Source organism: Solanum dulcamara, chromosome 4 (genome assembly GCF_947179165.1).
Source record: "Solanum dulcamara chromosome 4, daSolDulc1.2, whole genome shotgun sequence".
NCBI lineage: Eukaryota > Viridiplantae > Streptophyta > Magnoliopsida > Solanales > Solanaceae > Solanum > Solanum dulcamara.
The window spans coordinates 12,999,340-13,142,808 of record NC_077240.1 but is presented as its reverse complement, the minus strand read 5'-3'; the positions used below and the strand labels follow the sequence as shown (position 1 = coordinate 13,142,808).

General features: G+C 34.0%; 13 protein-coding genes across 19 annotated transcripts; 8 read left to right on the top strand and 5 right to left on the bottom strand.

Moving 5' to 3' along the window:
* Window positions 1-2,446: 2,446 nt before the first annotated feature.
* On the top strand, window positions 2,447-8,948 carry LOC129886360 (phospholipid-transporting ATPase 1). 2 transcript variants are annotated; one of them, XM_055961015.1, is made up of 7 exons: window positions 2,447-4,595; window positions 4,724-5,027; window positions 5,494-6,187; window positions 6,314-6,437; window positions 6,566-6,785; window positions 7,179-7,637; window positions 8,458-8,948. In XM_055961015.1, the coding sequence occupies exons 1-7, from the start codon at window positions 3,101-3,103 to the stop codon at window positions 8,672-8,674; spliced, it is 3,513 nt and encodes a 1,170-aa protein (XP_055816990.1). In that variant the 5' UTR covers window positions 2,447-3,100; the 3' UTR covers window positions 8,675-8,948. The 2 variants fall into 2 exon arrangements, with proteins under 2 accessions (XP_055816990.1, XP_055816989.1); XM_055961014.1 differs by having other exon boundaries at window positions 4,721-5,027.
* A 2,096-nt stretch (window positions 8,949-11,044) lies between these two features.
* On the bottom strand, window positions 11,045-15,605 carry LOC129886359 (probable inactive leucine-rich repeat receptor-like protein kinase At3g03770). Its single transcript, XM_055961013.1, has 7 exons — window positions 14,082-15,605; window positions 13,605-13,738; window positions 13,227-13,467; window positions 12,346-12,551; window positions 12,218-12,264; window positions 11,561-11,672; window positions 11,045-11,466 (listed from the first exon to the last, which is right to left on the bottom strand). Exons 1-7 carry the CDS (start codon window positions 15,430-15,432, stop codon window positions 11,221-11,223), a joined length of 2,337 nt encoding a protein of 778 aa, XP_055816988.1. The 5' UTR covers window positions 15,433-15,605; the 3' UTR covers window positions 11,045-11,220.
* A 22,729-nt stretch (window positions 15,606-38,334) lies between these two features.
* Window positions 38,335-49,499, top strand: LOC129886356 (protein RBL). Of its 4 annotated transcripts, none has more exons than XM_055961010.1 (6): window positions 38,335-38,527; window positions 39,155-39,253; window positions 39,857-40,944; window positions 41,046-41,304; window positions 42,698-42,805; window positions 48,970-49,499. In XM_055961010.1, exons 1-6 carry the CDS (start codon window positions 38,509-38,511, stop codon window positions 48,972-48,974), a joined length of 1,578 nt encoding a protein of 525 aa, XP_055816985.1. In that variant the 5' UTR covers window positions 38,335-38,508; the 3' UTR covers window positions 48,975-49,499. The 4 variants fall into 4 exon arrangements, with proteins under 4 accessions (XP_055816985.1, XP_055816984.1, XP_055816983.1 ...); XM_055961009.1 differs by having other exon boundaries at window positions 41,046-41,307; XM_055961011.1 differs by lacking the exon at window positions 38,335-38,527 and adding an exon at window positions 38,667-38,685.
* LOC129886357 (protein RESTRICTED TEV MOVEMENT 2-like) lies at window positions 49,417-51,263 on the bottom strand. Its single transcript, XM_055961012.1, has 2 exons — window positions 50,886-51,263; window positions 49,417-50,654 (listed from the first exon to the last, which is right to left on the bottom strand). The coding sequence occupies exons 1-2, from the start codon at window positions 51,034-51,036 to the stop codon at window positions 49,597-49,599; spliced, it is 1,209 nt and encodes a 402-aa protein (XP_055816987.1). The 5' UTR covers window positions 51,037-51,263; the 3' UTR covers window positions 49,417-49,596.
* Window positions 51,264-52,370: 1,107 nt separating this feature from the next.
* Window positions 52,371-58,325, top strand: LOC129886355 (vacuolar protein sorting-associated protein 9A-like). Its single transcript, XM_055961007.1, has 5 exons — window positions 52,371-52,558; window positions 53,797-53,944; window positions 54,752-54,922; window positions 56,114-56,287; window positions 57,337-58,325. Exons 1-5 carry the CDS (start codon window positions 52,449-52,451, stop codon window positions 58,153-58,155), a joined length of 1,422 nt encoding a protein of 473 aa, XP_055816982.1. The 5' UTR covers window positions 52,371-52,448; the 3' UTR covers window positions 58,156-58,325.
* A 3,187-nt stretch (window positions 58,326-61,512) lies between these two features.
* On the top strand, window positions 61,513-62,615 carry LOC129884018 (vacuolar protein sorting-associated protein 9A-like; the record flags this gene model as incomplete). Its single annotated transcript, XM_055958399.1, has 1 exon — window positions 61,513-62,615. A coding segment is annotated over one exon (933 nt), but the record flags the coding sequence as incomplete, so codon positions are not given.
* A 1,093-nt stretch (window positions 62,616-63,708) lies between these two features.
* LOC129886354 (uncharacterized) lies at window positions 63,709-70,390 on the top strand. Its single transcript, XM_055961006.1, has 10 exons — window positions 63,709-64,188; window positions 65,913-66,117; window positions 66,632-66,722; window positions 66,839-66,984; window positions 67,372-67,615; window positions 67,865-67,969; window positions 68,135-68,317; window positions 68,577-68,781; window positions 69,138-69,624; window positions 70,139-70,390. Exons 1-10 carry the CDS (start codon window positions 63,966-63,968, stop codon window positions 70,230-70,232), a joined length of 1,983 nt encoding a protein of 660 aa, XP_055816981.1. The 5' UTR covers window positions 63,709-63,965; the 3' UTR covers window positions 70,233-70,390.
* A 1,617-nt stretch (window positions 70,391-72,007) lies between these two features.
* LOC129886353 (flowering locus K homology domain-like) lies at window positions 72,008-88,555 on the top strand. Its single transcript, XM_055961005.1, has 7 exons — window positions 72,008-72,158; window positions 74,697-75,126; window positions 76,757-77,009; window positions 82,270-82,418; window positions 82,492-82,776; window positions 83,750-83,944; window positions 88,189-88,555. Exons 1-7 carry the CDS (start codon window positions 72,031-72,033, stop codon window positions 88,360-88,362), a joined length of 1,614 nt encoding a protein of 537 aa, XP_055816980.1. The 5' UTR covers window positions 72,008-72,030; the 3' UTR covers window positions 88,363-88,555.
* Window positions 88,556-97,220: 8,665 nt separating this feature from the next.
* Window positions 97,221-100,715, bottom strand: LOC129886351 (uncharacterized). Of its 2 annotated transcripts, XM_055961003.1 has the most exons (3): window positions 100,281-100,715; window positions 100,093-100,199; window positions 97,221-99,938 (listed from the first exon to the last, which is right to left on the bottom strand). In XM_055961003.1, exon 3 carries the CDS (start codon window positions 99,729-99,731, stop codon window positions 97,467-97,469), a length of 2,265 nt encoding a protein of 754 aa, XP_055816978.1. In that variant the 5' UTR covers window positions 99,732-99,938; window positions 100,093-100,199; window positions 100,281-100,715; the 3' UTR covers window positions 97,221-97,466. The 2 variants fall into 2 exon arrangements, with proteins under 2 accessions (XP_055816978.1, XP_055816979.1); XM_055961004.1 differs by having other exon boundaries at window positions 97,221-100,199.
* A 5,632-nt stretch (window positions 100,716-106,347) lies between these two features.
* Window positions 106,348-111,582, top strand: LOC129886350 (myosin-binding protein 1-like). 2 transcript variants are annotated; one of them, XM_055961002.1, is made up of 4 exons: window positions 106,348-106,414; window positions 107,340-108,498; window positions 108,952-110,455; window positions 111,271-111,582. In XM_055961002.1, exons 2-3 carry the CDS (start codon window positions 107,418-107,420, stop codon window positions 110,451-110,453), a joined length of 2,583 nt encoding a protein of 860 aa, XP_055816977.1. In that variant the 5' UTR covers window positions 106,348-106,414; window positions 107,340-107,417; the 3' UTR covers window positions 110,454-110,455; window positions 111,271-111,582. The 2 variants fall into 2 exon arrangements, with proteins under 2 accessions (XP_055816977.1, XP_055816976.1); XM_055961001.1 differs by lacking the exon at window positions 106,348-106,414 and having other exon boundaries at window positions 106,821-108,498.
* Window positions 111,583-112,572: 990 nt separating this feature from the next.
* On the bottom strand, window positions 112,573-115,013 carry LOC129884707 (uncharacterized protein At2g34160-like). Its single transcript, XM_055958992.1, has 5 exons — window positions 114,846-115,013; window positions 114,475-114,523; window positions 114,270-114,332; window positions 114,028-114,092; window positions 112,573-112,719 (listed from the first exon to the last, which is right to left on the bottom strand). The coding sequence occupies exons 1-5, from the start codon at window positions 115,011-115,013 to the stop codon at window positions 112,573-112,575; spliced, it is 492 nt and encodes a 163-aa protein (XP_055814967.1).
* Window positions 115,014-116,429: 1,416 nt separating this feature from the next.
* Window positions 116,430-118,205, bottom strand: LOC129884706 (uncharacterized). The gene is made up of 3 exons (XM_055958991.1): window positions 118,088-118,205; window positions 117,446-117,524; window positions 116,430-116,730 (listed from the first exon to the last, which is right to left on the bottom strand). The coding sequence occupies exons 1-3, from the start codon at window positions 118,177-118,179 to the stop codon at window positions 116,569-116,571; spliced, it is 333 nt and encodes a 110-aa protein (XP_055814966.1). The 5' UTR covers window positions 118,180-118,205; the 3' UTR covers window positions 116,430-116,568.
* A 6,403-nt stretch (window positions 118,206-124,608) lies between these two features.
* LOC129886349 (uncharacterized) lies at window positions 124,609-128,297 on the top strand. Its single transcript, XM_055961000.1, has 3 exons — window positions 124,609-125,203; window positions 125,434-125,634; window positions 127,638-128,297. Exons 1-3 carry the CDS (start codon window positions 124,706-124,708, stop codon window positions 127,929-127,931), a joined length of 993 nt encoding a protein of 330 aa, XP_055816975.1. The 5' UTR covers window positions 124,609-124,705; the 3' UTR covers window positions 127,932-128,297.
* The last annotated feature ends 15,172 nt before the right edge of the window (window positions 128,298-143,469 follow it).

Here is a 143,469-nt window from a genome sequence, read left to right as displayed (position 1 = left end):
CTAAATCAAGATATAATTAATTAAAATTTTCTTATGTTACCCCTACAATTAATATGACATTTTAAATATAAACAATTCTCAATACTAGTTATTTTTATATTTTATGTATATTGCATTGATATAAATAAAGAGCAAACTAGTAAAGTCTTCCAATATATTAATGATTTTTTAATCACCATATAAAATTGAAAATGTCCATCTAAATAGCATTTTATATATATATAAAAAAAAGTCTTCAATCCTAGTGATGTGATTTTTAAACCTATATAGGATTAGGGCCAAAGCTGGTATTGTGACTATAGTACGCCAAGTTCTTACCTATGATATTAAACCACTCAGGTGATTTATCTTCAACTTTTAACCTTCTTATCCTCATGGACAGCACTTTTAATTTTTGAGCTTGAAGGTTAATTCGTCCATCAAACAAACAAAGATTAAAAAAAAAATCAATATCATACTAAGGCCATTATATGTAATTTTCTACGACACTCTGCATGCAATCTTAAAAAATGAAAAACAAACCTTACCGTTCAAGTGATCAATTTAGATGAATTGTTATAATTTAATATACACAATCTTAACTTACATTTTTATAAAAATATCTTACCATTTAAACTTCTAATCTTTTAAACATGACAATAATTTTTAACTTGATAGTATTAGCGAATTCAGATATGACAAAAAAATAAATTTGTCAATACTCTTTATAACGGACCAAATAATTTGGCGACCTATCAAAACCTACCTCACAATGTCAAGAACCTAAAAAGGGAAAAGAATAATGGGAAGAAAAAGACTTTAGAGGGCCTAAGGAATTAATGCACCAAAGTGACACAGATATCAATAAGCATAAGGTGAAATGATAAATAATTCATTTTTAATTAAAAGTTTTGAATTTATGTCCGATAGGATACAAAATTATTTTTGTTAGCGATTGTTTTATTTTTAATTTGAATTTTTTAAATTAAATTTAAATTCAAGCGAATTTAATATAAATATTGTACCGACAGTTATTATTTCCCTGTCATAAATTTATATTTCCATTTCTAGGAATTCGATTCTGTATATTTACGATAATATTTCTTTTCAGGTCTTTTTTTTTAATTGTAGAATATGGTAATTGATAGATAGTGTTAGAGTAATTATTATGGGGGGAAAAGGAATCTTTATTTAAATAGCTGGACAGATTCAAGGTTTTTTTTTAATTGATATATATTTAAATTATATATGAAATTTACATGTATTGTACATCTACCGTTTACGTTTAGTTTAATCATATTTAAATTAATTCTTAAAAAAAAAAGGAAAATATTATCGAAGTGCAGTAGGTTAATTTTTTTTTTCTTAAAAGTAAAGTTTATAGAAATTATGACCCCTAAATTTTGCTTTTAAGTCGAATTAACACTCCAAGATTTATCTTCTTTAGTTAAATTTATTGTAATAACTCGAAAACTCCCCTACTAGTGTCCATGGTAGAATTAGAGATTATACTATATTAATGACACATAAGAAAGAAACTGAATTTCTTTTTGATTTAAATCAAGGGACAAAAATAAGAATAATATTAATGATTAATAATATAAAAAAAATTATAAATAAATCTGCTTATATCAAGTTGTCATTAAACAGTACTTTAAAATTCTTTCCTAATAAGCCGCTACTATTTGATTCTAGTTAATGTTTTAACTAGAATGAAAAAAAAATCGAATAATAACTCTCAAATTTATTAGTAAATTTTATTTTGACATTCAAACCGCAAGTTGTCTCAAATGAGTATTTAAATAAAATGCTATTATTAGATAATTTTGATTCAAAACTTTGAAAAAACTTTTGTGTGTAATCTCAAATGTCTATTATGATAGATAGTTAACCACTTAAAATATGTTATTTATTTGAATTATATAATTCATTTTCAATTAGAACATGCATTGGGTTTTACTGTTTATTGAGATGAATTTGTACAATTAAAGGATGTGACATATTTTAAGTGATTAACTTATCTATTTATTGAACATTTGAAAATACGCTAAAAAAAAGTAATCAAAATTTAAAACAAAAGTGTCTAACAGAACTTTTATCATTTATTCATGATGCTCAATTTGAACTAGTCAATGAAAATAAAGAAGCCCCTCAAATTACCCAGAATATCTAAATGAAATTTGCTGACAATTTTGAGGCATTGTGGATTTATTAAGTCAAATTTCAAATCTTTAAGGACTAACTATCGGAGTTGCATATCGATCCGTCCGATTCGATTTCTAGTGTTATTAATTTGACTTATTAGCTATCAATTTTAAAATATGTTAAATCATTAAAATATTGTCAAGTTATTAATTAATTGACTATTGATGAGTATCAATTTAACCGTTAAAATTTCACTCCGTCACCTACCAACTAAATAATATGCAATTGGAAGAACACAACAAAAATTGACTGCCCAAAACACCTGCAGAAAATATATTTGCAGAAGCAGCAGCCTTTCCTTCTAGAACACCGGCACAACTTCAATATACAAACAACGTGGAACTATTTTGCAACCATTTTGTTTCTTGTTTTTTTTCCTTTTTGGAGCCTACCATTAACGACTCTCTCCCATTTCTTTGTTTACTCTTTCCCATCTTCTTGTAAATTTCACCCCACCCCATAATTTCAAACAAGAACAGCTTCTACAATGTCTTTGACCTTTGAATTTCTTCTTCACTTATATCCCATTTATACAAATTACTATTATTATTCCCATTCAAGAATCTCAGCTTCATTTCTTCTCTGTTACACATACTCAAGTAGGTAGTGATTTACATCTATAGCTGAACACCCTTTTTGTATTTTTATGAGATATACCCTTTTCTGTGTGATTCTTGATAGTTGACTTCTTGGGTGTAGTATATTGTGAGATGTTAAAGATTGAAATTTTTCATTGATTCTTTGTTTGGGGTTTGTGATTTACTATCTGGGGTTTTGATGAATCTGATAAATTTTAGTTTTGAACTGTTTGATGGGGTCAGTGATCTTGAGATTATTGTTTAGAGATTCCTGTTGTTGTTGCTGATCTGTTCAAACCATCTGCCCCTTATAGCCTTAGATTGTCTTCTGAACTAATATGGAGAATTCCACAGTTGCTGATTCCATTATGATGAATTCATCCTCTATAAGAAGCATGTCATCAAATAGGTCAAGGGCATCTGGTGGGGGGTCTGTGAGGGAGATGAATTTAGGTGATTTAGGATCGAAAGCTGTTAGATATGGGTCACGGGGTGCTGACTCTGAGGGGTATGGAACATCTCAAAAAGAGATCAGTGATGAGGATTCTAGAATTGTTTATTTAAGTGATCCTGAGAGAACAAACGAGAAGTTTGAATTTTCAGGGAATTCAATTAGGACTGCAAAATACTCTATTGTGACCTTCTTGCCTCGAAACCTGTTCGAGCAGTTCCATAGAGTTGCATACATTTACTTTCTGGTGATTGCTATCCTTAATCAGCTGCCTATGTTGGCTGTTTTTGGTCGGTGGGCTTCAATTCTTCCGCTGGCTTTTGTGCTATTAGTTACAGCAGTTAAGGATGCCTACGAGGATTATAGGCGCCACCGTTCTGACAGGATTGAGAATAACCGGTTGGCATTGGTGTTGTTGGATGGTCAGTTTCAAGAGAAAAAATGGAAGGAGATAAAGGTGGGTGAAATCATCAAAATTTCATCAAGTGGTACCATTCCTTGTGATATGGTATTGCTCTCGACAAGTGATCCCACTGGGGTTGCCTATATCCAGACTATTAATTTAGATGGGGAATCAAATCTGAAGACACGGTATGCAAAGCAGGAGACACAGATGAAGATGCCAGAAAAGGACAGCATTAGTGGGATGATCAAATGTGAGAAACCGAATAGGAACATTTATGGTTTTCATGCTAATATGGAAATAGATGGAAAGCGTGTTTCTCTTGGACCTTCAAATATAATCCTCCGTGGCTGTGAGCTCAAGAACACTAGTTGGGCTATTGGAGTTGCAGTTTATGCTGGAAGAGAAACTAAAGCTATGCTCAACAACTCTGGAGCTCCATCAAAGAGGAGCCGTCTTGAGACCCGCATGAACAGGGAGATCATTCTCCTCTCTTTCTTCCTTGTTGCATTATGTACTCTTGTCTCCATTTGTGCCGGTGTTTGGTTGAGGCACTACAAGGATGAGTTAAATACCATCCCCTTCTACAGGAAATTGGACTTCTCAGAAGACAAAGTTGAAGACTACAATTACTATGGCTGGGGACTGGAAATAGTGTTTACTTTTCTGATGTCAGTTATCGTCTACCAGATTATGATCCCTATATCACTGTACATATCTATGGAGCTTGTTCGTGTTGGTCAGGCTTACTTTATGATCCAAGATACTCGAATGTATGATGAAACTTCAAACGCAAGATTCCAGTGTAGGGCTCTTAACATAAATGAGGATCTGGGCCAAATAAAATATGTTTTCTCTGACAAAACTGGTACCTTAACTGAGAACAAGATGGAATTTCAATGTGCAAGTATTTGGAGTGTAGATTATGGTAGTGGAAAATCAGATTCTCAAGAAGAAGTAGCTGGATACTCTGTTCAAGGTACTAAAACTTTTCATCATCTTCCAACCCTACCCCACCTCCTAGATAAAGAAAAATAACCCTTTCTTGGTTAGCGACTGTTTGGTAACATATTGGAACTTACATTTTCTTTCTTATTTGGCTAGTAGATGGTCAGGTTTTAAGGCCAAAAATGAAGGTGAAGGTTGATCCAGTGCTTTTGAATATATCCAAAAATGGGAAGCATTCTGACGAAGGGAAACATATTCATGATTTTCTCCTTGCCTTAGCTGCTTGCAACACAATTGTCCCTCTTGCTGTGGAGACATCTGATCCGGCTGTGAAGTTGGTAGATTACCAAGGGGAGTCTCCGGATGAGCAGGCATTGGTTTATGCTGCAGCAGCTTATGGATTTATGCTCATTGAGAGAACATCAGGCCATATTGTAATAGATGTTCAAGGAGAAAGACAAAGGTAATGTTAAACTTAGTTTTTCCCCTTTCCTCAACTTCTGTGCCTGTTTAATTTTTCTTGTACTACTGGAGATCCAACCTTACTAAGGTAATTAGGTATGCTCTACTTTAAATGCTCAGCAACTAGAATTACTGATTACAAGGAAATTCAATGGAAATGTGGATGTTTGAAGCTTTAAATTCATGGAAAGCTAGTTAAATCATGCTTATCAAATATAAATTTGTGAGAGAGCGTGCACACACCTCCAATCGAAATTTTATTTTAGCTGTCAATTAATCGGCCTTCTTTTCATTTGACTGAAGAAGATTTAAACTTTTAATATTGGAAAGAACTTTCTAGCATATATAGATGTATTCAGCTGTATCTATTATGCAATTCTCATATCACACTGTCCCTGATGCGATGCCGTTTTAGTTACCTATGACACAGTCTAATGACTCTAATCCCCATTTCATGGTAATTGCAGGTTCAATGTACTAGGCTTACATGAATTTGACAGTGATCGGAAGAGGATGTCAGTAATATTAGGCTGCCCTGACAACTCAGTAAAAGTTTTTGTTAAAGGTGCAGATACAACCATGTTTGGCGTCATAGATAAATCATTGAGCTTGAATGTAGTGCAAGCAACAGAACTGCATCTACACTCTTATTCCTCAATGGGTCTCAGAACTCTTGTAGTGGGGATGAGAGAAATGAGTGCTTCTGAATTTGAGGAATGGCAGTCTTCTTATGAGGCAGCAAACACTGCTGTGATTGGTAGGGCAGCTCTACTTCGGAAAGTAGCTGGCAATGTAGAAAAGAACCTCACCATATTAGGTGCCTCTGGTATTGAAGATAAATTGCAGGAAGGTGTACCAGAAGCTATTGAGTCCTTAAGAGTGGCAGGCATTAAAGTTTGGGTTTTGACTGGGGACAAGCAAGAGACAGCAATTTCAATTGGCTATTCCTCGAAACTTTTAACGAACAATATGACTCAGATTGTGGTAAATAACAAATCTAAGGAGTCATGTAAAAGGTCTTTGGAAGCTGCACTGACTAGGTGTAAGAGTCTAATGCCACATAATGCTGAGGAAAATACTGGAGCTGGAGCAAGTGCAATTGCTTTAATCATTGATGGAACAAGCCTCGTTTATGTCCTTGACGGCGAACTTGAAGAACTGGTAATGCTTGTAGACCTTAAACTCTCTCTTTCTCTCTTTGCGTTTGTATCTAATACACAATTACATATATACATCAGTAATATTGCATATCCCCTTTACTTAAACCTGTTCTTCATTTCAATGCAGCTATTCCAGTTGGCCAGTTATTGCTCTGTTGTACTCTGTTGTCGAGTGGCCCCGTTACAAAAGGCCGGAATTGTTGCTCTCATAAAGAACCGCACTGATGACATGACACTTGCAATTGGGGATGGTAAGTGTTAGTACTCTTTGTGATGGGGCATTAGGAGTTGTACTGTCTGAAATAAATCTACATGACAAGTGACAAGAAAAAAATTTACAGAAACAATACTGATCTAAAATTCATTGTTATGATTTCAGGTGCAAATGATGTGTCAATGATCCAAATGGCTGATGTGGGCATTGGCATCAGTGGCCAAGAGGGACGTCAAGCTGTGATGGCATCAGATTTTGCAATGGGACAATTCAGATTCTTGGTCCCTCTTCTGTTGGTTCATGGCCATTGGAATTATCAACGAATGGGCTACATGATATTATACAACTTCTACAGAAATGCTATACTTGTTTTTGTCTTATTCTGGTAAGTGTACTTGTAGCGAGAGTACAGTTCTCTCTCATGCTTCTCACTATTTCTAGGACTTGATAATTTAGACACAATTCAGTGGAAAATACACTTGGCATTAGTACTAGACCTTTCTAAGTTTAAAAAAGAAACATAGCTGAAAATACTCACATAATGACTGGTGTCAAGTTGGAATATGGTTATGAAGAATTAAGTAGTAAATGACTAATACATTCTTAAAATGAGCAATATATGTTAGGACATTAGCCAGATTGTTTAATGATGGCTGACTAAAGTTGCACGTAGAATGTTAATGGTCCATAATGGAGAACAGTAAAGTATGCTTTTGTGAAATAATATTGTAAATTTTCCTTTCAGCACCAGCTGACCCTTTTTAATTATTCTGCTCAGGTATGCTCTCTTTACAGCTTTCACTTTGACCACTTCTCTAACTGACTGGAGCAGCATGTTATACTCCATAATCTATACTTCGGTGCCTACAATAGTTGTTGGGATTCTCGATAAGGATCTAAGTAGAGTGACTCTTATGAAGTATCCGCAACTCTACGGTGCTGGACAAAGGCAAGAGAGCTACAATAAGAAATTATTTTGGGTAACCATGATTGACACCTTATGGCAAAGTGTAGTGGCCTTCTTTGTACCTGTTCTAGCATACTGGGAAAGTGAGATTGATATCTCAAGCATTGGAGATCTATGGACACTTGCTGTCGTTATTTTGGTCAACGTACATCTAGCAATGGATGTGATTCGTTGGTCTTGGATTACTCATGCTGCCATTTGGGGATCTATAGTAGCCACTTTTATTTGTGTCATGGTCATTGACTCGCTCACGTTTCTACCTGGATACTGGTAAGATCACTCTTCTGATTTTCTTCTAGATAATGTATCTCTTGTTTTCTGTGGACACTGCACATCATTTGCTCCCACTGTATTTATATTTGCTTATACAGTTTTAGGCACTTTCAAAGACTCTTTCATACTACTTGTTAGTCAGCGGAGAAAATTGCTGAAACCTAAAAGATTTGAAGAAATCCAACCATAAAACTTTAGTTTCTGAAGATGGTTGCTTCTTTCCTTTAAAAGCTAGGTGACCTTTTAGTTTGAGATGCAGTACCACAGAAAACTAAGACTAGGCTTTGATTCCATTCTTATAGTTGATCTGTCTCCTAGGCCTGGAGACCCCTGCACACTTGGCCTGTATTTTGAGTCTTTTGGTACAAATCCAAGGGCAAGAGAGAGCAAAAAATAAATAAATAGACAAACGTAGAAGGAAATAATTCTTCTTCATTTATATTCTGCTAACTTCAAATATAACTGTTATTCTTTTGTTTATGTCTCATGAAAAACAGATGTCTTGTATATTAGTGTGTGTTTCGTCACAGTTTTCAGATCCCTGTCCCTTCCAAAATTTAAATCTGCAAGAGAATATATTGGAATTTGATTTCCCATGCAGAAGCTGCACTTGCTAAAATTGAATCACGATGACCATTGGTATTTCTGCTCTTATCTTGTAAATCAACCAAGAAACTTTTTTCAGTTTTAATTTTTCTTCACAACTTACCAGCTCACATGGTAACAAAGAAGTTTTCAGGATTCTCTTGATTTATGCTGACCAACTTATCAAGTCAGAGAAGTAAAGACTGATTTGCATGTAAAATTATTTTTGCAGGGCCATTTTCCATGCAGCTGGGGAAGCTAAATTCTGGTTTTGCTTGCTTTCCATAACAATAGCTGCACTTGCTCCTCGTTTTATCGTCAAAGCTTTCATTCAGCATGCTAGACCTCGTGATATTCAGATTGCAAGAGAAGGAGAGAAGTTCAGAAATTTAAGAGACTCTCAGACTACAGAAATAGAAATGAATCCAATTGACCCTCCTCGAAGATGATGGAGCGTTTTGTTCAGTTCTCTTCTCCATCACTTCTGCTTGTAAAAAGGTTTTTTTATATTTCTTTTGGTTACTTTGGAGATTTCCTCCTCGTTACTGGATTTTGTTTGTCTTTGGTTTCCAAAGGATAGGAGTAGTTAGTATTCAGGTCCATTCTTTGCTATTCATGCACATTCATTGTACATTAAAAAACTGTACAATACTGGTTATATACCCTTATGTAACACCAATTTTCATCAATAGAATGAGAATACATACTCAAGTTTTTGTTAAATGTTACTTCCCTATCTTTGTCTAGATTATTGCATCATGTTACACTTTTCATCAACTTATTGCTACTCCTTGCATGGTGTTACCAAGCCAGTACTGAATTGTGAATTTGTCCATTGTGTTAAAATGGCCATTGATACCTTTCTAAGGTTTACATTGAGAAGAAAGTTTTTGTTTTTATCTATTGAATTATTGATTGATCATCTTCCATGTATTATGATTGATTCCTAGTTTATCTAATTTGCTTAGAAACCAAGAAACTCCTTTATGGAAGGCTTCACACATTCTTTGGTGATAGTTGATGGGTGAATTGGTCAACACGTTTAGGCTAAGATGGTTCAAAAATAATAATCAGCAACTATGTGTTTGAAAGTGTATGGTATGTGGTAGAGAAGAGGTGATCTGATTATGTGTACACATTTAACTCATAGAATCCCCATTCTAAATGCACCTCTATGGTATGGTTGAGTAGTGGCGGATCTAGAGTACAAGGTATGGGTTCACGCAACTGTAGTACCTTTTGAGGTTGTTATAAAATTTAAATCTTAAATTGACCAAGCTTAAAGAAATGAATTTGAGTATAAAAAGTCAAAGCTTGAAATTGTAACTTATGAAATGTCTTGAAACAAAGAATCCATCTCCACATGATTTTCCATGAATTCAGCCCCCATTTTGAAACGTAACATGACATCTTGTCAATGGAAATTATGGTTGAAATAGTCTTTCTATTGTCTCATTTTCACAGAAGTTTCCACCACAAACATCTCTCTTCAAAAATATTAGTAGATGACTTTTTTTGCCGTGTATATAAATTTTGATGAACAAAGTTATCTTAGCGTCTATCCTGGACATGTGGTAAGCATAACAAAAAAGTGACTAAGATCAACAAGAACTTTGTCCGACTTTCTAAAAAGTACAAAAAGTTGATTTTTTTATCTTGTAAGCTTTAAAAAGATGTTTGACGTCTTCCAATTTCTATAACTTTCTCTGTTAATAAATTAACTTTTCAAACCAACACCACCTCCATAGTTTTTTTTGCCTCATATTATATATATGATATAAAAGTCAAATTAACACCTTAAATTCATCATTTAGTTAAGTAATTGTTGTCCCAGTATCCAATATAGTAAAACATAAATATTTTTAAGTTTTAAGATGAAAAGAAAGACAGTATCTGAGCCCACAAAATTCAATATATGTCCTTAAGAAATTTAATTCTCTCATTGTATTCGAGATTATTGATTATTTCCTTACAGAATAAAACGGATAAACTATTAAAGAAGTAGCGGTACCTCAAACTTCAATAATTTTAGCGAACTCAAAAAGGTATCAACAAAATCACACAAAGACTTAACTTTGTTTGTAAGAAAATATAGGAAGGAGAAAATTCGATGCATAAAACTGAGAGAAACCTCTCTATTTATAGCCAGCAATTGGTGCGAATTCACGTATTCACACTTTACTTAAATCCAATAATAATGTGATATAAAATGTGTATTCATTTGCAGCAACTATAGAGTAGCGTAGAAGTTGATATTGCTGCTTGAAATGTGATCTCATTTTAGATCAAACCCAACTTAAGTTCATAACAGTAATGAGCTTGTTTGCTAGTCAAGTTGGCTAATCCATTTGTGAATTTTTTGGGCTAGGCCCACTGATACAGAGATGGTAAAATTTTCATTAATAAACTTACATATTTATTATTTATAACAATAACATTTTTATTTTTGTTAAATGCTTATAATACAGTTTTAATATATATTACAAAAAATAATTTATAAAACACATATAATACAAATTTTATTGATAGATAATACCTTTATAACACACTTTAATACAATTATAATGTACCGTGTCAATTTTTTACTAAGCAAGCATAACATATTTTTAAAACACTTATAATACATTTATATTAAATACATAATTCACTTTTAATACATAGTGCAGATTTATCATAATATTGTTATGTATTGTTATAAATGATAATAAATAAATAAATAAAAATATCGCTAAAATTGATAATTATTTATTAAAAAATAATTTTTACATTTTTGCTAAGGGTGCTTTTCACAAAGGGTTAAAAAAAGGCGCAATAATAACCATTTGTTTACAAATTTTGCCTCAAATGTAGAGTTATCCTCAAAAGAGTACTGAAACCTTATAGCCAGTAGTAACAGAGAATAGTAAACAATTGAAACAGATCATTATCCTAGTGGTATAATGTTACATTTTGTACAAGAAAAGGTTCATGGATCATTGGATATTTGCATAAGTTCTTACACTTGACCAGGGGACTCTTGGTTGCCATAAGTGTCTCTATTCCAAGGGTCTTGGACCTGAGCTGCAAATTGTAAGTTCCATATCAAGTCTTCTACAGAAGGACATTGCGATGGTTCATCTGAAAGACATCTTATGCATAGTTCCATTAATGTCCTAAGAGAACCGTCTGAACATTCTTTCTGAACAGCTGGATCAATGATGTCCCTCCGAGCTATTTCGTCAGCTGTTAAGCTAAGTATAAGCTGCAATAAGAACAACAAGAAAAGGTTTTAACAAAATAGTTCTTCAACTTGATGACATGAAGAATTTCTCATAAATGTCAAAAGTGACTCTTACAATGTCTTTTGAAACATCTATATCATTTTTCGTATCGATTGTCCTTCCCAATATGATTTCAAGTAAGATTACTCCGAAGTCATACACATCATCTTTCTCCTCGTATTTTAACCTGCATTTAGGAAGATATTAACAAGAGAAGGAATTCATTAATACGACGAAACTCTAGGTTTTTTGTTTCTGAAGTTAGCAGAGTAAACAAAAAGGTATTGTTTTTTTCAATGGGTGGAGGAAAAAATTACTTGAAACAGTATAGTGCCAGTAGAAGAAAGAGAATAAAGAAATAAACCGAAGAGTGAGGCATGAATTGACATTAACTAGTAGTCTACTTGCTGCTCCTGAAAACGGAAGAGTTCTATCTCAGAATCTCCTAAGACGGTCCAAGTCTATGACTCTAAACATTGTCTTCAGGAATCATAACCAAAGAAAGGGATGATGCAATATCAGTGCATACCCCCAATAGCAGTGGCTGGAGAGGTGTTGTCTAGATTTGGTCATGATACGCTTAAGACTCTCTAAAACCTTTTTAGACCAATTTGCAATAAGTATAACAAAGATTAGTTTTCAATAAGTGCTTCTGAAATCGAACCATAAAAGAGGAGAGCAATGAAGACCCAAAATGTAGCAGTAGAAGCTGAGATTGATGAGATCATTTACCTTTGCCCATCATTTCCCTTTGATCCACTAGAAGACGGTCCAGTATCCTACGAACAGTTGCAATAACGAAATGATGAATGTTCAAGAATGAAATGAATGATTAAGAATATAGTAGGGAAGAGAGGTACCATTTTCTTATTTTCAATTAACAAAGGCAGATTGTATTTGCTAATCTTTACGTGGAAATTCTGATCCAGCAATACATCTGTAATCTTCAATTGATTGGAGAATACTCCTGGTACTATTCCAGTATGAAGGAACTGAATTCCCTTTGCTATCCCTATTGCAGCTGACATCCGTTGTGTCCATGTAAACTTTTGAGCTGAATTAGCTTCTACAAAACCAAGAGTTTGCAAAGAAGTCCAGAATAAGAATTCAGAACAACTGTCTTAAAGACAATAAACACCTGTACATTTAAGCATCTGGAAAAGGAGAAACAACATGTTGCATAATCTAGGAGAAACAATTAAAAGCATCTCATGTCCCCTTAAAATTCATCAGCACTTTTGAGAAGAAGTACAATGTAGTAGGTGCTTGTCGTGATTGAGGACAATCTAGTAATATGTATCAAAACAATATGGAACGGATTGTTGCAAAGATGCTTGTTTTCTATAACGTCTACATACCAGAAGACATGTACTTACGACTGTGTATCATTTATATAATACTGTAGAAATAGTCAAATAGCTAAAACTAAGGGGCCGTTTGGTTGAAAACAAGTTATTCCATAATTAATTAAACTGGGATTAGCTATCCTGGGATAACTTATCCCACCATGTATATGAGATAACTTATCCTATCACTATGGTATAAATGGTGGGATAACTTATTCCAAACTTGGCAACCAAACAAGACATCAAAATTTTATCTCTGGACTATTTTTTTATCCAATGACTATTTATTTTTATCCCTTACACCAAACGACCCCTAAATGTTCAATTATAAGCTGTTGCAGTTGTCATGCCAAATGATAACTCGCGAATCAGACGAACTTTTCTAGACTATATACCTGATATGACCCGTCGCAGTGTCACATTTGGCACGAATTCAAAGACTAAACATATTCGGCTAACACTTGAGTCATCTTGGTAGCATTCAAAGCAATGTCCAATAGTACTAACTAAATGGCAGCATCTGATCTTTGAAATACGCCCTAGTTGGTGAGTGTATGACTGGACACTAAGCCTCTTCCTCATTTTCATGCTTCTTATAGCAACCGCAGTGCCATCCGTGAGCTGCCCTTTGTAAATCTATTATTCAGAACACAGAAAAGCACAATCAGAATTCACCATAGATGCAAGAGAATTAAGGAATGAACTACAAAACAGATGGTTGTGGAATAACATTTTTCAAATGGTCTTACAGTATATAGTAAGGAAACCCATACCTGCCCACTGGAGCTTGCACCGATTAGATTTGATATATCAAAGTTATTAGTGGCCTCTCGAAGCTCATCCAAGACGAACGTTCGATAAGGAGGGACCCCAAGCAGTCCCAACTTCCTCTTTTCGGAAATATACCCTGTCATGAATCAAAGATCAAGATACATCTTGAAATTTAGGCAAGAACAGAGTTTCTTCCAATAAAACAGTATCGGCCAATTTCCTGAAATGAACTGATATGTTCAATCTATATATAAAGAAACTCCTTTTGGGGAATAATGCTTATATAGACTTTTCAAGAACAACAACAACAACAACAACACACCCAGTGTAAATCCCATATGTGGGATCTGGGGAGGATAGAGTGTACACAGACTTTACAAAACATCAGATTAATAATTTTCAGGACCTAAATAGTAAAATGTTTCACAAGTTGAAATCATTAACATAATATGTTTGTGTTAGAGAAGGAGAGAGCTTACTTGCATCACTAAGCAGCTTAAGAGTGTGAGCAGGAGAGATTTTTCCAAGTATCAATCTTGTTTGAGGGGCTTTGCTAGCTTTCTGCTTGGCATACTCTCTTCTAACAACCACGAAAGCCAAACCGATAATCGCAACTACTCCAACAAAACCTCCTACCATACTTGATGCAAGAACAGCTTTACCATTTCCCCCTTTAACCTTTCCCTTATGAGGCTCAATACTAACAGCCAAAGCTTCATTATGGCAAAAAGAGTAAGGATGCTGCCATTGCTCTCTATTCGACAGACAATTCCCAGAAAACAATACACTCTTGGAACCAGAACTAGGATGCAAGCAAGCAGGCAACTCCCCTGCCAAGTAATTTGATGATAAATTCACAAAAGAAAGGTCTTGACTACATGTCACATTCTTTAGAAGCTTCCCAGTTAGTTTGTTTCCAGAAATATCCAAATAGCTGAGTGATGGCAATGATAAAATTGTTGGTGAAAAGGGTCCAACAAGCTCATTGGAAGAAATGTCTAGTTTCTTCAACTGATAACAGGAACTCAGTTCTTTTGGTACCCCTAAACTGAACTTGTTCTTCCTAAGTACCAAAGAAACCAACTTGGTTGAAATATTTGGGAAATTAGGTCCAAGATTGTTACTTTCCAAATCAAGAACTTGTAGATTTGACAGATGATGAAGGTTTGGAACTTCCCCGGAAAAATTATTACCAGAAAGAGATAGGATTCTTAGGGTTTGTAAATTTGACAAAGAATTAGGCAATGAACCAGAAAATGAATTGTTTTTGAAACTCAAAACAGACAAAGAATGAAGGAAACCTACCCCTTCAGGAACTTGACCTGTGAACTTATTATCATCCAATATAAGTGTCTGAAGACTCTTCAAATATGAAATCTCTCCTGGAATCTCACCATAAAAGAAGTTTGAACTGATATTGACAATCTCCAAAGAAGATAAAAATCCAATCTTTTTAGGTAAAGTTCCTCTCAAACCTAAAGAAACCAAAGAAAGTACCTTTAAATTAGGCAAAAGAGCAAGATTAGAGAAAAGGGTGTCTGTAGAAAACCCCTGAGGCAAATTAGGAAACCAGTTATAGCCAGAAATATGAAGCTGTGTTATGTCATCTTCATAACACATAAGTGTTAAGGCAGTGTTTGGTTCACTGTTACAAAAATCTGTGTTGTCACTCCAACTACTCAAATCTTGAGGGAAGTTCAAAAGCTGCTTGATTTTTACTATAGCTTCATATTGTGAAGATTCTAATAACTCATGTGATAAATTACACAGAAGAAACACCATGAATACAAGAAGCCACCATGAACACTGCACTGAATTTGCAATTCCCATGGCATATGCAAATTTTTTGCTGATTTTGTTTTCAGGAATTAAAGTTGTAAACTTCAAGAAAATGATGAGGTTGAAGAAGCTGCATGCATTTTTAAAGATTACAGTCACTACAAAGTAGAGAAGTATATTTCTTGATAGTTAATTTAGGATATTTATGAAAAAAACTGCTCTGTAAGCACGTTTTTGTGCAGTAATATATGCTTTTCTTTGTGTCTTTCCTAAGTTTTTGTTTATACTTTATACTTTCTTTCCATTCATTTTAGTTGTTTTGCCGATAATTAATTTATATAAATTTTGATTAATATTTTAAAATATATTTTATTATATTAATATGAAAAGAATGACAATTTTTAAAAAAAATGTGAGTTTTTAGCTATTTAAATTTTAATTTTATAACATTGAATTAATCTAATTCAATTTAATTTTAAAAATAATTAGATTAACTCTGAAAAGCAAAAAAAAAACTAACAAGTAAAAGTGAGCCGAAGGAACTAATACAGATGTATCCTCTAGCGTATTAGGAATTAATCACATTCATGAACTATGTATTAAAGCTTTTTTGAAGTCTTTTCTTTTAAATTGATAAATTTGTATAGAAAATTTGTTAGGTGCATAGTCCGTAGACCATTCATAAGAACTTAGGTGGTATGAATATACCATATATAGCATTATTTTATCATGGTTAAGCAGTAGCTTGAGGTAAATACGTACATTAATTAGTTGCGATTATGTACTTTTTTTTTAATGATTGTGATGTTCGGATTTGTTTTTGCAGATTTCGACTAATTTGACAAGATATATGTCATCTTTGACCAATAATAGTTGCAGATAACTCTATTTATTAAGACAGAAATCACCTAGTATTTTTATCTATATTGAAATTTGAACTTAAGACTTCACTATTCACCACTCACTTTATTGCCCAATAGGCCACATCCTTGAGTGCAAGATTAAGTAATTGTATCTGTTAGGGGGAGGAATCACCACAACTAAAGTTTGATATGATAATATAGGAGTACACTACTCTCAAATACAAGGAGAAAACAACAATAAACACTTCTCTCTTGTAAAAGAAATAATTCACTAAAAAGGACACTCAAGACTACAATATTTATCTTGGTGTATAACTCTCTTTGTGTTTTTACTCTTTTAGATTGTATTTTTGTGGGATGATCTAGATGAGGGCAAGAGGCTAGAGTTGTTCAATACCGACCGTTACCGATAACCCAACCGCAAAATTGGCTTATTGATATTGGATTATCGGATTAGCGGGTGGGGAATGGATTTAAATTTTATAATTAACGGCTTATCGGTGTAGGGAACGGATTACTCAATTTTATTATTGAGTAAACCGTTAATCCGTTAACAATTTATTATATTTTAATATATTTTTATCCCTAAACATATAAAATATGTATAATAATTATAATTTGTAGACCTAGAGATAAACCTCAACAGGCCAAACTCATTTAGAGTATAAGACATTAGACAGCAAATAAGAGCCATCCATATATTACTATACCCTAAATCCCTAATTTTACCTAAACCTAAATAAGAGTATAAGACCCTTACCGAGTTGCCGCCTCTGTCTCATCTCTCATTCTCTATTGTGAGGCCAAGAGGTGGCGCCGACCTGTCTTCTCCTCCACCAGACCTCCTCTCTTTTTCCTTAGGCCGCTGAACCTCCAAACTCACTGCCTCCTTCTTCTCTTTCCTCCCCTCCGCCTCTATCCTCTCGCTCTCATCTACTGTATCCGACGAAATTTCGCCGCGGATAATGATATGCTAGATGTTTGTCAGTTTGACAATTTGTGAGATGTTTCTATGTCATGTGAATCAAATATTGCATTGTTTTTTTCTGCATTTATGCTCGTTAGTTCTTTTAGATGGTCAGATACATACGATATTATTATAGGTGCATAAAGCAGTGTAACTAGTTGAGAGTTTGTAAGTGCAAAGATAATAGAAATGCTAGGTATTTTTCAGTTTGACATTTCATGAATATGTTTCTACGTTGTATGAATCAGACTGTGCATTATTTTTTTTCTGTTTATATGCTCGTTGATCTACTAATGGTTAGATACATACTATGTTATTATAGGTGCACAAAACAATGTAAATTTTTTGTAGGTTTATAAGTGTAAGGATAATAGAATGCTAAGTATTTATCGATCTCAATTATTTGGGCTTTTGATGATTACAATATTATCGTCAGTGTGGTAACAAGTGTATTCTCCTTTGATGATTTGACCATCTGGAATGTGTCTATGTCAAATATGTGATGAATACTAGGCCATTTGTGTTGTTAGATCATCCAAACAGATTTTTGAAACAGAATTTGTAGTAGTTGTTGTGTAGGAATGGGTGTCTGACATTAACCGATACACCGCTCGATAATTGCTAATTTGATATCGAACCAATCGATATCTTATAGGTTGGCTAGGAGATTAGTACTTTTAAAAGCCGATAACCGTTAAGTCGAACCGTTAATCATAATAATTTGTCCGATTCGCTTGATAAGCAGCCCTGCAAGAGGCCCTCTATTTATAGGAAACTAAAAATGCATAAAATACGCATTTTCTTATCAAAAGTTGCTAAAGGAGGCAACAACCTTTTGAAATCCGTAAAATATGCGTTTTCTTCTTGGACGGAGCATGTGCACCTCCCTTTTTGACTTTCTTGCATTCTCCCACTTGAAAATTTAATTGAGAATCAATTAAGTCTTCACACCATTCTTTCTACCCAATTACTGCAATGTTATATTTTTGCTAGGCCAATAGAAGATCGATACCATATAAATTATTTACTGTTGATCGGCTTCGTAAATATATCTACTAGGTTGTCATTAGTGTGAATTTTCTGAATATCCATATTGTCTTCTTCCACCTTCTCACGAACAAAGTGATAACTCGTATGTGCTTTGTTCTTGAATGAGATATCGGATTCTATGCAAGATGCAAAGCGCTTTGACTGTCACAAAACAAAGCAATCTTTTCTTGTTTTTATTGCCTAAGCTCCTCCAGTAACATCTGTATCCATATTGCCTTTTTGCCAGCTTATGTAGCTGCTACATATCCTGCTTTTATCGTAGATGTAGACAAGATAGACTGCAGTTTTGAAACCCAGCTTACAGCTACTCCAGCAAGAGTAAACATAACCTGTGGTAGACTTACTTTTATCAAGATCACCTGCATAATCTAAATCAACATAACCTTTAACAGTAAAGTCTGATCCTCCATAACACATTGCAACATCTAAGGTACCCTTGATATATTTCAGCATCCTCTTAAAAGTATTCCAATGCTCTCTACCGGGATTAGCCATGTATCTACTAACCACTCCCACTACTTGTGCAATATCAGGTTTTGTACATACCATGTCGAACCTTAATCTTCCCGCTGCTAATGCATACGGTACTCGAGACATCTCCATCATCTCTACTTCATTGCTAGCACTTATACTTGAAGATAACTTGAAATTAATAGGAAATGGGATAGAAATTGACTTATAGTCTTACATCTTATAGCGTCGCAAGATTTTCTTCAAGTAGTTCTCTTGAGAAAGCCAAATCTTCCTATTGTTTCTGTGTCGATGAATTTGCATTCCTAGAATCTTGTTTGCTGGTCCCAAGTCCTTTATTTCAAACTCCCTAGCCAACTGTGCCTTTAAATTTATGAGACGATATTTGTTAAGGCCTGCTACCAACATATCATCAACATACAAAAGCAAAATAATAAAATTATCATCACGAAATCTCTTGTCATAAACACAAGGATCTGAACTATATCTGTTGTATCCAAGGCTCATAATGAAGGAATCAAATCTCTTATAGCAACACCTCGGCGCCTGTTTGAGACTATATAGTGTTCAACCTGCAAACCAAGTTCTTTTTTCCCTATTCTTCAAAACCTTCTGGTTGGAGCATGTAAATTTCTTTTTCAAGCTCTACATGAAGAAATATAGTTTGACATCTAACTGCTCCAAGTACAAGTCAAATGTAGCACACATTGTCAGGACCACTCGAATTGTTGTGAGTCGAACCACCGGAGAAAATATCTCATTGAAATCTATACCTTCTTTCTGAGCGAATCATTTTACCACCAATATTACACGATACTTCTTCACTTAATCATTAACATTGAGTTTAATCTTGTAAACTCATTTGTTTCCTTCCTTGTGGTAATTGAACAAGATCCCAAGTTTCATTTTTATGAAGAGCTTCAATTTCTTCTTGTATTGCTTCCATCAACAAAGATGATTCTTGGCTTTTAATAGCCTCGTGAAAAGTTGAAGGCTCTCCATCCTCTGTTAATAGACAGTATGCAACATTGCCCTCTATAGAATAATCAGAGTGCCAAGTTGGTTCTCTTCTCTCCTTAGTTGACCGTCGAACTTTTGGAGTTTCGATCTCAGATTGCTCTTGTTCTTCGTGTTCTGGTGCTGCTTCAGAAAAAAGTGAAACTCTTATATTTCTTCAATTTTAATTGTAGTAGTCTCTAATTTTTCTTTCAAAGTGCTACCTTATTTTGCTTGTATCTTATTTTCAACAAATACAACATCCCTACTGATTACCACCTTGCGGGCAGTGGGATCCCACAAGCAATAGCCCTTGACTCTATTAACATATCCTAAGCAAATACATTTTCTGGATTTCGGATCCAACTTTAATTTTTCTTAGGTGTTGTACATAACATAAGTAAGACTTCTGAATATATGTAAGCAAAAATAATCAGCTGATTTTCCTGTCCACATCTCTATTGGCGTTTTTAGATCAATTGCGGTTGATGGTGATCGATAGATTATATAACAAGCGATTTTGACTGCTTCTGCCCAGGAAGGTTTTTCCAATCCTACAGTTGTCAACATAGCTCTTGTCCGTTTCAACATGGTTCTGTTCATCCGCTCTGCTACTACATTTTATTGTGGAGTATATGCCCTTGTGAATTGCCTTTTAATACTTTTTTTTACAGAAGTTATCAAATTTATCACCACTGTATTATCCTTCATTATATGTCCTCAAACACTTAATGTTTTTCTCAGATTCAAGTTCCACCCGCACTTTGAACTCTTTGAAAAGCAAAAAAATATATGCCTTTATCTTAAATGAATACGCCCAACTTCTCCTGGAGTAATTATCGAAAAAATGACATGCAATATTTCGCTCCTCCTAGGGACTCTACTAGTGCTTGTCAAACATCATAGTGGACCAGATCTAATATTTCCTTACTTTTAGTAGAGAAACTGGTAAACTTCAGTCTATGTTGCTTACTGGTAACACAATGTTCATAAAAGGATAGTGAAACCTTTTTTAGCTCTGAAAAAAGCTTTTGCTCAGCAACAATCTTTAAACCTCGTTCCGACGTATGGCCAAGTTTACTATGCCACATCATCATTGATTCTTCAAATAAACTTGCTGACGGGATTGATGTTTCTCCTTATTGGTGTGTTTCACCTTTAAGCACATATAGATTTGCAGCATGTTTTTCCGCTTTCATCACTACAAACTCTCCTTCTGATATTTTCATAATTCCATCATAAGTCTTATATGAATATCCATTATTATCTAATTTTCCTAAAGACAATAGATTCTTGCTTAAGTCTTTTACATGTCGTACCTCCTAGATGGTGCGTACCATGTCATCATATATTTTTATTTTAATGGACTCAATACCAATAACATCCAAAGCATATTCGTCTCCCATGAACACAGATCCTCCTAAGATAGGTTTATATTGATGAAACCATTCTCCCCGAAAAGTCATGTGGCATGTTGCTCTTGTGTCCAAGATCCAGACATCAGTGAAATATTTTTTGCCTTCATTATTTGATATTGCTTTACTATATAAAATATCACCATCATCCGAGATATTTGCAACATTCCGTTGAGCATTTGATGACTCAGGGTGTTCACTCTTCTTCTTGAACCAATAATCTTTTTGATGTGCCCTTTCTTGACACAATTGTGACACTTGATATTCTTCTTACTTTTTGATTTAGATCTACCATGATTGTGACTTTCACTGGGTCCACGTTCCATTGGTCTTTCTCTCACCATCCTCAAAGCTTCAGCTTGCTGCAAACTTGCTTGTCTGTCTTTCTTATTTTTCTATCGATTTTCTTTTTCTGAGACAGCGACTGCGACTTCATCAAAAATTAGACTGTCTGTATTGTTCATCAGGTAGATGACGAGTTGATCATACGAGTCAGGCAGATTTTGAAGTAGAAGTTCTGCAAGTTCAGTCCTCTCTATTTTGCACTCCATTGTTGTAAGTTGCGAAAATAGAGTATTTAATGTATTGATGTGTTCAGTAACCGACATGGACTCTATCATTCAAAGAGTATACAATCTTCTTTTTAAGAAGATTTTATCATGCAAAAACTTGACCTCGTACAATCCCGTAAGAATATCTCATATTTCCTTCGTCGTCCGTTTTTCAGCCATACTAGACAACATTTGATCAGCTAGTGTCAAGTATAAACCAGCAACTACGTTATTGTCTATGTCGTTCCACTTGCTGTCATCAATAAAGTGTGTGGGCCTGCCTTTAATTGCAACTAAGCAATTGTCTTTTCTTAATATCATTCTTATTTTCAATTTCCACAATGAGAAATTAGTTCCATTGAATTTTTCAACGTCAAACTTTATTGTACTCGACATTGTTATTTGCTTCACACACTTCTAGATTGTTTCTGAATATTTTGTGAACAATCGTGATAAATATTACCATCACCGAAATTTATGTGAATAGTACTTTTTCACCAAAATTTACTATTCACAAAAATACACTATTCGCACATAGTACATTCGCATAAAATAAACAGATAATCGAGGGCCCTGATATCACTGTTAGGGGGAGGAAGCACCACAATTAAAATTTGGTACGATAATAAATAATGAAAATAAATTGGACACGAGAATTTTACGTGGAAACAACTCAAACAGATAGAAGGAAAAAACCACGGGGTAGAAGTATTTTACTATGATAATATGGGAATACACTGCTTTCAAATACAAGAAGAAAACAACAATAAACACTTCTCTCTTGTAAAAGGAATAACTCACTAAGGAGTACAATCAAACTATATACAATATCTATTTTGGTGTATAACTACTCTGCCCCAGCTAGTTGTCACGTTTAAAATTGTATTATATTACTTTGAATGACGTAATAATATATTGAATGTAATTTTATAAAATGAATTTGGGAATGATGATGTGTATCAATCTTCTCCCTATTAATACAACATTGATTTTTAGGGAGCCAAATTATTTATTTGATTGCAATAGTAAAGTATTTCTTAAAATACTTCAATTATAAAAAATAAAAAAAATCAGGTGTACAGTGTATATCTAAAATTTGAAAAATCAATTATCCGATTAATATTTTAAATATTAAATGATTTGACCCTTGATTATCTTTGTCACTCTTTCATTTATTTTGGGACTTAAAGAGCGTTAAAATTTGCTCACTTTCTCAACTGAAAAGTCGGTTACTACTTTTGGACAACATAGGGCTGAAAAATAGAATTACAATAATTTATAAATTTTAATAAAATACTATTTTTTCCGTCTCATTTTAGTTGTCATGATAAGATTTTAAATAATCTTTTAAAAAATATTAATTAGGAACATTATTTAACTAATATACTCCTTATTACTGCTTTGATTTTTATCTATTTATGTGTTTTTTAATTTTAAAATAATTAATATTAAAAATAAAAAAATTTAAAAATATAATTAATTTTTTCTTAATTATTTAAATTAATAACTATTTTGAAATAATTATTTTTAATATATATAATAATTAATATGGAGGAGTACTACTGTGAATAATCTTTTAAAATTAATTTAAAAATCATATAGTTGACCTCGTGAAGCGCAGAAAACACAGAGCATCATTTCCAAAGACAAACAGAAAACATAAATAAATTGTGACAACATAATTTGTCCAAAAATTAACTTCATAGTATGAAGTTTCTTACCCAAAGTAATTTTGTCCATTATCCTGAATAATTACAGCTTTACGTCCCAATATACAGGAGTCTCCTACATAAAACTGAAGCAAAATTACTTTAAATTTCTATATTTCTCATTAATGCTCATTCCTCCCTTCGTTCATTTTGACTTGTTTATTTATTTAAAATAAATTTTCACATTTTTATATATTATTTTTAGTATATCAAAAAAATTATTATTTGTATTCTTATTATTAATTATCTATTCTCTAAATTATTTTTCAAAATATAATATTAATCATTTCATATTATTTATAAGAGTATTATGCTAAAATAGTCATTTTAAATAATATTTATTAAAAGAATTGCAAAGTCTAAAATAAATAATTAAAAGTGATCGAGAGAGTATTATATAAGGAAAAAGAGTCAAAAATACCCTTACACTATTTGAAATGAACAAAATATCCTCCATTTATATTTTGGATCAAAAATGCCATTGTCATCAATATTTTAGTGCAGAAATGCCCATATTGTTATTTAATGGGTCAAAATATTATTTTTTAAATAAATATATTATTTATTTTCTTTTTGAATACTTTTTTTCTAATAATATTTCTTTTATTAGCAAATGCTTATTCTACTTCAATTAGAAAAAAATAATTAAAAATTAAAAGTATTTCTTATTTTATTATAATTATTTTTTATTGTTATTTGAATAAAAATTAAGAATGGATTTATTATGATTTTATATATATGACATATATTATCCGTTAAAACATAAAGTACATGAAATTATTCTTTTTTAATTGATAAAATGAGATTACGAAGAATAAAATAATTTCTACATTTTTATTACTTAAAGTGGTTTAAAATGAAAGAAAACAAGAATAGAGTTTCTTAAAAGTAATATTTTTATAAGAAACAAAATTTATTTTTTCTTAAAAAAATATATATATCTGTTCAGAAAATTACTTTTTTGACCCATTTTATAATAATTAGAGCATTTTTGATCCATTAAATAACAATAGGGGCATTTTAGAACTAAAATATTGACTATAAAAATATCTTTAGACTAAATTATAAACGAATAATATTTTTGACCATGTTCCCATTATATAACTATTTATTTTAAGGTATTGTAGCAGAACCCAACCTGAGTACGTGGAAAATGTCAGTTCAATTTATTATGTGCGCAAAACCCAAAGAAGAGGTTAGTTATTAAAAGGATATATCAGACAGTACTTAATCCAAAAATTAAGTATTAGCACTTGTAACAAAAAGAATCAAGTGGGTATCTTCACCCTATGCACACTACTCAATATTATTTAGTGGTCGTTAGATACTTCCTCCGTTTTTATTTATTTATTAAATATTTTTTAATTTTTTTTTAATAAATCAAGAGAAAATAATTTTTTTATTATATCATCAATTAATTAATATTAAGTTAATATATTTAAAAAATATAATGAGTAAATATATTTAAGACTGTATCAATTAATATTAATAAAATGGTAAATTCACTATATCAATTATTATTTTCTTAATAGATGTGTCAAGTCAAAATTTAACAAATAAAAAAAACAGAGAGAGTAGTCGATTAGAGTTATATATATGTATTAATAATATAAAAAATAATTATTATTTTATATAAAAATAATTATATAGTATTTATTTATTATTAATTATGCGAGTTAAATTAAAATTATAAATTAAACACCGAAATTTTATATATAGTCCTAAGTCCTAACCATCTGTCAAACATGACCATTAATCATGAAGGATTTAATAAGAGGTCATTTAGTAGTTATAGGAAATTTATGTTTTATTTTGTGTCTTGAAGTGAGTTATATATGTATGATTTAGTTATTCATGTATTATTTATTTTATTTTTTATTTTGCATAAAATAATACATTGACTGTTGCAACACTTACCTATGTACTATTAGTTATGCGAGATTTTAAATTATAAATCAAATATAATATTAAATGTGTTGAATTTTATACGTAGGAAATAATAGTATCAAATATAATATTACTTATAAAAAATCTAACACATAAATAATCTAACTCCTCCTAACATATAAAGCATATTTAGCATTATGAGATAGAAAACAATTCAGACAATATGTTTTCTGGACTTGTTAAGTCGAATATAGCATATATATTTTTTATGTTTTTCTCTTTTAAAAATTTGTAATGTAGATGCATGGTTTTGTTATTTTCTGTTGCAAAAAAAATTATTACATCACAGCTAAGCATTTATTTTTAGTTAAAAGACAAATTTCACGTGTCCCCTTTTTCGTATAAAAAATTATCCAAAAGTGTTTCTATGAAGAAAAAACTGTTGTTTCAAGAAAAAATATTTATTTCAAAAATCAAATTCAAAATGTAAAAATTAGGCGGATGGTCAATTTTTGAACCGACAACTAAAGTTTAGATAAAAATGTGTAATTAGAAAATAGCCACTTTTTAATGAGAAAATAAAATCTAGAATAAATATCATTTAGCTAAAACACGATTATGAAGTTCAAACTCCATAAATGAATTCCTAAAAGAAAATTCGAGTTATAATTGAGTGTATTATTTTTATCAAAATTTATTTCATCATTATATTAAATAAATTTTAATTTATAATTAATTTTGAATAATTAAATTGTAACCAATAGATGACCGTCGTGTGTTTAAAAAAATTATTCAAATTTTTTAATTAAAATTATGGTAAATAAAAATTTATTTTTGGACCTAAAGGTGGATGACAAGGGCATTAATTTTTAAAATTTTATATGATAATCATTCACCTTTTGTTCCAAAAATAACCCTTTCTTTAACATAATTTTAATTAAATAATTTGAATAATTTTTTTAAACATGTGGCAGTCATCTATTGGTTACAATTTAATTATTTTAAATTAATTATAAATCAATTTTTTTTTAACATCATTTTAATTAAATAATTTGAATAATTTTTTTAAACACGTGGCGGCCATCTATTGGTCACAATTTAATTATTTAAAATTAATTATAATCAAAATTTATTTAACATAATTTTAATTACGGAAAAGGACCTTAAAAAATACCCTCGAACTATTAAAAATGATATAAAAATGGTCCTTATGCTCTTTTTCGTTAAAGAAAAGATCATTTTTGAAACTAAAAGTAGATGTCAAGGATATTTTAGGCTCAATAAATAAATAAATAAATATTTTTATACCATTTCTAATAATTCAAAAATATTTTAAACTTTTTTTTATTTTTATTATTAAAATCTCAAAAATATGAAGAATATAATAGATCTTTTACCAAAATTCAAATCGTACATACGATTTTCATCGAATACGAGAGGAGTGGGGAGTGATGATGAGGTAATTGTGCAGTGAAAAGCCTATTTGCTATCATAGAAGCCAATTCACATTTTTTGTCATTAACTGATAAAAAGTACATTTGGGAAAGTGACTTAAGAAAAGAAAAAAGGAAAATCTCGAATGGTCGATCAACATTTGCATACACCAAAATCATTTTTCCTTTGATTGCTTTTCTTCCACGAACGACAAATCACAGGGACCTCTTTTTTTTTTTTTTTCCTTTCTTATATATACTGCAATATCTTGTTTTCTGGTAAACGACATTTTTAACAACTTTTTATTTTATGAAAAATACTTCTACAATAAATAGAGTTTTTTAATCGAATCCAAAAGTACAAAGATTTGATACATTATTTTTCAATTTATTTGGGTCACAACTCATGCACCTAACCTATATATCTATCGTTAAATTCTCATAAAGACCTCGAATTCAAGGAGTGCTAGCTCTCTTAATCAAGTTGAGAGTAACCAACTTATCACTTTTAGCTTATTTAAGTTTAAAAACACTTAACTTGAAAGTATTTTAAATGTTAAGCAAACACCAAATTACCCATAACTCTCTTAATTAACAATATTCACATCGCTCTCTGAATAGTACTTTTAATTGGACCAAATATATGGTAGCTATAGATGGAAGAGAACAGTACAGTACTAGTGGAAAAAAAGGACATGAGAGACCAATAATGTGGTACTCCAATATTGTCCAAAGTAGTGTCACATGTCACAGAAAGAAAGAAAAAAAGTTACACATTTTGCCATTTGGCCACTGACATGAATTTTGAGACACACACTACAATCCATGTTACATCAGAGTGTCACGGATGTGCTTATTCTAAAGTGTGAATAATATCTCTGAGAAACCTATAATATTCTATTACTCTATTCGTACTATTTTAGTTATTCATGTTACTAAAAATAATTATTTTAAATTACTTATCAATTTATAAATCAAGAATATATATATATATATATATATATATATATAGTAGCACAGACATGAATTGAAATAAGAAGATTTAAAAGAAAAAGTTTGTATGTCAAGGGAATTAAATAATAACTTATGTATAGGGAATTTTTTGCATATAGTCACTCAAAAATATCTTAATTATGCTCCATAGCTATAGTTTGTTAATTACAATTCGTAGCTATAGTTATAACAACGTTTGTATAATTTGCGCAATATTTGTATAATTCGTTATACAATTCGCAGTTTTTGTATAATGTTTGTATATTTCACTAAATAATTCATGCACAACATTTGTATAATTCGATATACAATTTGTAGTGTTTGTATTTCACTATACAATTCGATTCGGGCACAACGTTTGTATAAATCACTCGAACTATACAAAACTCAAACTGTAATTACAGTTAGATGTTTGCCGCGAGCCATAATTAATTCAAGCTATAATTATATTAGCTAATTAACTAGTATATGTTTGCTTAACCACGTAATTTTTCCTCATATAAATGAGGGGAAATGATGTTTAATAATTTTAAGTAACAAATAAGTGATTGAAAATATTTTTGATATTGAAAAAAAAATGAAGATACAAATTATGTCTTACAAAAAAATTGCAAGGTAAATTCACTAGGCAGAAAAAATTGCAAGGCGCATATCTTAGTTCCTACGGAGACATAAGTTCAGTTTCAAAATCCACAAAATTTTGCCTTAAGAAGCATAACTTATTCCTACAAAACTTTTGTCAGACCTAAATTAATACTTTGCAAATTAGATACCACACAATTTATGTCAGACAAGGTAAAACTAAGTCATAATTAAAAATATTCAATTATGCAAATTTTAATTAAAATGAGAAGCATGGGCAAAATATAAAATCTGATGATTTGAGGAGCAAAAATTAAAGACCACCTATAATCATCATATATGTTGCCTATGGACTATGGTTAGAGAATTATTGGACTATAAATATCACTTTATTGGATCCTTTATTCAATATAAGCGAAGTGATGCTTTTAATAGAAAAATTATCTTGGCCCAGCCCAACAGGGTAATACACAAAATAAATTTGAAATTCTTTCACATGGGCTTAACTCAAGTGGAAGATATGACTTGAAGTCAACTAAAAGGAACTCACATTGAATCTTTCATTATAAGCTTTTTGCCAGAAATTTGAAGCTATATATGAATTTGATCCTGCATTATAGTATAATAATTACATATTTGAAAAGAAAGAAACAAAAACCAAAATATCAAACACTTCAAATATGAACCGCAATTGCAAGAGCTTAAAACGGGAGTAGTGTTGCAATACATACTCTCCTTAACATCGTGTCTACAGTATCAATATACATATAAGTAAAAAATATATATATGAAATTTTTACTTTTTAAAGGCGGATTGAGAATTTTACGATCCTCAGAGAATCATTATACAATTTTGATATATTTGTCCCTACTCATACAGATCGATGATAGTTGATGTTCTTAATTAATTTAGTTCAATCTGATATACTCTTTTTTTAAAAAAAAATAGCTACCAACCAACAAATTAAAAATTCGACGATACTTTCTCTCTCAATTTGATTTTATGTATATGTATGATATACATTGGAATTTACTAATTGAAGATTTGAATATAGAAATTCATTAGTTTAACCTTAAATCCTAAAATTACAATTCTTATAATTATTCCGACTTAATGCAACTTGTAAATGTCGATGAATTCGGATAAAAACAGGAGAATAAGGTTTGTAAATGAGTAATTATATCTAGAAACCCTTATATTAGGTCATTTGAAGTATTAAACCAAAATTAGGGGCCAAAGAGAGCCTTAAAATAGAAGTTAAAGTTAAAGGTTCATTGCAGCGAGGTGTAACCCCATACATGATCTGACTTGAATAAGCACATATCTCAATATACGGGGAGTTTGAGGTTGAACTACTTATCAAATGAAATATATTTTAGTTTAGTTTCCAATAAAATAAATCCCTCATCAATCCAACTTTAGAATATTAAGTTGTGCATATTTTACCATAGACATGTGCAATGCCCAATGGCAATTTGTAAGATTTTCTAAGGACATGGCCATCCATGGTGACTTTATGTTTGTTTGGGCTATATAAGTAGTTGTAAATTGTGAAGTGAGAGTGAGGTGAGTAATATTGGCCTCGTAACAAAAGGTCATGAGTACTTTGGGAAGTGAGAAAAGAAGAAGAGTGTGGTGATACACAACTTAATTAACGTATTTGTCGAGCTTGTCGGTCGTAAACTATTATTATGTTGTCATTAACTTCGTGCTCATGGTTAGATGTTGATATTGCTTTCATATTACTGTTGATTTATATACAGGTAGCCATTTGAAGGGCATCAACGACACTTAATAAGTGATCAGCACAAAAAGTAAGGTACGTGAAGTTAAAACCTATTTCAATATTACAACACCACCTTATGTAATTTGTTTCTCCTATAAAAGTCAATACAACTTATGCCGTGTATTAAAGTAGAATCATTAGTCGTTATGTCATGTCTTTCATAAGTCTTATCATTATAGTCCATAAGTATTCACATCACTCCTTTCAAGTTGAGTATCAAGAATATTCTGCATGTCGTACGTGTATTATTTAATTAAAACTCCTAGAAAATACATGGTATATCTATCAAGTATCTAAAATAAGAATGATTTGGCATAGTATAACTTTCACTAGTATACATGATTACAAAGTGCTATAGTTATATGATAAATCAGGAACTAATAATTGAATAGCTAAATCGTTAGTCTAAGAGATTTGGTTATAATATAGAAAATATTATTTGATTAGCTAAACGATCTTTAGTATATAATCTGTTTATTATAGGCCTATAGCGTGACATTTGTTAAAGATAACTTTTCACGATGAGAGGGTAATATTCATAAGCTATTTGATATATTTGTACGATATAATTTTGTGCGTGGGATTTTGCATATAGAATGTTGGCAACATAAGACCATTATCGCGAGCCCAATAAGGGTGCACCTTACAGTCAAATTGTGAAGTATAATTCATCTATATATAGAGAGAGCTATAGGCATAAATACTTAGGTAATATATGTCATACATTGGACATAGATCGCCTTCGATATGCCATCTTATGCTCACGTTTATTAGACATAGGCAAAGAATATCACCTGAACAAACTATTTGGTGTCTTATAATAAATAATAATTTGTAAGACATACACATTGTATTAGTAACATTATGTCACGACCCAAATTCGGGTGTGATGGCACTCATCTCAATCTACCGAGATAAGTCAGCCTAATACCCAATGAAAAGTAGATGTGGAAGAAAAAGAAAAGAATCAAATGTAACTTAAGCGAAAATACGTAAAGGAAACTCAACATCCCCCAAGATTGGTTGTCACGTGTACAAACCACTAATTTGTTATCGAAGTACGAAAAGAAATACAGCCACAATGTCTTTGTCTCTAGAATAGGACTAAAACATAAGAAAAGAGCAAGAGGTGTCCGCTAGATGAATGTAACAGCTACCTCGACACTCGGAATGATAACCTCGGATGTAGTAGAAAATGCTAGAAGATCAAGCAGGTCCGGGCTCACAACCTACACAAGTGTGGAAGCGAGGGGTGAGTACCAAACAACACGGTACTCAGCAAGTGGATAACTAAAACTAAGCCAAACTTAATAGATACAAGTACTCATTTCCTTCCAACCGAACCTCCTTAACTACAACCTGCATAAAATCAGTCCAACTCTACACTTGTACAATAACAACAGTAATACAGTCCACAAATACTCATCAAGTCTCGTCAATGAATCATACCAAGTCAAGTTCAGCACGCACAGAGCAATATGGGAATAAACACAAATTCATAAATATCAACAAAATGCGATGCAATGCAATGAAATGATGCATGTCTGTCCTATCGGTACACATCCGCTGAATCACAGTCCGGAACCCATGGGGGACATTTCTGTCCATGTAACCTGTCACGGAGCGTGTGGCCCGTCCCCTCAATATATATATCTTGCCACGGAGCGTGTGGCCCGACCCCTTTGTTTCATAATACCTGCCACAGAGCGTGTGGCCCGACCCCTTTATTTCATAATACCTGCCACGGAGCGTGTGGCCCGACCCCTTTTGTTTTGTATCATTTTCAGTCTCACATAATATGTCAGAACCAATACAATCAATTCATGTTCATATAATTCACGATAATAAAATGACAACAACAATAATTCTTCCTGTCTCACACCAACATAATCATTTCACATGTCCAAAATAAACTCATAATCACAACATATCAATTCCACCAATACATGTCATTAGATCACCATTTTATACCTCTCGTCTCCATTTTTAAGGCTAATCATACAATCAATAACCCAGTCCAATTCTCATTACTCCCTAGAATACATGACACAAAAATACAAGCATCTATAAGCTTAAACTGAGGCTTAGAAATTCACTTGCCTCAAATGATCAAGCAATTACTCCGAGACCTGAGCCTTCCCCCTTCGCTGGGTTTCCAAATCAATGTAATCTAATCAAATGAATAATCATTATAAGATTTCGAAATTAACAACATTCATATCACTATATGTCTAGCCTAGACCCAAAAACCTACCCAAATCTATAATCAAATCCTAAACATCAAGTCTAGGGTTAGGTCTCAATTCCTCCGAACATCCTAAACTTAATAGTATTCATATAATACAATACACTTAATATTTAATTTGATATACCAATATATCAAAACTTGAATAATAATATGATAGCTACAAAAATGAATAAAAAGAATCCACAATCAACCCAAATTGTACGAAACCGTATAACTTAATTTGCATGAACTAAGAAAAAAAATTTATTATATTTTAAATAATTCATCCATATCTATCTCTTCTCATCCATTTTATTATTAAAATACTTATAATCTGATCTTCATTACTTCTATTCCTACTGTTACTAGAAGTTAAAACTTACCCACTAAACTAGATGCAACCATGTTGCACAGAAATTAATTTCCAATTTAAAAACTCTTCTCAGCCCAACACTAAAATGAGTGAAGCAGTATACTAATATATGTACTAATTTGCAGGACACGAATTAGTCATTACCTGAAGCAGTTTTTGGTTTCTCTTCGCGAGCGCCTAGATAAGTTTTTCTCCTATTCTCTTTTCTTTTATTTTCTAACCAATTATGAATTAAAAGTAAAACCCTAATACTTATTTTAATAAATAAAGTGGTATAAGATATTAATTAAACTAATACTTTAGTCCATCAATTAAATTAGTTATCTAAAGTTACCCCTCAACTAAATAACCGTAGTTATCGAATAGTCCAAATTTATAATTAATTTTTTTTTTCTTTTCGGAGAGAGTATTTTATGGAAGAGAGATGACTCATTCTCAAAATGACCTAACGGGTCATTACACATTACATTATAGATTACAGTTTTATACGTTGTTAAATTTACTTATATGCTTATAACCACTTCATTTATGTTATCTGATTCACATGAGCATCTATATATTTACTGATTATTCTATCTGCTTGTCATATCAGTACATATTGTATATGTATTGACGTTTTTGCATTCAGATGTGCTACATCTCTATTAATGCAGGTTCACAGGGTGACAAACATCAACATTATGCCCAATGTTATTTTGCATTTAGTCTTTTTATGAGCTTCATCTCGATCCGGAGCTAGTTTATATGTGACATCTCTTGGATATGTTTATAGGTTGTTAGTATATAGGTCAGGGTCCTGTTCCAATTAGACGTTAGTTTTACAGTTTTGGAACTTGATAAAGACTTCATAGACATCTGACAGTTGTCATGATGTATCATTTTTTGTTCACGTGACTCTATATTATGTATATGCAACTTATATTATCTACTTTCGCTCGCTTATTGCCTTATAGATTCGTATATGTTCTAGAGTATCAAAATATGATTTAACTATCATGTATATATGTCGGGACAAACATGTTCTTAACAATATATAGATTCTAATTTATTTATTTTAGATATCTAACGATTTTACACCTCTATATGATTTTCTTTTAAATTTTATAGCTTGATTATGATAATGATGTTTTCAACATAAATTATCCATACATTTACACAAGACATCAATATATTAAATGCACATGCATCACATGCATTATGTATAATGAGAACTGCAGAGGAGAACCAGTGAGATATTTTCTCAAAATGAGGTTATTTGGGAGAAGGTGAGAGTGACCTCTGTGGGACAAGATAAGCAAAGCGAGACTAAAATGATTTGAACATGTGCAGAGGAAGTGTGCCGATGCCACAATAAGGAGATGCGAGAGACTGATTATAGAGGGTCCGCGGAGGGGTAGGGGTATGGAGAAAATGTATTGGGAAGAGGTGATTAGACAGGAGCTTCATATTACCGAAGACATGAGTTTAGATAGAAAGGAGTGAAGGACGCGTATTAGAGTAGAAGATTAGTAGGAATAGAGTGTTGCCTTGTCTTGAGAAGGTTTTGTACATGTTTTAGGACTAGTCATATTCTTGTAGTTCTTCTCATATGTCGTTTTTAGGCGCATAGCTCACTTTTTTTCCTGCACTCAGGATCGTATTTCGATTAACACTTTATTTTGCTGTTATTATTACTTTTCGATTAACACTTTATTTTTTTACTCGGATTTGATGCACTTGAGGTGAGCGTCTTTCGGAAATAACTTTTCTACCTTCACGAGTTGGTGGCAAGATCTGATTACACTCTACCCTCTCCATACCCCACTTTGAGCCGGTTTGGATGAGTTTAAAAAAGTAACTTTTATGTATGAAGTGTTTTTAGAACTTTGAAGTGGTGAAAGTTATTTTTATAAATAAGCAGTTGAGTGTTTGGATAAAAGTGCTTATGTCGAAGAAATGAGAAAAATAATGTGAATTTTAGGGTTAAAAAAATAAAAAGGGTAGTTTGGGAATTTAGTTAAAATATAAGGTATATAAAAGTAATTTCCATAGTCAAAAAAAATGGCTTTAAGCACTTAGAGAAAAAAAATTAGAAATTCTAACTTTTTATTTTTGGCTGACTTTAAAAACTTTATGGCTTAAAGTTAGCATTCGGCAAACACCACAATAAGCTAAAAAGGGCTTAGTTTGGCCAACTTATAAGCCATACAAACGGGCTCTTTGTGGGATTTGGGAAATTTACATAAATGTACTACATTAAAAAAATATTTACTATTTATAATAATAATATTTTTTTAAGAAAATATTTACTATTTATAATAATAATATTTTTTTTCACTGAACACTTATAATACAATTTTAATACATATTAGCGAGAATAATTTATAAAACTCATATAATACAAGTTTTATTTATGGATAATATATTTATCACATACTTTAATACACTTATAATACATTGTGTCAATTTCTTACCAAACAAGTATAATATATTTTAAAACACTTATAATACATTTATATTACATGGATAATTCACTTTTAATACATGACAGATATATCATAATATTGCTATATATTGCTATAAATCGTAATAAATAAAAAGTATCGCTAACATTAGTAATTATTTATTAAAAAATATTTTTTCTAGTAATTTTTTCTTTTATTAAGTATGTTGTTGTTGTTGGGCACTTTGATAATAAGATGTTATGGTCCGAATTTTGACTCACATTGATGATAAAATAGTAAGGTTAAGACTAACGAATATAAGTGATAAAGACGTAATGAGTATTTTCAACTAGATTCATTTATTACAACAATAACATTTCTTACCGAAGATTATTTTGGTTAAGCTCATTTATTAGTTCATTGAATAAATCATATTGTTTTATATGTTTCTTTTAAAAATAGACAGACACAGTAATTGCTTAAGCTAAAATCTAAACTAAAAAAAGTGCGACCACTCGAGTAATTGACCTTCTTGTCCCACATCGAAAGAAGAGTAACTCATTCCAACCCCACTTCTAGAGTTGTTTAAATGGGTTTGGCCCGTGAAGTCGGTTCAATTCAATCTTTAAATTAGATGAGATTGAACTAATTTTTTCAATCCATTCAGGAGCGAAGCTTTTTGAGACAGCATCATTTGGCCCGCCAGTTTAATAAGCTCAACCCGTGAGCCTCAAAGGTCAACCCGTGGGTCGTGGATTTTAAAAATATTTATTTTAATGTATATTTTAAGTAGTGTTTTATTTGTCAAATCTTCAGTAACTAGGCGATTAAAGTTATTAATGTTAAAGTTGCATACAATAGACTCTTGTGGTCAGGTCCTTTCCCGGATCCCGCGTATAGTGGGAGCTTTAGTGCACCGAGCTGCCCTTTAAGCAATTAAAGTTATTATAACTATGATTCTTTGACATCTTTTACTTTTGTATATATGCCTAATTTTTCGTTTCTCCTATCTTGTCTAGTTTATGAAAAAAATGATTATGTAATATATATTGTTCTGATGAATTCTATGAATGTTGACTGTTGTATCTTGTCTATTCTGTTGTTTTGTAAGTATTCCACTAAAGTATGTGCAACTCACGAACATGTGATTTTTTGACGTATTGGTGTTGTGTACATCAATGTTCGTAAGTCTTTCTAAAAGACCAATATTATATATTTTTTGATTGAAGGGCCGATCCGTCCCAACCCATGGCTTGCTTAAGGTTGGGTTGAGCTGCTGTTTTATAGACATTTTAGTTAAAAGGGTCAGCCCAACCTAAGAAATTTAACTCGCTAGTCTTTTAGGGTTGAGTTGGGTTGGATAGGAGCAACTCATTTTGACAGCTATACACGCTACTCCTACATAACATCGTTATAAACAAAGGATCCAACTTTTTTTTTTATCACTTCTATATTCTCATAAGAATTGATCTCTTAGGGTTTCAGAATTGTTGATGAACTCAAGAGATTAAAAGGTTAATTTTCAAAGTGCTGTATATATAGCTATTTAATTTTATTTCCTTGTTTCTCAATTTAGTTCTTTATGAGTATGCATTTATCTGTTTTGATACTTGATTTTAATGTTAGTCCAAGATCAACATTTTTCAAGAAGTGAATTTTGTTTTAAAGAACATTGGATACGATTGATTAATCAAAATCAAAGTCTTTCCTATTCTATCAAATTGTATAACACATTTTTTCTGTTAATAGATCATGTTGTCATCAATGGATCGATTCCGCCGTCAAGGTAAGTAATTTTGATTACATTGTTATTTTCAAATTTGACTGATACCCCTTGTATTTGTTTATAAAATTTCAATTCATTTGTTATGATGAAATTATTGAATGAAGTAATACAAACAATAATTTGTGTATCAAATTTGAGAAGGTTAAATTGGACTGATTTGATGAATAGACGAAATTCAATTTCATGTAATATGCTTCATTTCGATAATATCAAGATGGATTAGTAGATTTAGGATAAATTACGAAAATAACTAAATCTCACCAGCAATGTACGATTTGAAATTCAGTTGATAAAGAACTCGTCTTTTTATCATTTATAAAGAGAAAGTAGATCAACAACTTGCTCAGATTGAATTATTCTCAACTCAACTAGATTAATCGTCTTGTAGAATAATTTTAATTGGTCTTTCAAATGCGAGATAATTTATTTACTAAAAAATATCTTGTGTGCTTAAAATTATAAATGTTTTATATTTCATATACTCCTCCACTACATAGATTTTATAGGTCTTTTGATTTAATTTTTTTTAATTATTTTAGATACACCTCAATATGTTTTAATATCAAGATACTTATTGTGAATAATTGAACTAATTTTTTAGTTTAAAACCTTTAACAAATAAGAAATTTCTTATGAAGTATTCTCATTGTTACAATTTTTGTATATATAACAAACCAAAACCAAAAAATTGCACAAGTTTTCTTCTATTTTCACCTTCTTACCCATTTCAACGTATCAACTTTTCATATTTTCTTCATCTTCTTTATATTCATTTTTTTGTACATATATAATTATATTTTATATTAAAAATATTAATTCGACTGGACTTGTTAAATGATACTACATTCGTTATTGATCCTAGTTAGGAGTATTTTATAAAATCGAACCAAACCAAAAAATTGAAGGAGAAAATTTGGTACTTTTTCAGTTTAGTTTGATTAATTTTTAATTTTTAAAAACTGACACAATTTAATTTAGTTTTAATTTTAAGTTAAAAATAACCCAAAAATTTAGCTATATAAATATTTATTTAAAAATTATAACTGCATTGTGTGTGTGTGTTTATAAAAAAATTTAAAATTTTATTGTACATATTAATTTTGTGCAATTTTAGTTCGTAATTTAGATATTTGTCTTTATTTCATATTAAAAAAGACTTGTTTTAAAGTTTTTTATGTTATTTTTACTTCATAATTATATATTATCTTTTTAATTATTTAAACATGTAAACTAAAAAAAATATGAATTCGATTTTTTAATTTTTTTTATTTTTTTTTAAACTATAATAATAGTAAGACACAAAAAAGGTTATTAGGAGAAATCAATTATAGTTATATATTATTTTATTAAAAAAATCAGATTGAGTTATGAAATTTTTTCCGAAAAGGAAAAGACAACATTAATAAATTGTTTAAAAAACCTTTGTGTAGTTTCAAGAATCTCACTTCAGAAGTACCTCGTATTTCTCTCTTCCCCTTCAGCCCTCGTGCCTTCACAAGCTCACGGTACCAAAAATTTGTTTCATAAAAACCCCTTTAGGCCAAAAGACTGAATTTGTCTCTCTTCAATTGAAGAAATCCATCAATTTTCAGCATTTTAGCTTCTGTTTTGCATCATGAATGCTCCTATTATTGGTAATCTTCTGCCTCTTGAGACACCCATATACAAAGATTCTTCCTTTTTCTGTTTTATTCAGTTGTTTTTTCTGGTTTTGTTAGAGGAAAGGGTGAATTTCTTGTTTATACGCAATGTTTTTATATCTGTTAGTATAGCATGAATGCTCCTATTATTGGTAATCTTCTGCTTCTTGAGACACCCATCTACAAAGATTCTTCCTTTTTTTCCTGATTTATTCTGTTGTTTTTCTGGTTTTGTTAGAGGAAAGGGTGAATGTTCTTGTTTTTACACAATTGTTGTAGCCTTTTATTTTGGGTTCTGATATAGATATGTCCATGCTCTTAATGATCTTTTTCCCTTTGGGGTTTAAGTTTTTGCTCTATGCTAGCCAAAAAGCTAAATTGGAAAACCCCTTCATTATCTTAAGGGAAGCTTCAGCAAAGTTAGATTCAACTAATTTTATCCATGACAAATACTCCTTCATTGTTCTACTCTTATCATTTTTAGGTTTCTTTTTGTTGAATTTTGAATAAGAATGAACATAGGTGCACATACATAGGGATAAATTTGTTCTGTTTAATTTCTGTTGCTATGTGCTTTGATGACATGTGCCTTTGTTTTTTGGGTTCTTTTCTGGGATTAAGACCCATTGCAGGGGGATTTCCCTGAAGTTATAGAAGAGTATTTGGAGCGTGGGATCATGAAATGCATAGCCTTTAATCGTCGTGGCACCCTTCTTGCAGGTACTGTGAATAATTCTTAACTGAACTTCCCCCCCTTTGATTGTGCTTTTGACACAACTAACTTGAAGTATAAATACTTATGGTTCTTCATTGGACACTGGTTCTGTTAAAAAATCGGTTCTTTTTCACATTATTATGAATTGCGTTTGCTTGGTGAGGGTTAGAAATATTTAGAGGCAGAGGGTACAAACTGATAGCTGAAAATACTTTTAAGAGAATTTTATACAAGTGTAATGTAGCTCTTTTAGGCTTCGGGAAAGACTAATTTTGATGCTTTCTCTAATCAAAGGCTTCGGTTTAACCAATTATTCTTTCACTGGCTCCTTATTAATATTCTTTCCTATTGTTATGTTAATTCATGTAGCTCTTTTGCTTATATTCTGTTTTTTTGTTTTGTTTCTTGAAGCATCATGCTGAATGAGATAATGATAGTCAATTGATATCTTGAAGCAACACAAATATCTAGTTGTTGCAAAAAGATTAGAACTTTTTGGTGGTTGTTTAGATTAATAACTTTTAGGAAAGATATACCAATAAAAAAGAGTAACTTTTAGGAATTACATGCTGGTTTTATATAAACCTAAAATGCCTTCGTTTTTACAGCTGGATGCGCTGATGGAACTTGCCTTATCTGGGATTTTGGGACCAGAGGCATTGCAAGAGAATTCAAGGACGATGACTGTGTTGCCTCAATTACAAGTGTTTGTTGGTCAAAGTACGGTCACCGCATACTTGTCTCCGCTGCTGATAAGTCCTTGACACTCTGGGATGTTGTCAGAGGAGAGAAGATAACTCGGATCACTCTACAGCAAACCCCTTTACAAGCTCGCCTATATCCTAGGTCCTCTACTCCATCTATTTGCTTGGTATGCCCCCTTTCATCTGCCCCTATGATTGTTGACTTGGACACAGGAAGTGTGACTGTGCTCCCTGTCTCACCTATTGAAGGAGGGAATGGAGTTGCTCCTCCTTCAAAAAACAAATTTTCAGATGGATCTGCTCCATTTACTCCTACTGCAGCTTGCTTTAACAAGTACGGAGATCTGGTTTATGTGGGGAACTCCAAAGGGGAAATACTAATAATTGACCATAAAAGTGTTCAAGTGCGCGGTATAGTTCTTGTTCCAGGCAATGCTGTTATAAAGAACATCGTGTTTAGCAGAAATGGACAGTATCTCTTAACAAATTCAAATGACCGTACAATAAGGATATATGAGAACCTTCTTCCGAGAAAACATGCACTTACGGGTCTAGATGAAGCAACCAATGACCTGAATGATCTGGAAGGGACCGAGAAGCTGAAAGCTGTTGGAGCGCTATGTTTGACTTTGTTTCGGGAGTTTCAGGATTCTGTCACCAGAGTGCAGTGGAAAGCTCCATGTTTTAGTGGTGATGGTGAGTGGGTTGTTGGTGGTTCTGCTAACAAAGGAGAGCACAAGATCTACATTTGGGATCGGGCTGGTCATCTTGTGAAAATTCTTGAAGGACCAAAGGAAGCGATAGTAGATCTAGCTTGGCATCCTGTCCACCCTATTGTAGTCTCTGTTTCTCTATCTGGGTTAGTCTATATTTGGGCAAAAGACTTCACCGAGAATTGGAGTGCATTTGCTCCCGATTTCAAAGAACTTGAAGAAAATGAGGAGTATGTTGAAAGGGAAGATGAATTTGATCTCAATCCTGAAATGGAGAAGGTGAGAGTATTACTTGTTGGACTCCTTGAAAAAAAGAAGTATAGATAAGGCATCCTTCCTACTTTTCTCTTTCTGTTTTTGATATGAACATGCTGTTGCAGGTTAAAGGGTCAGATGTCAATGAGGATGAAGATGTTGATATAGTTGGTCTGGAGAATGATTCAACTTTCAGTGATTCAGATATGTCAGGAGATGAAATTTGCTTTTTGCCTGCTGATCCAATTCCTGATGCTCAAGAGCAGCAGGACAAGTGTGTTGGTAGTAGTTCAAAGCTAGGTGAGAGCAACCAATCTGGATCTCCTCTTTCAGAAGAGGCTGGACAAAATGGGCAAGTGAATCATGAGTCCAGTCCACTTGAAGGTGGTAAGACATTTCCGATTATATTTTAAATGAATCAAACTATTATGAATTCTGTGATTCCAAATTTTATATCCTTGGTGAGTGTAAACTCCTTGTTATGTTATGCGAAAGAAAATGTTGATAAAATCTATATCCAGTCGACAATCCTAAATGCCAGCCTTCTAAGGGTAGTGTTTAATTTCAAATTTCCGAAATTTGTATCAGAGCTTTTTTTTGGATATCAATCAACTATGCCTCAATCCCAGTCTCAAGAACTTTTTCTTGAATGGTGAAATTAATATTGTTGTATTATGATAGTCTGGGAGAGTCTATGTTTGCTAGACTGCTATTAGGTGATTCGTATAGGCTTGAAATTTGCCTTTGTTCGTCTTTTGTTATTTTTTGTTCTTTTTGAGAGTACTGTATCCTTCCCTATATTCCTTTTCTGTATGTTATATTGTGCAGGCTTATCGTGCCTGAAAGACACTTTCCTCAAATATTACACAAATAACAAATTTAAATTAAAATAGAGAGCAATTATTTGGCTTTACTTGTATTACAGGAAGTGCCCATTTAGTTATATTGCACAGGAGGAAGAACAGAAGATGTCTGTTTCTAGAAAACATATGCAGCAAACTCGTTTTTTATTTTATGCACATAAATGGACATCCGCCATTCAATTTTGAATAAGACTCTAAGACTGAACAAGGAATTTTGGCTTCTTATGTAGCCAAAATTTCCCATTGTTGACGGACCCTTCCTACTCTCTGTCTTGAGAAACTCTAAGATAAGCTATCAAATCCTGTCATGCTTTTGAACAAGTGAAGTTGCTCTTACAAATCTATTGTAAACTACCAGCTTGTTCTCTGAGGATGTTAGGGAAGTCATTATGTACACTGAAGCAGAACTGTTATGAGTTCATTTTTAACATTAGTTCTGCTAGGAATCCTTGATACTTTTCTTTTGCTTCAGTATATCCTAATAGGTATCATTATCTTTATTTTGCAACAAAAAGAAGTCAGAAAACTTAATTTGACCTTGCAATGGAAGGAGAGTATAATTTATGCCGATGTCTGTGCCAGATCAAGTAAAGAAGTTCCCTTTGGGACATAATAGATAATGAAAAGATCAACGGTCTTTCTCTATTGCATCTCTATTTCAGAGGCAATAACTTTGTTTCTCCTCATCTCCTTTGCGAATTTGTAGACTAAAATATTCTATGTGCTTTTGAAGCTGCTGCTGATGTATTTTTGTACTTACGTGCAGTGTACCGATAGTCAATCCCATGCATTTGTTCCATTCTTCGTATCATTGCACCAGTTCTGAAACTAAATTTACAAAGTTGTTTTCTATTTTAGTTAGACTTCTGTATGAATCTTGATAATTAGGTAACTCATAGATAATTCTGCTGCAGAGGACACAGGCACGACAGGCTTGAAAAGGAGAAGAAAGCCTTCAGAGAAGGTATTGGAACTGCAAGCTGAGAAGGTTAAGAAACCCCCACAGAAGATGAAACCATCTGGTAAACCTCAAAACTAAAAGAATGCCTGCAAAACATTTAAGATGTTTTGGATAATAACTTCCAGCTATCGAACATCTTCAAGTTTTTATTTCCTTCTTGTTGTTGAAAGGCCTCATGTGGTCACCTTTCCTGTTATAATGGGTGATACATCACTCAAACCTTTATTTATGGTCATTAGAGTACTGTCTTTAACTCAAGAATTAGTATGCCAATGAGCATTCCTTGAGATGTTCCTATGAACTTAAGTTCTAATGTATGTTGTGTTTAGTTTAGCTCTTGGTTCAACTCCTTTTGCCGATCTGAAATCTTCCCCCTCCCCACTCTATCTCTCTGTGCCTTTGATGTGTAGAAAAAAGTTTCGTGTTATTAATGTGAGTTAGAATTGATGATTGATCAGAGGCGGACCCATGTGGTGGGTTGGGGGTGCGCGTGCACCCGTTAACTTTGGAAAAAACTTGGTATATATGTGTACATACTTTGAAGAACTATCATATATTTTAAAAGGACCCCTCAGACATATTTGTTGGATTGGATCATTTGGTTAGTCATCAGCGTGCCCCTTAGGCTCTCGAGCATTGGTGCACGACTCATGTTCGAATCTTGGCTGCCACATTAGTTTTTCGTTTTAAGCTAACAATAAAAAAAATGCATAAAATATGTATGTGTCTGGCTTCAAACATGCAACCTAAATTATGTGTAGTAATGTCCTGACCGCCAGTTCATGGAGCGAGGCTCACCCTATTCTGCTTTCCTTTTTTTTTTTTAAATTTATATATACGTTAGGACATCAGTGTCCGAGACGATGTTACGTGACATGCTTCAACTAACGTGCATCTGTCTTTAGTGGTGCTCCTGATATCTTCAAATCCTGGGTCTGCCTTTGTGTTTGATAGATATAGAAATGGAACTATTTTGAAACTGTTGTCTTTTGTTCAGTTGTTTTCCTTATTAGGAGCCCGTTTGGATGGGCTTTAAGTTGGTCAAAACTAACTTAAAGCCCCTTTTTAGCTTTTGAACGTGTTTGCCTAATGCTAACTTTAAGCCCTAAAGTTCTTAAAGTCAGTCAAAAATGAAAAGTTAGGATTTCTAACTTTTTTTTCTAAGTGCTTAAAGTCATTTTCTTTGACCATAAAAATTACTTTTATATTTCTTATATTTTAACTAAATTCCCAAACTACTCTTTTTATTCTTTTAACCCTAAAATTCACATCATTTTCCTCATTTAAGCACTTTTATCCAAACACTCAACTGCTTATTTATAAAAATAACTTTCAGCACTTCAAAGTTTTAAAAGCACTTCATACATAAAAGTTACTTTTTTTAAGCTCATCCAAACGGGCTCTAGGTGTTTATTGAATAGCCACTCAACTCTCAAATACCGATTCTTTAAACTATTTTCTTTTTGTTCTTTCTACATGATACCAATTACCATATATATATAACTGACCCTTAAAGGTGGAATATTAATAGCTGGACTGAAGCTTAGTTGTGCTTTCTGATTTTTCATTGCATGACCTTCACTTTTTCCTGCGAAGGACTAAACTAGCCCCATATTTGATGCCCATAATTCACTATATACCCTCTAACTTTAGCTTACCTTTTTGGCATTAAAATATTTTTGAAACATCCAAATCTTCCAATTTCTATGTGATGTTTTTTGTTTTATGCTATCTATTTCCTAACCATTTCTTTGTTAAGAGACATTTACATCACGGTGCATGAGCTTGTGTCAACTTGTAAATAAAAAATTTACAGAGCTTTTTCTTTATAGAAAATTTTACTTGTTTTTTTTAATACATAGGATTAATCTTTCCTCTTTAAACATTATCCTTACGGAAAAGGACCTAAAATGCCCCCGAACTATTGGAAATAATACAAAAATGCCCCTCATCCATCTATTGGGCCTAAAATGCCCTTGACATCCGCCTTTAAGTCCAAAAATGACCTTTTCTTTAACAGAAAAGGGCATAAAGGGCATTTTTGTACCATTTTCAATAGTTTGAGGACATTTTAGGCCCTTTTCTATGATTAAAATTTTGTTAAATAAATTTTGATTTATAATTAATTTTAAGTAATTAAATTGTAACCAATAGATGGCTACCACGTGTTAAAAAAATTATTCAAATTATTTAATTAAAATTCTGTTAAATAAATTTTGATTTATAATTAATTTTAAATAATTAAATTGTAACCAACTGATGGGCGCCACGGGTTTAAAAAAATTATTCAAATTATTTAATTAAAATTATGTTAAAGAAAAGGTCATTTTTGAAACTAAAGGTGGATGATTATCATATAAAATTCTGAAAATTAATGCCCTTGCCATCCACCTTTAGGTCCAAAAATAACCTTTTTCTTTAACATAATTTTAACTAAATAATTTAAATAATTTTTTTAAACACGTGGCGGCCATCTATTGGTTACAATTTAATTATTTAAAATTAATTATAAATCAAAATTTATTTAACAAAATTTTAATTAAATAATTTGAATAAATTTTTTAAACACGTGGCGCCTATCTATTGGTTACAATTTAATTATTTAAAATTAATTATAAATCAAAGTTTATTTAACAAAATTTTAATTACGGAAAATGGCCTAAAATGCCCTCGAACTATTGAAAATGGTACAAAAATGCCCTTTATTCATCTATTGGGCCTAAAATACCCTTGACATCCACCTTTAGGTCCAAAAATGACCTTTTCTTTAACGGAAAAGGGCATGAGGGGCATTTTTGTTCAATTTTTTTAGGGCATTTTAGTCCCTTTTCCATTATCCTTATTAAAACGTAAACAACAATAACATACCCCGTATAATCCGACAAAATAGGGTCTGAGGAGGGATATGTGTACGCAGACCTTACCTCTACATAGGCGGTAGAAAAGTTGTTTCCAATAGATCCTCGGCTCGAGGATAAATAGTTCAAAGTAGTTCGAGAAACAAGGATAGAAAATATATCCAAAAGTCAAGAATCAACCAACTGGTCTTTGATACATTAACATAATTTATATATATATATATATATATATATATTTTGAGGATGCACATAAATTATTTTTCTGTACTAGTTGAAATTACCCTTATTTATTAGATATTATTTACACATGATTTTGAATGAAGTTTTGATTTTATGATAAGATATATACTCCTATATACTATTGTTTTTGAAGTATAAATGCTTGGAAGTACAAACATTTAACTTCTAGTGAATTCTCTTATTCACTAAGATGAGGATTAAAAGTATCTGAAAACAAAGAAACAAACTAATTGATCAGTTTTTTGAATACTTGATTTAGTAAATTGCTAAAGTTATTGAGTATTTTATTTGTAAAAGGTTAGTTATGCAGAGAAGAACTGGAAATATAAGTTTATCTTATTGTAAGGGAAACAAATTAATTTTGTGACTTAAATGCCGGGACGCTCAACTACAGAAGGCATCCACCTTATGAGGAGACTGGTGGAGCAGTATAGGGAGAGGAAGAAGGACTTGCATATGGTATTCATCGACCTAGAAAAGGCTTATGATAAAGTTCCACGAGAGATACTATGGAGATGTTTGGAGGCTAAAGGTGTACCTGTGGCGTATATTAGGGTGATCAAGGACATGTATGAGGGTGCCAAAATCAGGGTAAGGACAATATGAGGGGACTCAGAGCACTTCCCAGTTGTGATGGGGTTGCATCAAGGATCAGCTCTTAGTCCGTTTTTATTTACCTTGGTGATGGATGAATTGACGCGACAAATTCAAGGTGAGATGCCATGGTGTATGCTTTTCGCGGACGACATAGTCCTGATCGATGAGACTCGTAGCGGAGTTAGCGCTAAGCTGGAGGATTGGAGACATACCTTGGAGTCTAAAGGGTAAACTGAGTAGGACCAAGCCAGAGTACTTAGAGTACAAGTTCAATGAGACACCTCAAGAGGTTGGCGCGGGGAAGTTAGGCTTGGTGACCAGGTCATCCAAAAGAAAAGTAGTTTTAAGTATCTTGGGTCTATCATGCAAGGCAGCGGAGAGATTGACGATGATGTCACACATCGTATTGGGGCAGGGTGGATAAAATGGAGGCTCGCTTTCGGTGTGCTATGTGACAAGAAGGTGCCACCACAACTTAAGGGCAAGTTCTACAAAGTGGTGGTTAGACCGGCTATGTTATATGGGGCGGAGTGTTGGCCAGTTAAGGTCTCTCACTTTCAAAAGATGAAAGTTGCCGAAATGAGAATGTTGAGATGGATGTGTGGGCATACCAGGAGCGTCAGGATTAGAAATGACGCTATTCGAGACAAGGTAGGAGTGACCTCGATGGAAGACAAGATGCGAAAAATGCAACTGAGAAGGTTTGGGTATGTGAAGAGGAGAGACACAGATGCCCCAGTGCGGAGGTGTGAGAGGTTGGCCATGGATGGTTTCAGAAGAAATAGGGGTAGGCCGAAAAAATATTGGGGAGAGGTGATTAGACAGGACATGACTCAGTTACAGCTTACCGAGGACATGACCTTAGATAGGAGGGTGTGGAGGACCCATATTAGGGTAGAAGGCTAGTACATAACCTCGTTATTCTTCCTTATTAGTAGATGCATTTGCGCACTATAATTTCTTGTGCTCTGATTTCTGTTATTATCTATTACTTTCTGTACTTTGATTACCCTATTTTATCTGTGTCGCTTTCGTTATTTGCTTTCCATATCGCTTTGAACTTTTTAGCCGTATCCGTCCTCTTTTTATGCTTTTATTAAGCCGAGGGTCTTTCGAAAACAGCCGTCCTACCTTGATAGGAGTAAGGTCTGCGTACACTTTACCCTCCGCAGACCCCACGTTGTGGGATTTCACCGGGTGGTTGTTGTTGTTGTTGTTGTAAATGATTGATTTCCTATGTAGATATTTCACCTGCAGAATTTTTTTTCGCAGAGAATTGTAAATATTTGTTTTCCGGATATGGGTGCAAGTATCCGACATGGGTGTGTATTTATTATTTTCACATAAATTTTAGGATTTGCTGTTCAGATTAGAATATGGGTACAACCGTACAAGAATTAATATAATTTTGTTGATAAAGATAAAGAATAATATACTTCCCTTATTTTTGGATTCCTATAATCCGTATACAACAACATACCAGTGAAATCCCACTAGAAAAAGAAGGTTATTTCCTGTAATCCGTATACATTTCCTTAATGTAAGTCATTTAGATTTTCATCAATTAATAAGAATAACATACTTTCCTTATTTTTGTATTCCTGTAATCCGTTAACAACACCATACCCAGTGAAATCCCACTAGAAAAAGAAGGCTAATTCCTGTAATCTGTATACATTTCCTTAGTGTAAATCATTTAGATCTCCATCAATTCATTTGTGTAGTGTTTAGTTTAGTTTTGTACTACAACAAGACAGATTCATTTGTGTATAGTTCCCTGTATAATTACTCCGGTTAGTTCAAGCTTTATTTGCCATTGATAGTCATTCCGATCAAATTAGTTTGTATTATTAGTATAGAGTAATTCATATATAATCAATTTATTAAGTCAATAATATCGACATCCAAATCATTTTGTCCCTTAGTTTTTATGAAATCAATCATTTTAGTATTGTTGTTTCCCTCTTTCATACAATGTTGCTCGGATCCTATAATAATGTTGCCACATCAGTGTAGGGTCCTTCAGAAAATGCAAGTTGTATCCCAGCACCCGCCAATGAAGCTAAGTAATAACTAGTGAAACCATGAGTATTTAATTAATCAAATATAGGTGGTCATAATTACAAAAATCATTGACCATTTGTTCAACTTAATTAAATAGAAATCGAGTTAACTTACATTCTTGATTAATGATCTAATTTATTTTTATCAACAATCTTAGTAACTAGTATTTTTTGTTTATTGTGAAGGTACCATGTATATATATAATCTTATTATCTCATAGTCATAGATATTATTCTTATCGTTGTCAACAAAAGTATATTAATTCTGGTTTCCTCTTCAACCTTCCCAACGAATTAATATATGACTGTATCCTGTTTCCTCTTCATTTTTTTGTTTTGTTTTTTCCTTGCACTGATATTTATCTCATCTCTGAGAATACCTTGTTAGCTTGGATCGTTTCATCCTACGATGAACCTCTTCAATTATGTTTTCTTAGATTTTTACTGCATATTGTGACATTTTGCAGGCTAATATCTGATTTAGGCGAAGCAGATTAAGAGATTGCTTCACTGTTGGAGTTCACGGTAATTTACAACAGTAAGCTGTGAATTAAGTGTAAACAATGTAGTGAATTCATCTATAAGTGGGTTGTGGAGCACATTTGATGCTACCTACTTCTGAAGTTGTCCAGACTTGCACCAATGAACCGATTTTTCTAGCAGAGTGGTAGCAATCAATCCAGACTCTTAGAGGGACTACTAACTGTTAACATGAACTGGCATTAGAACATTGCATTATAGTTATCCCCTGCTGACAGAAACAACTGTTAAAGGGACAGTATCTGAAGAACTGGATTGCTTTCAGTTGTGAAGTTTGTTGGCTACTTGTATATACGGCATGTAATGGGAAAGCTGAACTGCAAGTTCAGACGGTGAGGGGATTGCACCAGTGGCAGGGAGGAAAATGGATAGAGTTTCCGTGTAACTGACAGCTGACAGTTTCAATTTTTTTATTAACTTAGACTTAAAAGAATGATTTGTTCGTACAATTTTCGCATATGCACTTGTCAACCCCATTTATTTTTATTTGCACAAATTAAAAGCATTACAATCGAAGTAAATTTGTACATTTTTTACATTAGTGTTGGTTGTTCTTACTCAGCTCTCCCTGATCCGATGGAGTAGTAAACATAAGTTCCTAGAGCCATAATCACCAGCACAGCAGCTCCAGCATTAACAAGCAGTTGTCTCTCTTCATTTAGTTCCACAAGGCTTTTCTTCAAGTTGCCAATACTGCCAGGATAAGAAGAGGTACCAGCAGCTACATTACTTGTACTTTCCTTTTCTTTTGATCCTTTCTGCCAAACCTTTTCTTGAAACTCTTCTCTTAGATCTTTACTCTTTTCAGCAACCTTCTTTCCTCTTGCATCATGGCTCTCCTCCTTTTCAACTTCTTTGTCACTTTTGAACAACTGTGTTCTGTTCTGATCCAAGTTTTCTTCTTTACTCTTTTGCATCTTTGGCTCCGTACTCCCTACTAGTCCTTCCAAGATTTTCTTCTCATCTTTTGGTTTTTCCGTCTCACCACTAGTGTTCCCTAATGGGGTTTTTCTAAGAGCTGGAAAATCTGTATCTTCAGCACTCATCAATTGGTCGTCTTCCTTAACTCTAGAATCTTGATCTTTGTCAGCATTTTGAGGCTTTGGCAATTGAGCTGTGGGTTTTAAAGGGGTTGGTTTTCTTGGGGTGGCTTCAATAGTTGGAAAAGTTGTTTTGGGAGGAACATTATCACCCTTTTGAGTCTCTGATGATTCAGCACTCCCCAATGTCTCATTTCTTGTAGAATCTTTATCTTTGTCAGCATTTTGAGGCTTTGGCAGTTGAGCTGTGGGTTTTAAAGGGGTTGGTTTTCTTGGGGTTTCAACAGTTGGATAAGTTGTTTTGGGAGGAACATTATCATCCTTACGAGGGGTTGTTAAAGGGGATTGTTTTGTGGATTCATCTAATAATTGCTTGGGCATATTCCATGGCATAGTGATAATGAGAATTCCATTCTCAAATTTGGCATGGATACCTCTCATGTTACAATTATCAGGTGCTTGAAAATCTTCTTGGAAGCGATGCCATTTGTTGCCTCCTATAAACCGCTCTCCACGTACTCTCACTGTGTTCTTGCCTTCTGTACTTACTCTAATGCTCTCCTTCATGAAACCTGCAGGTAAACATATGCTATTTATTTATTTAAAATAGTACAATACATAGCTAAGAGTTTGAGTTTCGCGCTCTGTACTGATACAGAACGAATTGATGCATTGTATCGTAAGTATTCTCAAGTAAACTATCGTTATGATTGGTAATTAAGGGTCAAATAGTGTTATTTCTAAAAAATTGTCAAAAATAAATACAATAAGTTTTGTCTTAGAATAGAAATAAATACACCCACCAGGAAGAAAAATAACTAGTTTTTCAGCTTGTTCCTCTTGATGCCGCTCAGAAACAGGCTTAAAATCTTCGTAAACTGGGCGAGCTGCAGGTCGCTGCACTCGATTAGGGCGATTAGGTCCAACTCCACCGCCTCTTGGTCTCATTGCCATTTTTTTGTTTTAACAAATACAAGTGAAAATCTCTGTATTATTTTTCTTGTAAATGATTATGAGACTTTGAAAGCTTTGATGAATATTTTGTGGGTTACAATACCTTCCATTATATATGTGTGTTGGTTTCGAAAATTGCAAGTTTGGATTTAGGTTTTTGTTTCTTAGGGATGAAACTATTCCAATTTCATTGCTTCAAAATTCTCAGGTTTCTCCAATTGGAGAAGTTAAAGCAACAAGGCTTCTTTTTTTGTGCTCTACTCTGTCCTAACCCCTGGGACAAAGAAACTATTCCAATTCATAAAGTTTCGATTTATAGAAGTTCAAACTTTAGATATTTTTCATCACGTTTTCAATTAAATATTATGAGCGAAATTAATGATAAGATATATAAATATTAAAAAATGTATTCATGAGTGAGCAAACATATATCTCACTCACTGTACGTCTGTATCATTGTTGAACTCAAGAACAATATTTCAAATTTTACTTCTGCAAATTGAAACTCTATAATTGTATTGTGATAAGTCTCTTTTTAAAAAAAGAGATTGGATTAAAGTTTCAATATACTTTCTTAGAGTTTCACCTTTAAAATTTTCGAACATTTAGAGTTCTAATTCAACTATTAAAGTTTCAAACTCCACCACACTATACTATAATAATTTTTATGTTTTAGATGAGATTTTTGCATTAAAGAGCGGCTAAACACGAAATAATTTTGAGATTGTTGTTAAAACTTACAGGGTGTTTGGATTGGCTTTTAACTGGTTTTTGTACTCACGGAGTTTAAGAAAATAAAGAAGATTTTTCAATCTTGTGGTCCTAAATTAAAGTTATGTCAAATGTACCAAAGTACTCTTTAATATTGTTGCCTTAAACATACCACGTGGAAAACTAAAATTAAAGTGTTGACAAAAAAGAAAGGGATCATTCTTTTTGAAACAAATTAAAAAGAAAAGTAAATTATTCTTTTTGAAACGAGTACTTTTTTGGCTGTGCTTAAAAGTACTTTTTTTGTGTTTTCCAAACACGTCTAAGAATAAAAAAGAGTGTAGAAGGCAAAAACTGTTTAAAATAAGTCAATCAAAACACTCTCTTAATTAGGGATTCGACAAGTGGCTATTTGCCACAATTTCTCCCAGAATTTCAGGTGTTATGGCCCATAATTAGGTCCTGATGGCCCAATTGAGAACCCAATTTACTCTCATAGGCCCAAGTCCTTCCAAGCAAATGAATTGCAAGCCCAACTACCACTTGATTTCGGGGGCCCATTTATTCTGTCTTCTTCTTCATCTTTCTTCCTCGTAAAACACAGTAGTACAGTATAAAAAATTCGGAGTGAGAGAGAGAGAGAGAGACACAGAGAGAGAGAGAGAGAGAGAGAGAGAGAGAGAGTCGCCGTCGATCGTAAAATGGAGAACAGCGACGTCTTAGGATCATCAACTGCACCATTGACGTGGCATGATTTCCTTCAGCGAATGCGTGATCCAAGTGCCGCCGATTTCGTCAAATCCATCAAAAGGTATCAATCTTGATCTTATAAAGGCATGTTGGCCCTTATAAGACCACTAGTTATTCCACTAGGTACCAGGAAGACTAGTGAGTTACAAACAGAGTTCAAAAAGGTCGAAACGTTGATAACTTCATCATCCACGATCGAGTTTCTAAACCTTATTGATAGGATATTTTATATCTGAACCGTATTCTTTCTGGTTAAAGAATATATTAGTTTCTCTCGAACAATTAGGGGATTTTTTTGAAAGATATACGGGGAGATTGATCATTCGGGTAAATTAATGAATGAACTCAATAGAAGAGTTATCTATCCGAACAGTACCCTTACTATGAGAAGAAGTTAGATAGGAATAAAGTAGACAGGTTGTTGAATTAGGATAAAAATACATTTGACAGCCAAATTCATAATTTGAGTGCGAGAGGCAACTTAAATGGTTAAGGTGTAATTGGATAACCGGATTTGTATGATTTTGATTGCCCAAGTTAACTTAGGCCTGTTAACCTGGGAAACAAGAGTAATTACTTAAGCTCTTTTACTTATTTTTGTTCACTGCGATATGGGAGTTTGATAGTAACTTATTGTTGACGTTTGCTTAAAGTAGATATTAGAAGATAGATCTTGTAACTTGATTTGCAATGAGAAAAAATGTATATGATGATGGTGATAAAAGGAAGTGAACTCTTTACCTCAGTTGAGTAGCCCAGAATCATAAATGAAGAATGCTGCAGCTGAACCTCTTATTTTCTTCTCTTCAAATCTTTTGCTCCATGCATTGAATTTTTGTTTTATGAAGTGGCTGCTTGGGTTTGTTCTTACTCCACATCAGTCTCAAACAAGTACCTCAAGGATTTCATGCAGAGAGTTCTCTATGCAAAGTGAAACCAATGGATATTGATTATAAAGAATGAATTGTATATATTGGGATTCTGGAATAGCTATGGAATGATTGTCGTAGTAATATGAAACTTTTAATCAGCTTGTCATCGTAGCATAATTTCTTCCCATACTTTTCATGATTATTAAGTACGTAGATGGATGATTTGATGGTTGGGTTTCTACAAACTGACCTAAAATCCTATAATATACTACTGCATATTGAATATTTGTACACTTGATCAGTTCAAATTAACATAACCAGCAATGCTTGCCATTTTAACTCAACTTGGATCCGAAGAGGTGTAGGTAGGTATATGTATGTCCATTCGAGGAAACATGTTAGTATTACTAATTCGAATCTTTTGCAGTTTTATTGTATCATTTTTGAACAATGCACCAGACGCAGAGAGGGATAGTGCAGCTGTGCAGGGGTTCCTTGGAAATATGGAAACAGCATTCAGAGCTCATTCACTTTGGGCTGGATGTTCTGAGGAGGAGTTAGAGAGTGCTGGTGAAGTGAGTACACCTATATGCAGAATAACGCTTTAGCATGAATGTTATCAGGCTGTTTCATTTGCATATCAAATCCTTTTCTCATCAACCTACCAGCCTCCCATCCAACTCCATTACCCCACAAGCCCCTAGGGCTTTGGTTCAATCGTAAGGATACAACTTGAGATGTGCAGCTAGGGTGCACATCACAAGTTCGAACATTGCCGCTAACAAGTACCCTGAAAGTTAAGTGGAACATGATAGATGAATGGGCCTATACTCTACCGAGTTTCAAACCTATGACATCTGCATGCTGAGTTTTTAGTACACTGAAGGTTCAGGCTGCTTCATGATATTCATAAATATCAAATATCAAATCTTAAAAGCATGAATAACAGAAGGAAGTTCCACTGGTATTCTTCAAAAAAGCAGATCCACAGATATCTCAACATTGAAGGAACAAAAAACTTCAGATTTCTTGAGTCTATTTTTTCCCATGTCTTAATTGGAGTTGCACTGGGTATGTTGTTGTCTTAATTGGAGTTGCTATTGGTAATATGCCTAGAAGTACCAAGTCTGATTGTCCCATTTTTCCTTTTATCTCAACATGCTTACATTTGCCATACGTTTTCAGTAAAAGGCTCAGGTTGATGTTTATACCAATTTACTCCAACATATGGAATCAATTTATTGTGTTATTCATGGATATCACATTCTCTATACTCAATGCTTGTGTATGGCTGTAGGCTGCATCTCAACTGATTATGAGTTTAGTTGTTGCTGTGCTGTTTGTACTCTGTTTGCTCATATTCATATTATTTCAAACAACAGGGACTTGAGAAGTATGTCATGACAAAGCTATTTACACGTACATTTGCTTCACTTCCTGAAGATGTGAAAGTTGATGAACAGCTTCATGAGAAAATTGCTTTGATTCAACAATTTGTTAGGCCTGAGAATTTGGATATCAAGCCAACATTTCAAAATGAATCATCATGGTTGGTAAGTGAACTCTGTGAAAAGTAAATTCTGGTGAATCATTCATTAATTCTGTTCAAGATATTATGAAATGGATGCAAGTGCAGGGATTTTGGTTCTTAACTGCTACTTTTTTTTAACTAATGGAGGATGGGATATGATTTCTCACTTGATCACTGTTCTTGGGATTTGGGCCTGTCACTCATAGGATGATGATGTGTAGGTGAAGTTATAAAATTACCAGTTTTTATATTTCAGAGCATAATGCACGTGTCTTTTGGCAGTTTGTTGGTTCATTAGTCGGTACATTTACATAATTTTCCCAAAGAAAATGTTGTGGACGAACAGTTTCTCTTATTGAATGTTGTTGTGTTTGTTTTGTTTTTTTAAATAAAGCCACCCATTACATCTTTTGTGAGACATACTTGATCATTCCTCGACCTCTGTCATACCATGATGTGAGTTTATATATATATATACACACACACTCTATGTGCGTACACACATTTCACACATTCTGACCCACACACAATAGTATATGTGCATGCGTGTTTATCTTAGTGGGTTTATACCATGGAAGAAACAATTTTTTTCTCGCAGCCAGTCTTGAAACTTTGGAAAAAATACACATTTCTGGAACAGGTGTGATTTCAAATAAAATAGTTTTTTGTACAGCTATTTTATTATACTAATAACTGATAAACGAAAAAGAGTACATTCACAAAAATAACCAAGGAAGAGCTAACCTTCTTGTCTTTGTGCATATGTTACACCTTGACAAGATGGACACTGTTTAATCTGGCAATTACCTTGAGTATTGATTTCTTAAAAAAATTGTATTACTTTCGTATTTTTCACTTAACTTGGTAACTTCTTGGTGTATGTGGACCCAGATTTTCAGAGGTTTGCTGCAGAAGTTTGTAAACTGAGTTTTAATGGGTACGACCGACAGTTTACAGTAACATATCAAGGCTTGCAGTATGCATAATTCAGAGAATATTTTCATATGCATAATTCAGAGAATATTTTCATAGTACCGGAGCACACACACTTCTTCCTTTATAGAAGCGTCTTCCTTAGGCTGTCCTTTTGATTGTGATCTTGATTACAATACGTATAGCTCTTTCACCCTGCCATAAATAAGCATAGATCTTTCTTGAATGTATTCTGCAGTGAGATGTCTAACTCTTTCATTACATGCTACATTTTTTACAGCTCGCGCAGAAGGAGCTACAAAAGATAAATATGTACAGGGCACCAAGAGACAAACTTGTGTGCATTCTTAGTTGTTGCAAGGTTATCAATAACCTTCTGACTTCTGTTTCACAAAAGGATAACCCTCCAGGAGCAGATGATTTTCTTCCAGTTCTCATATATGTCACCATAAAGGTAAGCCGGCTCATTTGCACTGATCTGATAAATATAGTCTTCAGAGCTGATGAATCCCTTAGAGCTCGTGTAGATAAACTTAAGTGGAATGAAAAAATTTCAAAAGATAGTCTGCCTTTCCATCACCAATGATCTACAGAAAACGTGAGTTATTGCAGCATTTTCTTCTGCTGTTGTGTGGAACAAAACAAATGGTGATAACTTTTTTCCTGTAACGAGGGGACATCCTGGAGGAGTATTATCTTCTGTCCTACTCAGAACTGTTAAGACTTCAATGCAGCACGTGCTCAATGTTTTTGCTTGGGAATATTATCAGAATCTACCTATCATATCCTTAACTCTTTGCTCATCTTCTGACTTCTATGGGCTAGTCTACTGTCTTGATTTCCCTGTAGGGAAGTTGATTTCAGCATTAGAGGTGTAATTTAAACACCGAACAATGTTTGCCTGCATAGTAGTCCAACTTTGCAACATGAATTAGGGAAGGGATTGCTGGTTCGACTGATTTGTCATGGATTTCTTTGCCCAAGATGACTAACAAGGGGGATTTTAATTCTCTTGTAAGGAGTTTAGCAGAAGAAACATTCTTACTTCTTTATGTTGGAATTCATGAACATTGATGCATCCAGATTAGTGGCCAAAGAGTCCATCATTGCACCTTTCGCTATCCTATCATCATCTCATCACCTACTTTCATTCCCCAAATATCTTGTACTTCTCATCCCCCAAATATCTTGTATATTATTTTCGATTTAGACTAACATTATATGAATTATAACGTTATAATTGTCCTGCAGAAACAAAAAAAGAAGAAGTGAATTTTAATCTCAATTAGATTCTCAACAAAATCCTTGATTGGATGAACCATGTGTGGAATATTTCCAAGTCCTTGATGACCATCATTCCAAAATCTCTTTTGTAGATGAAATTCTTTAAATGGAGAACTAAAAGCTTGTTTTAGTAACTTGGTTCTTTTCAATAAATTTACTATTTCTTTTGTGTCCTTGTATACCATTTTTAAATTAGCTTTTATTTTATGTCACAATCAGGCTAACCCTCCTCAGCTGCACTCAAATCTACTGTATATCCAAAGGTTTAGGCGGCAAACTCGTTTGGTTTCTGAAGCGGCATATTTCTTCACAAACATTCTTTCTGCCGAATCTTTCATTTCAAATATTGATGCACAAGCTCTTTCTATGGATGAGACCGAGTTTGAAACAAATATGGAGTCTGCTCGAGCACTTCTTTCTGTTCTTTCAGACAACAATGTACTGGACCAGAGTGATCAGAACGCTGGACCTGTTCCTGGTGCAGACACTTCTGTGGCCAATCTAAGTTTTAGGTCAAATAGGCCTCCAAGCCCTATTACACAGCCAAATTTCTCGGTTGCATCAACAGAAACAAACCCCAAGAACGAGGATCAGTATGTGAAAAGTCAGTCATCAATGGAAAAGATCCCGTCACTGTCGGATCTAGAAAACAGAGGGGCTAGTATGCTTATCAAGGAGGGTAGCATCAGCCAAGTGTTTCAAAGTTTCCCCTACCTATATTCCCAGTCTGGTGACCTAACAGTGGGTGATATCGAAGAGCTACTAACCAATTACAAGCGCCTAGTAATCAAGTATGTTTGCCTTGCTAAAGGATCAGGCATTGACAATCCATCTCCTTCATTGCCCAATGATCAAGGACAAACTCACCACCCTGAATTTGAATTCAACACCGAATCTGAAGCAAGAGAGCCAATTGATGAGACGAAGAAAGCCGGGCCCGAGGATTCAAGTCCAGTACTTCCACAGTCTCTTGAGGTTGATGAATCGAAGTTAAAGGAAAATGAAGAAGTTGTAAGTAGGGATGAAGAAGGGAGTTAGGTTTTGCAGATATTCAGTGGAAAACTCATGTTTCTAAATGCCGTTTCTGTATGTTTTAACAGCAAAATGAGGATCCACTTGATTCTTTCTGGACAGTAGAATAACAAGTGAATTACAAACCTTAACCATCATATATTAGCTTAGGTAAATTTGAATTCTTATTTCATATTTTACTTTTTATGAATGGTCACATTAAGGTTAAAGAAAAAATTCCTTATACATATTGGAAGCCTATTGCTAATAAAAATTGAGGGATAGAATATTTCACAGGAGAACATGCACTAGAGGTACAACTAAAGAAACGATTTTGCAAAAAATTGAAGTGATTATGAAATATATCATAGGATAGGAAATATGTGGAATACATTGACAATCTCTTAAAATTGTTACTAAATTTTATTTAAACACTCAAGATACCGTGAACATATTAAGACACTTTTGGGGTTTTGGCTTGAATTTTGGAATTTTTTTGAGTGTGTTCTCAAACATTTATATGTAAGTTAATTAACCATATAAAGGATGTCTTTTACTTTAATTCATCACATATAAATTAGAATCTAAGTTTGCAATATCTACCTTTTTCTTGTTATTTTTTTGCTTTTAACAAAGAACACGCTTTTGGTTCAACTCAAATGGATACCACAAGCTAGTCCGTACAAAAGTTTTGAGTTCCCCATATGACTATCTTTCTCAAAATTCTCATATCTTTAGAAAAGAAAGATGAGACTTAAAATTCACCCTACTCCAACCCCCCCTCCCCCCCCCCCCCAAAAAAAAAGAGAGCAATTTAGAGGGGTCTTTTGGCTCATCCTATTGAAAGGAATAATTCCAACATAAAATGTCTTATAAAATTTAATTCATCAATAATATAGGGTTTGATCGGAAGTAGTATTCATTTTAAATTATGCAATAATTATCATTTTATACGAACTATAGTATATACAATAATAACACGTGTGTTAACAAATCGTGAATGAAATAATTTAAATAGAAAAATATATTTTTAAGTAAATCATATATTAATAATACAATTTATTCATTATTCAATCACTAACTATACAATCACATATTCATTATTATTCACAACTTTTAATTCTCATATAACTATGAGTATTGATTTTTATTTCAACGAGTATTAAATATTGAGATCAAATGAATTATAAGTAATGAAAATCTATTTTTGATACGACGGATACATAAAAGTAGACGGAAGGATAATACCTTGCTTAAAAAGGAACGAAGGGGGTGAGTAATATTTATTTATGAGAATGTAGAAGAGCAAAATATTATTGGCGTATATATAACTGTGTAACTTTTTCAAAGAATATCTCAACACTCTCAGCTACTAGTTGTCACGGGGGTGATTTTTCTTTTCCTTCACAAGATCACAACCCGCGCGGCAGTCAACTTCGCAAGCTAACTTCAGCCAACCAACACACGTTCGACACAAGATTATATCAAACACAAAGGAAGCACACTACAGCGGAAATACACAACAACAACACAAGCATGTACAGGCAAACTGCCCAATTTCTATATATAACTCTCCACAGTTTATACAAAAGAATCACCTCAAGGAGTTTGGAAGGCTAAGGAGCTTTTCTCACAAAACTCTTGCTAACCTTTGCCATTCCAAACTCCCTCTATATATATACAAAGCAGCCAACAACTTTAGCCAACTAGGGGGGGTGCTGGCCATGTGCCAGCACCTTACAAAGGGGTACAAGGGAAATACTAAACAATCTGCACGCCTGTCAGAGCCCATGCTGCGCCCATGCTGCGCCCATGCTGCGCCCATGCTGCGCCCATGTGCTCTGCCTGCACGCCTGTCTGCAAGTCTGTCAGGTGTCTGTCTGCTGCACGCGCCCGCGCGCATCCGCAGCCCACGCTCCTGCCTCTGCCTTGCCTTGCCTTGTCTTGCCTTGCCTTGCCTTGCCTTTGCCTCAGCTTTTGGCCTTGGCCCGCCCATGCCAACACGCATATCGGCCAACGCCAACCCCACTGCTTGCGCACATGCCCGCCTGGTGCCATGTGCCTTCATTGCCACTGACTTTGCCAAGCCTTGCCAACACTCAAGGCCCTTGGCCTTTGCTTGCCTGCCATGCCATAGGCATGCCTGCCGCGCATTGCTTTTCTGCCAACATCGGCCAGCTGACAAGGGGCAATGCACAAGCCCTTGCCACTGCCTTAGCCCCATACGCCTAGCCCAAACCTTAGGGTCTTACAAACCACCCCCACCCGTTGAACTCGACGTCCTCGTTGAGGCTGTTTTTAGGTAGTCCTCCAACTGATTGTCAAACTGCCAAAGTGACTTGGTTTTCTCCCAAGTAGCGTCGGCCTCCTGCTTACCCTTCCACTGTATAAGAAATTCTGTCCGCCTATTCTTCTTGACGCCCAACACCCGATGATCCAGTATCTTCTCAATTTGGGCATCAAACTGTGTCCGCACCACAGCCGGCGCCCGCTTTGACTGGCTCCTATCCGGATCAGCATCCTCATAAAATGGCTTCAGAAAACTCACATGGAAGGTTGGATGCAATTTCAACCTTTCAGGCAGCATCAACCTATAAGCAACTTCACCAACCTTTTGGACTACCTCAAAGGGTCCATCATACTTCGGAATTAACCCACGGTGCCTAAACTTACTTGTAACCTGCTTCCAGATTTGAGGTGTAAGTTTCAGCAACACCTTGTCACCAACACTGAATTCCAGCGACCTCCTGTGCTGATCAGCATACTTCTTCATATGTTTCTGGGCCTTGCGCAAACTGTCTTGCGCCTCAGCAAGCACTTCCTGCTTGTCCCTGGCATATCTGTAGGCAGCAGGACACTTTCCTTGCCCTTTCTGCCTGGCAACATCTAGCGGTGTCATAGGCTGTCTGCCTAAGACCAACATGAATTAGGGAAGGGATTGCTGGTTCGACTGATTTGTCATGGATTTCTTTGCCCAAGATGACTAACAGGGGGGATTTTAATTCTCTTGTAAGGAGTTTAGCAGAAGAAACATTCTTACTTCTTTATGTTGGAATTCATGAACATTGATGCATCCAGATTAGTGGCCAAAGAGTCCATCATTGCACCTTTCGCTATCCTATCATCATCTCATCACCTACTTTCATTCCCCAAATATCTTGTACTTCTCATCCCCCAAATATCTTGTATATTATTTTCGATTTAGACTAACATTATATGAATTATAACGTTATAATTGTCCTGCAGAAACAAAAAAAGAAGAAGTGAATTTTAATCTCAATTAGATTCTCAACAAAATCCTTGATTGGATGAACCATGTGTGGAATATTTCCAAGTCCTTGATGACCATCATTCCAAAATCTCTTTTGTAGATGAAATTCTTTAAATGGAGAACTAAAAGCTTGTTTTAGTAACTTGGTTCTTTTCAATAAATTTACTATTTCTTTTGTGTCCTTGTATACCATTTTTAAATTAGCTTTTATTTTATGTCACAATCAGGCTAACCCTCCTCAGCTGCACTCAAATCTACTGTATATCCAAAGGTTTAGGCGGCAAACTCGTTTGGTTTCTGAAGCGGCATATTTCTTCACAAACATTCTTTCTGCCGAATCTTTCATTTCAAATATTGATGCACAAGCTCTTTCTATGGATGAGACCGAGTTTGAAACAAATATGGAGTCTGCTCGAGCACTTCTTTCTGTTCTTTCAGACAACAATGTACTGGACCAGAGTGATCAGAACGCTGGACCTGTTCCTGGTGCAGACACTTCTGTGGCCAATCTAAGTTTTAGGTCAAATAGGCCTCCAAGCCCTATTACACAGCCAAATTTCTCGGTTGCATCAACAGAAACAAACCCCAAGAACGAGGATCAGTATGTGAAAAGTCAGTCATCAATGGAAAAGATCCCGTCACTGTCGGATCTAGAAAACAGAGGGGCTAGTATGCTTATCAAGGAGGGTAGCATCAGCCAAGTGTTTCAAAGTTTCCCCTACCTATATTCCCAGTCTGGTGACCTAACAGTGGGTGATATCGAAGAGCTACTAACCAATTACAAGCGCCTAGTAATCAAGTATGTTTGCCTTGCTAAAGGATCAGGCATTGACAATCCATCTCCTTCATTGCCCAATGATCAAGGACAAACTCACCACCCTGAATTTGAATTCAACACCGAATCTGAAGCAAGAGAGCCAATTGATGAGACGAAGAAAGCCGGGCCCGAGGATTCAAGTCCAGTACTTCCACAGTCTCTTGAGGTTGATGAATCGAAGTTAAAGGAAAATGAAGAAGTTGTAAGTAGGGATGAAGAAGGGAGTTAGGTTTTGCAGATATTCAGTGGAAAACTCATGTTTCTAAATGCCGTTTCTGTATGTTTTAACAGCAAAATGAGGATCCACTTGATTCTTTCTGGACAGTAGAATAACAAGTGAATTACAAACCTTAACCATCATATATTAGCTTAGGTAAATTTGAATTCTTATTTCATATTTTACTTTTTATGAATGGTCACATTAAGGTTAAAGAAAAAATTCCTTATACATATTGGAAGCCTATTGCTAATAAAAATTGAGGGATAGAATATTTCACAGGAGAACATGCACTAGAGGTACAACTAAAGAAACGATTTTGCAAAAAATTGAAGTGATTATGAAATATATCATAGGATAGGAAATATGTGGAATACATTGACAATCTCTTAAAATTGTTACTAAATTTTATTTAAACACTCAAGATACCGTGAACATATTAAGACACTTTTGGGGTTTTGGCTTGAATTTTGGAATTTTTTTGAGTGTGTTCTCAAACATTTATATGTAAGTTAATTAACCATATAAAGGATGTCTTTTACTTTAATTCATCACATATAAATTAGAATCTAAGTTTGCAATATCTACCTTTTTCTTGTTATTTTTTTGCTTTTAACAAAGAACACGCTTTTGGTTCAACTCAAATGGATACCACAAGCTAGTCCGTACAAAAGTTTTGAGTTCCCCATATGACTATCTTTCTCAAAATTCTCATATCTTTAGAAAAGAAAGATGAGACTTAAAATTCACCCTACTCCAACCCCCCCTCCCCCCCCCCAAAAAAAAAGAGAGCAATTTAGAGGGGTCTTTTGGCTCATCCTATTGAAAGGAATAATTCCAACATAAAATGTCTTATAAAATTTAATTCATCAATAATATAGGGTTTGATCGGAAGTAGTATTCATTTTAAATTATGCAATAATTATCATTTTATACGAACTATAGTATATACAATAATAACACGTGTGTTAACAAATCGTGAATGAAATAATTTAAATAGAAAAATATATTTTTAAGTAAATCATATATTAATAATACAATTTATTCATTATTCAATCACTAACTATACAATCACATATTCATTATTATTCACAACTTTTAATTCTCATATAACTATGAGTATTGATTTTTATTTCAACGAGTATTAAATATTGAGATCAAATGAATTATAAGTAATGAAAATCTATTTTTGATACGACGGATACATAAAAGTAGACGGAAGGATAATACCTTGCTTAAAAAGGAACGAAGGGGGTGAGTAATATTTATTTATGAGAATGTAGAAGAGCAAAATATTATTGGCGTATATATAACTGTGTAACTTTTTCAAAGAATATCTCAACTCTCTCAGCTACTAGTAGACCCATCTTTTCCACAAAATAAAGCACTATTTCTGCTACTGTATTCTTTCACTAAAAACTTTCAAGATCCTGCATTTTCTTGCACCCTTTGTCCTACATTTTTTCTGGGTATTCAATCAAATTCCAAGACAACATTTTCTTGATGTTATTGTAGTGCTGAGGAGTTTGAAAATGGGTAGGAAAAGTTGGGTTTGGTGGGTTGTGACTCTGCTGCTATGGTGGAGCAAGATTGCAATGGGTGAAGAGTACATCAAGTACAAGGACCCAAAACAACCAGTTGGGGTTAGAGTTAAAGATCTTCTTGGTCGAATGACCCTTCAAGAAAAGTTTGGACAGATGATTCAGATTGATAGGACTGCTGCTACAATTCAAATAATGAAAGACTACTATATTGGTAACATTTCAAATCTGCATATGGTATTGTGGTTTCCATCTTTGTAAATTTCTTTGTGCTATGTGCTATCTAATTTTTCTTGTGTAGTTGGTGTTTACTACCTCCATTTCAATTTGTTTGTTTTGTTTTGATTTTACACCGAGTTTAAGAAACTAAATAGTAACACTGATAGATTTTGTGGTCTTAAACTAAAGATATGTAAAATGTATGTGAATACACTTTAATCTTATGTACGTGAATACACTTTAATCTTGTGGTTTAAATATCTCACGTGGAAAGTTGAAATTAAAGAGTTGCAGAAAAGGTGAAGAGACATTTTTTAAAAGGACTACAAAAGAAAGGAAGACATACAAATTGAAACAAGAAAGTACTAGTTTTTGGAGATTTGATGATGTCAGTCTAAAGAAGATTGTTTTGAGAGCTTGAAGTAGCAAGCCCAATTTAACTTGGACTACTGCTTCAGTTACATCTCACATCTATATAGTTGTATCATTTGCATATTTGTTTAGTTTTTCATTTTTCCACATTTATTTTCTTTGTTAGTTGTTGTGTGTTACTTTCCTTGTAGATTGGATAATGTCATTTTGAAGTAAATTGTTGTGATAAATAGAGTATTGTTTCCCTTGCATATTAAAAAAATACATTGGTATTTCACATCCGGATTTTCTTGATAAGGAACATTTCATAATATATAGTATAGTCAAACCTCTCTATAACATCGTTGTTTGTTCTGATATTTTGTTGCTGCTATAGCGAAATGCTATTATAGAGAACATATATATAATATAACATAACATGGAAGATCGGTTCTACAAAAACATGTTTTTTATAGTGAAATGTTGTTATAGAGGATGATTGTTATATAGAGGTCCAATTGTAGTGCCCATTACATATTTTTCTAGTTTTTCTGCTTTTTATGCATCTCTTGACCATAATATTTTTTCAGCACTTATCTTGGAGATTGAATTAAGACAGTTGTAGATTCAATATGTCTGTTTAATAGCGATGAACACTGTAGAAGAAAAAATAGTTGTGAGTATTTATGGTTACTCCAAAGTTACAAGATCAGGAAATGCAAAATTGAATGGATACAGAAATAAGTCGAAAGAGCATGCAAAAGAGATGAAACGAAGAAAGAAAGAAGGGGAGAAAATTGAGCTAAAACAGGTTTCTTTTTCCACTGATAAAGGAAGTTGAACCGAACTTATTCAGATTCTTCTTCCAAGTTTGAATTATCCAGAGTACGCCAAGAGATAAGGCTGTCTATGGAGTTCGAAAGCATGTTCATAACATCTTTTTGTTATACATCAGTCTTGGCTTTCATTGATTAGGACATTTTGAAAAGTGAAACTATGAAACTGGAAGAAATGATCATTAACCGCAAATCAAGTGATTGGAGAAATGATTATTAAGTGCAACCGCATGCAAAAACGTGCACCTTACATATTTTACTTTTTCTTTTCATCAAATTCTGATATGATAGTTCAACAAAGAAATAGCATGTAATGAAGCAGTGATTAACAATGAAACATGAACTCAAGATTATCGTTTGAGAAAAAAGTAATATCAATAAACGAAAAAAGAGATGGATTGTTAGCACAACTTGTTTTGCAAATTTAGATTCAGGATTAAATCCCAATCAAAGGCCCTACACTTCTGCTTAAAATATCTCGTCGGCATGGCAAACAGAAAATTGAAGTTTATGTTTGGTTATTCTGGTTTAGGGAGCGTATTAAGTGGTGGGGGAAGCACTCCACTTCCGAAAGCTACTGCTGCAGATTGGGTTAATATGGTGAATGACTACCAAAATGGTTCTCTGTCAACTCGCCTTGGGATTCCAATGATATATGGGATTGATGCCGTTCATGGACACAATAATGTTTTCAATGCCACCATATTTCCACATAACATTGGGCTTGGAGCTACTAGGTAAGGACATTTTACATGGATATTTTCAAGTACAAAACACACTGCTGAGCGTTGACATATCGAATTCATATCATTTGTTATTGGCTGGTTTATAGAGCATGTGTTCTCATTGGACTGTTAATTTGTTATCTACGTGTACTACCAAGAAACCTTTTGTTACCTAAATCAAGCTTCATATTTTTTTTCTAGAAAAAAGTTTAATAATTCTATTTGCAAATATAACATTGTGATCAGTCAGTGATTTGTTGTCTGTTAATAGGCAGCTTTGCTAAATGACATCAGTTTTCAAGATATATTGCAAATTACATAGCTTAAGCCCCGTAACTGTGTGTCATGTGTAAGTCATATCTAGGAAATATGAATGTATTGTATGTTCAAAAACTTCATTTTGATATTATCTACGATTATTTTGCATTGTTTCCCAGTTCAAGGTGACATGATATTGGCCTTATCCTCTTGCTTGCTAAAAAAATATTGGTCTTATCTGAATTTCCTACCAATATCTATTCTTCAGGGACCCTGAACTCATTCGAAGGATTGGTGATGCTACTGCTCTTGAAGTCAGAGCTACAGGGATTCCTTATGTTTTTGCTCCTTGCATCGCTGTAGGTGATACAATCAGATTGATTATTGAATTTCTAATTTATCTTCTCACAATTAATGACGTTCTTTTCACTTCAAATTGTAAACTTTCAAGTCTTGTTTAAACCGTTGTGGGCAGGTTTGCAGAGATCCTAGGTGGGGTCGCTGTTACGAAAGTTATGGTGAAGATCCCAAGATTGTTCAAGAAATGACAGATATTATAATTGGGTTACAAGGCGAGATTCCTAATGGTTCCAGGAAGGGCATACCTTTTATTGCTGGAAAGTATGGAAACTTTAAAGGCAATTCCGTTCATGCTTATTGTTTACTTTGCTTCTCTTTGAAAGTTAGAAGTAATATTTGCAGTATATCTTTCTCATTGTTGTGCAAAGAATTGTCAGATCTAAGCTTAGTAATGAGAATCTTGACTGCTCTTTAGTTGCCTGTTATCATTAGAGCGCAATGAAGTCCAATGTGAGATGCTTTTACGCTAATACTGTTTTCCGCTTTTTTGCCGTTGTTTTGTAATTCTTTGATGAGCCTTTTATGAATCAGTTAGATCTTATACATTTTGATAATGATTCTTGGGTAATTAAATTCTAAGTTTCTGTGAATATATTTGCTTGTAAAAGGATTGCCCTTGAGTAATCCTCCAACTCTCCCAATTTTCAGGAAAAAGGTAGCTGCTTGTGCAAAGCACTTTGTTGGTGATGGGGGTACAACTAAGGGTGTTAATGAGAATAACACCGTGACTAACATGCATGAGTTGCTAAGTATCCACATGCCCGCCTACTACGACTCAATTATCAAAGGTGTTGCTACGGTTATGGCTTCCTATTCTAGCTGGAATGGCAGAAAGATGCATGCAGACCATGATCTAATTACTGGTTTTCTCAAGGGCACACTCAAGTTCAAGGTAATGTTCTAAAAAATGATATGAAGATTAGATAAACCTCAGTGGTCAATATGGAAGCTTGGTTAAAGGCAACTAGTTATTACGCACGTGAGAATTACAGAACTTTGGAATTAAGATCCTCCGAAATATATTTTTGATATTTCATTTATTTGTTTCATGCTTACTTGTTGTATCACTTATTGTTTCTCATGAAGCATTTATTCCATCATTTGGAGGTGATTTCACTAAATGGTGTTTATAATCTACCAGGGGTTTGTCATTTCAGATTGGCAGGGTATTGACAGGCTTACCTCTCCACCTCATGCCAACTACACTTATTCAGTTGAGACTAGCATTCTAGCTGGTGTCGACATGGTAAGATTTTCCCCCCTGTCAACATCAGTTAAATTCTAAAAACTGATACTAGTACATCAAGAGAGACAGAGAGAGCTGGAACAAATTAATATTCAGATGCATTGTGTTTGGGAAATGTTTTGGGGTTCAAGCTAAATCAGGAAATGTCAAATTGGTTATTTGCAGGTTATGGTCCCATATAATTTCACCGAGTTTATCAATGATCTCACTTACCTCGTCAAGAACAATTTTATCCCAACGGATCGTATTGATGATGCAGTGGAGAGGATTTTGTCAGTTAAATTTACAATGGGACTTTTTGAGAACCCCTACACTGATTTCAGCCTGATAAATGAGGTTGGGAGCCAGGTAGGTCACTAACACATGATACTTGACATTTCAAGCCTCAGTTACAATGTCAGTGCATGCATTGTATAAGACCATTGTTTGTTTGGGCTAATCCTTGCCTCTGCTTGAAGGATATGTACTAGATATGGTGACCTCAAGACCCTTTCCACTTAACTTCCATTTGGGGCCTATGTGTCCGTAGTTTGAGATCTATACTTTTTGAACTGTTTGAATTGTGAAATTCAGCTCATGGTTATAACAATCCCTGGTTTCCAATCAGGAACACAGGAACTTAGCAAGAGAAGCTGTGCGGAAATCTCTTGTGCTGCTGAAGAATGGGAAAACTGCTAATAACCCATTGTTACCTCTTCCTAGGAAAGTATCTAGAATTTTGGTTGCTGGTAGCCATGCTGATAACTTAGGTTATCAATGTGGCGGATGGACTATTACTTGGCAGGGGTTTAGTGGTAATGATGCTACAAGTGGTATGTTATTTCTTCTGATGCGTTTCACAAGACCTTTAATACTTCATTAAATGACTAAACTGTGAATAGAAAATTTGAAAAATACCTCATCTTATTATTTCTTGAATAAGCTCCACACCCTCCACCCTAACAAGATATGGAGAGAAAGGAAAATGAGTATAGAAATTTCTCTCAGAAAATATACTTGAACTGTACACAAATCATTTGGAAAATGTTATAAGACTAACATTTTGGTAGTTCTTTATAGGAAACTGCAGCAGGCAAGTAACTAATGCCGTAACGCACAAATAACCATTTGCTATTTTCAGTTGGTTAGCATTGAAAGATGACTGAAACAGAGTGAACTTCATTTACAGGAACTACCATCCTCGGTGCAATAAAGTCTGCAGTTGATCCAGGAACAGAAGTCATCTATGTTGAGAATCCTGACAGCAAGTATGCTACTTCCAGTGGCTTTGACTATGCTATTGTGGCTGTCGGTGAGCACACTTATGCTGAGAGTGCAGGAGACAGTCCTACTCTCACAATGGCAGATCCTGGACCTGATTTCATAAACAATGTTTGCCAATCCGTGAAGTGTGTTGTCATCGTCATATCTGGTCGACCACTCATGATTGAACCATATCTACCTTCAATTGATGCACTTGTAGCAGCCTGGTTACCTGGAACTGAAGGGCAAGGCATCACTGATCTTCTCTTTGGGGACTACGGATTTACTGGAAAACTTCCAAGAACATGGTTCAGAACTGTAGATCAACTTCCAATGAACGTTGGTGACCCTCACTATGATCCATTGTTTCCCTTTGGATTTGGACTCACAACATCTAAGTCAACAATAGCAAGGTAAATATCAATCATTCAGTCCGGATACTTAAACTTACTGGCTTAATAAAATTTCTAGCCTTCCAATAATTTTACTCAGTATGTACGTTCACTTCCTTCATCCCTAGTTACTTTCCCCATTTCACATTGGTGCCACCAAAGCTGTTTTCACATTGCTTAAGCATAATGTTTAACTGCACATGAATGTAATCATGTCTACACCAAATGTGTTTCCTATCCGCTGCTTCTAAATTATCAACATAATCCAGAATTGTATCACTAGATACTGATTCCTACAGATTTATTTTAGTGCTGCTGAAGTTTATATTGAAATAGAGCCTGTTTGGCATAGCTTATCTAAAGCAACTCTGCTATAAATAAGCTAAGCCAAAGAGGCTCAATTATTTTTTAAGGCTTATTTTAAGCACAAAATGGTTTTAAGTTGGCCAGTCAAACACTCAAACAAGCTAAAAACAGCTTAATGTTTGTAATAATTTCTTTGTTGATAATTCTAATTTGGTGCCATCTTGCACAGGTCTGTGTCGGCAGGTGCTGCTGGAAGACCATATGTTGGGATTATGGTTTCTTTAGTCATTGGTTTGTATATCCAAAGCATTCTATTAACTTGAAACAACAAATTGTTAGAAATTGGAGGATTAGAAAGACTAAAATTTATGTAGCAACTCTGATGCAGTAGAAAAACTTTAAACATTTCCCTGTCTTAACTCTTAAACATGCAGAATTATATGTCCATGAAAAGGAGAAGAATAGCTAAGTTATGACTAAATAGACTTCTATATAGTAGTAGCAAACATGAGCTATAAGAAGACTCATCACTTGCAAACTTGCTCTTTGTTTTTGTAAAATAAAGAAAAGAATTGCAGCATAAGCTTTTCTTTGGCTATACCAAAGAAAAGATTAATAATTTTGCTATATGTTGTTCCTTTTTGTTCTTTGCCGTTATAAGAAGACTCATCACTTGCCAACTTGCTCTTTGCCGTGATATTTTATTGTCATTTCTTTTTCCTCTAGCAATTATTTTTTAAATAACTTCTCTTTTTGAGTTCAACATCCTTCATAAACAACCTCTTTACCCGACAAACGAGACGTAGGTCTGTGGTTGTACACTCTTTTGTCTTTAACTTGACAATCCTACAAAAAGTTATATGATGTTCAGTGTTAATATTTGGAAACAATAAATAAAAGGTACTATATAAAATAAAAGTTATGTGTAAAAGAAATCTAAAATATATTCGCCGTAAAAATTGTGTGCCGTTTGATATTGTATTTCATCCTACAAGGAAAATATTATCTCTGTTTGGGTATAGAATAATATTTTAATTTGGTACAATAATTTAAAATATTTTAAACAAAAATATAAAATTTATACATTTTAACAGTTTTCAGATTGTAAGTTGTATTAAATATCAAGAGAGTAATATCATCGTTATGTGGCAAATAAATGACAGAGATTATTATGCAATAACTGAACTTGCCGACCTTTTTATAATTAACATTTTATTTTATATACTACATAAAATAATTTATAAATTACATATATTTTATGCCAATGTCAATGACAAAGGGTTTCATACTAGAACCAAATATTGACATTATCATGACCCAATTTTTGGGTGTGGTGTTGGTGGGTGAGGTGATGCGTGACACTCCGACAGACGTGCGTTCAATCTAAGTTTTAGGAATAACTTGAGTTCAGAAATTCAATGATTCACAAGATTTTACTTCACACCAAATATCGCATTTTGCTATATTCTTTATCAATGAGAGTCAAAATATTCGTTGTCAAGATTGATTTTTATTTCAAAGAAGCATAGGTCCTCCGACACACACCGCGGACGGAATGTGAGAGGCAGCTATCATTTAGTATTGTATGGTGCTTTTCACATAGGAGTTTGTAAATAGTTCATTACGTAAATGAGCGCGCAAGAAGAATAAGAGGGAGACCGACGAGGGGTGGGGACGTTACTCCCTCCCATGGTTCCCTTGTGTTTAAACAAATTCATGGGTATTTATGCTTTCCATATCTCAATAATAATATATATGCATGTTTACCTATAAAAATCTTGTAATGATTTTTTTCTTTTCCTAAATGATAAAGTTTAATGGACCTCTTGTATCATAAGACAACAAATTATTCATGTGTCTGTGATTCAAATATTTCAATAAATTATTTAATCAACAAGAGCAGAGGATAGTGTATATAAAAAAATTGATGATTCGTGCTTACTAGTAAAAAAAAAATTATATTAAAATTATTTTTATTCGAAGAGGATAACAAAACACAAGGGCAAAAAGACCAAGTACTTATTTATTTTTCAGTTTATTCCGTTTTATTGTGAAGATGAAAATAATAAAAACAAAGAAACAAAAGACAATAGTATATAAACATATGGAAAATACATAAACATGATAATAAAGCCTGCCCCAAAACCTAAATTTGGTCGAAGCAAACAACAGTCTTCTCTTCTTCAACAAGTTCTTGTTTTTCTCTCTCTCTCTCTCTCTGTAGTCGTTACTGTCTCACTGTACCAAATGTAAGTAAATCTGTGCAACTCTACATTACACTGCTATATATGTATATGTATATTCACAATTAAATTTCTAGGGTTTGTAGGTATCTTGGGTTTGTTCCTTTTTGGTTTCAAGTCTGTGATCATGGGTATACACTCAATTCTTTGTTTATAACGTTGCCCCTCTTCGTAATTCGAGAGATTGTTGCTTAATTTTTGATGGGTCACTGTTTTCTTGGGATGTTTTTGCTTAATTTTTTATGGGTCACTGTTTTCTTGAGATGTTTTTGCTTAGTTTTTGATGGGTTACTGTTTTCTTGAGATATTCTTGCTTAATTTTTGATGGGTCACTGTTTTCTTGAGATGTTGTTGCTTAATTTTTGACGGGTCACTGTTTTCTTGTGATGTTTTTGCTCTCTCTCTGATTGCCATTGCATTATGTGTTAATGTTCTAATTCTCATGTAGAGTGTTATGATTTTGGGAGTTGATGAACTGTTTAGGGTGGTTTCATGAGGGATTTGTTATAAGTTTTAAGCTCTTTTTGATATTGGGATTGTATTAGTGATTATAACTCTTTTTCAATTAGTGTTTTTTTATGTGTTAGTGTCCTAATTCCCATTTTTGAAGCTCTATCTGGTTTGAATTACTAATGCATTGTGAAAATTGGTTTTCTAATTGTCATATGTGCTCAGTTTTATTCTTTGTTATTGCTGGAACTGGGTTTTGGTGCCTGTCTTTCTGTACTGGTTTTCTGATGGATTTTTCCTGTACTCTAAGGGGTCATTTGGTATGAGTGATAAGGAATAATTTTATCCTGTGTTTGGTTAGGGGGTATTAATTAGTCCTACTATCAATTTTTTTTTATTTATCCCTCCATTTATACTACAATGAGGGGATAAGAAATCCCATATATACGGTGGAATAACTAAGCCCATGGGATAACCCAATCCATGGGCTAACTTTGTCTATCCCATTCCCCATAACAAACAACCCTAAGTTCCTAGTTTTTGTGGTTTCTTAATTCTTTAGTAGTTTGGTAAAAGGACTCTAGAGGAAGTGAAGTAAAGAGAGAAACAATGATTAGTCAATCTCTTTTGAGCAGGGTCAAGGTGCACATCTCTTCATATTAGATTCAGGGTGGGCTTTTGCTGTAGTTTACTTTTTTCAAGGTCAGTTTGGTTTATGGGTTCAATACTGAAAAGAAACCGGGTAAGAGTAATAAGGGTAACAGTAATTATATAAAGAGAAGGGATATGTGAGTGTGGTAGGTTTCCATTCAGGAAATGTGTGGGTGAAGAAGCTACTTGAATCAAAATATTTTTTGGACCAACTTGTTTCTGATGATATTTGAAAGAATCAGCACATAGTTCTGTTATAGTAAATTTTCTGGTAAACAAAGCAAGTTTGTGTAGCACTAAGTTTTTCATTATTCAGATTAGGTTAGACTAAATTAATGTTTAAGAGTTATAGACGAGGAGAAGTACAAATGAAGAATATTTTAGTAGAGCCGGTATGATAGCTGGGGTCTTGATCTGAATTCTGAGCTGCAAACCTTTTGTGTTATAGTTCCTTCGAAGAAAAATGGGCATATTGTTGTAGCTTTCGATATGCCTATGCCAAATTATGTAGTGGTAAGATGCATGTGCAGAACATTTATAAAAAAGTTAAGAAGAAAAAGAAAATAAGATGTAAAGACAACCCTGCCTAGAGTCAACTACCTTGAATTAGTGCTATCTTGTTTTTGAATGTTAAGTGGGGTAACTAGTGGGATCACTTGTTACTTATTTATTTTTATAGTGTGAACTAGTAAAGAGAATAATTTTCATTGGAAGTGAGGAATTGGGTCCCATGTAATATTTACGTTAGGTAGTATGCTATAAACATTTGATTGGGAGAAATGGGCACCATGTTCTTATAGACTGGAAAAGGGACAGGCATGATTCTCTTATCACGGAGTGTGAATTATGTGTTCAAGACAAATTTTTAATGAATGATGTACAGTTCCAACAGAGTTGATTGTAATTTCATAGCTCCTTTTCCAAGATTTGATCTTTGTTGTGCTCTCTATTAATGTGCCAATGGGATCTAACTTCTGTTATGTTAAATATGGGACATTTAAGGAATTTGATTTGTTACTGTGATGAGGATGGTTCACTCCAAGTATCTGCGTAATTTTTTCCAAGACATCCTTATTTGCTCTCACCTTGGTGAACCCTATGGAATTTCTTTTACAGTTTAAGCACAAAGCTTTCTGGAAGAGGAACCATTTTTCCTTACAGAGTTTAAAAATTGAACTTTTAGTTTAGTTGTTGCTGCTTAAAATGAATTCCTATGTTTTGCTGCTATTTTATTAAGGAGTTGGCTTTATGAGCTTTTTTGGGTGGCAATGGTTAGCAAAAGTAAGACTAGTGTTTGTTTTGCTGGTGCTGACTAAAATCGTTAAGTAATAAACTTATCTAGAATAAATATTGTTGAGTAATGAGCTATTTAGTTTTTAATGTGGAACCTTTCTTTATACACCTGTACACTCACTCCTTGACAATATTATTTATATTTTGCAGTAAAGAGATTATGGAGGAACTTGATCTTATCAAACAAGAGACTATGGAGGAACTTCATGAAAGCCTTAATCAACATGAGAATGAGGGAGTACCAGAGGACTTACTCCTTGAGGTGAAAGAAGAACCATCACTCCTTGAGGTGAAGCAAGATCAAGACCAAGACCAAGACCAAGATCAGGAACAGGAACAGGAACAGGAACAAGTGCAGGAACAAAAACAAGAACAAGAACAGGAAGGTGTTGCTGCTACTGGAGGTGGTGGCGAAAGGTGGCCAGGGTGGCCTGGGGAAAGTGTATTTCGCATTTTGGTCCCTTCACAAAAAGTAGGTAGCCTTATTGGACGCAAAGGAGAGTTCATCAAAAAGATTGTTGAAGAATCAAAAGCTCGTATTAAGGTTCTCGATGGCCCCCCAGGGACTCCTGAGAGAGCAGTAAGTCCCACCTATATTACATATCCTTGTAGACAAGATACTTCTCAAAATACACCGCGTTTTCTTCTGTGAATTTTTGTTGCCTTGCTTATAATCCATGTTTTTCCTATTCTACCTTTAAAAAACTTTGTATTCTTCCCCACCTCCAATTTTTTTTTAAAAAATAGATTGGGAAAAATACACTTCCAGAACAGATAAAAAGACTGGTTCAAAGGGTTCTGGAAAGTCCCCTCTTGCTGTTTTTTGTCTTCCTTCCCATCTTGTTCTCTTCCTCTCTTGTGGTTGTCTAGGTATTATACTTCCTGGTGAAAGCATAGGGTAGAAGGCTAGTTCATAGTCTCGTTATTCTTCTCTATTTATAGGCGTAGTAGTGCATTACAATCTTTTGCGCTTTGACTTCTGATTTCTGTTATTTTTGTTATTATTTATTACTTTCTATGCTTTGATTACTCTATTTTATCTGTGACGCTTTCATTATTTATTTATTCGTTATTTGTTATTTGTTATTTGTTATTTGTTATTTGTATTTATTTATTGGTATTTATTTGTTATCTATTCGTTATTTGTTTGTTGTTTTTCTCATAAAGCTTTTAATTTCCTATTCTTATCTAATATTTTTTATGCGTTTATGCTTTTACTGAGCCGAGGATCTCCAGGAAACAGCCGTCCTACCTTGGTAGGAGTAAGGTTTGCGTACATTCTGCCCTCCCCAGACCCCATGTTGTGGGATTTCACTGGGTTGTTGTTGTTGTTGTTGTTGTTGTGAACTTATCTAACTAATATTTCCCTTTAATACTGCTTGCATAGTTGGTCATAGGTAGTAAGTATTTATATGTTGAGTTATAAAATAGGTGATTGCTATTGGGTTTGAGAGTGAAATTGGGATATTTGGTAATTGATGGAAAGTGAAGCGAGAAGATTGTAATGTCTGTTTCAATCAATCACTAGGATATAGGTTTTGAGATTGCTGCCATGTGGTTATCCTTTAGTAGAACTAACACTGAATTTGAGGTCATGAGCCAGCTTCGAAATTGAATGTTGATAAAGAAGTAAACATTGACAGATTCTCTGGAATGTTTGACTCACATATGGAAGTGCATTTTGTAATCTTAGTCACAAGTATCAAGAATAATAAAGGAAAGGTTTGATTGTCTGAAAAGGGAAAAAATCTGGGACGACCCAACGTAGAAGTAAGGCTGATAAATATCCTTCTCATGAAAAGAAGTAAGGCAGATGATTGGCACATGAATATTCAACATAAAAGCATATCATCTAGATCCAAAGGCCTCCATGATGGACTAGGGATGCCTGACATGTTCCAGACACTTTTTAACTATGTGCATCTTCTATTGACAAGAATTTTATATTAGTCTTTTACATTTCTTAGAGTATGGTCTATACTAATGAAAAGAGAATATACTCCCTCATTCTATACATCTATGTATATAAAATAATGAAAGAAAACATACTTTATATGGATGTATATATATATCAGTAATGGAAGAGAACACACATTCTTCAAATTCATGATGCGGAAGCTTGTATTGCTGCAGTTAAGTTAAAACTTTTTTTATTTAATTATCGTTAAGTTATTTATTAATTGTATTGTGGTTTGCTGTTATGCTGAAAGGTAATGGTATCTGCCAAGGAGGAGCCTGAATCCTCTCTTCCACCTGCTATAGATGGTCTTCTGAGGGTCCATAGACGTGTTGTGGATGGGCTGGAGAATGATTCTTCTCATCCTCCTCCAACTGCAGCTGGAAAGGTCTCGACAAAGCTGCTTGTGCCAGCTTCACAGGCTGGAAGTCTTATTGGAAAACAAGGGACAACCGTCAAGTCCATTCAAGAAGCATCCAGTTGTATTGTTAGAGTTCTTGGAACAGGTTCTTTCCTTTGCTTTTTAGATATCTCTGTTATTCAACTTAGTAACAAGAATTTTACCAGTCTAGCCCATGTATGAGGGACATTTCTTTCGCCTTTCATTTCTTCTTTTTGTTCCGGACTCTGATATCTATTAGTCATTTTCAACAGGTGATCTGAGCCGTGACTATTGACTAGTACTCCCTGCAATTTTCCTTGAAAATTATGTGTGTAGAGTGTGCTTCTTTGTGTAACAGAAGTTACTTTAGTGTTTCATATAATAAAGAATCAAACCAGTAATCATGTAAGGATGAAAATAACAAGAGTTTAAAGTATTTATTTAAAACAATAATAGCAAGATTTTGACGTTCTGTTGATGCTAGTCTTTCAAACACCTAAAAAGAGAACTAAAGGTAACAGAAGAGTGTTGTATCAAATCTTTCTTTTTTCAGGAGTTCTTTAATCAAATATTATCAATTTCATTCAACTAGGAATATCATGTTTAATACGTTGTAATTTGTTACACATGAATTGAATCAGGTTTATAAAAATTGTTCTCATGTAAATAGTAAATGTGGTGTGCAGATGCTGTGTATCTTGTATTAAGTAGTAAACCAATAGCAGAAGTTTAGGAGTTATTTTGGGTCAAAGTTAGAATTTGCTATACTACTAATTGAGCCTCGATTTGATCTGAACTAGTTGGGGTTGCCTATATTAATTCTTTGACAACATACATAAATGACCCCGTGAAATTGTTCACAATGGCCAGATAGACACCCCAATTAATCCAGTGACCAACTAGACACTCTGATCCTCAAAATTGTGTGAATTACTAACGTGCTAAAGCAGTTTAAGTGGTCCAATAATTTGGCTACACGTTGTATCTGAGGGGTTCAAATGAAAATTGAAAGAAGTCTTGTCTAACAATTTAATAAATAAATAAAGAAAGAATTTTTTAAAAAAAAAAACATATTCCATGTTCATCTAACCCATGCCTCAACCCTTCACCATTCTTTGCTCCCCTATCTTTCCCCGTTGGTTTTCCCCTCCCCTTCCCCTTTTGCTTGTACTCCCTCTGTTCTCTTTTTTTTTTCCTCATTCTTAATCATTGTAATGCCCCTCGTTCTTGTAGCAAATAATTTGGCTACACGTTGTATCTGAGGGGTTCAAATGAAAATTAAAAGAAGTCTTGTCTAACAATTTAATAAATAAATAAAGAAAGAATTTTTTTAAAAAAAAAACATATTCCATGTTCATCTAACCCATGCCTCAACCCTTCACCATTCTTTGCTCCCCTATCTTTCCCCGTTGGTTTTCCCCTCCCCTTCCCCTTTTGCTTGTACTCCCTCTGTTCTCTGTTTTTTTCTCTCATTCTTAATCATTGTAATGCCCCTCGTTCTTCTTCTTCCTTTAGGGATTAATAATGGTTGCCGGTTAGGAATGAAGAGGTTTTGGGGTTAATTTTGTTTTTATTGGTCAAATATAGGTGTCTTGGCAAAGTAGATAAATCAAAATTTGATTAATTTTTTGTTTAGATCCTATGACTTTCTTAGGTTGAAACTTTCAAGATTCATTCATGGTGAATGGAATTTTGAAAGAGTGGGGAATATGGCGAAAACATTGGGCCGATACAACTATAAGAAATAGAACTTACAAGGATTCACGCACCAAATTTGGGTTAAAGACGAATTTTTCCATGCCAGCGTGAGGGATGCATGAGACATGCCTGTATCAAGTAGAGGTGTCTATCTGGTCACTGGGTCAGTTACGGCGTCTATCTGGTCGTTGTGGACAACTTAAAGGGTCATCTATGTATTTCACCTTTTTTTAAAATTATAATGAAGTACTGCTTTCATTAAAAGGCATCCAGTGGATCCAAAACTTGTACAGAAACATTGACTTTTATGTAAATGCTAAAGTCAACAAATGCAAAAAGCTGCAACATATTGTTTACATTTGAACATTTTCCCAAACTATATAAAACTTTTGTATCCATTTAGCTTTATTCAGGCTCATTTCATTTAAACATTAAAAGATCTATCTTTTAATGCAAAATAGGTCTTGACCAAACTAGATTTCTAACTCCCAACTTACTCTTGCATCGACATACATCTAATAAAAAAAGGGGGGAAAATAATGAGTTATCTTAATCGAATGATCAAATAAAGACCATAAATTTGAACAACAAGAGTGATTATCTAAACTAGACTTTTGCAATCTCGACGGGTCTGTAGCCACTTCAAAAGACGGAGTCCTCTTAATAAGATATTGCAAATGAAATACAGGGTATAATTCTTTTCCACAAAAGAATAGTTTGCTAGGAAAGTATTATCTGGTTGATAATAAGGTAAGTGCAGGGAGAAAGAGTTGGTTTGAGAAGTGGGTGGAACTCAACATGAGGATTCACCATATTCTGTAGAGAAGTTGCAAGAGTCCATATTCTGTAGAGAAGTTGCAAGAGTCACTGAACAAAATGCCTTTTTTCTTAAAAAATATTTGATATTTTTATTTATCAAAAAAATTATGTATGTCATTTTTCTTTATACAAGTAACATATTACTTATTAGTATATTTATATAAGCGGGGACTACACAAAATAGTGTGATCCTATATGATTACAGTGAGCTGTCCAGTCTGAGCTCTCCTATAACCTAGACTCTCATAAGTAATCTAACGCCTCAGAAATAGATCCTACTTCTTGAGGGTATTCTTGTTTACACTAAAAATAAAAAAGGACTAAATAATTCATCTTCAACCTCTGGATGGAACTGCTATTGTCCCCAAAACATCTCTGATTCCTCTCCTTCCGAACTATCCACCAGATGACAGATACAAGCTTGGGACAATCTTCGATCTCGTTCTGTGTCCTGACAGGTTCCCATCTCTATTTCAGCAAGCTAGACTTCCTGGACTCTCCTGGGCGTGGACCACCTGATTCCCTTAGGCTAATGAAAGTCTTCCATAGTTTATTTGTCACTCTTCAGTGTAAAAAGAGATGATTGATTGTTTCTGTCTCAGCACCACATAAATAACACCTGTGTAGCATTATTGTATTTCCCTCTTGATGAGATTTTCTTGAGTTAAAATTGCCTCTTTGCCAGTAGCCATGAAAAACATGATACTTTGTATGGAATTTTGACTTTCTATATCATCTTCCAAGGACAACATCCAATCTGGTTGTTCGAACAATTGAAATGTCTGTATGGTGAATTAATTGAGAATCTGCCTTGTGCATCTCTATTCCACAAAATGCTATCCTCATTAGTAGAAAAACCTTTGAATTGTTCAAGAGTGTTATAGTACTCTGTTATCCTATCCACTCCACGTATCTAGATGTTGCTTTCTGCTGCTGGTTCAGCCTGTACAATTCAGGGTATAGTTGCTATCATATGTATAATCTGGTTGTATTGATGTTAAAGAAGAAAAGAGGAACGAAGACTACAACTCAAACCTCAATATTTAATTTTATATCTCTATATCTCCATGTTTATTGAAATTTATTATTTATGTTGTACCTGTATGCTCTATCTCCAAGGTTACCTATATACTCTACCTCCCAAACCTCAATTTCTGGGATTTGTTGTTGTTTGTATTGTACCTATAAGTATGTGTATTTCTAGCTTTGTTTCAGCACCAAGCTTGTTCAAAATGATTTTAATTACTGGCTCCTTTTTTCAGTTTGTTTGTAAGCTTTCCTTTAGCCCTTTTAAAAAAGAATGCCTCTTTCCTTCAACTTTTTAATTCGAACTTCCAACATGGAATGTTAGACCACAAGATTAAAGGGCGTTTTGGTACATTCGACATATCTTTAGTTTAAGATCACTAGGTTCAAAAGTCTTCTTTATTTTCTTAAACTCCATGTCAAGTCAAAATTAGACATACAAATTGAAACGGATGGAGTAAAATTAAGGCTGGATCTAGCGACTTAGGAGATATGAAACAAAGAGGAGGTTTGGGTTTTTGAGGAGAAAATGTCTCTCATGATACGTTAAAAATTTACAGCTTTTCGGGAAAGATTAAAAGTGCACCAAATTGGTAAATAATAAGGACTATTAATATACCATGTAAAAGAATAAGTATGATTTTATATCTCCACTCAAAGATAAGGGACCTTTTGGGCTTTTCCTCGTGATCTCCAACTTTGGTTATCTAGGATTGACCATGTACTTGTAAAAAGAGTAATTATAAAATTCGAGGTGGTTGCTTCAAAAATCATTCACATCTCTGAAATTCTATCCTGACAAAAAGTTACCATCATATGGATGTTTTGGAAGATGTTGTTTCAAATATTTTGCTAATGCTACTTTACTACAATATGTTTATCTCCTGGCCTTCCCTAACCCTCCAAAACTAATGCTGGAAGAGGATAATCAAAATGTATAAGATCAAGGAAGTAAAATACTTAGGGATGCTTGGCATCAAATTCCTTCAGATATGCTTCACCAACGTTTTCATACTTAAATCTTCGTTTTCACTTCCTTCCAAATGAAAGAAAGCAAACATTATGTAGTCTATCCCCCCCAAAAAAAAAAAAGCAAACAATATCTATGAAAACATTAGTGAAGCATCCCTGAATGAATGTGATGCCAAGGGTGTGGTCTTGCTCTGTGGTCATTCTGGTCTGATTTTGGATTTATAGTCAGGACCTCTTACATCTCATTGCGTGTAGGACTATGTTGTTCCACACTTTGGCTCAAGACCACGTGCTGATCCTCCTAGCTCAAGGAGGCATCAAATCTTTTTGTACTCTAGGTATGTGCACTGTTTGTATGTGTAGGGTTGAGCAGACTGAATTAAAATTCACCAAGCTTAGAATTTTTATCAAAACTTGAACTTACTATTGCCAACTGAATTTGGTTTCATCCTTTGGAAACCTTAAGCCTGAGATTAAACTAAAACATTTCACACATCGGCATCAAGATAAAAGCATGAAAATAAAATGTTACTAGTTCAAAAAAAAGAAAGTAAAAACATGAAAATAGCATTAGTGGAAAGCTCAAACATGCAATAAACTAGAAAGTGGAAAAATCAAATACCTGTTGTGTATTTTTATTATTTATCCCTAAGTTAATACTAGAGGAGTTAAGTACGATAATTCTCGTGATGAAATTGTTCTGTTGAATTTGGAGATCGCGAGGTCCTTAATTGGTACTATAGCCTCTCTACTTTCATCATGAACTATTCTTTCAGGACTGTTTTGTTCAATTTGCCCTTTTAACTGCGACTTAATCACTAGTTCATGTGGTCTTACTCCTTTCTTGTGATGCTTACATATCATTGCAGAGGACCTTCCCATGTTTGCACTTCAAGATGATAGGATAGTTGAAGTAGTAGGGGAACCTGTTGGTGTACACAAGGCAGTTGAGTTAATTGCTTCTCACCTGAGGAAATTTTTGGTTGATCGTGGCATAATCCCAGTATTTGAGATGCAAGTAAGCCTCCTTTTAGTTAAATATTTTCGGACAGGAGCTTAGCATCTTTTAATGGAATTTCTTTGTTGCTTAGATGCAAATGCCACCAAATCCACCAGTGGAACACATGCCACCTCCCCAATCTTGGGGTCCTCCTCCCCAAGCTTTCCCGCAAAGCGCTGCTGGAGGTCCGGGATATGGAAATAGTCCTCACTTCATGCCACCATCCAGGCAACATGATAGTTATTATCCACCAGCTGACATGCCACCTCCTCTGGAAAAACCACCTCATCAAGGCATTTCTGCATATGGAAGAGAAGCTCCAATGTCAATGCATTCATCATCCAACAACCCAGCTGCACCGTCTCTTATTACTCAGGTATGTTCTGTTACCATAAACATACTGTTTTGTAATTAAAGAGAAATGAGGTGGGACGTTGTGTTAATGGATTTGGTTAAAAATTTTATTTGCTGTTTTACATGAGGAAAACAATTCAGCAGTTTCTATCACTAAGCTAAAGGTTCAATCATGTCAACAAATCACCTCCCCTTTGGCTCTCTTTTCCAACTTTCTGTTGAAAGAAACCAAAAGGCTGTCTGTCATGTGCGCTACGAGACAGGTGGGATTACCAAAAAAAGGGGGGGGAAATTGCTAAACAATTTGCACGTCAGTAACAGGTATGAAATGCTTAAATGGTAGGGCAAAGCTTTTTTGGGATTTCATTCCCAGGTAGTTCTGCTAACCATGGCTAGTGGGACAACTCCTATATTTCTTGAGGAATACTCCCTGACAGGTTTTTGGAGTTTGAGGATCAACATATCTGATTCTGTATGACGTCGGACATAAATCTGTTAATTTTGAAATAAGAAATTTTGCATGGTTGGAATTATGTCTGTACAAATCACAATATTGTCTAGTTAAAATTGTTTGAAATTTTTTGAAAAATTTGTAGTTTGCGAAACATCTTTACTTTCTAATAGTAATTGTGTTAAGATTTGACATAGGGAGAATAAATTTGTGAACTCATTTCTTCATATTTTTTCCACAAAGACTGCTCAATTAGTTGCTTGATTTTCTAGACTTGTTTTTTGCCTGCTCTTGTATTCTTGTTTCTAGCAGCTTCTTTTGCTACTGACCTTTACACTAATACTTTATTAAATTGAATAGTTATCTGAGAATAAAGAAATCGCTCTTGAGATATACTTTTAGCTTGCAAAATTTTACGCAATTTTAATGCAAGACATCCTACGTAAACCTAATATGGTTTTGATGAAGTGCTAGTAAACAAAAATGGTAAAAAGATAGATATTCATGTGCTGATTTTTTCTTTATTTGAGTGGCAATTTTGCAGATTACACAGCAGATGCAGATCCCACTGGCCTTTGCTGATGCTGTGATTGGAACAAATGGTGCAAGCATAAGTTACATCCGACGGGTTAGTGGTGCGACTGTTACTATACAGGAAACAAAGGGAGTTCCTGGGGAGATGACTGTTGAGATCAATGGAACTGCTTCTCAAGTCCAAACAGCACAACAATTGATACAGGTAAAATTCTTGCTTGGATTTTTAATCAATCATTGATATTTTTTGATTCATCTTTAGCATTTTTTATTGAACTGATTGCAAAATAATGCGGTACATGCTACAGTGCTCTACCCCAGCCCCCTAAGCCTCTTTCCCTTTCAGCTCAAATTTGGGGTTTTACTTCTGACAGAATTACCGTGGTAGTTCATACGTATTCTATAAATATTGATAGGGGATCAGATGTAAAAGACCTTACCGATGGATTCCTTAGATCTCAAGCCTCTTGCTCATAGGGAACATTTTTCAATGTTAGGTCAAAACCTTCACTCCTAAACCCAAGAATTTCACACTTCTATTTCTATTGAAAATCTCAGCTTCTCAGCTTCTACCCTCAATACCAAATATTTGTTTACGTTATCCTTCTACACTAAGTTTACGCAATAATAGCTTTGTCCAGAACAACCTCACTTGGAAAGCGATGTTAATGATTTGATTACCAAAGCAAGTTAAGCACCGCATGTGGCAACAAGGAATGTAAAACAAGTTATCTGACTATGCATATTTTTTCAGGTCACTAATCAGATAAAATGGTAGAGAAAAGTCATTTGAATTGAGAAAGTAGGCTGATAGTGTTTTGTAGTTGTATGAAGTGCTAGAAAAAAGAGCCGTTTGTGAGTATTTATCTCTGGGCTCGGAAGTCTCCAGAGAAAATGTAATAGATATGAGCAAATTTTGAGCCTACTCGTGCTTTGTTACAAAGATTATTAGCCTTGCTACAAAGGCAAGTCAATCCGGTTACCCTGATGTTTGCTGGTGGGGCTTGGGAAATAATAGTGTTCTCTGTGAAATCTTTCTATGAGAAGCTTTTAGTTTGGGAGGAAGAGCATGTTTTCTCATGTAATGCAATATAGATTCCAAAGGTGCCGAGTAAGGTGTACTTTTTCACTCGGTTAGCCGCTAGAGAGGTGATTTTGATGGTAGAATATCTTAGAAAGTTGAAGGTTGTTTGCATTAGTTGGTGTTGCATGTGTATGGAGATTGGCGAGGACATGGATCAACTTCTTCTACATTTTAACCCTTGAGGTTATGGTGGGTTATGTTTAATTGGTTTGACACTCCATGGGCAATGCCGAAAACTATGTAAGAGTTATTGTTCAGCTTGAAGAATGCGAGGAGAAGGCGGCTTAGGACTTGGAACGTGGATCCATTTGCTTTAATGTTTGTTTTGAGAGAGAGAGAGAGAGAGAGTGTGTGTGTGTTTGTAGGAGTAGAGTCGAGTTACTCTCAGTGAGGAGTAGTCTCCATTCCCTTGGTGTATAGGTGATTGGGTGGAGTTTGTAGAGAATTCATATCCTTTTTTAGATTAGTTACCTTTTGGTATATTCCCTATATACGGCCATTGTGGAAATGTTTATGAATGATTAGGGGTGTGCAAAAACCGAACTGACCGATAAACCAAACAGAAAAAAGTGTTATTGGTTTATTGTTATTGGGTTAATGGTTTTGTAAAAAATAATTATTGGGTTATCGGTTCGGTATTGGTTTTATAATATTGGGTTATTAGGTAAACCGATAACTCATTAAGACTATAATAGTTTACTAATTTAATTTTTTAGTTTTTTACTCATACACAAATATCAAACAAAAAATATTAATATAAATATATAATCAGTTAATCACTATATCATACTATTTAGTATTTAATATTTTAGTATTTACCCTTTAGGCTTTGCTGCTTTAGGTTTAGCGGCAAGGGTTTGCAAGTTGCTACGACGGCGGCTCCAGTAATCGTATATTTGTTTTAAAAGTATTTTCTTATTGGTTAAACCGAAAACCGAACCGTTAAGGACCAAAAACCGATAACAAATATCTTATTGGTTTGGTTATCAGTTTAACGTATTTAGAAATCGAAAACCGATAAACCGAACCGATAATACTCAAAATCGAACTGAACCGACTGATACACACCCCTATGAATGAGAATACTTCTACTTGATTAAAAAGAAATGACTTACAGCTAGAGGATATATGAGAGATGTAGCAATCAAAGGAGATAAGACAACTAGACAAGTGACTACTAGATTGGAGATATTTTTAGAGAGATTGGAGACAGGTGTGGAGGATTTGTTGAGATTGATGAAGGTACTAGAGATGATAATCATCTACAATGGGCAAGAATATGTTGAAGATGGAAAAATGAAAATTTATTTGGTGACAATTCAGATGGTAGTTGGTGATGTGGATTCCAGAACCCAGTTTCGTAAGTCGATAAAGCCGATATTGAATTTTCTAAGGTACTTATGTTGGTATGCCACGTGTTGGATGAAGAGGAAAATTTAAATTTTTGAATGTAGACAGGTTGAGGCTAAAAGATATAGGATATTCTTTATGAAAGGTCTACAGAAAATGATATACAACACGGGCCATAGCTTCAATGGAGGAGGTAAGAAGACCATTAACATGTTTTAGTCTCAAGACTGTAATACCTGATGACCTGTTGGTATTTGAGCAAGTTCGGAAATCGTGGAAGCCCTTACATTTTCTTAATGCTAAATATTATAGATGTCAAAACCACACTGAGCAAGTTCTGTAGTTACGTCCAAAAGTTAGCAAAAAGAAAAGAGCACAGCTATTTATGTAAAGATTGATGAACTGTAACAGGGTATCACACTTTCACTATCTATTCATTTCTTCTTACACCAAAAAAGATACCTACAAAATACAATTTGATTTGATATTCAAGATTGAGTTCTTTTTTCCTTCAAAGCACCTCCTATTCTTTCTTTCCTAATGCACCAGTAAGTAGATACTAGATAGCTGCTGCTACTGTGTTGTTCCAAACTCTCTTAAGATGCTTAGATAGACCTTTTCTGCTATCACAAGACAGTAGTTCTGCTTCTGATCTTGGCAGTGCCATTTAATAACCAAAACAATTAAGGAAAATATTCCACACATGTGAAGTGTATCTCAGTGTTGGAATAAGTGATTGGTAGTTTCTTTTTTGGTACACGAGTGATTGGTAGTTTCTGCTTCCTTGCACCTATAGCATCTGTTGACTATTTGAAATCCCCTTTGTAAATGGTTATCTTAAGTTTAACAAGCTTTCCTAACCATCAAACCGTTCAAAACATATCATCTTCATAGGAGCTATTGTATTCCAAGTATGCTTCCAGGGGCAAAGTGGTAGCTGATTTGCCTCTTGAATAAGCAGATTGCAGCATGTGTGACAATTTAGGTGTCCTTGCTATGACCATTCCACACCAGTTGATCTTCACTGGTAGAGAAACCTTCGAAAGTGGCAAGTGTGCAGAAAAATTCTGCAATCTCACCAAGCTCCCAATCATGAATGTCTCTTTTGAAATTTAAGTTCCAATTGTTGCCTTCTCTCCACTGTGCCACTGTGAATTCTTTGTCGTGAATGTCTGATGCATCTCCAGACGCTGACGCCTTGTGAAGGGACTACCCCTGCTTGTACACTGCACTCATAAGACCAACATGTTTGTGCTTACTCACCTCTTTAATGCATCAACTTTAGATCTTCGAAACCAATTCATTTAAGGGCTCCTATTTTTGCACGCTTATAACCTCCACGTTTCTTTTTTGAAGTAGCAATGCTTGCAATCTTTATTCCCTTGCCATAAGAAATCCTCTCACCTGTCTGCCCCCCCCCCCCCCCACCCACACACAAACACCTTGTAGGCGGAGGAACAAGGACATAATGTAGTTGGGCTTAAAGTCAAGGACTAATTAGTACTCTCTCTGTCCCTATATATGTAACATACTTGGTCCGTCCCAAAAAGAATGCCACATTTCTCTGATTAGAAACAACTTTACTTTAAAATTCACCTTTTACCTTTAATGAAATGTCTTATAGCCACACAAATGTCCAAGGTTTGTTTTAGACTACAATTTTGGAAGTCTTCTTTTCTTTTTTAAATTCCATGCCTAGTCAAACCGTGCTCTACATAAATTGGGACAGAGGGAGTATCTATATATGACATAACGTGGGCAGGCATAGGGAACTAGTGGCTTATATATGTGGCTTTTTGTAAAGGATATCAGAGATCTACTCCTATAAATGATCCTATCTAATTTGTTTTTTTAAAAATAAAAATAAAAATTGGTATTAACTATTAACTGGTAGTTGATTGACTGCATATATTAAGATGCCTTAATAATCCCCATTATGTTTTAAGCTGATTTCTTAGTTTAGCTGATAATCATGCTTACCGTGTTCCATCTTAAACTTTATTTGTGTGCTGCAGAATTTCATGGCAGATGCAGGGGCACCTCAGCCACAGACAGGTCCGCCAGCTGACCAAGGCTACAACCCGTATGGAGCTCCTCCTCCTATGTATTCATCTGCCCCTTCAAATGCAGGCATTCCAGGGCAATCTGGGGGCTATGGTTCAGTTTATGGTAACAATTATGGCTATTGAACTGGATCTTTCTGCATTTAATTTGGCAAACAAAACTAATAATCCTTTTGCGAGGGTGTTTTGTATTATGTTGTACTCTTCATTTAGGCCTAGTGACATGGAATTCCTATAGATAGAGTGCTGTATGCATTAGGCTCCTTTACAATCTTTAATCTACGAAATGCTTATTTATTGTTGTCTTGTTTCTTCTCTATCTGAACCTCTCTGAGAATAGCATATTAATTCTGAACACGAACAATTTCATATTTGCTCGGTTAGCTGGGAAATTCATATATATGCTCAATCTGTAGTGATGGTGAAAGTTACAAAGATGCTGATTCATTTAGACTCTTTCTTCTCGACCTATTTGATTTTCAAATCCTAGTTATTTAGGCAGTGCTAGAATATCTAGATCAAGTTCCTCCATGGAATCAAAGATATGATTTTTGGTTAAAAGAAACAGTGAAGTGAGATGTTAAATTATCCAAAATCAGATTCTTTTTCTACGCGTATGCATGCCGCCTTCTCATTTGAATGTCGACAAAATTTTAGCAAATTCTTACCACCTTTGAAAGGAAAAAAGGGTATTTATATAGAGGTAATTAATATGACTCTTCTCTAATTATTCTCATTACCACATTGGATCAAAGAACTTTATAGGAACTTAAAATTAAACACTACTATGGCAGTGACAATAACTTATGTCAACGTTTTGGAGAAATTTTAATGAAAATATGCGTTGATTTTCATGAAAAAACTACCTGCGAACTGTTATAAATTTCCAGAAACACTTTGGTCTGTTATTTGAGAAAAGAAACTGTTTCAACAAACAATTGTGTCTTCTCTGCTTTTGCCGTAATTTAAGCAAATATTTCTCTATCCAAACTCGACATTGATGTACTTCAAGGTGTGGAGTTCAAATTCTTTTTTGGGGAAGTATCAGTGCAACACTTGTTTCCATCCACAAAGCAAGACAGGAGTTTCGCTTACGAAATGATGAGGGGTTTGCTTACCATTCTACAATTCAACTCAAGGGGGATGAGTTTTCCATTTTCCTATTCTTCACTCTCATTGTCCATACAGAACAATGAAGCCTTTCTAAATATTATGATGAAGTTAATTAAATAACAATAGAGAAACTTGTCATGCTCTTCCAAACTACAATGCAAAAGCACCTTTCTGCACAATATCAAAATTAATCTCACATCATCTCCATATTCTTATTCTATTCATAACCTGAATAAAGCATCACAAAACAGGAGACGCCCAGTTTCAACCCAACTTTTGTTTGAGGGCACATGGTTTCATATTTTATAAAGAGATTTGAACGAGTTCAGAAAGAAAGCCAAGATAAAAGACAAATGAAAACCTACATTCAAGCTTTGATTGCTCAGACCTTCACTTTATTGGGCCCAAATGTAATGACAGACCTAACAAGAGGAAAACCCTCAAACCAGAGAATCTCACACATCTATTATTTTTACTTGGTTGAAGGTGCCTTCTCCAGCTTCCGTTCTGGCTTAAGGAAAGGATCCTGCAAGTTAGCAGTTGAATAAAATATATCAAATGAGAGGACATAAACTCTAAAATCAACCTTTATAGTAATATGTGAGAAATCAACAGCCAGAAATGCACATTATTTTCTTAGATAACTTATTAGCAACCAAAAAAAGGGTAAGAATAGAAAATTTGCAGCAAAAAAAAACAGTGTATTTCTGATTTATTATTTATCAGTCAGTGCTGTGGCACAAAACTCTATTACAGAAAGCAGTGACATATTAAGCCCACTTGAGATTTTAACTGACAAGGAACTTGCCACTAGCTTATAGAGTCCTCAACAATGAAACAAAGGCCTAACAATTACCACATCATTTTACCTCGCAAAATAGGTCTTTTTCAAAACTACCGCCTAAAAGACAACCAAAAAGCCAGATCATTTTAGCAGTTCAGCTTCATTCCATTAAGCATCTACTCTCCCTATCCTCGGGAAAAGGGGGGGGGGGGGTTCACCTCCTAAATATGTACTTGCTCCATGACAAGTTCCTCTACTCTCTTTCTGAATTACATCTTCAGATTTCATCAGTGTCCTCTCCATACACCACAGAAATTTCAATGGTTATAAATAAGACATACCTTCAAGGCTTCAACTGCAGGCTGCAGCTTTACAGAGATCAGTATCCAAGTACTTACAACTCACATTTCCAAAAAAAATTCAGTTTGACCAAGTCATCATGATTTTAGCAGAATAAAAGAAGACACTGGATTAATTAGAGAACCCTACATATAACCCATGGGTGCATCTTGCGTTACATCCCAACACAGCAGTTACTGTTGGACAGTCTCACAGGGCTGAAAACTAACAATTTTTGCAAGGTTTTGCTGAATGAAGGTGGAGAACTGAGGAACTCACCATCACTTTATCTGTGGGCTATGAAGATGTTGACTGTTGATTAACAGTGCCAAAGAACAAAACAGTCACAGTAGTACAAAAAGGAAGAAGAATAGTAGGATGTATCAGAAAAACGAAAAAAAGTGTCAGCAGAAAAATATCCAGTAGGGGCTGGTGTAGCTAAAGATTGAACAGCCAAAGAAAATGAGTTGGGGTTGTGTGTGGGAGGGGGGAGGGGAGGCGACAAGAGAATTATAGCGAGAAGGGATCAGAAGAAATTGCACATATGGAAATGGAAGCAAAAATGAAGACTTTCTCATAATCCTACTAAAACTTTAGCTTCTCCTCAAGACTTTCTCCCTTTATTCTATGGCCTTCTAGTTACAGAGATGAACAAATAGTTACTTGTTTAGCAACGGAGATTGGGCCTCTCTTTTATTCCCTGTCTCTTTATTATATACACAGGCCTAATCAAGTAAGACAGAGGTATTTTTTTTTCAAAAAAATAAGTTGACACACATCATACATGCATAAAAAGAAATGTTACTTATATTTATATGGCCTAGGCTTAAGCTCCCAATTCTGCTAATCTTGGCGGACATGAGCTGAAATTCAGCTCAAAAGCTACTTGAACCAGCTCAAGATCAATCTGGATTCAGTAACATTATTTAGTAGAGGTGAAAGAATCGGAATAAGGAGTAAATTAGTGGTTGGGCAGCTTTTTTGGCCCCTCTAAAGTTGGATGTATAGAAAGAAGCATACATCTTTCATTTCTCTTCCACTTGTGCAAAGCAAGTAGAAGTAAAAGTTGAACATTCAGGGATGTCAAACTATGAATGTCTCGTTACCCACTCCCTCTCAATCGTGGAACTGGAACCAAATGTAGACCAAAGCTAGATCTTTCGGGAATGAGATAAGCATAGCTTGAGTAACTCATTTGTAGCCTTAGCCCCAGTCTATGAATCAATAAATTCTAAGTCCATTCACCTCCCCAGATACCACTGTTTCATACACTCCCAAGAAAAGCAATCAATCAGATGAAAAACCTACTACCCAGTAAATTCCCTTATGCAGTTCGGTCCTCTATAGACTTGGCCCACTGTACGTGAATTAAAATGAACTTCAAATCAGGAACCCTCTCTGGCTCCCAATTTACCTCTGCAGCACCATTCTTTCAAGACTTTCTACCAGGCAGCTCCCAAAACAATCTCCTTATCAATTTCCTCTTCCATATATACAGACAGACCACTCAAGTCAAATTCTGACACCTTTGTGCGAGTAGATTACATGTATTCCTACGTTTTTTTCCATTAGATAATTGTATCTAACACGTGTATGACATGGATATGGGTGGTTCATTTGGATCCCTCAAAATACACAATCACACACCAAGTGAGGCGGGTTTAGAGTTCTCGCCTTCTCAGATCAATTAAAATAGTAGTGAAATTACAGATTAATATGAAAATTACTCAAACCCAATACACTTCTGCCCTTGGGATTCAAATTTGAAAATGCAAAAAAAACTTCATTTTATGGATTATGAAAACATGACTATATCAAGAAAATCCTAATCTAATCCCGATCTAAAACATTCAACAAAAATCAACGATGGAACGAGCTTCAACAACCATTCCATTAAGGTGAATAACAATCCACAAAACATTAGCAAGGCCACTGCGCAAGGATTATGCACAAATCCAAAAAGGACGTAGAAAAAACAGAAAAAAATAAATTAAAAAAGCTAAAATACAAAGAGAACTTACATTTTGGACGAAGATAAAATTGGCAACGACAATAGTACCGACGATTCCGCCGAGTATAGCAACGGGACCTGTTAGCAAGCTCCATTTTCTGTGTATCATCTTCGATATTCTTCACCTTCTGCTTCTCTTCTCTCTCGTAGAAAACTCTCCAATCCGACCTTCTGCTTCTCTTCTCTAGTAGAAAACTCTCCAATCTGATTTAAAGAAAAACACTACCAAACCAAATGGGCCTCTCAAATTCGGGTTTTTGACCCTCAAACTGTTACCTAGGATAAAGATTAAAAAAGACAAAAGTGGCATAAATTTAAAAATAAAATTATTAATATATAAATATTAGATAAGTAGAATTCAACCCCTAAAATTATTCCACAATTTCACCCCAACGTGTATAATTAGCTACTGCTTTGTGAATTTAAGTTTAATAATAATAATAAAATATATTTTTAATCCACATATTTATTGAAAATTATTTATTCTGAAATCTTTTTTATTTGAAAATTGGGAAGTTATCAAAATGTAATATAATTCCCCACTTTCACATTTATGAAACTCTCTAGAACGGTTAAAGAGGTATCTGTTGGGTTTAATTGATAGTTTGAATGAGAAATTGAGGGAAAAAAAGTGGAGAGAAAAATAATATGTTCTCTCTTGCTTTATTAAATAAGTTTTGGTCTCACATAGGTGGTGGAAATGAAAAGTCTCTTACTTAAAAGTAGAAGCACTCCTTCATGTTGCTAAAGGGTCAAGAAGAGGGTCTCCCCTCGCGCCGTCGTCGTCGTCGGACGCTCGGCTCCGGCTCCGGCTCCGGCTTCGGCTTCGGCTTCGGATTCGGTCAATTGATATGATTAATTAATTAATATTATTTATTTATTTAATTAATTAAGTGAAAAAAATCCTGACTCGTGACCCGTTTCTTTCCCGAATTAATTTAAAAATATTTCCCTCCGTTTTTCCAACAGATTTTTGAAAGGTTGCAACCTTGTCCGAAAAGTTGCAAACATTTTCTCAACAGGCAAATCTTTTCCCAACAGGTGCCTTTCTTAAAAGGTGCAAACAGTCTATATATATGTCTCTTAATCCTCAGAATGTTCCATACGAAATTTCTGAAACAACATATTATTATTCTTCTTTCTGCACTTCTTAAAACTCGTGTGATATACAACCATCAAGTAGTTCGCAGTCACCATAATTTGTTGTACCGCTACTTTGGTGAGTAAATCGTTCTATCCTGGGAGGAAAGATTCCAAAACCTCGGGTACTTTGAGGAAAATAATTTTCTTAAGGACACACTGTGCATTCAGTGGGCTCGATTTTGTTCTTGCATTAATTTTACAGATTCTGTGTTTTATTACTTTTATTTGTTATTACTGTTTTAATATTTACAATACAGTTTACTAACAGTATCTTCACAATTACCACTTATCACTATTCCTTTCCAGTTCTCCTGGTGGAGTTATTTCTTATATGAAATATAGGAGCATATGAGTATTTGAGATAAAAAAAATTACTATTGGTTAGAAGAATATATTTTTATAATTGATGGTGGAGTTATTTCTTATATGAACCAGGTTTGGTTCGATGTATTGATTTCTGTTGGTTAGAAGAATGAATATTCCCTTTTTTCTATTTAGTAATTCGATTCGTGTCCTTTCAACTAATATTTTCGATTCATTTGATTTTTTCGTATTTCACAGATTCAATAATAATATCTTCGACTTTTTTTGAACGTTTGTCGAAACAAACATATTTGAAGTTGATGTTGGTAGGGTCTGGTGTGGTGATGAAATGAGATGATAAACTACAAGCCAACCAGCAAGAGGTAATGTTTTCTACTCCATGCATAGTACTATGTAGCAGGGTTTGTAATTATGAAATGATATATAGATTTTATTTTTCTTCACTTTGTATTGGCCGAATTTGAGTTCTCCTCTTTCTCCTCTATTTTTAATGTTTCTTTTTGCTCATGTTGCTAAATATGTACAATTCGTTTTCAATCTTTACAATATGTAGGTTTTTGGCTTACTATATTCTCTGTTATGATAGAAAGTGGTGTCATAAGGCTAAATTTGAGAAAAATCTTTCACAGACAGAGAAGATTTCAAAGATAAACATTGAAGGAAAATTATCTCATATATATTTCATATAATCACGATAGCAAAATTCTGCCGTTATGAGAAATTTTATGTTTGTGTTTTTGTGTGCGTCTAAACAAATTTATCGTGCAATTTGTAACTTTATCGAGATGTGCAAAGAATGTGCTAAAGATATATGAACAAAACTCACGCAAGTTTGCCATGGCTGATGCACTGAAAGTTGATGAAAAATTGAGGAAATATCAAACGTATAAACATTGAAAATTCAAACAAACAAACTGTGTATTGCTTTTCAGACCGTATCTTTAGCAAGAGATGTTATCTACGCAAAAGAATGATCTTATTCGGTGTCAATGAATTCCGAATGGAACTAATATCTAGATGAATCAATTCATTTGTAATATCTTTCAAAACTCAATGTAATGACTCTAGAGTTTTTCTTTACTTCTCAATTTTATCCTTTTTATGCTTTAGAAAGTTTGGTGAATGTTTTAAATTTTAAGTGGTTAATTAATGATATAAAATTTTGAAATTTTGGATGCATGTGTGTACCTCAAATGAGTTTTTTCATTGATTCACTATATCATAACTCATAAGTATGAAATTTTCTTATGTTTCCTTCCTTTTAGTTTCGATCTACTCAAACTTTTTATGAACATCCTCTTTATTAGAGAATAAAAGTCTTCAAGAAATTAATAATTTGATGATTCTAATTTTGCTGAATTGAAGATTCTGATAATTAAACTCTTTTCCAAAGGAAAAAGGCAAATCAGGAGGCTTCTATTATTATATTTAATGCAACAAAATTGAAGCTATTCATAGAGTTGCTTATACACATCTATAGATGAAGATTGAGTGTAGTTGAAATAGTCTTTTCTCCTTTATTACAAAGTTCATATGCAAAAAATGTAGGATAATATGGTTCCTCATCCCTCGATATAAAGAAGCTTAGAAGGCAAGAATGATAAGCATTCGGGCCTCTAAAGTAAGATTAAAGTGGAATTATCTGATCTATGACCCCAAAAGAAAGAAAACACTATAAATGCAAATAAATTGTTATTCTGTTGGTAATGAAACCTTCTTTTCTTAATTCAACCGGCTTCTCATGTAAAAATAATGTATCAATGAGGCTTTATTTAGAAATGGGAAAGAGAATATTTCTTGGTAAAACAATAAACTTTAAACCACTATAAATGTTTGTAAAAGATTTCTACATTTATTATTTGATAATTACATTATTCCTTATTTCTATTAATATAGATTTGGCTATGTAGAGATAGAAGGGAGACTACATTTCATTGAAGAACAATATAATAATTGAACTTTTTAAAAGTAATATGATTTAACATGCTCGAACAAGACGTAACAATTTAAAACAACTAAAATAATATTTTAATATCCCACACATCACGCGAATAGATATACTAATTTTAATACAACGTTAATTTTTTGTGTAAAATTGAGATGACGGAATTCGAGAGAACTAGCCTTCACATTTTCAGTCTCAATTCAAATATTAATATTTTAATATCTTAAAATGAGATCTACATAATAAAAAACTAGATAAAAGGTACTACTACTATAAATCAAAATTTTGGGCTATATGTGGACTTCCATTTCCTTGATGTAAGGCACTTCATTAGTTGGCTTTAATTTCTACTAAATTTGTTTTCTTGCCATTAAAAATGAAATAAAAGAAGGGTCAGTAAAACTTTCATTCCACTCTTAATTAGTGATCTCGTATTCAAATCGAAAAAAATAAATATTGGAGATGCCGCCTTCAGAAGTGGATCCTGCTAAATTAATAGTCCTTTTGGTTACTTGGGACAAGGACAATCGCGAAAGAGAAGTCCAGTATTTTGAGGCACATGAAAAGTAAGTTTGAGAATGAGATCTCAACCCAAGTAAAAAACAACCAAAGCAGTACATAGAAAAAAACAACGGAAGTGAAGAAGTCATGATAAAATACAATAGAAAACATGACCATTCAGAATAGTAACTACAACAAAATTATATAATAATTAAAGTACAAAAAACAACAGATAGTAACACAAATCTAAGGACAAGATACTTGTTACCTCCCACCAACACAAATATTGGACAACTTTACCTACCAAGGCTTAAGCAAAGGTAAAGAAATCACCACACATTTCTTTTTTATATTTGGAACCGTGGTCAGCTATGTTGTTTTTCACTTCATTTGACCACTAGACCAATAACTTGCACCCTGCTCCAGAATCCAGGCATTGAGTGAAGACAACAAAAACGGTGCAGCAAAATTCTTTTGAAGTGAAATGACGCTGTGTGGATGAAAACACAGTTTAACCCAATAAAATGAACAGAAGAAAAACAAAGCCAAAGAGTATAGACAACCAACTAGAAGAAAACAGCAATACTGCAGTGACATACAAGAAGTGATCAGGATAGACCAGAATGCTTGGTTATGTGGGCATACAAAACTGGAAACTTAATCATTTGATACCAGACCTCAGCATCTTTAACCAAACGTTTGTTTGGAACATAACAATATAAGGGACTAGTGCACCTGCACTCAGCATATTGTTAGTTACTCTAAACTACCATGTCAATTGAGAGGGGGTGGGGGAGTGTAAATTGCATGTGGCATCCACAACCTAAGAAAACCAACTTTCATCATATCATATGGTTTTAATCACCAAATCTATCCTCTGTTGCAATGTATTATTAAAACAAATCCAAAAAGGCATAAGCTTACTAAGACTAGTAGATGAAAAGTTATCGCTATGGACTGAGAAACTAACTAGAAATATCCTTCATCAGAATATAAGAAAGATTCTGCACAGGAAAAAGGTATATCACACAGACTTCATACGCACCCAATGAATAGTCTGCAGAGACAACTCAAATTGGAGCTGCACACGTAGTCCTGAAGTGGCCAGTCTGATTGCAGCGGCTGCAATGAACAACTCGCTTCACTCTACCACGGTCTTCTGCTCTAACACGCTTCTTCCTTGGCCTGCCAGGAGGCCGAAGTGATTTAGGTGGGTTTATAATAATCTCAACAGCTTGGGCAGCATCCGGATCTCCCTCTGTCATCTCCCTCCATAATGATTTATCTGGAATAGGATGTATAGTTTGGGAATATGTCTTCCTGTACGTCGCAACAGTAAAGCAACTCTCAGTAAACCGGTGGACATTTTGCCGGCAAGAAAGTAGTGCTGCCACAGCATGTGCACAGGGCAAACCATAGAGTTGCCAGCCCTGACAAAGGCAGCGACGGTTCCGAATATCAACAATATTGGTGCCCTCATGAGATATCACTTCAAACTCAGCTTCATTAGCACGAAGAACCTGATAAGTCCGGGCACGCTCAAGAGCATCTGCAACTCGCATCTCCGCTGTAGGTACCAGGATTGATGTCCACTGCATACTGGTTTCTCGTCGTTCATTGAACCAAGTCATAAGCTGCCTCCTGATGCATTCCATCATCTGAATTATTGGAAGTCCAGAGGCCTCTAGAATCCAATTATTCAATTGTTCCACTATGTTAGCAGTCAAATGCCCAAACCTTGTTCCCTCAAAATAAGCTGTGGCCCACAATCGTGCAGGAATCCGCCGAATCCAATATGCAGCATCTTGTGATATTTCCTCAATCTCAAGAATTTTTGCCTCGAACTCGATAATTGTCAGAGCATGTGCGGCTTCCCACAACAGGTTAACAAGCATTGTATTGTTGAACTCCTTACGGAAGCTTTCACTCAAATGACGCATGCAAAAACCATGGAAAGCAGTGGGAAAATTTGCTTCAACGCCATCTATAATGCCCTTCTGCCTGTCAGACAAGATGGTAAGTCTTGGCATGTTCTCTGTATTGACCTCTAGCAAGGTATGAAGTTCAGAGAGAAACCACATCCAGTTATCATCATTCTCCTCATCAACAACACCAAATGCTAGAGGAAAAAGACCGCCATCACCATCAAAACCAGTAGCTAAAAGTAAAGTACCGAGGTATTTACTTTTCAAGAACGTCCGATCAAGCCCAAGAAGAGGGCGACAAGCATTTAGAAAACCAAAAATAGAAGCCTGAAATGATATAAAAAGCCGCTGAAAGCAATTATCGGCAGGGCTTGCATAAACTGATGCTATACTCCCTGGATTGGTCCTTTTAACTTGTTCACAGTACTGAGGAAGAAGGCGATAACCTTCTTCAAAGGAACCGCGCATAGCAGCCATAATTCGTTCCTTTCCACGCCAAGCTTGCTTGTACGACAGGGTGATTCCATGAACCCGGTGAATTTCTTCAAGGATCTCTTTTGGCTTGCAATTTGGGTTTTCCCGAAGCCGTTGCTCCACAGAGTTGGCCACCCACTGAACTGAGGCTTGCTGATGGCCTAGATGCGCGATGCCTCCACATGTATGGTTGTCATGAATTGTTCTGATTGTGAACGTGGGTACACCAGGAAGTTTCGCAGCATGAATGCGCCAAGGGCAGTCATCACTGGCACATTTAGCAGTAAAACGAGTTTTATCAGATTTTATGGTCTGAATCTCGAAGTGAAGAGCAATGGCCGTGTCACGTAGGGCCCTTCGGCAGCTTTTGACATCAGGGAATTCTTGTCCCACATGTAACTCATAATCAGGTGTTGCTGACATAGTTCGAGCCTGAAGTACATGAGCTGATGAAGCAAGAACCATCTGGCCATCATGGAGTTCATATTCATGTGTAGGTTCAATACCCATATCATGACGCTCAACCACAGCTAATTCCAGGTTATCATCAAGTTCTTGGTTTTCCTCGATCCCTAACTCATCTTGTTCAGAAATATCTAACTCATTGTTTTCGTTAGGCAACTCCTGGTTTTCATGCTCGGGCTTCTGCTCCATAGGTAAACCATTCTCGTGTTCATACTCATGCTCGTGATTCCCTTCATGATCTTGGCTCTGCCCTAAGCCTATCTCGTGTTCGTGGTTATGGTTCTGCACTAGTTCCAGTTCGTGGTTATGGTTCTGGGCTAGTTCCAATTCGTGGTTATGGTTCTGTGCTAGTTCCAGTTCGTGGTTCTGGCTTATGCCCATACCATGAGTGTGGTCAAACACAATTTCCTGGTTCTCGCCATCAACAGCTAAGGCATTATTTTGGCCAAGGATCAACTCATGGTTCGCCATTCGTCTTTGCAAAAGTAGCTATTTCAATCAATAGACTGTTCTACCACCCACTCTGAGAAATATGTAGACACCAAACTTTGCAAATGTACCAAGGAAAAATCAAACTCTCTTCTCACTTGATGAATTACCAACTTTGAGGACAAAGAATCAGCTAACGACTAACAAATACCAAACCTACTTTTTTGCTTCAGGTGACTTCACTATGGCCTGCTTCAAAACATAATTCGTGATTTGGAATATTGAACGAGAGAGAAGTAAGCACAATAACCTAAACCTATCATCAGTATTCCAAACCAGAACGGGGGAAAAAAAAGGGGGGGCATAAATCAAAGCCAAAAACGTTAATGGAATACAGTCTGACCTGCTCCCAACACTATTTAGTCCAACGCACTGATCAAACTCCATGAATAGTAGCCACAAGAACGAATTAAACGAACAAGTCTCAATAAAAATAAACTGTACGAATCCCTACAACAAACAAACAACATAGTAAAGGATAGACCCATCACGGCAGAAACCACAAACCCAAATAAAACACCAAAAACTCACCATAAATTAAGAGAGCACCAGAAGTCAAATCACGATCGAGACTTGTGGAACAGCCCTAAAACCCAACAGAACTAAAACTCCAAGATTCCACCTTTTCCAATCAAAACACCAGGAAACACAAAACCCATCAGAACCCATCTCATATTTCAGCCGAAATTGATCAAAACAAACGTAAGGATCGAGAAAAATGGGTTCTAAGCAAATGGGTCTGGAAAAATTTGAATATGGCGGGTAAAAGAGGAGTGTTGGTTGAGGAAGAGAGAGAGAGAAGAAGGGAAGGAGAGAAATGGGAAAATCGAAAAAGAGTGGAAGGGCAAGGAAGGGAAGGAAGGAGGCTGAAGATATTTGAAGGGCAAAAGAGAATTGGGGGTTTGCTATTGCGAAGAATTACAGAAATAAGGGCTAACGTTGAGAACGATGGGTATTTAGGTCATAATGGGACACCCCTCTTCTCCTTTTCTATTTCGTACTTACCATATTACCCTCTTTTTCTTTTTTTATATTTTCTCTATTTTCTTCTTTTTGTCCCTACACCCTCAAAAAAGGACATTATTCATTGGTTTTTGAACTTTTTTTTTTTTTATATTCTTCCCTTCTTTTTTTATTTTTTAATGTTAAGTTGGATATTGGCTGATTTATTATACAAGTCCTCTTTTTAGTTCACTATTTAAGATAATGTCCCTATTTTTATAAGTTGGGATTAACACAAAATTAGATTATCATCTAATATTTATAAAAAATTATATTGTGATTTAATGTTTCTCTTACAATTTTCAATTTACTCAAAAATGAATTTAGTTTACGATCTAAAAAGATGTATAAGTTCCAAGAGCTTTTTTTTAAAAAAAAAAAAGGGTAATTTACTAAACAGTTGTTCTAAAATGGGACAACTGGCAAAAAACTCTATTATAGTTTCTATACTAAGGTCTAATTTATTTTTATTAAAATTAAGATATTTGAATTTTAATATTGATTTGAATATTAAAATGTATATTAAAATTAAGATGTGTGGATTTAAATGTATATTTGAATATTAAAGATGTATTAAGATATGAATACTAAATAATTAAGAATATTTGCTTACTTGCCATTTTAATGTGTACAACACATAATTTTTTGAAATTTCTTTCATGAAGTTGGAGTTTATTTATAATGCCACAAAACAATAAGATTATTTCTAATTTTGATATCTTAGATTTGAGTTCTTTCAATTATCATTATGAAGTATTAAGTTTGGTTTACTATTGACTTGTTGTCAACTACATTTAAATACGAAAAAATTTGTGTTGACATGTTTTTTCGTTTTTGCTTTTTTGATATCATATTTATTCTCCAAAAAAATTCAAATTTTATTTGCATGAGTTCTATCATAATAATAATAAGAAAATATCCAATAGACAATTTATAAAATAATGTCAACACTTATATGCATCGTCATCATGCTTTTCAACTTTCTCTTGGGGAAGAAATGAACTCATCATCATTCCTGGAGGAATTTTCCACTTTGTTTAATTTTTTCTAGACTAAGATATAAAAAATATTGAGAAGACTTAAATAGAAAAAAAAATTCACCCTTAAATGTTTATTGAAAGTGTCACCTTTCAAATGAATCCTGAGTACGTAACTTAAATATAGTTAAAGTTTAAATACGAAGACAATCGATGAAAAATTATTTTTTTAAAAAAAATACCATTAAATCAAAATTCCACCTTGATTTTCACAAAAAAAATCAACTTTAGCCACGAATCTCTTTAAACAATGTTTGTGAAAATATAATTAAAATACAAATAAAAAGAAAAAAAAAGGCAATTATATCCTTAATGTGTTGGATATATAGGAATTTTACCTCTGTTTCAAGAATGTCCTGCTCGTGACTTCGTTATTAGTCAGTTGCCCCAAATTTATCATTATTGGCTAACGAAAGTTGTTTCTCTTATTAAAAATTATACTCAATTTTTTTGACCTTTTAATATTTTAAATTGAATAACTGAATAACATTTATAGTGGACTGTAGTCTGTAAATAAATCTTCCATCATTAGAACCATCAATCAAGCAGAAAGTATTTTCCCTAAGTATCCAATTGGAAATGTTTCGATTTTGAAAATCTTCTAGTTATATTAGCCAAAAGATAATTGGAATTAGTAACCAGTTTGAAATCAAAATTTTCAAGCATCATAAAATTGATTTCTTTACACTTTAATTTTCAAACCAATTATGTTTTGCAAATACTATTCCATATCACTCTACAGAAATTCTTATTAATTTTATCAATCTTTTTACACACCATGACAAGAATAACATTAATAAATATTGCATATGCGGTAAAATATAACAAAAATATTTATCGTTCTTTTTACACATCATGAAATTGGAGAAATTAATATAATATCTCGACACATACAAAATTCATACATTGTTTTCTTATTAATAATATTACAAGCTTTTTCAAAAGCCTTCAGATAAATATTGACAACATTTTCATACATAAAACAAACAATTATTCGCAGTAAAGATCACTCTACATAAATTCTCTATACATTTTGATATAAGGTAGATTACGGCTCATTTGTTTCATTAAGATTAAAACGTTTGAATCTAAATAAACATCTGAATATTAAGATTTGCATTAAGATCTACATGTCTAGATCTGAATATACATCTAAATATTAAGATATGGTCTCTAGACGAATAATTAAGACTGTTTGTTTTCAAAATTTGAATGAGCATATGAAATTAAACATTATATCAATTAAAGGATATAAAAATAAAAATGATATATCAATATAAAAAGTATTGTAACATGAATTTTTTAAAGAATTCAACATAAACATCTTTTCATAAAAAAATTTATCCAACTAATCATGTATAAAGAAGGTTTCACATTATCAATGTCTAACATATATTCTAGCTAATTAAAAAAATTAAAAAATTCAATTTTTTTTCGATGACCTTAATCCAATTCTCTGACTTGTGAACCTCTAGCTTCATTCATACTTTTTTTGTAATTGTCAATTTCACAAAATATACTAATAATTGTATTGTATAATGGTTATTCCCGTAAGTCAATCTAATTTTTCTTACATTCTTCAAAGCTAAGTGTCTTTCTTTAATCAATAACTCCCAAACATCTTCTCAATAAAATTAACAATTTTTTAACAAGAGACCTCAAGTATATACATAATTCAGCAATAATAATATATCTACTGTAATTTTAAAACGGATTTGATCATACAAGCAGATTTGATGATAAAAATGTATCAATAAAATTAGTAGCCTAAAATAAAATTTTAATAAAATACCCCAAACATATACATAGTTCAACAACAATAATATATTTAGTGTAACCTCACAAGGTTGATGATCAAAGAGCCTCAATAAAATTAGTGGCCTAAAATAAAAATTTAACAAAAGACCTCAAATATGTATACATGGTTGTTGTTTTTACTCATGGCTAATATTTTTTCACTCACAAGTTAAGTCTTAAGTTCTTGATAAACATCAATGTGCACGAAAATATTATTGCAATAAGAGTTCTTGACAAACATTAATACACCTCAAAAAATTGTTAATATATAAAAAAATAATTGTAAAAATTATGAAAACTTAACAGTTTAAGAGAAAGAAATTGATATTTGATTGAAAAAAAGAGGAAGAAGGTTGGTAGCCATAGAGAGCAAGCCGCGCAAAGAGAGAGAGAGAAGCGACACTTGATTATTTTAAAGCTATTAAATAAGTTTGAATGCTGTTAAAATTCTCCTACAGATTTGATTCATTCAGATCCATTAAGAGGCATTTAAAAGAAACAAAATTTAGACCTAAAATTCAAACACACTTAATTAGTTGAATCTGAATAATTAACACTCAAACCTCCATTAAGTGCAAACAATGAGACCATATGTCTTTATTAGTAGCTTCTATTTACCATCATCACTAACATCAATTGCTACAACAATCAATAAATTACTATCGACAATCACCATCATTATTATTCATTATCACCATTAGCTATCATTATCATACACTAAAATTATCACCTAGCACCATCAACTTTCATTATCAATATTATTGTTAATCACTACTATGGTCCATCATTATTATTAGTATTTTATTTAAATTTTATATTTATTTATTCATAAATATTTTTTATATATATATATATATATATATGTAAGTGTTGAAAAAATAAATTATCTTAATTACTCAATATTTAGATCTTAATAAATATTTTCATGTCTATATTGATTGATACATGTTTTTGAATAATATGGCAATTGGCAACCAAAACCAATAATTTTTCCTCTTTTTTTTCTTTTTGAATAAAACAAACGAGAGTGAAGAATCTTTGATTTCATATGTTGTAAAGGCGTCACTTTTTTTGATTTTTGGGTAAGACACATTGGTAATGGGTGGATTGGATATGGGCCACCTTTCGGTAGCCGCCCAATTGTAATACTTGAAATTGGAAAAGACTGTCGCCTTCTTCTCCAAATTCTAAATTACACCTCTCTTTTATTTATATGTTGCACTTTTCCCCCCTCAAAATTAATTTACTAATATTTCTAGCTACACTTTTAATTTTAATTAAACTCTCACCAATAAAGTCGAAGTTAAAAAACCTAACCAATTGAGCTATTAAAAATTTTCGTACTCTTTTAATTTTATTAACAAACTACTATATCCATGTCGAATTTTGATACTCAATATTGTTTATCCACGAGATGCAGTAATATATTTTTATTAAATTTCATGATTAATTTACTGTATAGCAATGATCGTAAAGAGAAAAGAGATGAGTAGTGTTTCACAAAAAAATAATCATGGAAAGAAATGAATTCACATGTGTTTTTATACGTGTTTAGCTTTACTTTCAAAATATCATTTCATAAGAGTGTGTATATATATATAATATGACTTTTAAACTCTCTCTTTTTTAATTAAAAGTCTCAAATTTTTAGCTTTGAATATAGAGAAATGTTGATAGATAGCACTAGGGCTGTACAACACAAACCGATAAACCGCATCAAATCGACAAATCGAACCAAATCGGAAAAAAAAACCGACTAGTGATTTGGTTTGACTTGATTTGGTGTTTGAAAAAAAACCCGACCATTATAGGGTTGGTTTGGTTTTAACTAAAAAAAGTCAAACCGAACCCAAACCGACCCGATTATAGATATACTACTTTTAAATTATGTTATACATAAAAATATTTATTAAAATGTAATTTATAAATATTTTTTAAAATTTTTTCATAATTTTTGTTTTCTTTCTTACATTTAGATTTGGACTTGAGTAGCCTATCTAAATAATATACAAAAAAAACTTATCTTATAAAGTTATATTATAAAGTTAAAACTTCAAACAGTGTTGTGCCTCCATCTTATATGTTAGATGTTTTGTACTAGAACTCTTTTTAAGAAGCACTGCTCTGTGCTTTTTATTAGATACTATGAGAAACCCAAAAAAATCTGAAAAAACCCAAAAAACCCGAGAAAAATTGATATCGAAAAACCCGACTTTTATTAGTTTGGTTTGGTTTATAGATTTAATAACCCGACACAAATGGTTTGGTTTGGTTTGTAAAAAATTCGAACCAATCCGGTCCATGTACACCCCTAGATAGCACTTCTCCTAAATGAGCCTTACACGATGGAAAATTGAATTAATCAAATTTCAATACAGATATAAGACATTAGATGGAGAATCCTCCTAAAAAGAATTTTTTACGATACCAATAAAATGACTAACTAGATGCTACCTCCATCGTGTTTAACTTGACACACTGATCAAATGATAGTATCATATCACATGTTCAAACACAAGTTAAGTATGTAATAGTCAAGAAAAGAAAGTAAACTAGCCAAATACTATTAAAAGACGGGTACTAAAATAGAACTACTGAATACTTATGGGATGTCTATGTATTTTTATTTCACAGTTGAAAACAGCGTGCATTTCTGACGGAAACGTTCAAACTCTATGTTTAACGATTAATTATAGTAGTATTGAAGTAAATACATTAACATAAACACACTATATATATATATATATATTGTGTCTGATATCTCCAAATTTTTTTCGTTTGAGACTTTTTGGAATTTTCTTTCAGAGTAAAAAGGTCTTTCCTCTTAAGGTATTTTTCTGTTTCTCATGTTGGTGATTATGATCTGTTGCTTTCCTTCTTTTTTTTTCTTTTCTTGAAGTTGCTGCTATATATGTGCATAGGATCTTTTTTTCTCGTTTCTTATGTTGGTGATTATGTTCTTGGAAAAAAAGATTGTTTTTTTATGTGCTCTATAGGATTTCCTTGGACTGTTTGTTGAGTTTCTTTTGATGTCTATTGCAAATTCTGTTTGTGTTTTTGGGTTTTGGATCTTGTTTGAGAACTGGGGTTTTGACTTGGATTGATTTGATCAATTGAGTTGCTTTTTAGGGGATATATTAGACTTAAAAGTATGTGATTTGATTATTTTGTTATGTTAAAATAAACCCCAGTAGAAGTTTTTTTTAGTTTAGTTCTTCCCTGATCCTTTTCCTTTTGGTTTGGAAAGTAAAGATGGGAGTAAAAGTTACTACTCCCTCCGTTTCTCTGTTTGGACTTGACACAGAGTTTTGAGATAGTAAAAAAGAAACTTTTTAATGTTGTGATCTTAAACTAAAAACGCGTAGAATGTACTGAAATGTCCTTTAATTTTGTGGTTTTTTAACATGACATCTAAAAAATTAAAATTAAAGAGTTGCCAAAAAAGTAAAGTCATATTTTTTTTAAAACAGACTAAAAAGCAAAGTAAGACAAACAATAGGAGTACGTAGTATGATATGTAAAAGCAGAAGCTTCGAGTTCATGCTGTAGTTGTATGAATATTAATGATAGTGACTTGCAAATCTAGTGTTTGTGGTTCAGCAGAATTTGGGTGACACATGAAAATTGTTATAATGTTCTGTAATTGAATTCTTGATAAAAAATGGTTATTTTTTTTGTGCAAGTTTAATTGAATCACATGCATATGAAGTCTGTTTGTGTTTTCTTGACATATCATTTTACTGTTTCATTTCAGGGTTCATCACAGATTTCGTTGTGCGTAAGTTTCAAATTTTTTAGCTGTGTTCAATTATTATTCTACCATTGCACAAATATGGACGTGAAGGGGACCTTTATTAAAGGAAAAATTAAAGGTCCTATTAGTATAACATCAGCTTTAACTTCAGCATTTCTTGAATGGTTGCTCATGATTTTTCTGTTTATTGACGGTGGTTTTGCCTACTTAGTCACAAAGTTTGCTCAGTATTGCCAATTGCAAGTTCCATGTTTGCTTTGCTCGAGGCTGGATCATGTTCTTGGCAAGGAAAGAGCTGGATTTTACTGGGAATTAATCTGCCCCAATCATAAGTATAAGATATCTTCGTTAGTTCTTTGTCATAATCACAATAACCTTGTTGATGTTCATGGGATGTGTGAGAGTTGCCTTTTCTCGTTTGCCACCGTAAATAAGTCGAATGCTGAAACCTACCGATTGCTGGTTGGAAAACTGGGGGCAGAGTCTCACCTAACTGATGAGGATCCTTTACTCGAGGAGAAAACAAGGAGTTCATCAGGAGTAAGAAAATGTTATTGTTGTAAGGAGGAATGTGTTTCCAGAGGATATTCACAAAAATTGTTCAAGATTACATCTTCTTGTGCTGATGCAGTTGAACTCGATGCACCTTTATCTGTGACTAATGTACAAGAGAGGGGTGACACCAAGGAGATTGAAAACGAGACATCGACATCAGTCTCTGTTCCCTTGCCTCATTTGGAGTACAAAAAGCTAAAGGTTATATCTGATTCTGGATCGGAAGCTGGACATTCGGATACTGATAGTGCTAGGCCTCTAATCCGTGCAAGGGACTATTCTATAGACAACTTATCTGATAGATGCTTGCATCCGGAACCTCAGATTTTTACCGTCACTGATGACTTTGCTACCGAGAAACTAATACATTCGGCTTCAGTGCCTGAACCATCACTTCTTATTCCAGAAATAGACTTAAAGCCTAGAGATTTTTCATCTATTGCAACCTCGGCTGCAGTTGTTGGGCTTGGATCAGAGGAAATTAACTGGCAGCAAGCTGAACAGAAGACTGATGCATCTGTCCCATCTGATCTCATAACTTTCGATGAAGTCAATCCGTTGTGCAATGTCAAGGAAAATCTTGTTGATGTTGCTAGAGAGACCTGTAAGTTCTTTATCTTTATTGTTCCATTTCTTTTTCTTGTTAACCATTTAAGTTAGTGCTCCGTATCTCTTTGTTTTCCCCCAGATCAAAATGCATCAAAGTGAGTAATTTTTTGAATTTTTGCTGTCCTAAACCGGCTCTTGTTCTCCTTTCAACTTCCAATTAGGAAGAAGTTAGAGAAAAATAAATTACTACTAATAGATTTACATTTTTCTGTTTTTGATCTCCAAACTACTTCTTCTGTTAATTATTTTCCAACTTCGAAGCTATAACAGCAGCTCAATCAATTCAATTTCTTCCAATGTATTGATTTTCATGTAACACTAAAAGAGCTGTTGAATAGCTTTAAGTACATTTGAAGATGGTCTATCAAGTGTATCTTTCACCTTTTATAATAATTTACCTCACTGTCTTCTGTATTTATTGATCTTGCTGTCCTTTCTACAACAACAGGTGAGACGGGCTACCAAGTTGTCGAAGATTCTGGGGAAGTCTCCAGGTCTAAAAGTGATGAGATCCCAAAGAGTGAAACAGAATTGGATTCTAAACCCGAGCCAAATGAGATTAGTTTATGTTCAGATGATGCTTTTGATCTAGGCGATGCTTATAAGCTGGCCGTTGGAAATAAAGGGAGGCAATTATCCGGAAAGTTTTTGGAGCAGAGGTCATTCAAGGATTCTACACGAATGAGTGAAGATCTAAAGGTCCTACTTACACAACTGTCTGCTGCTCGTGGTACCGATTCTATATTGAGTGAGATGAGCCCGAGGGTGTCTGTAAATGGTGAGGAAATTAGACCTTTTGAACCTTCTAGCTCTATTGGAATGCAGATACTTCATCAAAGGATCTCGCTTGAGAGAAATGAATCTGGTTTATCTCTGGAGGGAAGCGCCGTGAGTGAAATTGAAGGTGAGAGTTTGTCTGATCGTTTGAAACGACAGGTGGAGTATGATAGAAAATTAATGTCTGCTCTCTATAGAGAGTTGGAGGAAGAGAGAAGTGCATCCTCAGTTGCTGCAAATCAGGCGATGGCAATGATTACAAGATTGCAGGAGGAGAAGGCAGCACTACACATGGAAGCTTTGCAGTGCCTAAGAATGATGGAAGAACAAGCTGAATATGACAACGAAGCACTGCAGAATGCAAATGATCTTCTTGCGCAGAAGGAGAAAGAGATTCAAGATTTAGAAACTAAACTTGAACTTTACAAGAAGAAACTTGGGAATATGGCTCTCTTTGAGGATGCACTCGAGGCAAGTTATGATTCAATTAAAGCTAAGCAAGCTAATACAGTGTACAGTGATGACAGTTCGACTGTTCCTGGTGACGTAATTGCTCGTAATCCCACAGGCAGAAGTAGAAGTGGTGAGGTCTTGACACCATCGGGAGTGGATAAAATAGATAATAGGAGCCCCTTGCTTGATTTTGAAAGTGAAAGGGAGCAACTTATGTTTTGCTTGAACAAATTGGAAGAAAGGCTCCATTTGCTCTCTAAGCATGAGGCTAGTCAAGACTTTGCTAATGTTAACTGCGAGTTTTCAACAGAAGAATGGGTTGAAGTAGGTAATCCGAAAGAATTGGACCATAGGGAGTCTTCTAGAAGTAATGGTGAAGTAGAGGAAAATGTTCCCCTAGAGTCAATCACAGACACAAGCCTTTCTGGTGAAGAAGGATCTACTTGCAAGTTTCCAGAATCACTGCAGAAAGGAAGGGATGAGAACAAATCCGGGCAGTGCACTAATGGAGATTCTGAGTTTGAGGGTCTGAAAAATGAGTTATCAGTTTTAAGCAGCAGACTGGAAGCACTTGGTATAGAACATAGCTTTCTTGATCATTCCATCAACTCATTGAGGAATGGAAACGAGGGACATCAATTCATTGAGGAGATAGCTGGTCACTTGCGGCAGTTGCATTTTATTTTGGATAGATCAAGTGGTGAACTTGCGCATAAATAAAGGTGATCATCTTATGAATGTTCAAGCTATGTTCATAACCTTGAATTTTGCTGTTTTCAGCTTTTGAAATCGATGGATTATAGGTCCGCCAGTTCCTCCATTCTCCACTTGACTACCATACTCGTTTCACTTTCAAACACTTTGATTCAGTACTTCTTTAACCTGCTTGCTGTTGATATGAGTCCTGCCTCCCAAACTATTGGCTCTGTTTTCCCATTCTTTGTTACCTCAGTTTCATATAAAAAACTAAATTCTTCGATGTTGCAACAACAAAATATTTTGTTCTATTTCATCCTTGGAACTTTGTGATTAGAAACTGGTGTTTTCATTATCTGTCATTGGCCTTAATTCACATTCAAGATCCATGACATGCATATTTCACTTGTTATCTTATGCTGTACCTTTGGTCATTTTCTGCTGGTAGTACTAGTATGAATTATTGGAGATACAGCTATTCATCAGTTTTCTATGAACCTCTTGTCTTCTAAGACAACCTTTCTTGAAATCTCGTACCATGGAAATTTTGATATTTGAGTCTGGCTAATTGTAAGCCACTGCCTTCTTCAACCAGTGATTTTGCATGTCGATATTGATAAAGACTCTGACTTGGGAAATGCAGTCACAAACAGAAGTTCGAAATGAAACTATCATCTGTTTGAACTCGTTCGCTCCCAAATCCACTTTGGATATCAGTTGAATTCCCTGTTAGTTTTGTTCACCATTTCTGTGTTTATGTTTATATTTTTATTAATTTTCCCATGCTTTAGGTGATGCAAAAGATTTTTATTTGACGTATTTCATTTTGAATTCTTTGCAGATTAAATTAAAGATGACTCTTCCTCCTAGAACATGAAGTGTACAGTTTTTGGGTGAACTGTGAACATGGCTTCTCCCATTAGTAGAAGGCTACAAACAACAATTTAGCTTTGTGTGATATGTTTTTTTCAGTGATTTTCTTTGCTTATTCATCCTTCCTTTCTCCCCCATTTTGATTCATTACTACATTTGTTTGAGTAAAGATTGCTTGTAAAGTTGAAACTCAATATCCCCTATTATTTGATGTAAAGTTTTGCCAGAGTGGCTTGGATCATGATATTAATTTAATGGATTAGTGAATTTGGTGTGATAAAATTTGCTTTGGTTATATTTTTATTTATAGCCTGTTTGGGCAAACTTTCGGGAGGCCAAAGTGCTTATTTTCAAAAAGTGAGGTGTTTGGTCAAGATTTTGAGAGAAAATAAGTATTTCTAGGAATTAGTAGAAGTTATTTATCAAGCTAAAAAAAAAAGCAGCTTTCCCCAAAAGCACTTCTGAGAAAAATACACTTCGAAACACTTTTAAAAGCTTGATCAAACACAAATTGTTTGTAGCTAACTTTAGAAGATTGGCCAAACATGTTATGTCTGGTAGCTTTTGTTGTTTCATATTCTTGCCTTTTTATTTCTTCAGTCAAGATGGACTTTCCTTTATAAAACTACTTTTCTTGTTTCATATTCTTGCTTTTTTATTTCTCCAGTCAAGATGGACTTTCCTTTTATAAAACTATGGAAACAATAGGATCCCCTACTCCAGAAAATCGGTGTGTTGTTCGGACTTTTTGAAAATGTCAAGGAGTTCCCTGATCCTCCAAAAGTAGTATAGTTTTGGAGGATTCTATATGGGTGCAGAAACATTTTTCGGAGACTCTGACAACATAACTGAAAACAAAAGACTACGGACTGGAGAAAATAAGTATCCAAACAGAATGACAGAAGGCAATGTGTAAAGACAGCAAGAAATACACAGAAAGCAAAACAGCAATCATATTATATATGTGCTGTATCTTTGGGAGATACAAGTTTGAAAAAGGAAACTGCAAAATATGACAAACTCTATAAGTTATATGGAGGCAAAAGAAAATTCCTAAAAGTCACAACTCACAAACAACACTCTTTGTTGAGGGTTGCTTTTGCTGTCACTCTGTGTTTAGCCTCTCTAACTTTTAACATAATAGTAGTAGTAATAATAATAACAAATATAATAAGAAATAATAGCAGAATAATATGATATGTAGCATCCTCATATCTAGACTGAGATACAGTAAGAATGAGATTTGACACAACAAGAAGTAGCATCCTCTCTACTTCTTGTTTTGCTCCTTAGTGTCATTAGTAATAGTATTCTTGTTGGTTGCTGCGCCATCTTGTGCTACTGCACGTTCACTATTATTATTGTTTGGTGTCATCAGCTTGTCAAACTTCTCGCTCTTCGTCAACACTATCTCAATCTGCAAATTCACAAAATTTCCCGTTATCATCAAGGGCATCTCAATGCACTAAGCTCCCACCACGTGCAAAGCTAGGAAAGGGGAAAATCATGTATTCTTCAAAGATGTAGTCGTTTCTATGTCCGATTCTCCAAATATTATACATTTTGGAGGATGAAATACATGGGCAACGACTTTTTTGGAGCAAGGGTCGACTACATTGCATCTAGCATAGTCTATGTTGCTTGAAGCCAACAGAAATGATGTCACTTTTGTGTTGAATTCTCCAAATATTTGCATTTTTGGAAGATCTGATACAGATGCTACATCATTTTTGGAGGAAGGGCCAGCCACATTGCATCTAGCATAGCCTATGTTGCTTGAATCCTTCGAAAATGATGTATCTTTTGTCTCTAATTCCCCAAATATTATGCATTTTGGGAGAATCTGATACATGTGCAACATCATTTTTGGAGGAAGGGTTGGCTACATTGCATCTAGCATAGCCTATGTTGCTTGAAGCCTACAAAAATGATGCCACTTTTGTGTCGAATTCTCCAAATATTTGCATTTTTGGAAGATCCAATACAAATGCAACATCATTTGTGGAGGAAGGGTTGGCCACATTGTATCTACCATAGCCTTTGTTGCTTGAATCCTACAAAAATGGTACCACTTCTGTGTCGAATTCTCCAAATAATATGCATTATTGGACGATCCGATACAGATGCAACATCATTTTTGGAGGAAGGGTCGCCCACATTGCATCTAGCATAGCCTATGTTGCTTGAAGCCTTAAAAAATGGTTCCATTTCTATTTCAAATTCTCCAAATATTATGCATTTTGGAGGATCAAACACAAGTGCAACAACATTTTTGGAGGAAGGGTCGGCTACATTGCATCTAGCATAGCCTATGTTGCTTGAATCCTTAAAAAATGGTGTCGCGTCCGTGTCGGATTCTCCAAATATTATGCATTTTGGAGGATCAAACTAAGGTGCCATGGCATTTTTGGAGGAAGGGTCGGCTACATTGCATCTAGCATAACCTATGTTGCTTGAATCCTTCAAAAATGATGCTGCTTCCGTGTCAAATTCTCCAAATATTATGCATTTTTGGAGGATCTGATACATGTGCAACATCATTTTTGGTGGAAGGTCGGCAACATTGCATCTAGCATAGCTTATGTTGCTTGAATCCTTCTAAAATGGTGTCGTTTCCATGTCGAATTCTCCAAATGTTATGCATTTTTGGAGGACTCGATACACGTGCAACAACATTTTTGGAGGATTTGAGCGACATTAGTCATAGAAAGAATAAATTGCTTACTCTTGCTTTCTGAACCATGCGGCCTTTGGCCTCATCTTTCATTCCAACTGTGGATGTTAAAACCTCTGCATCAAAATTAACGATAACTATATCAAGGAATGCAAAATTTTAAAATCTCTTCACTCTTCATCTTTGTTTTCATTTTCAAAAGCTAAATAAGCAGGAAGTTGAGTGTGGTTTAGTTTCTCTAATCAATATTATTATTAGTAACTCTCCTACTTATAGGGATCACGGTTACTTACTCTTCTCTGTGGCAAATCCACCATTCTTCAAAATCTCAGCAACTGTGACAACCGTAGTGATCGCTGTTGATAATTTAATATAAATATATTAGCAAGAAGATTTTATTTTATTTTTTTACATTTGATTATGATGGATATATATCAAGTTTGAAACAAAAAAAAAAGATTTTAAAAAATAATCAAAACAGAGATTGAAGATTGTTACCCATGCCCAAAGCAGAAAGTTCAACCTCATTATGCTGCTGCATGTACCTCTGCACAAGTTGGTTAAATAAAATTTGTTATATAATCTCTTAGCATCCATCCTATCACTATACATTTCATCTACTAGAAAGAGATTGAAAGTTCAACCTATTTATGCTACTGGATTCACGTTTATTATACGTACATATTTAGTAGATTTCTCAGTAACACAATTATAAGATCTTAGACCAAAAACTATTGATTTCTGTCAAACGTGTACCATATATTATTCATCCACCTAATGGGATGATGCAATGTGTTAATTAAACAGAGTAAATGTTTGAACCAGTCAAAATTCAAATACTGGATCCGCCTCTGAACGTGTATATGTACCTTAGCAAGATTGACATAGAAGAAGAGTGGTTTCTTGGTGTTAGACACTTGAATTCTGTTACTCTTCTTCTGTGCCTCATTATTGTTGTTTGTTGGTGCTGGTGCTGATGTAGGTGTTGCTGTGGCTGGTGTTGATGCAGCTACAGGTGCCATTGCTTCAATTGGCATATTATTTGTCTTAATAAATGACACACACACTTTCTTCAAGTTTTAAATTAAATTTGGGTTCACTTTTTTTAAATTATACTAATCTATATAGGTTGGAAAAGTAGTGAAAGAGAGAGTTAAATATAAAGATGGTAAGAATAGAGAGGCCCGATTCAATAGGAAAGAATTTCTTATTTTGACCTAGTAAACATCCATTGGTAGTTAATTAGGACAAAAAACAAGTAATAATGGTTGGTGATTAAAGCAATACAACAATGGTTATGCATCTTACTACACCTACTACTACTCCATTCATTTCTTTGGTTTTCCTTCTAATACGGCTTCACTAATTAACATCATAATTTATCATCCTAAATTATCTTAGATTCCATTTTTATTTTTATTTTGAAGAGAAAAAAAGAAAGAAGATGCATTTTGGAGAATATATATAAACGGGTGAAGACTGTCCATTGATTAATTAGAAATAATTGACAGCACGTGCTATATATTGCTCTGTTTAACTAATATCACAATCCTATATATCACGCGATGGATTGCTATATGAAAAAGACTTCCTTCCAGATATACTTTACTTGGACACTTTTGATTTAATTTTTTGATCGTTTCATTTAAAATTACGACTCACTTTATATTTTATTTTGCACGAATACTCAATATTAACCTTCGGTCAAGAACTCGTTTACTCTAGCTTTGTGTCGATCTACGTACGAGCCTCCATCATCTCGATCTAAAAGTACATGCTTTTGTTTTGCTCCTTCTGCTTCTGCATGCAGACATACATGTTTGAAGTCTCAGCCAATATTAACATATGTTTCAGTCACGAGTAACTTTGCCCAAGCATACATGAAAAAATTAAGATGATGCTAAATGAGTTTGTTATTTGTTATTGTTTTGACAAATTAATGACTAGGATTTGTTCCTTATGATACTTTAAATTTATAATTTGAAATTTGAGCTTATTTGGAGTATATTTGAACTTACAAAGTTGACAAAAGTTAAGCGATGATCCTAAAAACGGATATTTGTGCTCTTCGCCCTGTGAATCACACACGATGCCATATCAATGAGAAGTGTTAATTAATAACACAATTTTAATAGATCGATGAGGTGTTAAATAGGTCATGTCTTGAAATGAAATGTCTAAATAGAAAAAATTAAAAAAAGTGTAAACTTTAAGTGTTTTCGCCTAAAAAATACTAAAAAATAAAATTTTCTTTTTACTTATTTATTTTAGCAAATTAACATAAATTAATTTTTTTTAATATTACCCTTATCATTAATTACTTATATAAAATAACAGTAGTCAAACTCAAATTTCTAATAAATAAATTTAATAAGAATAATTTACTAAAACAAATACTCTTTTTAAATGCAGTGTCAAATCAACAAGAACCAAATAAAATAGAACGCAGAAAGTACATAAATATTAATCCAATCCTCCAATTCCTCAATAATGATCAATTACAACATAAAAATAATGATCAATATGGTAATCAACATGATCATCATAATTCCTTAAATTCTTGATCATGGCTAATTAGTTTCTTTTTTAATTTTATAGAGACTGCTTAATCCTATCTCTTCTCTTTTGCAGAAATATATGTAGAGATTTTTTGATTGACAATCCATAAGGCCTATGCAATTGAAAATGCAAAGATGGTGTTTCCAAGTTTGATGATTTCATTTCTCCTCTTGCAAGCCATAAGATGGCTAAGGCCTATACTTCACAAAATTCAACAACAATTTTCAACTTAGTTAGAGCAAAATTACAATTAACTAATTTTGAAAAAGTAATTAGAAAGAAAAGAAAAATCTTCTTTACAAAACAATAAAAATTAAGGTAAGAAATATTTACTTTAGAAATTAAGCTTATCAAAATCAATAAAGAAGGAAATGTCAGTATCAATGACAAGTAGGTACTCTCTCTTTTAATTTTTATTATTTGTACGGTATATTAAAAAATATATTTTCTCTTTTACTTATATTTACATGCAAATCAAGATAAAATTATTTATTTATTAATTTTACTCTTTATCATTAAGTAAACATTTCTCAATTTTATTGGAGTAATGATATCAAATTTAGATTTTAAAAATATACTTAATAAGCACATTTTAGTAAAATAAATATTTTTGTAAGAGGAGTGTGAAAAAAACTGGACAAGTTAAAAAAAAAGGAATGGATGGAGTATTATTTAAAGCTCTCTTCATTTCAATTAAGTTAAATGCCTTTTTGAGTCAAACTTGAATAGACTAATGTTTTTCACTTATTTTTGTTAAATTTCTTGTATACCAAAAAAATAAAAATTCATGTTATTTATTTTCAATTGATCAGTATTGTGAACATGTTGTTTAAAAATATAAAATTTCTTAAATGAAAAAAAATAGTAAATAGCAATGATAAATTAACATTAATATAAAAAATTAAATTACCTGAAGTTCAGATGTATCATAAACCCCAGCTTGTGCATGGTGAAAAATTGTGATCTGTTTTCTTGTTGACGAGCACATCCTATATTTTTTTAAAAAAACAAACTTTTTTATTACATATGGGTAGGAGAAGGGGAAATGGGGAAGGAGATTACAACCAGAGGAGGATGCACAATTTTGGTATCGGATTCATCTTAACGCAACATTATCGACGTAGAGTATAAATTTATATGTATAAGATTAATCAAGTAGTAAATATGAATTCATAACTTTAAACTTACAATAAATTCAATAGGAATAACTTACAGTTTGAACCCATAAATCTTAGATCCGCATATGATTACAAATTGGGGAATAGAACTCTCACCAACAAGGTAAAAGATCATATATCCAACCAACTGAGCTACTAAGATTCTCCATCAGAATCATTTTCTTGTTTGTGGTAACTAACATATTGAACCGGCCAGTACTATGAATTTCGATGAAAAATCCTTTGAAATTCACATATTTTACTACCTAATAGAATAAAATAGTCGATATTTGTACAAGTTAGTCACACACTATATATATAGTACTAGATAAAATAAAATATGGTTGGTGTGAGATATATATCAAATTCTAAGATAGAATAATTATGAGACTTACAGAGAGTGATCATGAGCCAATGGAGGGGAAAGTTGAAGGACAAGTCTGGATTTCTTCTTCATGCCTATTACTTTTCCTTTCCTATCCTTCATATATATATATATATATATATATATATATATATATATATATATATATATATATATATATATATATATATATATATCTTTACTTTTTAATATCTTAATTTTTCATTTTTCTATAAGATGAAGAAGAAATTAAAGACATTTAATTTTCTCCAGAGTAATTGTATTAATTAGTTGCACCCCGGAAAACAAGTAGAGAAAAAAAACTATAATAGAGAATAATAGTACAATCTAAAAGGAGATTGTTAGGTTTAGAATCCATGAATATTTTGCTACAAAGTCAAGAAACATCACTACATAATATGTCATGTGGAACATGTTGTCCACATGCCTAATTACCCCTGCCCACCATCCATCTCAATCTCCCACGTTTAAATAAACTAAATTATGTCCTTATATTATAGTTTAACACTTTGTTTGGATGGTTGTTGCGTATTGTTTCATAATGTATCATTTTGTGTTGTATTGTATCATACTGTATTGTTTTAATGAATATAGTGTTTGGATAAGTTGTATCATTCTCCATCGTTACATAATGTCATACATTCATGATTTGAATGATAAACTTACAAGAAAAGTATGATATGGGGTAGAGCTTTTTTATGAAAAAGTAGGGTAAAAGATGAAATATAATTATTAAATAAAAAATAAAGACAAAATGAGAAGAAAATATTAAGGTAACGATGTGATCACACCAAATCGGTCGTTACATAAAATGGGTCTTTCTGTCGTTACCTAACGATAGATTTAAACGATACAATACAATAGAATTTAAGTAACAATTAAAACAAACTTTGTATTTAAACTAACAATACAATATAATACAATAGAATTTAAGTAACAATTAAAACAAACTTTGTATTTAAACTAACAATACAATACAATACAATACAATACAACGAGTAACAACCATCCAAACAAGGTGTTAAATAGGCGTTTGACAGTAGGATTTGGAAAATTAATGTTTGATTACGAAATCTGCATAAAATTTTAACTTTTTAATTCTTTAGAAAAGTTGGATTTTGAATTTTGAATTTTTAAAAATATAATACTTGACTCATGATAAGTTTGTATTTTATATAAAAAAAACTCATGCTCGCGTGAAAAGAATGTTCATAACATGTAGAAGGATTATATTAAAATAACTAATTACTATTATTGTTGACCGATGAATATGTGTATTTGAAAGTTAATGTTAGCATGTAATCATAAATCTTTATTTCTAAATTGAACATGAAGATATGTGGCGCCATGTAATAGCATCTAATCACAAATATTTATTTCTAAATTGAATATGAAGATATGTGATTTATTAATGTGCCATCTTAGGATATTTCAATACCTTAACTTATTTTTGAACTATGGTTTGCATATTGAGTAAGATTGTATAAAATTGGGTTTTTTTTACTTTATTTTATAGTTTTCACAAATTCTAGGAGTTTTATATGTTTATGGCAAAAAAAAATACAACTTAAGAAATCCAAATTGCATGTCCAAACAAAATTTAAACTTCAAATAAACATGTTTTCAAATTAAAATAAAATTTCAACTTAAAATCAAATATAATTTCAAATTACTACCAATTTCAAATTATAATTTAAAATGATGTTCAAATGAGTCCGAAGTTCTATACATTAATAACGTATCGAGTGAAAAATATTTACATAATTAGGCCTCTAATTATAAGGTAATTGTTGTCAGTGACTCGATGGTGGATGTAGCCAAGTATTTATGAGCATAAATATAATAAATTTAATGCTAATAAACTTCGAAACTAAACCCATTTAAATTTTGGGCCTATCTCTAATTATAGTTAAATAAATCTCTATTACAAATTCATATTAACTAGTAAACATTATAAAAATGATAACATTCCCCTCAAAATCCTACAAAATGATCACCTTTTTGAGTTTTGTCATTATTAGTATAACATTTAACTATTTATACTAATCCCACAAATATCCTTAAACTTGATAAAGATTTAATAATTGTAACAACAAACTTTATTTTCTCATCAACTTGAGACAAATGATTCCCTTACAAAAATGGAGAGTTGTTCCTTTTTAGTTGATTTTATTCTCTTGATGACATACCATTCTTCACATCTTATGGATTAATTAATAATTAGGACAAACTAAAGCTTGCCAAAAGCAAACATATAGTCACATTTAACAAAAGTTTTCAATTATATTGATGATAAAAAATAAAGTATGATTTACTTGAAAAGGATTAGGTATTATTTCATCACATCTATATATCATTTCACCTAATATTCAGTGGGAGAGTTAGAATTTTCATTAAGGTGTTCAAAATATAAATCTAACACACCTAAACTATCCTTTTTTTTGAGTTTCATGCATAAACTATTGAAAATGTGAGTTTCATACCTAAAATATCACTTATTAGTTTGAGAAACACACCTCAATGATGTGTGTAATACACTAATACACTCTCTCTACTCTCTCTATTTTTTTTAAAAAAACTTTGTCATATGGATAAAATATTTCACCTTGACAAAAATTAATAAAGTATTAATATTAGTTAAAAGTTAAAGACTAAAATATTTCTATCCCGAAAAAAAGAAATTATTTTTTATAAAAGAAATTACTTTTTTTAAAAAAATAAATTTTAAAATATTTTTCCCATGCGCTCCACCACCTCCCCCCAATCCCCGTCCTTTTATTTTTTAAAATTATTTAAATTTCTTTTATAAAATATTTTAAAAAAATTCGTACTTCACCCCTCCCCCATTCCTCCCTAAAAAATATTATTATTTTTATTTTTTAAAAAATAAAATTATACCCACCCCAGCTAAACCCTCCGCTCTTAATTTATATATATATATATATATATATATATATATATATATATATATATATATATATATATATATTATTTTTTTCTCATTTTGTGGTAGATATGTACATATATTTTTAGGAAAATATTTTTTTCTACTTGCGTACCGAATATAACAGGAAAAAAATATTTTAAAAAAAGTCTTGCGGCAAGTAAAAAATACTTTCCTAATATATATCTAACACAACATGATAAAAAAATTTAAAAGCGGAGGGTTAGGTGGGGCGGGGTAGAATTTTTGTTAATAAAAAAAATAAAAAAATCTAAATTATTGTTTGAATGGGGGGGGGGGGGGTTAAAGTAAGAATTTTATTAAAAATTTATATAAAAGAAATTTAATAAATAAAAATAAAAATAAAAGATGTCCAAATAAGAACATCCATGCCCAAACCGATAAACTATTCATACCAAAAGGGTTATAAGATTTAAGGTGATTTGTGTATCGACCCCTGAACCGGCCCAACCAGCAACTAGAGCCATCCATGAGAATCCTGATTTATTGTCAAAAAGGCGAAGAAATAAATTCGGCTCCAAAAAATTTTCAAACAAAGAATTTTAATTTCTAAATCGAAAGATTCTTTGCTTTACATGCAATAGTACCTAGAATTACTACTAAAAAAATATATCAAAGATCATTGGGCCATGCAGGTGAGGGTAGAAAAAAGAGTTTTCAATTCAATATTCCCGCTCCTGAAAATGGGTATTAAACAAAGGACATAGTGGGTTAGGTAGGTTAGGGCACATGATCTCATTGCAGGACTTGACCACTCATGCTCATTTCGATAAGAAGACTAGACTTCATTCGCTAGGTCGTTCGAGCTTTTTCTGGAAGTATACCATGGGTTACTTTAGCACCGTAGCGCCAGGTATTCGAACATTGGCTCAAGGCATTTTCTTTACCCCTTCTTACCCTGAAAAAGCAGGGACGAGCATTCTCAATAAGAGAGCTCAGATCGAATCGGTATATCAATACCGATTCGATCTAAGCTCTTGAAATTGGAATAAATTCGGCAGCAGATCGCGAAATTTTGGTGATCTTATCTATCCATACAGTTGATCTTTTGAACCTGCTTCAGATTCGGATTCCCCTTGGAATTATTAATTATGTATATATAAGGAATATTTCACAAAGAAGACCAACACTTTTTATTCATTAATAGCCGTGTGAACCGTGGATAAAATTGGGGTTGGGGGGTATGGTGAGAGAAAGTGGTGGAGTGAGGTAAGAAAAATATTTTATATTTTATTTTATAATTTTTTTGGGTGGGAGATAGTAATATTTTAATTTTAACTAATTGTAATAATTTTTGTTAAGGTGAAATGTTTTGTTCATGAGGAGTGTGGTGTGACAATTTTTTTTTAATGAAAGAGAGAATGTAGTACACACACCATGATGAGAGTGAAATAAAGAAGATAAGTGTGTTTCTCAAACTAATAAATGATAGTTTAGATATGAAACTCTCACTCCAATAGTTTAGGTATGAAACTCAAAAAAAAGATAATTCAGATGTGTTTTTGACACTTATTTCTAATTTTAACCATATATAAACAATATATTTTTTTGTAAGAGGTTCGGAGGAGCCTCTTAGCCCTACTTGGGTTGTCATGAGGTTCAACTACTCTTAAAACACTTTCCTCTTATGGAAAGCTAGTTGTTTGATGCGCCAAGAATTTATGGGTTTGTTAGGCTTTCAGTTGCAAAGAGAAAAACGAATTGAATTCTTTCACTTTCACTAATGAAATGTTTATCTTAGGCACCTTACTTGGTAACTATACCTTTAGGTTTCTTTCCGGCGTGATATTATAAAAGGCGTGTCAAAGATACCATCCTTAAAAAATATTTCATTGATATAAAAGAAGAATTGACTTTATATAGATGAAGATCATCTCATCATCCGCTTATTCAGATTAATGGCAATAAAAAGAAGTTAATGCTAATGAATAATGAAGGGTATATATGTTACATATATACACTTTGCACCAATTGTAATATTTGCACAAATAAATTGGTTCAAATTAAAGCTAATTCAAAATGGTGTTTGGCTATTAAGGCTATTCAAAAGATATATCACGCTTACGTGATATAATTGTAATTGTAGATGTTAGAAAAATCTTTTTTTTTTATATATATATATATAAATTTTAAATTATTTTCCAACAAAAAACAAAAATCGCCTAAGAAATAAATAAGAGTAAAAAGATTCACTATTATATATATATACTTGTTATTGCCTTGATGTGATATATATTGGTATCGAAATAATTAAGACATCATGCGGAAACTTTTTAATAACTACATTATTAATGCTTTTGTGCTCAGTTATCTCAGGTAAAGCATGTGGTGGCATATCACATGGTACCCTTTAAATTTTAGCGGAGGACGTAAGAAAAAGCATGTGCGCCTAAGCTTACCAAACAAAACTTATGTCAAACTCTTTTGTGATGTCAACTACTCTTTTATCCCCCACCCAAAACAATCTTTAAGTTCCCATGCAAACAACATCAAATTGTTGATGGGCTATGTTTGAATTTCCTTTTCTAGAAATAGCAATCAGATATTTGGAAAACATGCATTTTAAACATGTTGTATAGTTACTAATTTCTGGTTGCCAACTTCCCATTCAATATAATTTTGAGAGACTTGTTTTAGTACTGCTCCTTTCGTTCTATATTAGTTGTCTACAACTACTATTGGACAGAGGGAGTAATATTTAATGCCTATTTGATCATGAATAATTTTCATAAATTTTTATTTTGAATATAGAGTCATTATAATTTTTCAGAAATCAATTTGAAGTTGAGTTTCAAATTATTTTGAAATTCCAAAAAGTGGGTTTTAAATCTTTCGCTCAAAATTGCTCACACGAATTAAAAAATAACTCCAATTTGTATTTATGTACAAACTTAACTTCAATTTTCAAAATACCATTTTTTCAACTTGGACGACAACTTAGTTTTCAATACTTTAATTACACTTTCTAGAGTGTTGTGAATTGTGACATTTTCTTTCGAGATCTAAATTATTTTTCAAATAAAAAACATCTAAATCTATTATTTAATTGTATTTCATTAATGATTTCACTTTCATTTGAATTGTCCATTAATATGTATAAAAAGGACAGCTCGGTGCATTAAAGCTCCCGCTATGCACAGATCCATTAATATGTATAATGTATAATATTTGCTTGCAGTTTATGTTATTGAAAAATTTGGGGTAAATATAATTTTATATTACATGAAGATTTTGAAAATAATATGAATTATGTAGGGTGATATGTAAAAAAAAAGAAGAAGAAATAAATTATATTATGAAATAAGAAAACATGAATTAAATAAAAATAATAATATGATATTGAAGATAGAATTCGTTTTGTGAGTAAATCAAAATAAATAATTAGGGGCTTGAGAAAATTAATTATGTAGGTAATATAAAAGTACCAAATATATGATAGTTCCCGGTATATGGTTCAATTTGTTTATGGTTGGACCAAACTTGTTAAGTATGACAAAAGTTGAAGGTTAAATATGCAATATTCAATAATAAGTGCACTGAAGTTCACAATTAAGACTGCATGTTCCAAGAAAAATAAAATAAGAAGGAAAATTTTGGCGGGAAAATGTAGAAGCAACTTTGAAGTTGAGGCCCAAAGGTTCAAAGTTTTCGAAGAAGTGAAAAATGGCGGAAATTGAAGACGAAGAATTCCTATCTCAGGTAGCCGCAGCAGAAGCAGAAGCTATTTCCACCGCCGCCAAGCGTCGACGGATCTCTGCCGCCGTAACCACCACCACCACCACGGCCGTCACCACGCCAAAGTTAAACGTCAACACCAATAACATTACCAGTGTGGAAGAAGGAGCTTATCTTGCGGTTCTGAAAGGGAACAAAAGCGTTTTATTCCAACAAAAAGGATCGACTAATGCTTTCGCTACTCCGATTAACAACTACAGAGCAAATAGCAACAATAACTGGTCTAGTTCCGATGCTGGCGGTTCGTGCTTTAAGTGCGGGAAATCAGGGCACTGGGCTCGCGATTGCGGTGCTAATCCACCGACTGATGATTCCGTGAGCTTCCCTGAGAAGAAATGTGCTTGTGGATCGGGTAATTGCCTTGTACTCACTGCCAATACTGAGAAGAATCGCGGCCGTAAGTTCTACAAATGCCCCATCAGACAGGTACTACCACTTCAACATAATGTACAACACTTGACTGCTTCTAGATTTGTATCGGAACATTTTCTAGGTAAAAGGAAAAAAATAGTGTCTATCAATCAATATATTTTTTCCGGTTCTAATCTATAAGCTTTCTGGTATGCTATTGTGAGCGCTAAAATATTAGTATTCGGAAGGACTTCCAGTACTGTGTGTAAATTTCTATTCTAATCCGGATCTGTATACTTTCTCAGGAGAATGGTGGTTGTGGATTCTTTGAATGGTGTGACCAACCTTCTGTTACTGATACTCTGACCACCAGAGGCCCGAGTTACTCTGTTAGTTCCACCTTCCCGGAACTTTCATGTCCATGTGGTTCTGGCAATTGCTTAGTTCTGACAGCCAAAACAGGAAAAAATATTGGTCAGCAATTCTACCGATGTCCATCGAATCAGGTTTAATATAACCTATTTCTACTCCCTTTTCTGTTTTACTAGTTGGTTGCATATCTTAATGAGATTAAATGTCTACCTACTTAAAATGCTTCACAATGCATAGATATGTACCTGTGTAACATAGGCTCTTTTGATTGCCCAAAATCAGATGAAAGGGGAAACCTTTTATCATCCAGACCAGTTGATATGTTACCCTTAGTTTCCTGCTTTATATAATGACTTAATAATGACACAAAATCAGAACTCAGAAAGTAGTCCTAGGAACACATTGCTGTCTAGAACCAGTAGTGGTGAATAAACTGATCAAGTCTTTTGAGGGATGATTGGTTTGAAAGAAAAGGAATGAGTAAAGTTGTTTAGTCCAAAATGAAGAAGGCTCAAGTGGTCACAACTTTTTGGCAGGTTAGGTGTACAAATTTGTACTCAGGTGGTATTGGAAATATTGTATACAAATTTGTACCCAGGTGGTAATTGGACATATATAGTAAACAAATTTGTATTCTGGTGGTTATGAATAGAGTAATGTCAAACAACACAAATCTTCAATAGTAGATTAGGGTGCGAGGATTGACAACTAGGTATCATAGGCGAAAACTTGACTTTGATTTTTCTATTTAAATATCATGTCTTTGTCTGCAGCAGGGCTCGAACCCCCATTATGTGCGCCTAAACCACATATCATGTGTTGCGCTCTTTCCATCATCCCTCGTAAATTTCTTGGTTATTAAAGAGAATTACACCTGAACTTGTGACTGCACAATAGTCTTTTGCCTTTGCCTTTGAATAGAGGTTATATCAAAAAACTGAGGGTTGATTGTACTGTAGAATAGCTTGATCTTATCCAGTGTTATCAAGCACAAGAAAGCTACAAGGTCCGTTGGGGCTTTAAGCGCAAAGTGCAAATAAAGTGTGACCTTTAATGACAGAAGGCGCAAAGGGAGAAAAAATACAAACATATATGTTTAGTCCAAGACTAACAATTATAAGCATGAATGTCAAATATATGAACAAATAAATTGAATTTTTTAATGATAAAATAAAATATCAATTGTTTAGTGTCGTATCTTCAGAAGAGGCTCTGGCAAGGATAAGTGTGATTTAGAGCTTGTTTGGATAAGCTTTTTTTAAGTTGGAAATTCCAGCTTCACTTTCAGCTTTTTTTAAGTTGTTTTGCCTTAAAATGAGTGTTCAAAAGCACTTTCTTCATTTTATCCAAACACCATACAAGAGCTTAAAAGCTATTTTAACTTAAAAAGTACTTAAAATAAGCCTATCCAAACAGGCTCTTAGTACCTTGATGACAACACTCACATTAAGCTAGGTGAAGCGCTCAACACGTTTTGAGCCTTGTTTCAGGGTTTAAGCGTGCCTTTGACAACATTGATCTCATCTAGAGTGCAATTAAGAACTCAATATGACTGGTTGAAGTTCTAATTTGTTGAACATAGTTAAGAAAATGGACCTACAAGGAGACACTAATTCATTTCCTTAACCAATGTGAGTCACTTTTAACACCCCTATGCACTACAAAAATTGTTCAACTTGAGTGTGGACCACATAAGAGGAGGCCCAACATTAGTAAACACAACAATAGGATGGGTCTGACTCTAATACTATGTTAAGAAAATAGACTTTGAGCTTAACTTAATCTAGAAAGCTAGTTCATGATGTGAAGAATTTCCCAAAGCTATCTAATGAGACAAGAGACACCCTAATAAACATGTTGTATGTACAACCATAAATCATGACCAATTTCGGTAGTAATTTTAATAACTGAAAAGTGAGGTATCCAAAGATGTCATGCATTGCGCTGTAGCACAGGCCCATACAACAAACTAAGTATATTTGCTGCAGATTCATAAAAAAAAATGTGTGGCAAGCTTTGTTTGTTTGTTTGTTTTTTCTTTCTTTTCTTTTCGTTTCCGTGGTATCGAAGGAAGGTAGCCCAAATACAGTGTATTCATTATATTTATGGCTGCTAATGTATTGTTTAGTGTTCTTAGGGAAGTTGTGGATTCTTCAAATGGTGTAACGACAACATGACCAATGCTAGCTTCTCAAATTCATCTAACAGCTCTCAAACTTATCCAAAAATGGATGGTTCAGCCAACAAAATTCACAATTCAGTCTCTTCTTCCTGTTTCAAATGTGGCAATGCTGGGCACTGGGCTAAAGATTGTCCACAGTCGTCTTCTCAACGCTCTGCTGCTGATGGAGTGGTAAATTACTCCAATTCAACCACTTGTTTTAAGTGTGGTAAGCCTGGTCACTGGGCCAAGGACTGTTCATCCAACTAATTCCAGAGCAGTGGTTAGGCAAAGTGGATTCCCTCGTGGTTTTGATGACATCTGAAGTACTGCTATAATTTTGATGTAAATATTGCCACCCCAACCTTCTAGAAAAAAGATGTTTTTTTTTTTGAATACTGAATCAGCCTCAAGTTGCAGTTAATATGTGATCTTGGATGTTGCTGATGTTTGAAATGTGGACTTCCATGTTATATATGGCACTATGTAACAGTTTTCTTCTATTGTTTGCTGTTTAGTGTTGGTTTAATAATCCCATTTCCCCTAACTCTTTGGGAGAAGTTTATATTTAATTTTGCAATTAATCTTTTTCCCTTTAAAATGAATGGTAAGAAAGGAATAAAAGCTTACTGAGGACTCACTTTTTGTTTTTCGTATGTCAAGCATGCTGAACTTTGATATATTTTGTAAAGCTTCCTTAGGATTATATACATTTGGTTGCTCAGGCTGATTCTGGCATCCAGCGACTTCCCTCTTCTGCCTATGGTGCTCCAACATCTCAGCCTGCATTTAGGTGGGTTGTGAAACTCTCAAGTGTAGCATGAGTTTGATAAACTGGTATAGTTGCAATGCGAGATGATATTCTATATTAACCAGAAAATTGATCAAATAGTCTTAGTGAACACAATCCTGGTTAATTCTCTCAGTAAATTCTAAGTCGAGCATATTGTTGATCGTCATCTGTTATAAGTTGATATTGAACTGAATCCCAAAATTTCCCATATTTCCCATTTTGTTTTGGAAATAAGTAGCTAATAGTAAAATAACCGTACTTCTTTTAAAGATGTGTAATTTGGGCGTATCAGCTGTCAATCGCCTATCACTGAAGTTCCTCAGGAAGTGGTATCATATGGATAGCGGAAATATGATTTAGGCTTTTAAAGGAAATATGTTGCAGTGATACAACAGAATCCAGATTTTCTTGAATCTGTTATTCTGATTGATATATTTTCTGCAAATTTATATCAAAGATGAACTGTTAATTATCAATTGAAATATTATAATGGGCAAGTATGAAGTGAACTTTCGATAGCTATCCAAAATGCCTCAAGAAACTTGGGGAAACAGAAGTATCATTGGATGAATTGACTTGGGATTGTTGAATTGACTGAAAATATTAAAAGAAAAATTGATGAAAAAGACAAGATAAAAAGGATGGGAAAACAGGAAATTATAAATTCAGAAAAAGATTCAATGTGCTGGTAAACATTTGATATCACAATTTCCAACAGTTTTTCCTAGTTCAATTTCCTCTCATACGCTAATTTGTCTGTCGAATCTATCTTTGATAAATGTTCAACTACACCATCAAAAACTAAGTATAACAACCAATTCAAGGAGAAAAAGCATCAAAAGACATGTCTGTCTGAGTACAAATCAAGCATCTCAAGTCCATGATATTAATAAATCTTCTCTTGTCAGCAGATCCATATAGGATATATCGTCTCTTGCCAGCAGTTCCCTAAAGGATATTTCCTGGGGTTGCGGCAACACTTGATTCTGAAGATTTTGTAAGTTAATCTGCTGCATAGAGTTCTCAAACTTATAATTTCCTACTTGGCTGCAGGGCCATTGCTGCACCATTTGTCCTGCTGATGAGTTCCCAAACTGATGATTTCCTACTTGGCTGCAGGGCCATTGCTGCATCATTTGTCCTGCTGATGAGTTCCCAAACTGATAGTTTCCTACTTGGCTGACGGGCAATTGCTGCACCCTTTTTCCTTCTGATGATAAGCTGTACTGAGTACTAAGGGGCTGCTTTTCATATAGGTCATTAGTCAACGTGGAGCTCTCTTCACCCTCCATTAGCAATTTCATATAAGAGAAGTTTGGCGTTGCAGACTCTGGCGCTGTTTGCATGTTCTGATAGTTCCCTACTTGGCTGCAGGGCCATTGCAGCCCCCTTTGTCCTTCTGATGATAAGCCCTGATCAGTACTAAGCAAGTCTTTTGCATATAGTAATTCTTCATCAGTCAATGTGGAGCTATTTTCATTTCCCATAGGTAACTTCATTAAAGAGAAATTACGAGGCGCGGACACTGGTGTCCTCTGCATGTTCTGATCATAGTTTTGGCTGAATCTTGATTTGCCAATAATCTTGGATGGATGAACTGTTATTCTTGGCTTATGATTTGGCCATACCCTCATTTCCTTCATACTATTACTAAGGAAATAATTAGGACTCACTTGGTTCATGTTTTGGAACTGCAAATTCTGGCCACTTGAATGACCATTGCTTGTTCCCAAAAATTTGGCCATTTCTTCTGATCTGGAATTCAGACTTTTGTCACAGATAGTGATACCTTTATTTCCTCTTTGAGCATAAAAATCTGCAAAACCCATAGTGTGCTTGTTCTCTCGACGAATCATTTTCCCTTTTTGTGCAGCATCAAAGATGCTCTCCCAAATTCTTGTATGTGCAAGCCTTTGTGCTGTGCCTCCCAAGTACTTGGCCAAATCCAATTGACTATTCACATAGTCAATGTAATTCCTATCATGAACCTAACAATTGAAAGAAATAATTATCAAAATTTCTTCTTAGTCATCATATAATAAGCTTACTAGTAGTAATATTTTAGCTCTAACAGACAATTCTTCAAAAGAAACTATATGTGATGAGTTAAAGGCATGTGTGGTAAACTGCAAACATTTTTTCTTTTTAATGTTTTTAAAAAATAATCTAAATTGCAATAAGATTAAAACAAAGATGGTTGTAAAAGAATTTACTAACTATTTACACACAACCAAATTCTTAATTTTATAATAACATATGTTATATAAGTATGTTATGGTCAAATATTTGAAAGAAAATACTTCGAAGCTTACCCAAGAGACCATATAAGGTTGTGTAAATTAAGTTTTCTGGGCGGTAACCAGAATTCGGACAATGTGAGGCGGAGAAGTACTTTGAAATTCTATTCATCCCACCACAATTCTCAGTGGTCACGGAAAGTAAGTAAAAGTAGAGTGTATGTGATCACTTACAAGAGCAAGCTGTGTTGGTTGAACCAATAAAGGTTCCTTTTTCGATTCATCATAAGGATTACAGGTTTTGCTCTTTTCCTCTAAATTATCACTTATAATTTTAGCATTTCCAGCACCTCCACCTATATACGTACATAACGAATTAGGAGGTAAAAAAATACAGAATTAATTCATAGTAAATAAAATGAGAAAAAAAACATTTACCTTTGGATTGTCTAGTATTCAACATTGAGCTTTTGGAACAATACTTGGTTCTTCCTTTCTTAATAGTTTTTGCTTCCTCATTTTCCAATAGTTTGTTGAGTTCTGGACGTAGAGTTTTTGACGTGGTTTCACCTATTTCTTTCCATGAAATGTCCGGCTAAAAAATAACAATGTAAAAAACACTTAACTGATAATTGTATGTAGATCATTCAAAAAGTAAACTATATATTGGCAATTTATTGTGGCGGCTTCACCCATAAATATTTATACTTTCCCATATGATTTCTCATTTTAATAGTAGATTTTTCGTATCTTCCTGTGAATGTAAGTTAATTGATCAAACCACACTAACTTTCTGTTCTCCTTACTCTCTATTCCTCTTTTATTGTCTCATTTTATCATTATACAATTTTTACTTTATTACTTTCCACATGATATCTAATTATCAAGCTACCCAAAAGAGTATGAAGATAGTAGAGAGTAGCTCTCTTGTTGTGGCCCATGAAGAGCCCCATGGTGTCCATGCCTTACTGTCTTTGCCCATTTACGGAGGAACACAACAAAAGAGAAACTTGTGGGCTTAGGGGTGGAAAGGCGGTTGTTTGGGCCGAAGTTGGGTGAGTCAAGATGGGCTAAATTGACAGATGGGTCAAAGTCCAACCCTGACTAAAGCTTACTTGGGCTAAGATGGGTTGAGTCAAGATAGGCTGAATGACGGATCATAACCCAACCCGCCCAATTTGACTTAACTTTTATTATTTCTCTTTAGAGATATCAATAATTTTTTTAATCAAATCCGCAAACAATTCTTCATAAATATTACACATTCTCAAGGTTGGGTCGTATCGGGGTTAAAGTCTTGAGACAGGGTCAGACCTGTAACACCCCGGAATTTTTTTTCGCGAAGACTCGAACATTTCTTCACGTATGTGTAGACTCGAATCGAAGGGCTTGTAATTTTATATATGAGTTAGGATTAATTCCTAAGTATTTTGAATGTGATAGATGTGTTTAGGGGTCATAAGGGATCTCTAACACCAAGTCGAGTCCAAAGAATCCCAATCGATTAAGTTTTTGGATGAGTTCGTATAAGGGGTCGACTTCTAATGATCATGTCTCCTAAGATGGGATGAATTGGGTGGCCCATGACCTATCAAATTAAAGGTCTTTGAGTCTTCTTTTCAACGCCGCCAAAATTGTAAATTTTGTAGTTCGAAGTTAAAAGTTATGACCATCCTAAGACGGACTAGTACTGCTGGAATCCAGGCCTGGGTTGTGCCTGCAGGAAGCCTGGGCTTGGCGCTGCAGTGGCGCAACTACGAGATGTGCAGGGTTTTTAAGCCTATTTTCCAGAACCCAAAAACCTTAGGTTTTGCGCTGTAAGGGCGCGACGCGCCACTATAGCGCCATAAAACAGCCTCAGTAGTTTGGTCCTTGGCGCGATGCGCCACTATCAGATGTGCAGGTTTTAAGCCTATTTTGGCTTGGCGCTGCAATGGCGCGACGCGCCAGCAGGAAATTTTGCCCAATTTTTCAGATTTTGAGGAAGGGCAAAATGGACTTTTCCCTAATTATATATACCCTAGCCTTGGACGGTTTGGACCATTTATTTTAGTCTTATGCATCTCTCTAAAAACCCTAATCTCCATTCTCTTCTCTTCCAAATATCTCCAACAAGATTTGCCCTAAAAAATTCAAGGATTCAAGCTTCACATTGAAGACCCAACAACAAGGTTTTTTCAAAATCTACTCTAAGGTATGTAAGGCTAACCTAAAATATGGATTGAGTTCTTCCATATGCCCCATAGATGTGTTGGATGAAGATTGTGGAAGGTTTGAAATTTCTATGAAGATTTTCTTGAATTTTCTAAACTATAGAATATTTTTTTATATTATTAATTGAATGATGATTCTCATGACTTGAATGACTAAATAGTGATATTTCATATTGTTGACTACAAATGAATTTTTGTATATAAATTTATATGTATTGATGGTGTTCTTGAGTTGAGTTTTGTTGAGAGTATGGATTCATGTATTCATTCACATGAACCCAAGATGAGATTTCTTTTGGTCATAATTTGTCTTGAGTTCGAGATGGATGGTTTGTGTATGTGCATTGATTGGAATGAAAACAAATTGAATGGAATAGTTAGGGTGTGATGATGATATTTGATGATGATGCGATGATGATGTTGGACGATGATGTGGATGAAGAGGTTTTGTTGATGAGGATGTTGTGTGATGAAGTGGATTGGAGTCTAATGTGATTATGTGATATGTGATTTGCATAATTTGATTTGATTGGAGTCTTATGAACATTTTGAAAATAAATGATCTTTCGAGAAGGAGTTTTAAATAAGGGATTTGTGAACATTTTTGCATAAACTATTTATATACTATTTATGAGTTTTAAAGGATGATTATTTTCATCTATGAATTAAAAAGAGTTTAATCATGAGTTGAGTTTGAGAAGTCCTTTAATTATTCTTTTGACATGAGCATTTTGAGTATAAATGAGTTGGGCATTTTTACTTTAAAATTTCGATTTTTGAGATTGAGTTGAGATTGAATAAATTTTAAAGAGAAGAGCTTGATGATTTGAGATGAGTCGATTGAAAGAAGGTCCAATGAGGCCAGATTTGATTTGAGTTTTGAAAAGAGTCCAACGAGACTAAATGAGCTGATTTGAAAGAGTCCGATGAGACTAAATGAGTTTTTTAAAATTTTACTCACTTAATAGCTATGTGCGTATTGAGTCTTGGGAGGAGTATTGAGCACCGAATTGGGTAAGAGTATAGTCCATACTCGAATCCCATAAACTACGCCGCCAACGTAGGAAGGGATTGTACCGTGTTGGATGTTTCCCTATTTCATTGTCCTGAAATGATAGGACTTGATTGATTGACGGATCCATGATTGGTTTGAGTCGTTCATACCCTGGCAAGTATGAATGGACGTGGCAACGACGTGACTCATTGTGCATCACCTATATATAGGTGGTGGGATTGTTGTCGGTTAGAGAAACTCCCAAATTGAGTGGTTTGTGCATGATATGATTGGTTCGATTGAGATTGTTTGATGATTGAGTTGGATTGTATAACATTACTAAGTTCTAAATTGCATATTTATTGAGTTGAGTCCTTTAACTTGATTGTTGAGTTGTTGGTTGAGTTGATTGTATATGATTGAATTGGATTGGATAATATATGATTGGATTATGTATGATTGGATTGGAATGAGTGATATGTGGTGGAATGGATTAAATTATATGTGACCAGATAATGTACGATTGGATTGGGTCGAATAGAGCGGTATGTGATTGGATGGGATCGAATTATAAATGATTTGATTGAACTGTATTATGCATGATTAGAATGGGTTGTATGGTATATGATCGGTCTTTGTCTAAAACTGTATCCTTACTTTAGACTTATGATACTTTGATTGAGTCTCTCTTATCTTTCTAAATTGAGACATTTGAGCCAACGTTATCCTTCCTTGAGGTATGTTTCATTTTGTCATATTACATACTCGTACATTCCATGTACTGAGGTTCATTTGGACCTGCATCATTTCATGATACAGAGACAGGTTTAAAAGATCGTCAATAGGAGCACCATTGAGGATTTATACCCACTCAGCGTACTGGTGAGTCCTCCCCTACATTTGGAGGACACCGCTTATGTTATTCTTGCGTTGTGTTAGATGTTTTTGTTTTTGATTTGAGGTAGCCATGAACATGTCATTAGCACTAATCAGATAGTAGTGATAGAGGCTTCATAGACTAGATAGTGATGGGTCGATTGAATATTTTATCTCCTTGAATTATTCTTGTCAAAACTATTTAAATGATAAAGATTGAAGTTTGACTTGTTGGCCCATGGCCTCTCTTTCTTGAGTTAGACTGTTGATTTGGGATTTGTCCACTAAATATTCTCTTTATTTTAAGTCTTCCGCTGATTGAATGAATGAACGGATGTGTGTTCAGGTTATGTGGTTTGCTTGGGAGCCAGAAATGGTTCCTGAGTGCCGGTCACATCTAGGGTACCCTCTCGGGCGTGACAGGACCAAGGTGCCAATTATGTGTCAAAGACTCAAGATCTAGTCAAGGATTGGGTCTAGAGTCAGAGTCGGGATGAAGAAGGGTCCCAAGTTTGGGTTAGGGTTGAGTATGAGGTCGAGTCTCCAATTAAGGTTGGGGTTGAATACTAAGTCGAGGATTGGATTTAGGTATTGAGTCAGATATAGGGATGGGGGTCGAATCCTAGGTCAAGGTCCGAGGTTAGATCCTTCTTCTGGGTTTGGAGTCAGGGTTAACATCTCGAGTCAAGGTCAAATCGAGCTTTTAAATTCTACATCAAGGTTGGGGTGGGGTCCCAACTTTTGATCAGTTGGTCGAATCCTGAGTTAGGAGTTAAGGGGTTAGATCTCGGGAAAAGTCAAGGTCATATCTCCAATCGAGGGGTTAAGTCTTGAGTCGAGGTCGGGTCGAGGGTTGAGTCTTAGGTCTTAAGTTAGGGTTAGGATTGTGATTGTGTTCCAATCAGGGTTAGGGTCAGGTCTTAGAGTCATGGGTCGAGTCGGGTCGAAGATCATGTCTTGAGTTAGGGTATGGCTAGGAGTCGAGTCTTAGATTGAGATCGTTTATTGGGTCAGGTCTCAGGTCGAGTCCTAAGTTTGGGTTAGGTTCAAGGTCATGTATAAATTCGAGGTCAAAGGTCGAGTCCCAGGCCATGGTAGGGCCGGAGATTGAGTCTCAAGTTTTGGTTAGGGTCGAGGTTAGAGCTAGAGGTAATTTTTTTTTTTTAACAAAATAGAGCAAATCACGTTTTGTAGTGATGATGCTTATAAATCACTACGTAGGTAGTCAGGAGCGGCTCAATGCCTTTAAAAATGAGGCATCCGCTTTAGTCCCCAAAATTTGAGTGACCCATTTTCAGTAATAATAGAATTATTAGAAGTTTTTTTTAAAAAAGATTATATTGTGTATTTCAATTTATTTGCCTTACTTTTTTTTAAATTCGTTTCGAAACATTAATGAATGTTTCTTTCTTTTTTTATCAATTTTTAAATTTAACTTTTCACGTGTTATGCTTAAGATCACAAGATTAAAAGATATTTTGATATATATATATATATATATTGTTTAAGACCATAAGATTCGAAAATCTTCTTTACTTTTTTAAAATTTCGTGTCAAGCCAAAATTAGACGAAAGATTAAAATGGATGGAGTACTATTTATAGAAAAAGTAATTTTTTTTCATTTAAAAAAAGAAGAAAGAACTTTGTATCTCTTTTTTAAAAAACTATACTAACAATTCTGCATATTAAAAAACTAAAAGAATAGACTTTTTTAAAAAAATTAAGCCATCCGATTTCCACTGATTAGCTTGAGCCATACTTAACATAACGACACGATGCCAAAAATGTCCCATGTCTTACTTGGTCAGACTAACCCAACCGATAAATTTTGACACCTATGAATCTTGGCGATGTGTGCTACTATACTTAGTTTGAGGAAAAATAATTGGATATGCACAAAAGTTGCACATTAGAAATCGAGACGAGTAGGAAAGACTTTCTACTAGGGATTAGGGCTCCCTTTGTAGGCACAACCTTTGACAGGTCAGAAGTAAGACTAATTGGACTCGATCTTTGACTCAGTCAAAGTCTCAACGAACCGACTTGGCAGAGTAACAAATATAGACGTCGTGTTTTTTAAATCAAAAGTGCAATCCAATAGTCTACTGCCTAAATTAGGGAAAACATAAATTTTATCCTTTTTCATTGTGAAACCCTTGTCGCTCCACTTTATTGATATTTTATATTTCATAGAAGCATGAGAATTGGGATTCGTTTTTTGATTGTGAGTTGTGAGAGATCTGAAATATGAATCGCATATAACATTAAATCAGGAATTTAAAGAAAAGATACCTGCTGAGCAGAGGAAGCAACAACATTGGCAACTATTTCTTCGGGTTTTTTTTTCTTTCTCTTTCGAACATAAACAATTGTCTCCTTCACTTGGTTTTTTGCCATGGACATTACATCTGATTAAAAAAATTGTTGTTTCTGTTGCTAGCTCTGCTTCTTACCTTTCAATTAAACAAGACTATGCAAGTCCTTTATATAGATGGAAAAATGTTACTTCTTATTGACTTCTATGAACTCATTTAGATTGAGATAAGCACAAATTGGTTACAATTAAATCGCAACCGACAAGAATCATAAATAATGATGTAATTAATTAACCAAATATAAATAAGAGAAATTTGAAGTTTGTTTGTTATAAATTCGCATAATCTTTTATAAACAAATTCAATGTGGATGAATTTATATCAAAAAGAGGAATATCATATTATACATTTGTCGATTCTCTAACAATATTGAGAAAAGTTAAAAACATTGATAATGTGATAGATTTTTATCCTTGGTAAAAGATCATTTACAATCCTAGGGGCAGTGGCGGAACCAGAAATTTTATGAAGGGGGTTCAAAAAAATTAAACACGCTAATCAGAAAAAAAAATGCTTATTAGGCTTCGAACCCGTGAGTTGAGACAAGCTAAGGCGAAATATTGAACCCATTTACCACTAATCTAGTCCTTTGGCTTATGCTCAAGGGGTTCAATATTAAATACATACACATAAATTAAAAAATTTATCTTATTTAAACAATGTAATTTTTTCACGAAGGGGGTTCGGATGAACCCCCTCACTTGCACGTGGGTCCATTCATAGATATTAAACTTTTGCTTGATCATTAAATAAATTTGTGCTTAAGTATTAAATGAAGGTGAGAAAAAACTACACCAAATAGTTAATTAGAAGCCCTTTTTACCCTTCTTAAAAGTACAATAATACTATATGATAAGTTTCCATTAATTTGATAAATTAAAATGACAGTTTACCCCCCTCCCCCCCCCACAAAGTAGAAGTTATGACCAATAAACCATTATGCCGCAAACCAAAAACTAATAACCAACAAATCAGTCTCTTTCTCACCTTGATCGTTTCATAGAGAGATTATGGTTTTGGCATTTGGTATAGATTAGGGGTGGGCATGGTGAATTGAAAATTTTGGTTTGGTAATTTCGATTTTCAATTTTAAAAATATCATACCATTGTGTTAAAGAATGAAAAAAACTCTTACATTAATGGTTAATGAGATGGGTGGTCTTCTTATAAGGCTTGAGCAATTCTCACCCATTTGAGCTAGCTTTTAGGGTGTGAGTTGGCTCCAAGACCTAATTTTATAGGATATCAGAGCAGGAACTATCTCACCTAATGTTGGACCCTACAAAATTGATTGTCCACACACCACCAGATGCTCAACATTTGGCGTAAGGTGACGTTTGAGTCGGGTCAAAGGTTGTGTCCTGAGTAAGGGTACAACTAGGGGTTGAGTCTCAGGTCGGGGTTGATTGCCTTTACCTCTTGTAAGTAGTTACTTCTTGAATGAATGCAATTCTATTCATTGTTTCAATAATCATGAGTTCGTAAACCCCACAACCAAGGGTTGTGGAATCCATGACAACTTGACCTAAACTAAGGGTTTGTATGTATTAAATTAAGTATTGCAATTGTATATCTTGTTAACTTTTTTGTGTTAATTGATTTTTAATGATTGCAAACATTAGAACTTGCCCTACGTTTGACTTGTTTGAGTAAAAAGGTGTAAAACCTAGGGAAAGAGTTAATAACAATAATTCAAGGACTAGCACTCGTCTAATAGTTAATGTTGTAATAAGATTAACTACTTTGAGTAATTGTCATTGATAGTAGAGAGTAGCTCTCTTGTTGTGGCCCATGAAAACCCCCAGGCCTTACTGTCTTTGCCCATTTACGGTCCAAGTTACTTCTTTTCCCATATCTGGAGGAACACAACAAAAGAGAAACTTGTGGGCTTAGGGGTGGAAAGGCGGTTGTTTGGGCCGAAGTTGGGTGAGTCAAGATAGGCTAAAATGATAGATAGTGTAACACCCCTCAAAATTTTTCGCTAAGATTCGAACATTTCTTCACGTGAGTGTAGACTCGGACCGGAGGACTTGTAATTTTACACATGAGTTAGGATCAATTCCTAAGTAATTGAAGTATATTAGATGTGTTTAGGGGTCATAAGGGTTCTCTAACACCAAGTCGAGTCCAAAGAACTCCAATTGATTAAGTTTTCGGGTGAGTTAGTATTAAGGGTCAACTTCTGACGACCATATCGTTTGAAATATGATGAACTGGATAGACCACGACCTACCAAATTAAAGGTCGTCGAGTCTTCTTTCCAACGCCACCAAGAATGTAATTTTTGGAGTTCGGAGTCAAAAGATATGACGATCCTAAGACGAACTATCTCGACAGGAATTTTAGGCCTGGGTTGCAACTGCTGGGAATATGGCCTTGGCGCCGCAAGGTTGCGACACGCCACTATCGCGCCAGGAACATGCCTCAGTAGTTTGGTCCATGGCGCGATGCGCCACTATTGGGTAGCAGGGTTTTTCAAGCCTATTTTCCAGAACCCAAAAAACTTGGGCTTGGCGCTGTAAGGGCGCGACGCGCCACTATCGTGCCAAGAACACGCCTCGGTAGTTTGGTCTTTGGCGCGGCGCACCACTAATGGGTGTACATGTTTTAGGCCTAATCGACCTGGCGCTACAATGGCGTGACGCGCCAGTATCGCGCTAGGAGCGTTTTAGCCTATTTTTCAGAACTTTTGAGAAGGGGCAATTTGGGAATTTTTCCAAATTATATATGTATCATCCTTGACCAATTTGGGGATATATTTTCAGCCCTCTCTCTCTCTAAAAGCCGTAGGAGTCTCTCTCTCTCTCTTCTTCTTCTTTTCCATTTCTAACAAGGAAGTGCCTCCAAGAGCTCTAAGATTTGAGTTCTCCATTGAAGACCCAACCACAAGTTTTTCTTCAAGTCTTCACTAAGGTATGTAAGGCTAACCTAAAATATGGATTGAGTTCTTCCATATGCTCATAGATGTGTTGGATAGGAGTTGTGAAAGAGTTGAACCTTCTAAGAAGGTTTTTTTTTGAAAGTTTTTCCTAAACTATAGAATGTTTTTAGATACTATTGGCTGGTTGATGATTTTAATGAATTGAGTTACTAAATAGTTATCTTTCATATTATTGACTACAAATGTATCTTTGTATATAGATTTATAGATGTTGACGATATTCTTGAGTTGAGTTTTGTTGAGAGTATGGATTCATGTTTCATTCACATGAACCCAAGATGAGATTTCTTTGGTTATAATTTATCTTGAGTTGAGGTGGATGGTTTTGGTGTATATATGTATTGATTGGAATGAAAAGAATGAATTGGATAGTTAAGAATGTCCTTTTGCTTCTATAAAATGAACATAGAACTAAAATAAAGATTTTGGAGTAGATGTTTGACGATTGATGTGATGATGATATTTGACAATGATGTGAATAATGATATTTGATGATGATGTGAATGAAGAGGTTATGTTGATGAGGATGTTGTGTGATGAAGTGGATTGGAGTCTAATGTGATTATGTGATATGTGATTTACCTAATTTGATGTGGTTGGAGTCTTATGAGTATTTTGAAAATAAATGATTTTTGGAACCATTTTTGCATAAACTATTTATACACTATTTTGAGTTTAAAGAGTAATTATTTTCATCTATGATTTGAAAAGAGTTTAAGCATGAGTTGAGTTTGAGAAGTCTTTTAATTATTTTTTTGAACACGAGTATTTTGAGCATAAGTGAGTTGAGTATTTTTACTTTAAAATATCGATTTTTCTGAGATTGTATAGATTTTAAAGAGAAGAGTTTGATGATTTGAGATGAGTCGATTTGAAAGAAGGTCCAATGAGACTAAATGAGTTGATTTGAAAGAGTCCGATGAGACTAAATGAGCATTTTGAGTATTTGACTCACTTGATAGATATGAGCATATTGAGTCTTGGGAGGAGTAATGAGCACCGAATTAGGTAAGAGTATAGTCCATACTCGAACCAATAAACTACGTCGCCAAACGTAGGAGGGGATTGAACCGTTAAAGTCGGATGCTTCCCCAAAATGTTTGTCTTGACATTATAGGACTTGGTTGGATTGGATCCATGTTTGGTTGATTCGTTCATACCTTGGCAAGGTAGGAACGGATGTGGCAACAACGTCGGCTTGTTGTACTATCACTCGCTCATATGGTGATGATTGTCGGTTAGAGAAACTTCCAATTGAATGGATTGTGCTTGATATGATTGGTTTGAATGTGATTGTAGATGATTCAGTTGAATTGTAAAATATTGCATAATTTAATTTGCATAGTTATTGAGTTGAGTCCTTTGAGTTGATTGTTGAGTTGATTTTATATGATCGGATTAGGTGATGTGTGATGGATTGGATTATATGATATGTGACTGGATAGTGTACGATGGAAGGGTATATGATTGGATTGGATCGGATCGTATATGATAAGATTGAACTGATTGTATACGATTGGATTGAATCAGATGATATACGATTGGATTGAATCGGATGATATACGATTTGATTGAACTGTATTGTGTGTGATTGGATTGGATTGCATGATGTATGATTGGTCCTTGTCTAAAAAAATGTATTCTTACTTTAGACTTATGACCCTTTGATTGAGTCTCTCTTATCTTTCTGATTCGGAGATATTTGAACCAATGTTATTCTTCCTTGAGGTATGTTTCATTCTGCCATATTACATACTCGTACATTCCATGTACTGACGTCCATTTGGACCTGCATCGTTTCATGATGCAGAGACAGGTTTAAGAGATCATCAATAGAAGCACCATTGAGGATCTATACACACTCAGCGTGTTGGTGAGTCCTTCCCTACATCCGGAGGACACCGCGTATATTATTCTTGCATCGAGTTAGCCCTTTTCATTTTAATTTGAGGTAGCCATGAATATGTCATTGGCACCAATTAAATAGTAGTGATAGAGGCTTCATAGACTAGATAGTGAAGGGTCGATTGAGTATTTCTTTCCTTAAATTATTCTTGTCAAACTATTTTTAATGATAAATATTAGAGTTGATTTGTTGGCACATGGCCTTTATTCTTTGAGTTAGATTGATGATTTGAGTTGCCCGCCAAATATTCTCTTTATTTTAAGTCTTTCGATGATTGAATGAATGAACGGATGTGTGATCAGGCTATGTGGTTCGCTTGGGAGCCAGAAATGGTTTCTGAGTGCCGGTTATGTCTAGGGTACTCTCCCGGGGCGTGACAGATGGGTCAAAGCCCAACCATGACTAAAGCTTACTTGGGCTAAGATGGGTTGAGTCAAGATAGGCTGAATGACGGATCATAACCCAACCCGCCTAATTTGACTTAACTTTTATTATTTCTCTTTAGAGATATCAATAATTGTTTTAACCAAATACGCAAACAAGTCTTCATAAATATTACACATTCTCAAGGTTGAGTCATGTCGAGGTTAAAGGCTTGAGACAGGGTCATAACAAGGGGCAAATTATGTGTCAAAGACTCAAGATTGAGTCAAGGATTGGGTCTAGAGTCAGAGTCGGGATGAAGTAGGGTCCCAACTTTGGGTTAGGGTTGAGTATGAGGTCGAGTCTCCGGTTAAGGTTGGGGTTGAATCCTAAGTCGAGGATTGGATTTAGGTCTTGAGTCAGATATAGGGATGGGGGTCGAATCCTAGGTCAAGGTCCGAGGTTAGATCCTTCTTCTGGGTTTGGAGTCAGGGTTAACATCTCGAGTCAAGGTCAAATCGAGCTTTTAAATTCTACATCAAGGTTGGGGTGGGGTCCCAACTTTTGATCAGTTGGTCGAATCCTGAGTTAGGAGTTAAGGGGTTAGATCTCGGGAAAAGTCAAGGTCATATCTCCAATCGAGGGGTTAAGTCTTGAGTCGAGGTCGGGTCGAGGGTTGAGTCTTAGGTCTTAAGTTAGGGTTAGGATTGTGATTGTGTTCCAATCAGGGTTAGGGTCAGGTCTTAGAGTCAGGAGTCGAATCGGGTCGAAGATCGTGTCTTGAGTTAGGGTATGGCTAGGAGTCGAGTCTTAGATTGAGGTCGTTTAGTGGGTCAGGTCTCAGGTCGAGTCCTAAGTTTTGTTAGGGTCAAGGTCATGTATAAAGTCGAGGTCAAAGGTTGGGTCCCAGGTCATGGTAGGGCCGGAGATTGAGTCTCAAGTTTTGGTTAGGGTGAAGGTCAGAGCTAGAGGTAATTTTTTTTTGTAACAAAATAGTGCAAATCACGTTTTGTAGTGATGATGCTTATAAATCACTACGTAGGTAGTCAGGAGCGGCTCAATGCCTTTAAAAATGAGGCATCCGCCTTAGTCCCCGAAATTTGAGTGAC

Bases quoted from the DNA above. Each gene is read 5' to 3' on its own strand.
- LOC129886351 (XM_055961004.1), bottom strand. From the start codon at position 99,731: ATGGCGAACCATGAGTTGATCCTTGGCCAAAATAATGCCTTAGCTGTT.
- LOC129886350 (XM_055961001.1), top strand. From the start codon at position 107,283: ATGCATATGAAGTCTGTTTGTGTTTTCTTGACATATCATTTTACTGTT. The intron at 108,499-108,951 runs GTAAGTTCTTTA...CTACAACAACAG, and splicing joins TGATGTTGCTAGAGAGACCT to GTGAGACGGGCTACCAAGTT.
- LOC129886356 (XM_055961008.1), top strand. The intron at 39,254-39,856 runs GTACTGTGAATA...TCGTTTTTACAG, and splicing joins TCGTGGCACCCTTCTTGCAG to CTGGATGCGCTGATGGAACT. The intron at 40,945-41,045 runs GTGAGAGTATTA...ATGCTGTTGCAG, and splicing joins TCAATCCTGAAATGGAGAAG to GTTAAAGGGTCAGATGTCAA.
- LOC129884706 (XM_055958991.1), bottom strand. From the start codon at position 118,179: ATGAAGGATAGGAAAGGAAAAGTAATAGGCATGAAGAAGAAATCCAGA. The intron at 117,525-118,087 runs GTAAGTCTCATA...AAAAAAATATAG, and splicing joins TTGGCTCATGATCACTCTCT to GATGTGCTCGTCAACAAGAA. The intron at 116,731-117,445 runs GTAATTTAATTT...TGTGAAGTATAG, and splicing joins ATGATACATCTGAACTTCAG to GCCTTAGCCATCTTATGGCT.
- LOC129886357 (XM_055961012.1), bottom strand. From the start codon at position 51,036: ATGGCAATGAGACCAAGAGGCGGTGGAGTTGGACCTAATCGCCCTAAT. The intron at 50,655-50,885 runs GTGGGTGTATTT...GTTTACCTGCAG, and splicing joins ACTAGTTATTTTTCTTCCTG to GTTTCATGAAGGAGAGCATT.
- LOC129886360 (XM_055961014.1), top strand. From the start codon at position 3,101: ATGGAGAATTCCACAGTTGCTGATTCCATTATGATGAATTCATCCTCT. The intron at 5,028-5,493 runs GTAATGTTAAAC...TGGTAATTGCAG, and splicing joins GTTCAAGGAGAAAGACAAAG to GTTCAATGTACTAGGCTTAC. The intron at 7,638-8,457 runs GTAAGATCACTC...TTATTTTTGCAG, and splicing joins ACGTTTCTACCTGGATACTG to GGCCATTTTCCATGCAGCTG.
- LOC129886354 (XM_055961006.1), top strand. From the start codon at position 63,966: ATGGGTAGGAAAAGTTGGGTTTGGTGGGTTGTGACTCTGCTGCTATGG. The intron at 66,985-67,371 runs GTATGGAAACTT...CCCAATTTTCAG, and splicing joins ATACCTTTTATTGCTGGAAA to GAAAAAGGTAGCTGCTTGTG. The intron at 67,616-67,864 runs GTAATGTTCTAA...ATAATCTACCAG, and splicing joins AGGGCACACTCAAGTTCAAG to GGGTTTGTCATTTCAGATTG.
- LOC129886359 (XM_055961013.1), bottom strand. From the start codon at position 15,432: ATGGGAATTGCAAATTCAGTGCAGTGTTCATGGTGGCTTCTTGTATTC. The intron at 12,552-13,226 runs GTATATAGTCTA...TTGGTTTTGTAG, and splicing joins ACTGCGACGGGTCATATCAG to AAGCTAATTCAGCTCAAAAG. The intron at 12,265-12,345 runs GTACCTCTCTTC...AACTGTTCGTAG, and splicing joins TAATTGAAAATAAGAAAATG to GATACTGGACCGTCTTCTAG.
- LOC129886353 (XM_055961005.1), top strand. From the start codon at position 72,031: ATGATAATAAAGCCTGCCCCAAAACCTAAATTTGGTCGAAGCAAACAA. The intron at 75,127-76,756 runs GTAAGTCCCACC...TTATGCTGAAAG, and splicing joins CAGGGACTCCTGAGAGAGCA to GTAATGGTATCTGCCAAGGA. The intron at 82,419-82,491 runs GTAAGCCTCCTT...TTTGTTGCTTAG, and splicing joins TCCCAGTATTTGAGATGCAA to ATGCAAATGCCACCAAATCC.
- LOC129886349 (XM_055961000.1), top strand. From the start codon at position 124,706: ATGGCGGAAATTGAAGACGAAGAATTCCTATCTCAGGTAGCCGCAGCA. The intron at 125,204-125,433 runs GTACTACCACTT...ATACTTTCTCAG, and splicing joins ACAAATGCCCCATCAGACAG to GAGAATGGTGGTTGTGGATT. The intron at 125,635-127,637 runs GTTTAATATAAC...TAGTGTTCTTAG, and splicing joins ACCGATGTCCATCGAATCAG to GGAAGTTGTGGATTCTTCAA.
- LOC129884707 (XM_055958992.1), bottom strand. From the start codon at position 115,013: ATGCCAATTGAAGCAATGGCACCTGTAGCTGCATCAACACCAGCCACA. The intron at 114,524-114,845 runs GTACATATACAC...CAACTTGTGCAG, and splicing joins TCTATGTCAATCTTGCTAAG to AGGTACATGCAGCAGCATAA. The intron at 112,720-114,027 runs GTAAGCAATTTA...GTGAATTTGCAG, and splicing joins GCATGGTTCAGAAAGCAAGA to ATTGAGATAGTGTTGACGAA.
- LOC129886355 (XM_055961007.1), top strand. From the start codon at position 52,449: ATGGAGAACAGCGACGTCTTAGGATCATCAACTGCACCATTGACGTGG. The intron at 52,559-53,796 runs GTATCAATCTTG...AATCTTTTGCAG, and splicing joins TTCGTCAAATCCATCAAAAG to TTTTATTGTATCATTTTTGA. The intron at 53,945-54,751 runs GTGAGTACACCT...TTCAAACAACAG, and splicing joins AGTTAGAGAGTGCTGGTGAA to GGACTTGAGAAGTATGTCAT.